This window comes from Equus quagga, chromosome 1 (genome assembly GCF_021613505.1).
Source record: "Equus quagga isolate Etosha38 chromosome 1, UCLA_HA_Equagga_1.0, whole genome shotgun sequence".
In the NCBI taxonomy this organism is placed as follows: domain Eukaryota; kingdom Metazoa; phylum Chordata; class Mammalia; order Perissodactyla; family Equidae; genus Equus; species Equus quagga.
In genome coordinates this window covers 113,569,853-113,714,031 of record NC_060267.1, presented here as the reverse complement: position 1 = coordinate 113,714,031, position 144,179 = coordinate 113,569,853, and the positions used below count along the sequence as shown (strand labels likewise).

The 144,179-nt window shown below is 35.7% G+C and overlaps 1 pseudogene; it reads right to left on the bottom strand.

Moving 5' to 3' along the window:
- Positions 1-36,648: 36,648 nt before the first annotated feature.
- On the bottom strand, positions 36,649-142,101 carry LOC124251575 (atlastin-1-like; annotated as a pseudogene).
- Between the last annotated feature and the right edge of the window lie 2,078 nt (positions 142,102-144,179).

Sequence of the window (144,179 nt, the reverse complement as noted above, 5' to 3'; positions counted from 1 at the left end):
ATCTTCCACAAGACCACAAGACCACAATCACTTCTTGAACAGCAAGTATTTTCTCAACATCATTGTCCTCAATGGCTCTAGGATTTAGCAAAGAGAATTAGAGAAGTACGCAAATATACAACACAGGTAGGTAAAATTAAAAAGTATGCAAGACCTGTAAAAAAGACAAACCTAAAGGTATAAATATTCAAGAGAGGGGGATAAAGGGGGATTAGGAAAACCTTGGGCACTTATTGAATGATACTGCTTTTAAAAAGCAAACACAGGATAGAATTTAAATGGATTAGGACTAGTAATAGAGGGTTTAGACCTGTCAAAGGAAGAAGAGTTCCTCGGTCGAGGATACAGCATGCATAAAGGCATGGAAGAAAGAGAGTGCCTGGGGTTTTCAGGGCAGCACTGAATCTATGAAGATAAGGTACGTATGGAAAATGAGTGATAAAGCTGAAAATTTGTTTAGGAACATACTATTGAAGGTTATATATGTCAGGGTGAATAATTTGTACATACTCTTGAAGGATCAAATAAATTGGATTTTAAAATTTAAGAAATTAATACAGAGGCATTATGTATAGATTGATAAAGGGAAAGACAAGATGCACAGACATCAATTTAATGTTTGTTATAATAATCCAGGTGAAAAGAAACAGAGATTAAACTAGTTTGGTCACTGTTAAAATTGGAAGTAAAGGAGTGATGAGCCAAATATTGTGATGTTGTGACCAATAGAATCTGATAACACATACAGTGTTCAAATATGAAATCAAAGGTAGCATAGAGATTCTGACTTCAAGTGCCTAGGAGAATGAGCATGCCCTTAACATCAAAAAAAGAAGTTTGCTTCTAGAAATGTGTCTAGGAAAAGGTGCAGGAGGGCATACCCTATTGTTGAATGTTGCAAATCCTTACCCCCCAATATTTTACTATTTTAAATAATCTTATATTGCATATATTAGGCATAAATCATGGTTCTCATTTATAATGGCGTCTCTAAGATATATTTCTAGAAGTCAAAGTACAGTTTCAAAAATTTTTTTCTCTAGATATGTATATTGCCATATTCTTCTCCAAAAGATCATGCAGTTTCTAACAATGTATGAGAGAGTTCTGATCATGATATTCTCATAAAGCTTCAGAATTATCATTCTTTTGAGTTTTACCAATTAGTTACAATAAAAAAGAAATTTTGACAATGGATATGAGTTTATTTGATTACAAATGGAATCAAATATTAAAATAGGTCTTCATCTTGGTTTTTTCTCTTATTCTTTTCCTAGAAGGAAAAACAGTTTCTATTCACCTAGACACTGTACTATGAGTGTTCATCTGCATATATACACATATACATGTATATAGAAAGACATATTTTTTAGTGAGTTTAGTTAGTTTACTGATTTAAAAGAATATGTCTGTATTGACCTTTAAACTTAATATATGCTGCAAAATTTTACTAAATTTATTTGCTTTTTTATTTTGCTCATAATTTTTTGATATATAAATATTTATGTAGTGTTGAAGTAGATTAGGAAATCTGAAGGAAAATACAAGTTCTCTTTATTAACTGATGTATGAAGAGGGAAAAGCCCTCCAAAAGAAATGCTTCAAAGTAATTACTCAGGGAAGAGACTTTATAAGTTTTGGAGTATGTACCACTCTGAAGAAAAATGGAAGAAATTCTGAGAATAGAAGTCAGAGCAGAGTTTGATGTATTCTGGCATGCATGTTTTCAGCAAAACAAGAGTTTTTTGCTGTGAGCAAGAATAAAAGAATTCCATAACTTCCTCGAGAAAGGTATAATTGACTATTGTTCAAAAAGTTAGTTTTAACTCAAGGCTATGTGGACTTTTCCAGCTGGGGTGAATGGGGACTGGGAAAAATGTTATGAGAACAGAAGTATTCAAAATTGTTCAGTCTTAAGGAAATCAAGCCAAAACAACCTATCTTTTCCTTTATGGTTTCTAGTGTTGACTTTATATTTGAAAAGTCTACTTTCAGTCCAAGTTGAACCTACCCATGTATTTTTTATCTTTTCTATTTTTTGGGTAACTCGTTTATATGGCACGTTTTAAATTAAACATAAGATGCATGGGGTTGGTGGTAAATGACTTTTCGAATAGTTGACCAATGGGTTTGTGGTTGGCAGAATAATGCCCCTCTACCCCACTAACAAGATGTCCATACCCGAATCTACAAAACCTATAAGTATATACATTTCATGTCAAAAGGACCTTGAAAATGTGATTAAGGATACACATTGAAATAGCCAGATTATCTGAGTGGGCCCAATCTAATCATATAAGTCATTAAAAGTCCCAGCTCAGTCAGACAGATTAGAAATGAGAAGGACTTGACTCACTGTTGTTGGCTATGAAATGGAGAAAGGGACTATACGTCAATGAAATGTGGGAAAAGCCCTCAGCTGATAGCCAGCAAGAAAATTGGGACCTCAGTCCTGTAACTGAATTCTGTGAATAATCTGAATAACCAAGGAAATGGATAATCCCTAGAGCTTCTAGGAATGAGTACAGCCCTACAGATACCTTGATTATAGCCCATTGAGACCTGTGTTAGACTTTTGACATACAGCACTTTGGAATAATGAATTTGTGTTGTTTTAAGGCATTAAGTTTGTGGTAATTTGTTACAGCAGAAATAGAAAACTAATACAGCATCCAACCACCAGTTTTTAAATAATCCATTCATTCCCAATGGGTTTTAATGTCTCATTATCACATATTAAAGTCTTGTATCTATTAGGTTCTAGTTCTGGTGACTTATTTTAGTCTGTTAATCTATGCGTTAATTATTGGCGAGTATCATTCTTTCAACCAAAACATGTAACGTCTTGATATGGAAAGACTCCCTCTTCACTCATTTTTTCCAATATTCAAATTATTCTGATGTTTATTGTCCAATAATTGGTGAGAATTAAAGCTGTTAAAGTAGATGAGATCCCTAACGAAGAGATAGAAAAAGAATGGAGGAGGACTTCTTGGAGGATTAAGGAATCTGGGGCATGGAAGAGGGCTCTGCAAAAGAGACATGAGTGGCCTGGAAGGTAGATGGAAAACCAAAGTAGAATGTTTTAGGAGTATAGGGAATTAGTATTATGCTCATTGCAAAGGAGTCATAAAGAATTTGGAAGAGAGGAGTGTTTACCAGATGAGGATTGAAAAAGGATCTTTTGATTTGGTGACTGCATGAGACAACAGTTTCAGTCAGGTCTTGAGAGTGGAAGCCAGGAGGTTTAACAAAGCATATAGCCAGTATTGAGGAAGTCAAGGTCACACTCTAAATTACACAATAGGAAAAAAGATGGGCTGTAGGTTGAGAGGGAGCCTGAGTTCTGGAAAGAATAATTTTGGAGACAAGGAAAAAATCAGAGCAGCCACTGACACGGGAAAGATAAAATGAGAGGTAAGAATTGATAGTAAGGAAAGAAATGATACAACGTCTTTTTTTCTTTTCAAATTTCATTCTTTGTTACCCTCCTTTTTTCCTTCCCACCTTTTTTCCTTTCCTTCCCTCCTTCTTTCCCCAATGGAATTCTACCCTGAATTTTGATCCATGGAAATCCACAAAAAAAGAACCTTAACACTCTTCTTAAATTTAGGGAGGATTTTTCCTGTCTCCCAGAACAGTTTAAAAGAGTGAACTGGTCCCCAAATTGGTTTGCATTCTTTGTATAAAAATGCTACATGTAAACAAAGCACTGCTATTGGAATGATATATGTAAGGCTCCCCATGCACTTCAGCAGAAAAATGTTTTATAAATGGAATGTGTCACATATATTTGAAAAGAACACCTAAGTTTATTCCTCAAGGGGATTTGTTAATTTATGTACTGTGCTTGTTCTAAAGGTGTGTGCATGATTCATAAGGTAGTTTATAAGTAATTTTGTGTTGTAGAAAGAAAGTTAAGAGGATACTTAACTGTTTCCAAGTATTTGAAAGATTTATTTTATGATAATCAACTATTCACCATTTTATTGTAGAGTAGAGGAGATGGAAATCAATTTAAATTTCACCTGTAAAAGTTTATAAGATAGCAATTTTACCTAAGCATCTTGATTTGTTGAGGACTCTTGGAATAGTAACAATAAATCTTTCTTTTATTTTTTCTAGTTCTCATGACCCTTATTTTCTGTTCTTCATATTCTCATTCCTAAATTTTATCAAACAATTGAAAGAACATTGGCCAATCTCCTACAATAAGCCACTCCTCATATTAATCTTTTAAAATCCCCCCTGGAATAGCCAATTGCTTGTATTGACTGAATTATTTTCCTTGCACCCTTACGACAATTGCCTATTCTGGTGTTTAAATATGTACCTTGCCCATGACAATTTCAGTCAATCGCAAAGTTACTTGAAAATAACACTTTATAACTCTGTACATCTCTACAGCTATTCAAAGAACAGTCATTTAAAATATCTTATGTATAATTTCTTCTAATAGGAATTGAAGTTGATAGTTTTTATTTTTTACTTTTTGTTATGTTTTGCTTTGAGACAGCAATATCAATCTTTCCTTGAACAGGCAAATGATTAAGTTTTTTAAAAAATAAAAACTCGTAGAGTGCATAAGTTATTTTTGAGATTGTCATTGTCATGCTGTACTTTCATGATTCCCGTTTCTTTATATATATCTAAGGAAATTATTGTTATCTCCAAGATCAAGGCCCTCATTTTTTATACTAAGGTAATGATCTCCTTCATGCCCCTTTCGCTCTACCTTTGTAGCCATTAGTTTAATATGCAAATAGAAGTAGGCTGACTAGGCACATTGCAAGAGTTAATGACCAGCTAATTGTTACCACCACCACAATCCCCTCTCGGGAAAACACAGCTACTGTGAATTGATGACTAGCATCTCCATATGCTTAATGGGAAACAAACAGGAGGCTCCTTTGTGCCACTGACAAAACATGAGGAGAAAAATAATTCCCATCCCATTCCCCTGATTTAAAAGTGCTCCAGGCCATCTTTGTTCCACAGCTAGGAACATAATAAATTAAGAAAAAGTAGTATATGGCTGAGATGAAACCCTGTGGGATATGTGAGTAAATGAACAGGTAGATAATTTGAGGAAAAAAAATATGGATAGCCTTGGGTAAACAATATAAGAGGCCAGAAAATAAGGTGCCAGGATGTTGCACTAATAAGCTAGTAACTTACAGCTGTGATACACATTGCTCTAGATCTTTCTGCCTGATGTATTTCATAGTTCAAGAGTTTCTGTAACCATGATGAAGCTGGACTTTCCTTACGAATGGAAAAATATATGTCATTAATTACGGGGCAGTTCATGGAGAAGCAAGAGGCATGTTAGGAAAAACACTGGGCAAAGAGAAAGAAAAGTGAAGGACGGGAAGTGACATTTAGTGAGAGCAGGCACTAGGTATATGGTATTTATTTACAATCCTTTTAATTTCCCTGTAAGGTAAAATGGATAATTTTTCATTACAGATAAGGAAGCTGGCATCCAGATATATCAAATTATTTGCTAAACTTTGTTGATTCATATGTTCACTCATCCATTTGACAAATCTTTATATTTGGATACAATTTCTTAGATGTTTCAAGAAAAAACCTCTCAAGCTTTGAAATAAAGCAAAAATGTGGATGGCATATTTTTTCAATATCATATACCAGTATAGGCTTATCCAATTATTTAGTAATGTATGTTGTTTAACTCACTTTATTATTAAATATAGGCCCATATTTAGTGAATGACATATTAAATTGTAAATATTTGCCTGGCAGAGATAAACATAACCCTGACCAGTGGTAAATACAGAAGGTTATGGCTTATTGCCTTGTTGAGTATTAATCAGGTCTGTGTTTAACTCAGCATTTTTATTCTAACATTCCTTTATTAAATTGTTTATAAATACCTATCACTTCAAATGTTCTTGGAACCAGTTTTAACATCTTACATGTTTCCTCAGTAATTAATAGATTGAGTAAAATCTTTGAGACATTTCATATCTGCAAGAGAGTTAAAAATGAGTACAAAGACAAATAACACATAATAAGATAAATAGTAAAAACACCTTGCCCTTGAGTGCTTGATAGGGAAAACTAATACTTGTGTGACTAACCGCGAAAACAAATATTACAGGTTCTAAGAGCAGAGCAGGAGCAGTGAACATAAAGTTGTTATAATACAAATTAAACTTGAGATGAAGCTTGAAAGATGAAAAGGCAGAGTCAGGAATTTGGAAGGCTACTCTGAATAGAGCTGAAAATTATCATAAGTGACAGGGGGAGGACTTGAACCTCTGTCTGTCTGACTCCTAGGCACATGCTTGTTCCATCACAATATGCTCTTTCCCATCCTTTTCAGAAGACTTGAATTTCTAGTAGCCATCTCTAGTTTCTCCGGCTCTAATGTTCCTCATTTAAAAAATGGAGTTTTGGGGATGAAGGAACATATTTATGGTCACTAGGGTTTCTTCTTATTATAAAGTTCTGTGAATTACAGAGTCCAACTATTTAGCTTTTGGTTATTGCCTTCAGAACGTTTTAAAAGAAATTCCTAGGGCATTTTTTTTCTTGAATTTGTGTATAGATACACATTAGAAAACTCGCCTTCTGTGACTTGCAAGCTTGAACTGACCTCTCCCAATTAAAAAAAGCCAATGAACATATGAATGAAGTTCAATTTTAAATTATTATGCCTTTGAGTTTTGATTCAAGTCTAAAACTAGTACAAATAGATTTTTATGTTAAAATAAAAATTACTGTTAAAGGGCTGCTTATCTTCTGCTTCTTCTTATGTATTCATAAATCCATCTTTTTTATTCTCTATATTGGGAAATTGATTTATTTTTGTAAAGGGAGAAAAGAGGGAGTGAAGCCATAGCACACTTACTTTGCCTTTATTTGTGAAAGGTCACCAAATCCCACCGTCTCCTCCACCCATCCAGCTATGAGGTGGCTAGGAAGGCATAAGGAGGATGACATATTATGGTCATATTAGTCTAAAAATATGTCATATCTGTCAGCTTTATGCTCTTAGAGCATCACTTACTTCTCCCTCTTGATACAGATCAAAAGCAGGATTTTCCTTTCATTTGTGTAATTATTTAATTAAAATCTAGTTCCATCAAGAGGACTATTAAGTTACTTGAGGACAAAAACTGAATGACAAGCATCTAGGTGTATTATGCATGTGTGTACAGAGTGTGTTATATACAGTGTGCATGTGTATATAAACACATATATGAAATTTAAAATCAAACAAAATATTTGTAAGTGATTCAATCTCTTGAATTCTCTCTCCTTCTCTCTGTTCCATGAGATTAGCTGATATATTTTCGCATTGTTTTCTTTATTAAGTGTTCTGGAGACTTTTTGAAACCCATCCATTATTTTCTTTGCATTCAGCAATTTCAAGAGAAATGTTTTAATATTTTTAACAGAAAATAAGTATTAAAAGTCAAATTTTAAAAACTTGTGTTAAACTTTCAACAGTAACCTAATTATACCGTCTATGGTGTGTGTCTTCCTTTCATCTTGCTGAATCTTCTCTTTGTGCCTGGATATTAATTATCTGATAGTTAATGCCTCCGCTCACTCTCTTCCTTCCCTAATGATTCAAGATTCACAGTTTCCTGGTATTCAAAGAACATTATTTATTTTTAAAATACTTTTCTTCACTTATCTATTCACCCATTCTTTTGCTTATTCAATAAACATTATAAAACCCCAAAAAGTTATGTGTGACATTGTACTTGACATTGACAAAGTTCTAAAGATAAATTAGATTTATTCCTTGATTTATGGAACTTTCAAACTCACAGTTCCAATAAGGTAATAAATACACAATAAAGATCATACTTGATATTAAAATTGTAGTTTTAAATTATCTGATCTGTAGGATATGAGTAAATATATTTTTTCTTTATTATAGCACCATTTTCTCCTCTGAACTTTACACTCTATGAACATTAGGTGATACATGAGTGTGAAGGAAATAACACATTTCTAACTTTAAATGGCCTGGTGGAGTTCTGAAATACAATCAAAGCTCGCCACCAGATTAACTTAAAATCACATAGTTATCTCCGATCAAAAGTCAAGGCATGTATATTCAACGAAATAGATAAGAGTGCGAACCAGAGTGCTGAAATGTCTGAACATACGATGATATTGTTTCCAAGTGTAAGATCACTTGTACAGATGAGCACCAACATTTTCCTTTTTTGTTATTATTAACCCACAAAGGTTAGGGAATGCTATTTATGGTTAGTCATTAATCTTTGCCTTTATAGAAAAGAAATAGTTTGTATCATGGTACGCTATAGTTAAAATTCTTATTGTAAAATATAATTATTTTGGAGGCTATAACGCAATAAATTAATCCTACAAATTGGTTTTTAAAAATGTGTTGTGGTTGGTAATGCTTCATTTTGCTTCATTTATGTGTGAATGGAGCAACAGAGCAATACATGCAGCATTAGATAATAGCAGCCAATATGATACTTTATGTTAACCCAGACATAAATAATGAAATAATGAAAAAGTAATCGGCAAAGTCTTTCTAAAATCAATTAAGTAATAAGGGCTTCTAGGGAACATAAAAAAATCATTTTCCTAGGCTTTTGAACAATATTTCAGGTGATGACAAACTGAATTTTTACATTTTACAGTAAAAAGGAAAGTAGATTTTAAAATAATGCATATTGCATGGGTAGCAAAAAAATTCAGTTACATGCTGGGTGAAGCTGAGCAAGTTTATTCAACTTTCCTTGCTACAGTTTCTCAGTAAGGAACACAGTGATGATGTCAATTGCGTCCCTAGTGCTCATGGCTGTCATGAGCTTTACTGAGATAATTGTGTGTAAAGTGCCTGGAGTCCTTTTGATGAAAAGTGCTACCCCAATACCAGGTATTTTTATTATCTATGAGGTGACATCGTGTATTAATTGCACTAATTTTTCAACCACCAGAGTTCAAAAGATTACAAGAGAAGATGAACTGGTAATCTCAGTTTAGTCCTACTGTTTGGTACACTACAGAATTATTATTTCATCAGATTTGTCTTCATGGTTAAGAAATGTTTACCAAGGTGATTTGAAGGTAGTCAAAAGGCAAATAAAATTTAATAAATATGTTTATTTCATTCAGATGTAGTTTTATTCAAAATCATGCATTTATATCATATTATCATATGTGTACATTTTAGAGTTATAAAGCTGATAAATGAACTTTTAATATGTATTCCCATAGGAGGGGAAATGTGTGTTTCTAGATATTAAAGGTGGGTGGGTGGGCTTGAGCTATCGAAGTTGTTACAACATGCTCAGTCATGTGGGAGAGCAGGAGTGCCTCAATTCAATAGGTTAACATAATATAAGAGTAGTTATTGGAAAACTAACGTTGTGGAAAGTACTTTCAATATTTTTTGTGAAATTATGAAGGAATTTGTATTTGTTTTGGAAGAAATGTAGAATGTAAATCAGGAAAGAGAGAATGTACAAGACGAAGGGGGAGCAGAAGATGACACGACCTATGACCTACAATAAATGGAATGCTGTTCCTACTTGTGCATCTATTTTAATGGGGAAAGACACCCTGATTTGGGATGAGATTTACTTTAAAAAAGAAAAAAAAAATTAGGATAGTATTTTTCAACCCATTAGAATCACTGGCAAAGCTTTATAAAAAGTTCATGGGCAGGCCACAGCTCAAGAAGCAGTAAATCAGGATCCCTGAAGATTGAAACCCAGGCATTGGTATATTAAAATCTATCTCAGTCATTCCAAAATCCAGCTAAGGGGCCCATGGTGATCTAAAACAAGTGCTGCTACATCTCCATCAGCATCCTCAATCTACCCATTCACGAAGCACACAGAGCTGACTGAGATTTTTGAGGCTACACAGATATCCCACCTAAAGGGAGATTTTATTTTCTATTTTTAAAGTACATCATAATTGTGTTTTGCTTTAATAAGTAATATGAGTTATCCAGAAATGTAGATGAGCCATAAGCAAAAACATTATCTGGAAATACCTACTATTGATATTTTTATTCAAATCCTTCCAAACATAGATTTAAACAAAAATGAGATTATTCTACCTATGTTGTTTAAATGTACTTTTTATCTTTGGTATATTGAATATCTCCTCATGTCTATCCTTGCACTTCTGTAACACTGTTGTCAATGAACAGATGACTGTAGATTTTTTTAAGCAGTCCTTGTCTATTGAATATTAACCTCCTTTCCAATTTCTCATTAGTCTAAAAAACAAATGTTTTGATTGACAATCTAGAGAATGAAGATATTGTGAAACATTTAAATTAATTCGTCCAACATGTATTTATTGCTCACCTACTATGTGTACATTCTTCTATAATATCCTGTACCTCTGGAACTTGAGTCTCAGACTTAAAGTTATTTCTCCCTTCCTTCTTTCCTCCTTCCCTCCCTCTTTCTCTCCGTACTCCCCACCCCGTCTCTCTGTCTCCTCTCTCTCTGTCTGTCTTTCTGTCGTTGTCTCTCTGTGTATCTCTTTGCCTCTCTCTCTCTTCCTGTCTCTATCCTAAATAAAATTGTAAGTGACCTCTTGCAATGTATATGGGATGAGGCAAATATTCAGGGAGTGGGAGTTGAATATGTCTAAATATGGATATTTTTCTATAGTTTCTCAGTAGCTTAAAAATTTTAATCTAACTGATAGAAGACCTCGCAAGAACATTGTTAGACTTGATTCTGACCCCCCTTAATGGTGTTTTGAGGTTTTTGTGATCTCTAGCTAATATGAAAGTTTAAAATCTAATTGACAACATTTTCAAAAACGAGTTGAAGTGAACCACATCCATACATTTTTCCAAGTCTATGATATAGGGTGATGCTTGCTGACAGACATTTCACTGCTGTATAGTGCACTTATATGAAATCTTCCCCTGTTCCAACACATTGTCTCCAAAACTTCTCTGCTGATGTTTAGTATAGCTACATTAAATGAAATCTGGGTTTAAATTCTGACTATACTGAGTGACAATTGTGAGAACCCTAACAAAACATTTACTTATATTCCCAAAGCATTCAGATTGTTTTACTATTAGAAACCAATGAATGAAGGGGGCAATTGTAGTTTTGTATGTGCATGTCATCGTGTAATTATCGGGAGCTTTCCTAGAACCGTGTGTGTGTGTGCGATGAAGATTGGCCCTGAGCTAACAACATCTGTGACAATCTTCCTCTATTTCGTATGTGGGATGCTGCCATAGCATGGCTTCATGAGCACTGTGTAGGCCCATGCCTGGGATATGAACCTGGAAACCCGGGGCCGCTGAAGCGGAGTGTGTGAACTTAACCACTACACCACTGGGTCGGCCCTCTTAGAATGTTTTTTAAAAGACAGTTTTGCCCATTTCACTTATAATACTACCTAGTAAATGTACATCATACTACCATGACAGTCCAGGTTTGATTTCAGTAGAAACTTAAAAACACAATATGAAGGTTTTCTTTTTAATTTTAAAGTAATATAGGCTTCAAACAATTCAAACAATGCAGATGTATATAAAGAAGATAAAATAGGATATACTTTCCTTCTTTGCTCCAAACCTAAATCTCTTAAAATAACTGGTGTTAACAGATTGGCACATATGCTGCCAGTTTTTCTTCTGTGCTTCTAGCAACACAAATGCATTTTTCTATCTTTTAAAATTTTTTACACATAAATGTGAATATACTAAAATTATTACTCTGCAACTTGCTTTTATTTTTTTAACTTATCACTTTAGTACAGTCAATTTTCTAGGTCAGTACATATGAACCTAACTTATGAAAAGCATAATTGGTTTATATTCCATGAGAGATATATACTATAATTTGCTCAACCATTTCGTACTCAAAAACATTCAAATTATTACCAATTTCTTTTCTATGACAAAAATACTACAGCAAACACACTTACATTGGTGGCCTTAGGGCATGTGCATTTTCATTTTTATTAAATGAACTACAATATATAGCTATCCGTAATGTCTATAATTTACTAATATATAAACAGAGAGAATAGTAGCAGGCTTTTGGGGAAGGTTAAGTCATTTTGTCTGTCTTGAAATCTTTCCTTTCTTTTCTTTCTCTCTCTTCTTTCCTTCCTGCCTTCACTCCCTCCCTCCTTTCTTCCTTCCTTCCTTCCTTCCTTCCTTCCAGCTTTCTTTCTGTCCTTCTTGCCTTCTTTCTTCCCTTCCTTCCTTCCTATTTTTCTTTGCATCTTTTACACATTTTTCTTTTGTATTTTTTAATGGTATTTGTAGATTCAAACCTGTATTTTAGTTACAAATAAAACTAGTTTTAAAAATTAGGAAAATCTCAGACCTTCTGCTGCTTTTTGAGCAGAGAAGGAGAAAAGAACTTGTACATAACATATTTGTTCACTGTGAATTTTTAACAAACTGCTAGAAGACTGGAGATATTGTATCTGCCTCTTAGGAACCCAGATATGGGACAGCAGAGAGTGACAGAATCACCCTTGAAATGAGAATTATAAAACTGGAAACAAGACTTACTAGTATCTTGACCAGCTATGGAAACTTAGGCTTCTGGGGTAGTAGAAAGGATGTGAGTTTGCTGTCTGAACACCTGATTTCCCATGCTGGCCCCAGTGCTTCTTAGTTTTGTGACACTGAACAACTTAATTTCTCTTATTTTCAATTTCCCCACTGTAAAAGAGAAGACAATAGTTATTACGGTGATACTGTTAGGTTAAAGTTAGATAATGTATGTCACAGTGCATAAGTGTATTAAATATGGGTATAAATCTATTTGCGACCATTAAAAAATGAAGAGAAAGAGTCTGTCAGAAAACTAATGTTTATTATTACAGAAAAGATAAAGAAGGAAAGACCTAATAATTTACCCCAATCCTTTGAAATATACATAAAATTAAAATACTGGTCATCTCTTTAAAATGATTTTATTGTTCTATCTTTGTGCTTGTGTTAAATGAATATTGTTTAGATTATCATATAAGGAGCATAGATGCAAACTTTTGCTATTGTTTTTAATGATAATTTTTATTTCTTAATTTGAACAGGATTCTTGGGCTCGTTTAAGCATAAATGGAATGGCTGCTCAACTATGTGTGCTAAAAGAAATTCTGTGACAAAAGAAACCCATACTGAATTATTCCTGACTGGTTTTAATAATCCACATATTAAGGTCATCTTCATTCGCTCGCTCATTTACTGATAACTGTTTATTCAGTTACATCATGTAATAGATCATATACTGGGTATACAATACTGAGGAAAACGGATATGAGGTCTGGCTTCATGGGCTGATAGTTTGGTAGAAGAAATTGACATTGATCAGTGTGTCATATAAATGTATATTTATCAACAATTTTGATTGTCCAACAAGAACAAAAGTGGGGCAACTTTGCCCCATATTAAAATTCTGTTATAGTCAAAAGCCTGTACTACTGTCAAAAGAGTATTGAAACACATGTAATCTCTACTACCCCCAAAGTGCCAAGAGGACTTTTCATTCAGAATACATAGAAAGCTATAAAGAAAGTGTTGCAGACGGAATTGTATTGTTGATTAAACCATTCGTTTGTGTCTTTGTTTTCTATCTGATAAATAGTAATACCTGGACATAAAGCTGTAAATGGAAATTATCTTGTTTTGCCTCAGAATCACCAAGAGGATTAAATCAAATAGAAAGTCTTGTAAAATCCAACAGTAGTGGCCCAACCACCAGGTTTATTTGACTACATACACTACATAATGTGACATCAATAGACAGCGCTGATCTTAACTATGATGACTTTTCCTGTCCTTCATGAGAACTCAGAATTTGAAGACAAGTGAAAAACAATCCAAAATCAACAGTCTCCCCATTGCAAGATGCTTTTGTGCACTATTGCTGGGAGAGGGTCCTTCATTGTTTCTATGAACTTGTCCAGCATAAGAAAATCTATTTGCTGTTTTCCTGTCCAACATTGTAGTAAATCACTCTCTGATTTCATGAAGTAACTGTACATTGAGAAGTTCTGTATCATCAGTTTGCTCAGCAATTATCTGAGGAATTGAATCAGATCAGATTCAACAGAGACTACCTCAAAAAAAACAGGACAGTGGTTGATTTAACATTAGAGATATATGTGGCCTACCATCCAGAACTATTTGTCTTCATGGGCATAACCTTTCTGGTGGGAAAATCCATTCAGTTTATCAAATTATAGACCAAAGTCTGCTTTGTGAGCAAAGGGATTTGGGGGTTTTAAGGGATACTTCTATTTTAGCTGTTGAATTGAACTTTTTCACCCTAAGGATATTTCTTCCGAAAGAAGTAGGACTCACTTTCTAAGATCTGTGCAGTCTTCTCCACTGAAATCTACCATAAAACCCTTGCTAACTGTTTTATTATTTCTTAGGTGCTAGAAATTACTTACATGCCTATGACTAAAATACTGAGATTCACCCAGTCCCGTGATCTTTACATTTCCACTACACTCCGTCAAAAAAGCCAATGGACAAATTGTTTGTTGGCTTCTGGGAGATGCCAAATTTGAGCCAAAATCATGCAAGTGAGGCATCTGACTAGCCTCTTCTTTGCTTCTGAGAAGGAAAATGTACTGAGTCCTTGATTGTCAAAACTAAGAGTAATTGCTATGAATAGCAAATGGAAAGATTATTTGAAAGAGTTTCAAGAAACTTGGATTCTTTCTCCAGTTTTGTCACTGCTGAGCATATCACTTAGTTCTCTGAGTCCTAGTTTTCCCACATGTAAAATGAGAGGACTGAGTGTGATGAGTTCTAAAGTCAGTTGTAGGGCTAATATTAATTAACACTTCTTATAGCTTGGGATAATTTCTTCCTGATACGGAGACTATTTTGTGCATAATATGTATTTAGCTTCATCAAGAAATTTGATTATTTTCAAATGACTTTTTCCTCTAAAAATGTACAGATTTAGGGATATTTCTTGCTTTGTGGGTCACCAAACTTAGCCACAGTAATCAGAAATGGACAAACAAAGTGAAGAACTATGAAATTTAATATTTATGCCCTAAAGGGGGATTTTTGCTTAAACAATAAATTTCAAAGTTTTGATTACTGTAAATAATAATATTATTATTACTATTATTATCTTCTGAGACAGGAAATACTTTTGTGGCACTGATAAAGTAGACATCACAAGTATTTGAGAGAACAAAAATTCACATCAGTAAGTTTTAAAATGATTTAATGAGAACTCATTTTACAATTTATACTGTTTCTCTGTCTCCAAATTTCCCTATGCCAGCAAAACCCCACCTGTTTACAATTGTGTATGTTCACGATGGGACCTCAAAACACAAGCAGGTGAAAATTAGAAGTCATGGCCCCAATTGAAGTGATGGATCTGTGCTAATTTAGAGACAAACTCTGGTGATGAACAGCATTGGGTGTTCAATGTAAATGTTACCTCAAACACAGATTGTGATTTCTCTGAAAAGTTGTACTTATAAACCCTGGAGTGACTGGATCCTTTCTGCTGACTCTGCTATGTATGAAGTTTTGTAATTTAGTACTAACCCACTCAGTGGTAAGTGTTGGCCCACCCCAACCTAATTATGCAGCGGAGCAGGATTTAGCAATTTTGCTTATTTCAATGGTAAATATTTTGTTTTTTCCACCCTTGATATTATGTATTTTTAAGTATTTGGAATACATTACTATCTGCTCAAGAATTTCCTTTTTCTTCTTAATCAATCTTATGGTCAGTAGGATAATTGGATGTTCCATTTTTAACAAAAACATTTATTTTATTGCTTACCAAAGCTATTCACTTCTAGCCTTTGGCTGTGTGACTTTAATCAGAGGTGTTTGTGATTTAGAGCACCATAGCATGTTTATTTTTGCAATTGGTTGTAACAGTCAGCCCTTGGGAAAAATGATAGTCAATGGTTTATAATTTTTGTAAATTAAAAAAATGGTTTGCAATCCAATATTGAAAGTAAAAATATCTAGTGACTTCCCTGTAGAAATAGACTGTCAGTGTTGGAAAAATCAACACTTGTTAAAATACTGTTTGTTTTTAATGATCAGGTGCACCTTTCACATTGTCTCTATCATGGATCTTCAAAGAGCTACCTTTAGACTACCTGCTTAAGAAATCGGAGAATATCTTAAAAAGGCAGTTTTTTTTTACCAACTGACCTGCTGATTCAGAATTTCCATGTCTTTTTTTCTAGCTGTATTGAGACACAATTAACATATGACACTGTGTATGTTTAAAGTGTACAATGTGAAAACTTGAAATGTGAATATGTTGTGAAATGATTACCATGATAAAGTTAATTAACCTATCACCTACATACTTGCCATTTTTGTTGTTGTTGTGATGACAACTTTTAAGATCTATTGTCTTACCAACCTTCAAGTATACAATACATATTGTTAACTATGGTCTTCATGCTGTACATTAGATCCCCAGAACTTAGCCATCTTACAACTGGAAGTTTGTGCCCTTTGACCACCTTGACCCATTTCCCCCATCCTCCTGCCCCTGGCAACTACCAATCTACCTGCTATTTCTATGACTTTGATTTTTTTTTAGATTTGATATATAAGAGAGATCATAGAGTATTTATCTTTCTTTGTCTGATATATCCTTTACCATAATGCTCTCAAGTTTCACCCATATTGTTGCAAATGGCAATATTTCCTTTTTTTGTGGCTGAACAATATTTCACTGTGTGTGTATGTACGTATGTGTGTACATATATATATATATATATACACACGCACACATTTTCTTTATCCATTCATCTGTCCATGGACACTTAGGTTGCTGCCATATCTTGGCTCTTTTCAATAATGCTGCAGTGAAAATGGGAGCACAGAAGTCTTTGAGGATAGTCGATTTCACTTTAACGTAAATCTACTTTTAAAGTAGATTTCTTGGCACTATCCAAAATTTCTGAATAAGAACCTTTGGTGAGTGAAATTCAAGTCTGCATTTTTCATAAAGTTCCCAAGTAACTCTTAAGAACATTAAGGTTTGAAGACTTTTCCTATTTAACAACTCTATTTTCATATAAAGAAATCATGATCCTGAGAAGATACGTAATTTCTCCCCAGTCTCACAACTAGTTAACAGATGAAATTGAGTCAGAAGTTAAATCTCTTTATTCTCATACAATTTCTAGAGAGAATGTGAACTTGATCTCTATCAGCATTTGATCCTACAGAATTAGTGGAAAAATGAACTTCATAATTAAGTAATCTTTTATATAGTTAGGATAAAACTAGCATTTTCACAAAGAGAAAACCTTTCTCAACTTGACATAAAATCAGAGTCATAATGGAACAGACCCATAAATATGTCTATAATAAAATGAAAAATTATTAAAAAAATCATAAATAGATTTCTTTAAAAGACTGGTAAATATATTTTCAGAGATTATAACAGGGGTTTATGTCCTTACTTTATCAAGAACTCTTAAAAATCAATTTTACAAAATGTAAAGAACATAATATAAAATCAGGAAAAAGAGAAGAATAGTCAGTTAATTCACATTATGAATGCGCAATGCCAGTAAACTTATGAAAAACTTCAGTCTCATTCTCCTCAAGGAAATTCAAATAAAAAAAATCAAGTATATATCTTGCCTACCAAATTTCCAAAAACGTTTTAAAAAATTATGATAAGGGGGCCAACTCAGTGGCATAGTGGTTAAGTTCATGCACCCCACTTCGGTGGCCCAGGGCTCATTGGTTTGAATCCCAGTGTGGACCTACACACCATTCATTAGGCTATGCTGTGGCAGCATCCCACATGCAAAAATGCAAAATAGAGGAAGATTGGCACAGATGTTAGGGACAATCTTCCTTGAAGAAAAAGAGGAAGATTGGCAACAGATGTTAGCTCAGGACCAATCTTCCTCACCAAAAAAAAAAAAAAAAAAAGATAATCAAACAAGGGGCTAGCGGAATAGGCAGATTTGAATATAGCTGATTTCACTAAAAAATATATAACTCTTTTGGAAAGCAATTTAATAACTTTTATGAAAATTAAGAATGGAAAATATATCCTGGGGAAACATCCAAAACATCTATAAGGACACATTTTTAAAGATATTCACAGTAGCATTATTTGTAAAACTGAAAAAAATAAAGATATATTTTTACAAGTAGGCAATAGTTTTAATAAATTATGGTATACACATACAATGGAATTCTGTTACAGGCAGAAAACATAGTAAGTACAAGGTATCCTAGTAGGAGAATGCTGGGTATGTGAAAGAAAAAATGTTTGTAAGGCTATGAAAAAGTCAGCTCGAGAGAAGATATAGAAGGTAGGATGGTGGAGGCCAACTCTTAGGTGGCTTGTAGGCCATCATAAGAACTTAGACTTTTACTCTGACTGAGATTAAAAGCCTATTTGATGGAGTTGACCAAAAGAGTGACACAATCTGACTGACCAATTAAAAGGGTCACTTGGCCCATTGCTTAGTGAGTTGAGTGGTAAAATGAAGCAGGACGACCAGTTAGGTGGCTATTTCATAAAGCAAATTAAGAGATATTGGTGACTTGGAAGAGGAAGATAGTGATGCAAGATCCGGAATAATTTAAAGACAGAACAAGTAAGATTTGCTGATGTATGGATACAGTGAGTAACAGAAAGAAAAGAGTCAAAGATGATTCCAAGATGGTAGTCTGACCAAGTGAAAGGGTGCACGAAAAAGACGGAGGAAGGAGTAGGATTATGAGAAAATCAGAAATTTGGTTTGGGGCATGTTAGGACTGAGTTTCCTTTTTTGCATCAAATGGAGATGTCAGTTAGGAAGTTGGATATACAACTCTGACTGAAGATACAAACTTTGGAGTCACTAGCGCATAGATGGTATCGTAGGCTTTTTAAAGTAATGATCCTGAATGATCATCTGGAGAGTATATAGACAGTAAAAGAAGGCATCCACAGACTGAATCATGGAGTACTCGTACATATAGAGCTTGCTGAGATGAGGTAGGATTAGCAAATAATAAAGAAAAGGAGCAACTGTGAGATTGGAAGAAAGCTGAGAGAATGGCACCTAAGCTAAGTGTGAGTATTTCCATGGGAGTTTGCGATGAACTCTCAATTACAGCTTATAGTCAAGTAAGATGGTTGAAAATGGACAACACAATTTGGCAACACGGAGATCAATGGTCACATTTGAATGAGCATTTGGTAGCATGGTGAAAATGAAAGTCTAATTGCAGTGGTTTTAAGACAATGGAAGAAGAGGATGTGGAAAGAGTAAGAAAGTATTTCTTGTAAGAGAGCAGAGACTAGCAACAATAGGTAGCAGAGAATGTGGAGTGAAGGAAAGTTTTCGCTTTTTCTTTTCCATGAGAGGTATTATAGCATGCTTATATGCTGACAGCAATAATGCAATAAAGACAAAAATCAAGGATATTTAGGATGGAAGAAACAATCATCGGGAAAGGATGAGAGAAGATGGTTCCTCTGCAGAAGCAAAGAGGTTGGTCTTTATTGGAACTACAGACAGATGATCTATAATAATAGTAGTATTGAATATAGGGTATACAGGTTACAGATAGAGATAGATTGATACTTGATTGATAGAGATAGCTTAGTGGTGCAAGTGGAATACTCTTTTATGTGATTCTACTTTCTCAGTAAAATAGGAAGCACAGTCATCAGTGTGGATGAGGAAAGGGGTTAGAACAGAAAGGCGAAACAGGATTTGATAATGGAGTTGAGAGTTTATGCAAATGAGAGATTGTATTGTTTCACCTTGGATCAGTAAAAATCTCTAGAATGAAAAGATAATCACTCCTGTGGGGTTGAAAGGTTACTATTGTTGGACAGATAAAGAGTTAATGGCTGGAAAAGGTAACAACTGAAACTAAGATTATAGAGGAGATGTAGTTATCGAAAATGAAAATATCTGGATTATGACCATGAGATCAGGTGGCTGAGACAGCATGGATGACAAGATTATTGAAGGACAGAAAGTCAAGAAATTGAGAAGTCAGCACTCTGGAATGATTGTTTAGATTATTATTAAAATCACCAAGAATTATGACAGAAGTTGGGTTGAAAAGAGTAACAGGGCTCTATGTGCTAAAATATTCAGGAATGTGGAAGAGGGAACCCAAAGAGGTGTCAATGAGTTGAGCATATAAGGGAGGCAGATGGTAGAATATGATGACATGAGCTAGCCTGGGCATTTTAGGGACTGGAGAGAAATCATGCTCTGAAAGAAGCTTTTCTTGTTTTTCTTTTTGTTGGTTTTTTTTTGTGTGTGTGAGGAAGATTGGCCCTGAGCTAACATCCATTGCCAGTCTTCCGCTTTCTTTTTGTTCATGGAAGACTGTCCCCAAGCCAACATCAGTGCCAATCTTCCTCCACTTTGTATGTGGGACACCACCACAGCATGGCTTGATGAGCTGAGTGGTGTGCAGGTCCGCACCCTGGGTTCTGAACCCACAAACTCTGGGCAGCCAAAGTGGAGCACAGGAACTTAATGACTACGCCACCAGGCCAGCCCTTGAAATAAGTTCTGAAGAGCAAAGGGGATCTATCCAACTTCAAGCCCAGGGTTACAAGGGATATGGGAGCGAAAAACTGTCACAGCTTGGAGAGGGTCACAGGGGAAGCCATGTTGTCAGGGAAGACCTAGGATTCAATTACAGCTAAATGGTTAAGGAGATGCTCAGAGAATAAGCTGAAAATATGAGTTAATTTGCTGAAGACATGACGTCTATAGGGCTGAGCAAGAGCAGAATAGATTTAGGAGTCAAGAAAAGTGGGAGGTGGGGTCAGACTGAGATCCTCTGTGCCATATGGGAGAAAGAGCCTTGCTGGTAAAGGGTTCTTGCAGTCACTAACATAAACAGACATGCGGGATGTGAATCACAAGAGCTCTGGTCTATGAGACATATTGTGGTGGAATGGAAAATGTGTGTTGGAGGAGAAGGAGGGTGGTGTTACTTGGAAAGAATGATGCTCTGAGCTCTCCTTTCTCTCTCTTGTCCAGGTTTGTGTGGAAGCTTTGAGAGGGGACAGTAGACAGTGTTGCTGAAACGGGGAACTGTGTGCATAACTCTACTGAAACATTAACAGCATGGTAACATTATGAAGGATGTAAGTTTTCTCATTTTATTTAGTATTCTTGAGTAATTTTAATGAATGTATGTTATAGGATATAGATATATAAATATATTATCATAATTATCATAATATACATATACCTATAACCCATAATATATGCATGTATGTATATATATATACACATACATATATATACTCTCAATTTTTAACATTTTTTAACTTTTTTAAGTTAAGTCGAAAATACTGGCCTGGAAGAAAGAAGACATGGTAACAGCTCTGAATATCTAATGATTTTTCAGAAACAAATCCTTATATCTCTATTTTACTCCATTTGAATTTTTCAAATTACTTGGTAAATGCTAAACCCATGTTCATAGAGAAAATTATCATTATTTTACATAAGGTTGTTGAAATGTAAGAGTGAATGGAGTCTAACAATCATGCTTATTAATATGGCAGTTGTTAAATACTGAGCAGATGTCTTCGTTAGCTTTTCTACAGTGATGTCTGGGAGAAATCTTTAAGGAGATTTCTACTAATTTGGAAGCTACATAGTCATTCCCTCCAATATGGTTTCCTATATCAAATTTTTTATTTTTTAGAAATTTTTTATATCTTTTAGTCCCTCTAATCTGGACACTATTAGGGTCTCCTTATTTTTTTCCCAGTCTTCAGGGTTATTGGGAGGATTATAAGCATGAGCCCTAGGATTAGGCTCCTGGTGTTTGAGTCCTACTGATGCCTAAAATATATGATTTTTGCCCTCAAGGAATTTACAACGTAATCACTGAAGAGAGACATGTACATTAGTTTCTACAACACAAACTAGAAATAAGTGGCATAAAAATAACATTGGCTGAAACGGTAGAAAAATATCATGAAGTGAATGACATTTGAGTAGGGATTTTATTAATAGTCTTTTAGGGATAAAAATGGCGTTAGGCAGAAGGGAATTTCAAGCAGAGAAATGAGTTTAGTGAAGACACAAAAATGACAACCTGCTCTGATGTTCAGGGAAGAGCCTAGGATGGTGGAAGTATGCACAGAGCTGGGGAGAATTGAGAGACGTGGTTAAAAATGTCTTGGTGGGGCATGAATACCAGCCTAACAGTACTAATTTGTTTACTATCCGTTTGACTTTATGGATCATTAAAAAGAATTTAGTATAAACATTGATGGCTGGTATAACTTACTTGAAGGTTATTTCTGCACATGAGAGCAACCAGTAAAACATTTTCATTCAATCATTTATTTTACTACCGGATGTCATACAAATGGTTTTCTTGATTATTTCTTTTTAATATTTAAAATTGACTGAATGACTATTTTTAAAAAATGTAATTGGCTGGTTTGAGGCAAGCATAAACGCAAGCCAAACACTTAGCATGTTAGAGTGTGTATGTCCACAGTAGGGAGAAACATCAAAGTAATGAGAAAATTTGAGCCATTGACAGTCCACAATCTGGCAGTTTTTGTTGGAAGAACTAGGGAAGAAATTAATATTTTTTTTAAAGATTTTATTTTTTTCCTTTTTCTCCCCAAAGCCCCCCAGTACATAGTTGTATATTCTTCGTTGTGGGTCCTACAAGTTGTGGCATGTGGGACGCCGCCTCAGCGTGGTTTGATGAGCAGTGCCGTGTCCGCGCCCAGGATTCGAACCAACGGAACACTGGGCCGCCCGCAGCGGAGCGCGCGAACTGAACCACTCGGCCACGGGGCCAGCCCCAAGAAATTAATATTTTAGAACAAGGGTTAGCAAACTTTTTTCATAAAGAGTCAGGTACTAAATATGTTGAGCTTTGCACACCAAATGGTCTCTGTCACAAGTATTCTACTCTGCCTTTGTAGCATTAAAGAAGCTATTGACGATATGCAAATGAAAGGGCATGATACCTTCCATTTAAACTTTATTTACAAAGTCAGATAGTGGGCCAGATTTGGCCAATGGGCTATCGTTTACTGAGCCTATTCTAGAAAATTATTGGAAATAGGCATGGGAAAAATTAAAGAAAATTACTACACTAAGACAGCATCACATAAAGATGAATGTTTACCAAATGTTCACTCGGAAACATCAACAGGAATCCATGCCAGGACCAGGTCTGCCTGTGGTACTAATACTTCTAACTCAGAGTTGAATCCACAGTGAGCAAAAATTCTGTTTTTCTATATCTTTCACTCATCTAGGACAAAGAAAAAAATAAATCAAACTTAAATAAAAGGTAGATGTAATTTAATAATAAATATATCCTGCAGAAACATAAGCCCAGAAACTACTGTAGAGCTGGGTCTCATGAGAAACAAAATTTGGAGTAAGCAATGAGGATAGCGCCAGGTACTTTCTGCAGTTCCTCCCGAGGGTTATCTTATTTTTATTTCAGAAAAACTCTATGATAATAAAATACTTAGGAATAAATTTAACCAAGGGCATGAGAGACCTGTACACTGAAACTATAGGACATTGATGAAAACAGCGAAGAAGTCACAAAGAAATGTAAGGAAGATATTCTGTGCTCATGGATTGGAAGAATTAATATTGTTAAAATGTCCATGCTAGAGGGCCGGCTCCGTGGCCGAGTGGTTAAGTTTGCGAGCTCCGCTGTGGCGGCCCAGGGTTCAGATCCTGGGCGTGGACATGGCACCGCTTGTCAGGCCACATTGTGGTGACGTCCCACATCCCACAAGTAGAAGCACCTGCAACTAAGATATACAAGTGTGTGTTGGCCGGGGGGGGGGGGGGGGGGGGGGGGAAAGAAAGAAAAAAAAAAAAAAATTGGCAACAGTTGTTAGCCCAGGGGCCAATTTTAAAAAAAAAAAAAAAAGTCCGTACTAGCCAAAGTAATCTACAGATTCAAGGCAATCCCCATCAAAATTCCAATGGAATTTTTCACAGAAATAGAACAAACAATCCTAAAATTTGTATGGAATCACAAAAGACCCCAAATAGCCAAAACAATGTTGAGAAAGAAGAACAAAACTGAGACATCACACTTCCTAATTTCTAACTATATTACAAAGCTATAGTAGTCAAAACAGTACAACATTGGTATAAAAACAGATACATAGTTCAATGGAACAGAATAGAAAGCACAGAAAGAAATCCACGTGTATATAGCAATTAATCTATGTCAAAGGACCCAAACATATACAATGGGAAAAGGATAGTCTTTTCAATAAATAGTGTTGGGGGGAAAAAAAGGAAAAAAGAAAGAAAACCCTATGAAGTGAATAGTAATATCATCCTCATTTTATAAATAATGAAACTGAGGCACAGACAGTTGAAGAATTTTCCCTGGCCTCACAGCTAGAGAATGATAGGGCCAGAGTTTTAATCCATCCAGTCCACCTCAGGAGCCAATACTCTCAAACATTGCCCAAGATTGCCCTTAGGTTGATGTCATGCTGCTCTTTGAAATTTGAGCTGGTCTGTGAAAACAAGCAAGATTTATCTAATCATAATAGCCGACATTTGTTGATTGCCTAATACATGCCAGGGCTTTTTACAAATTATCTCCTTTAATCTTCACAATCTTACTTTGTGGATGAAAAAGAAGACACAGTGTCACCCAACATGACGTGAGCAGAGATCAGTAGTTCAGGTATTCCAACCTGGGGAGACTGACTCTAGAGCCTATGCTGTAATCTGTAGGGCAGGAGAAATAGTCTGAACAAAGACACTAAAAGGTGTGTACAGATCAGGTTGCCAATTAGAGAAGGGAAGTATTAATTGGAGAAGAGCAAGAGACGGATTTGCCAGATAGGGCAGTTCTCAGATTATTGGTGGAGGAAGCTAATTATTTTTTTCTGATGAAGTTTTACTCTGAGCTAACATCTGTTGCCTATTTTCCTCTGGTTTTTTTTTTGCTTGAGGAAGATTAGCCCTGAGCTAACATCTGTGCCAATCTTCCTCTATTTTGTATGTAGGATGCTGCCACAGCGTGGTTGATGAGTGTGTAAGTCTGTGTCCGGGATCAGAATCTGTGAACCCCTGCTGCCGAAGAAGAGCATGCCAAACTTAACCACTATGCCACAGGGCCAGACCCACTAACTTTTTGATATAGGAAGCAACAGATAACTACTGACTGTGCAAGTATTTAATGAAGAGTTGTGGGCCAAAGAATGCAAGATAAAGCGTTTTGGAAACGTTTGATAGCAGTAAGCAGAGAAGACTGAAAGGAACATGAGAGATGGGGGATGAATAATAAATCATAATAAATCATTCATAATAAATCATAGGATGTAGTTATCCTATAAAAGAGTGGGAGATGTAAAAACTGAGAAAAAGGAGTTATTCTGAGACATGTTTTAGAGGAAATTATGATTTGAAACTGATTGGTCATAGGAGATAAAGAAAAGGATAAATTGAAGATTAGTTTGAATGCTGAGCTTGGGATACTTGACAAATGATATTATCACCAAAAGAAACTGAATAATTTCAGTTAAATAAGCTAATTTGATTTGAAGGTAATAAGTTTGGTTGAATTTGTCATAATGGTCTCAAATTAAGGGGATCTGTTCTTTTGGAATTCAAAATCTAGAGGTGGATTAAAGTCCAGAGAGAATGAGGAATGAGAAAAGCCATTGAGTTTGCAAGTGAGAACACCACCAGTTACCTCAGCAAAAATGGATTGTACACTTTAAATATATGAAGTTTATAACTGTATGTCAATTATACCTCAACAAAGCTGTAAAATGAAGAGTTTACATAGAGTAATCATGCTCACGTTAGATTTCATGGGGTTAGATAAATGTTAAATGGAAATAATGCCAACAAGTACCCTAGAGCACAGGTAAACATTTTAGAACATTGTCCTTCAAAAAGGAAGCTTCTTGGGAGACTAGGGAAAATGACAGTTTTCATCTTTTTAAAAGATGGCAAAGACCCAGGTTTTCCTTATCTTCTATTTACTTTTCCTCCTCTAGCTCCAAGGTAAAATATATAAGTGCCATTTGTTTTCTAGTAATATTTTTTTCCCGGAAGCAGAATGATAAGTTGCAAGAGATATGCCTTAAGTATTTATTGAAAATGTAAACTGCTTCAAGCCACATAACACCGTAAATAAAACTGGCTAATTTTGAAATCATGAAAGTACACACAAGTCTGATAATTTCAATTCTCTATCATCTCAAACTAACAACATGAGAACATTCCATCCAATCTTCAGTCTTCTTGTCACAAATTTGCCCCAAAGGAAACTAATCTTGATGGAGAATTCTGGCTGTTTTGGGTGGAGAAAAATGCATATGTGTGTAAACTCAAGATGAAATTTTAATGTGACTTTTGTGAAATGTTTGCAGCCTAACTAAAAATATAGCCTCCACCGAATTGCTAAAATCTAGTTTTTCATGATGGAAACTTCTTTTGGATTCGTGGAACTATTTTCAAGTTATTCCAATAGCCATCATTTTCATTTTCACCCCAAATGCAATAAGATACCACTGTTTGCTGATTATCATCTCTCTTGTATAGAGTAAGATTTAATTTTACTGATCATTGCTTATAATGTGTGCCTAGAGGCAGAGATGAGCTTTCCCTATCCAATCTCCATTTCCCTTCAGGTTAATAGGTTTCCCTTTCCCAAGCATCAAGTATTGTACACAAGGAAAAAAGGATAAATGTTTATTGAGGTGTACATAGAAGAGGAAAAGAAGGTGAATCTTCACTTACAATTGTTCTTGCTTTTTCCCCCAGCTCAATTTTTTCAATATCAACTAATATATGGACACTAAGCTCTTACTGATGGATTTGTTCTATATCAGCAAGGGGGCTCAATAGTATGTCTTATATGCACACATCTATTTCACATATTTAAAGACAATTACACTAATATTACTGCTGTATCCTAATAGCCCTAGTCTGAATACGTTTGCTCGTTTATCAAGATGTGGGGCCCAGGGAGCAGTTTATGTTATTTTATGCATGTCAGACTTTAGTACTTGATGATTTGACGCAGTAGACTATCTCATGCAGAATTAGATGTTCATGTACGGTTTGGATGCAAGTAGATTTCATCTCCATGTTCATACAGAATTTGGGCCCATCTCAATGGATTGCAGTAAAGATGAAATGAGGTGGTAGATTTAAAAATCTTGACAAACTCCGTAATCCATGGAAACCACTCAATAAGTGTGAGATAACCTTTTGTACATGAAAAGGAGGAATAAGGATATATATTCATATTTGCATGTTTTTTCCTAAGGAACTCTGAAATTAAATACTAGATACTGGTAACAGTTTTTCTTATGTGGGGTAGAAACTGAGCAGATGGAGGATAAGGATGGGAAAGAATTTTCTCTGTATACCTTGGTTATATTTTTGGATTTTTATCCATGTGACTATATTATCTATCTAAAAAGTTAAATATAAAGTTTTCTGATCTTTTTATGGTTATTTTGGCATCCTTTCTGATGATCATTGCTTTGAATCCTAAAATGCCTCTTCTTTTGCCTGTGTCTCTCACGGTTCCTCTGAAGAGCATATGCTTGTGTGCTGAGTCGGGGTTACTCAGGTTGTTGAGCTCACAGAGAACAGGCAGGAAGCAGCACCTTGTTTGTATAATGGTACCATGAGCAGATGCATCTACTACATCTTTTTCAGTAAAGGTTAAAAATGTGTATGAAAAAGAGAAATAATTTCACTTCCAGCCTAGAAATGGGCACTGCCGATGATTTTTAAATAACAGATCAAAGAGGAATCAGCTCAATGTTCTTCTAAAGGAAAATCTTATTTTATCAACCCCATACAATTGCTGTTTTATGGATCTAAACCAAAAATTATGACTGTGCAAGTATTTAATGGAGCTTTTTTTTCACTGCATCACATAACAGTCCCCTTTCTAAGACAAATCTGAGTGTTGAAGTCCAGGCTTAAATGGGTGATAGCATATTAATAATTATGAAATCTAGTAACTAATCTAAAAGGATTATTAGAGGACTATTGAGGGCTGACTTACGAATAATAGTAATTACTTCTAATTATAGCTAGCATGTATTGGAGTCTACAGTACAAAGCACTTTAAATGTATTGCTTTATTTCATTTTCCCTGCAACCCTATGTGGTAGATGGCACTAGCCCGACAGATTGGTACACTAACAATTAAGCACTTAGGATATTTGCCAAAAATCACATAGCTGGAAATGGTCTCAGACTTAGGTCTCTTTAACACCAAAGCCCACGCTCTTAATCTTCATGCTACTGTGTGTAGGCAGCTCTCAATTATATATATGTTTTAATTTATTTGGCAAATATTTCTGGAGTAATTAATAATTGATGTTCCACTTTGCTGGGAACGAGGGTTTCAAAGATGACAGAAATATGGCTCTTACTTCATATCATGTATGGACAGCATGAATCATCCAATTAATCATCTCACTTGATGGCATTGTCGTGAGAAACTGACTGTTCAATCTTATGCTTTTCTGTGGCATTGCTATCCAAAGACAGTAGGAACTAATACAATAAAATTAAAAATCTTATCAGTGATCTGAATCAATTGTTTCACATTTCCTATTTTTCATTCAAAATATATTTTGACTATTTCATAATGAAGTCAAGCAAGCAGCAATGATAATAACAAAAACTGAATTTTTGCTTTCTGGTTGTATTGTATTTTACCTATATCTTTGGTTGCTTGTTATTTAAAAAAATATAATTTTCAATATAATGTACATATGTAGTTGAAAGTTATATTTTCATAGTACCAAAAGAAACTGGTGATTTGATTTAAAAAATTAATGTTAAGTATTCATTTTTTTTCAGAGCAGGGAGAAAAATCCATGTAACTTGAGTATTTTTGCTTTTCAGTTATTGCTGTGGCATTATGTGACAAGAAATGAAGATTCTCATAATTTTAATGTGTGGTTTATGGTTAGTATATAAATGTGATTATTCAGAAAAACAACATTAAAAGACCTCTAGGTATCGTTTTATTACACGCAGCTGTGTAACTCTAATCCAAATAGACCCCATGTTCTTCCATGATACTGTGCAAGCTTTATTGGATTATTCTGGGTAGCACGTCAATGTAAGTGAAAAGTATTATTATCCTCCTTCCCATATCATTGTCATGTGAATATTTTTAAACGTATGTCTGTGAACTGTTTAATTAGATTTGTGAGGATCTCATGAAGCTGTCATCGGCAGAAATGAAAATGCCAAACTTGTAAATTATATTTTTTGTATGTGCTGAAGTCAAGACTTCTATGTTTTGCTAAAGAAATCGCCTAATAGAAAACAACATGTGTTCCTAAAGCAGAGGGTGTGTAACCTACAGGAGGAGCAGGCTTGCCTAGAAATGGGATGCTGCAGTATCTTTATCCTGTTTATTTGTTCTAGGTGCTTACTGACTTCTCAAGTTGCTGGTGGTGCAACATGAATACAAGCTGAAACTCATAATTGTTATGTTTCAAAACTTGCTAAAATAATGTTTTTCTCTTGCTCGAACTATTTGAAGATGTATTTGAATAGATAAGTCTCTTTTCATCCATCTTTAAAGCACACATCCGACTCTAAATTGTTTTGAGCTTCTCTTTTAATAGGATGGAGATGAGTGAGACTTATTTTCCCATTTCTGACACGCTTGAATGAGAAAACAAAGCTGCTCCACCATCCCCCAAATGGAAAAACCTCACTATGCTAGATGGGTTTGAAAAATAAAAACACAAATCAAAACCTTCTAGCAGCACATCTGTTCTTATTTACAGGAATTAGATGGTACAAGCTGCCGCTCAGAATCAGAGGTAAGCATCACATTTAATCTGTCATGCCTGCAGGTTTTTATGGAGTTCAAATGTTTTAAAAGGTTTGGCTTTACAAAACTCCCTCATTATGTTTCTTGAGGTAGCACTGTCATCTGTGTCCAGTATCTCACTAACAACATTTCCAGTTCAGTAGGAGCAGACATTGTTCATTGCATTTTATTTGATCTCAGGCTATTTAATACTAGAAGATGTTGTGTGCACACCATTCCTTTAGGATTTTAAGCCATTGGGTTGAAGGTACACCCAATTATGTTATATCTTTAAGCAACTTGAAAGTGCAATTATATAGAGAGATTTACCACTGAACTATGCATAAATGGAGCTAAGGTTGTGAAAGACACTGAGTAAGGAAAGGAAATTCAAAGTAAAAAATGACATTTTGTCCTTCCCTTGTGCAGCTTTAAAAATGAAAGAAGTTGAATAAAATACAAGATAAACTTGAGGAATTTGAATATTTTACTTTTTAAATGCCTTTATAGATGTATCATATACAAAGTAATCATAATAACTATATTTATATAATAACTCAGACATTAACAAACCTTTTCATATATGTAAATTCATCTGAACCTAAAAATAGTCCTGTGGTACACGTGGAATATGTGGTATTAGTCTGTTCTTCACCAAAGAAGATGTGGAGAATCTAAGAGTATTTTAATTGTAACACCAATAAGAAATGTAGCTGCATGTTGGACCCAGTCCTTTATACATCAAGGTTGGCACTCTCTGTAATATGCAGTCACACTATTGCCAATAAGTACGTGTGAGTGAATACATTAGTACCCTCATGCACACACTCACAAACACTAGCCGACAGCAAGAGGAAGAGCAAAATCGGAGATAAAGCAATGTGTATTTGCTGGATGAATTAGGATGCTCTCTGTCTCACACAGTTCAACTCTAACTGGTTTAAACATTGAAGGAAATTTATTGGCTGATGTAAACATAAAGTCCAGAGCCATTGCTCTCGTGAGTCTCCTAGGTTTGTGCTCAAGTGTCTCAGATTTACTTGTAGACATCTCTCATGTTTGCTAAAGGTCAACGACAGTTTCGGGAAATCTGTGACCCAGAGTTCCCAGCATAAATCTTGACTTTCCTGCATGTTGAAGCAGCCGTGAAACCATCCCTGTAGCCCAGGATAGGACACTTAGATTTGGATTAGCTACAGTGATCATTGTGGCAAGGGTAAATGGGAATATCCTGTTTGGAATTGGCCGGTTATGTCTTACCCTTTCGACTGGTCTCATCTAACACAAGAATGTTATGCAATGGGGGAGGGTACCATCAATTCTATGGAGACAACCACAATGTATACTACAAGTAAGTTTTAGTGTGTTACTGCTCTGTGCGGGATATACAGAATTCTAATTATTTGACTCAAATATAGAGGGATGAATTAATGAACTCCTAAGTCTGTGTAAGCTTACTCTTATGTTATAGATAAATAAAACCATTAATTCATTTTTCTTCATTCATTCAGTTTTATCCCTATTCCTCACTTTCTATTATCTTTCCCTTAACAAAGCAAAGCTCTTAGTGCATTTGTTAGGCATCTGTCTATTGACGAATGCCTCATAAAATTTGTTTTGTTGTTTTATATTTGCATAAATAGTACTGTACTATTGATCTTTTTCTATTTCTCACTTTGGAACTTAACAATATGTTTTTATGATATACCTTTATTGGTACAGGTATATCCCGTTCATTGCTCCCTATTGCTGTGCAGTTCTCTAAGGTGAGCATCTGGTGTATTTTACTTACTCACTTCCTCAGTAATGGATACCCATTTTGCTTCTAGTTTTGCATGATCACCAATAACATTGCAATAAATTCTTGCCAACATCTTCTTACAGACTTGTGCAAGCATGTATCTGACTTATATACCTAGGACCAGAATTAGTTGGAATGGTATTTATATATTGAATTCGACTAGGGATTAATGAATGGCTCTTCAAAATGACTCTTTCAGTCTATACTAGGAATCCAAGAGACTCCTCTATCCTTGCCAAACTTGGGATTATACAGTGGTTTCAATCAGGTGCCATTGCAGGAAATGGAAATTAATTTATATATTTTAAGGAGAAATTAATTTATGTATTTTAATTACATGCTTTAAAAAATAGGACTTACAAGCAAGTCTATACTGGGCTTCCAGGAATGACATCAGAACAAATATTCAAATATCTTCAAAAGATAGGTACTACTTCTGAGGCCACCCTGGTACTATTGAGCTTAAGAACACACTGCTATACCTGCTATCTGTCTATCAGGAGACTACAACTAGAAAGGATCTCCCACCATTACTAGAGATGCAAATGCTTCTTGACATCCTCCAAAGATAATTGAACATTGCTGCAGAAAACAGCTCATATCTCTTGACCAGTTCCTGCTAGCAGAAAATAGCAAAAAGGGCAGGAAGAGGGCATTTGTCATATTTTCATCTTCCAAATTTACAAGTGTTCATTTTACTGATAGAGCTTAATTTGTTCCCAGAACCTTAGCTCCAAAGGAGTGAGGGGAATGTGATTTTAGCTTTCTGGCCTCTGTAATACAGAAAAGCCAATCTAACTGGTATCCTTATAATAAAAGGAGAAGAGCACAGAAGCAAACACACAGAAGGAGGAGAAGGCTGTGTGAAGAAACAGACACACATAGGGAAGATCACCATGTGACTACAGAGGAGGAGATTGAAGTTATATAGCCATAAGCTAAGGAATGCCAAGAATGGTGGCAACCGTGAGAAACTCATGAGAAACTAAGAAAGGGAGCATAGCTTTGCCAACATCTTAATTTGGGGGCTTCAAACTTCCAGAGCTATAAGAGAATAAATTTCTGTTGTTCTAAGCCATCCAATATGTGGTAGTTTATTATGGCAGCCCTAGGAAACTAACACAGATTTTGGTACTATGAAGTGGGATACTGCTGTAACAAACAATTAAAAATTTGAAAGTGGTTTTGCATTGCATAATGGGTAGAACCTGGAATAGTTTGGGGGGCATGTGCTAGAAAAAGATTAGTTTACCTTGAAGAGTCTCTTGATAGAAACATGGATGTTAAAAGTGCTTCTGGTGAGATCTCAGAAATGAAGAACATGATTTTGGACAATGGAGGAAAGGTGATCCTCATTATAAAGTGGCAGAGAGCTTGATGGTTTGGAAAATTCTCAGCCTATTCATATTTCGAAAAATCAGAAAGTGTGCTCTAGAAACAAAACACCGAAGATGTGCCTGGATAAGCTTCTGCTAGAGAGATTAGGTAAGTGACTTCGTGGATCCAATCAACTGTCTCAGCAGAAATGCTGCTGCTTGGCCTGAAGATGACAGAAATAAAGGAAGGTGTTGGACTTCTGGGATACCATAGGCAGGAAGTAGGCAGCTAGAGCTACTCAGCGGCAAATGTGTGTTATCTTTTAAGAAAAGAGAAGAACGACTCAAAGAGTGGCTCAGATGCCAGGGAGATTTTCAAAGACAGAGGATGGAGTGGTCACTGCTGTGGGTCGAGAGGGCTGCTGTGGAGAGCTGAAAGTGTAGGGCTGCTCTGATGGGGCCCAATGAACAGAGCCACAGAGGATTATTCTCAGGCCTTGACATCTAACGGAATTTTCCATGCCAGGTTTTAGACTTGCTTGGAAACTGTGAACTATTTTTTCCTTCAGATTTCTTCCTTTTGGAACGGGAATGTCTATCCTATCCTAGCCCACCATTGCATAGTGGAAATGGATAACTTGTTTCCTGTTTCAGACGTCCACAGATGGAGAGGAATTTTGCCCCAGAATGGACCATATCCAGCATCTCATCATACCTGATTTAGATGCTTTATGTAACGAGATTTGGGACTTTTCGTGTTAATTTTGATGAAATTTGAGTTAATATTTAGATGAAATTTTGGATTTAGAGGTAATGCTAGAATAAGTTAAGGCCTTAGGGGATGTTGAGATGGCGTAAATGTATTTTGCACGTGGGAAGGATGTGTATTTGGGGGACCAGAGGGCACAGAGTTATGTGTTGATCTGTGTCCCCTCAAAAGTTCATCAGCACATAAAACATTCATCAAGATCGTCCACATTCTGAGTCATAAAACGTATGTTAATAAATTTTAAGAAATAATACAATGTCTGCTCTCAGGCCTCAATGGAATTAAACTAGAAATCAATAACAAAAAGATAACTTGAAAATCCAAAAATATGCAGAGATTAAATAGCGAACTTCTAAATAACACAAGTCAAAGAAGAAATCACGAGAGAAATTTTAAAATATTTTGAACTGAGAATGAAAACACAACCTTTCAAAATGTGTGGGATGCAGTGAAAGCAGTGCTTAAAGGTAAATTTATAGCATTGAATGCATGTAATAGAAAAGATGAAAGTTCTAAAATCAATAATCTAAGTTTCCACTTTAAGAAACTAGAAACAGAGGAGCAAATTTAGTCCAAAGTAGGCAAAGGAAAATAAATAGTAACAATTAGAGTAGAAATCCATGTAATTAAAAACAGAAAATCAATAGAGAAAATCAACAAAACCAAAAGCTATTTCTTTGAAAAGATTAATGAATTCAATAAGACTCTAGCCAGGCTAATTAAGAAAAAAAGAGAGAATAGGTACTACTAGTATGGAGTATGAAGGAGGGGACAGCATTACAGATCTTATGGACATTAAGAGGATTATAGAAGAATACTGTGAACAACTGTGTGCCTACAAATTTGATAACCTAGGTGAAAAAGACCAATTTGTTCAAAGACACAATTTCCCAAAACTCACACAAGAAGAAATATACAATCTGAATAGGCCTATAACTATTGAAGAAATCGAATAAATAACTACTAACCATCCAAAACAGAAAGCACCAAGCCCAGATGAGTTCTCCGATGAATTCTATTAAACATTTAAGGAAAAAATTATCCCGATACTGTATAATCTTTTTCAAAGCATAGAAGCAGAGGACATAATTCCTAACTCAGTCCACAAGGCCAGCATTCCTCAAATTCCAAAAAGCAGACAAAGACGTTACAAGAAAAGAAGACTACAGACAAGTATCTCTGATAAACATAGATGCAAAAATCTTCAACAAAATATTAGTAAATCAAATACAACAATATATACAAAGAATTATACAAGATCACCAAGTGTGATTTACCCCAGGTATACAAGGCTGATTCAACATTTGAGAATCAATTAATGTAATATATCACACCGACAGGCTAATGAAGAAAAATCATATGATCATATCAATACGTGTAGAAAAAGCATTTGACAAAATCCAATACTTGTTCATGATAAAAACTCTCAGTAAACTTAAAGGAGAACTTCCTGAACTTGATAAAATATGTCTACAAAAAACCCTATAGCTAGCATTATACTTAATAGTGAGAAACTTGAAGCTTTCCCAATAAGATCAGGAACAAGGTAAGGATGTTCTCTCTCACCACTAATTTTCACTATCATACAAGAAGTCCTAGCTAATGCAGTAAGAGAAGAAAAGCAAGTAAAAGATATACGTATTGAGAAGGAAGAAATAAAACTGTGTTTGCTTGCAAATGACATGATTATCTATGTAGAAAATCCAAAAGAACATACGAAAAAAATCCTGGAACAATAGGGGATTGCAGCAAGATTACAGGTTACAAGGTTAATGTACAAAAGTCAATTATTTTCCTAGATACTAGTAGTGAACATTGGAACTTGAAATAAAAAACACAATAACATTTATGTTAGCATACAAAAAAATGAAATAGGTATAGATCTAACAAAATATGTACAGTCATGTGTCACTTAACAATGGGGATATGTTCTGAGAAATTCCTCATTAGGCAACTTCATCATTGTGTGAACATCATAGAGTATAGTTGTACAAAACTAGATGGCATAGCCCACTACACACCTAAGCTATATGGTACTCACCTATGGGACAACCATCGTATGTGCGGTTCTTTGTTGACTGAAATGTCATTATGCGATGCACGATTGTATAAGATCTGTGTGAGAAAAACTACAAAACTCTAATGAAAGATATCAAAGAAGAACTAAATAAATAAGAAGATGTTATATGTTCATGGATGTCAGTTCTTCCCAACTTGATCTATAGTTTCAATGCATTCCCAATAAAAATCACGGTAAGTTATTTTGTTGACATTGAGGATCTAATTCTAAAGTTTATATGGAGAAGCAGAAGACCCAGAATAGCCAACACAATATTGAAAGAGAAGAATAAACTTGGAAGACTGATACTACCTGATTTCAAGACTTATTATAAATGTACAGCAATAAATACAGTGTAGTATTGGCAAAAGAATAGACAAATAAATCAGTGGAACAAAATAGAAAGCATAGAAATAAATCCACATAAACAGAGTCAACTGATCTTTGACAAAGAAGCAAAGGTAATACACTGGAGCAAAGATAGTCTTTTCAACAAAGGATGTTGAAACAATTGGACATCCATATGCAAAACAATGATTCTAGACACAGATGTTACCCTCTGCACAATTTTTTGAAGTATCTATGTCATTTAATTATAACTCATTCTTAGAATCTAATAAATTCCAGCAGAACATAGATACTGTCATCTTAAATAAGCAAATACTTTAAATTATGACAACACACTTGAAGAAAAAAATCAGGAAAATGCACGTTAATGAAATGATATAACCATGCACACATATATCTGAAGTCAAAGAACTAAACCATTTGCAATCTTGAAAGTTGTTTGATATTTCACTCTGTTCTGATGAAAGCACTTTGAATGCTTCCATAAAGACATAAAACTGAATATTTAACTGGCAATTGGTCATACAGCTGTATTTTTTAAAATTTGGATTAAAGTTTCTTCTTTTCTGATAGTTCAGTAGAATTCAAATTTGGTACAGGAAACGCTTGGTGATGGAGATTTCTGTTGGTTGCCACAGTACTATAAAACCTGTATAAAGCCTGTCCCATAAGGTTGCAGCTACCTGATGTATTACAGCACCTAGCTCTTGGTATTCTCCTGAGTACCAGATTGTACCCTGGAGCACAGGGTAATAAGGGTGAAATCCATTATCACATTGCATAGTCTATCTATAATGTGCAAACCAATGAATTTAGTCACACCAACAATCACATATGAAATAAAGATGGTGATAAACAGTGTGGCCTGGGTATGAGTGCATGGAAGATATTTTTGCTCATTATGCTTGATATACTGGTAGGGCTCATTTATTTTACTCTCCAAATGCCACACATAACGCCAGCTCAATTCCTCCCCAACCATCTTCTTCACTCCTCAGGATAGCTCCACAGATTCTTCCTTAAGCTCCAGATGTTTGGTCTGCAAGTCATTTGGAAACAGAAGTGGTGTGTCACTACCACAGATCTCTTCCATTTTCTCGTTTCATGTATCCTTGGCAGTTGCCATGACTACTAAATCCTTAGCTTCTGTTGTGGCCTGTAAAATAGATTTGGGATATAGTAATTCTTAACCTTGATAGATCTTTTGATAAACCTTGAAGTAGTACACCAGACCTTGGCAGGTGATTTTATTCCTATTAATCTCTTTAATATCTAGGTTCTCAGGACTAGGTAGCCAAGGAATCAGTGTTTTCAAGTTTTGATGAATTCATCATCTGTCTCTTTCAGTTTTCCATCAAAGTTTGGATTCCATCAAAGTAGCTACTTTTAAGCTAGGATGAGGCAGCAGAAGGCAATATATTTTGGTGAAACAGAAATAGATATGTTTTGAAACATTCTGTAGTTCTTCACGCTGTTTCCCAGAGGACTTGAGGCACTTTTCCAAGAATTTGGTGCCACCATAAGCTCCATATGAAAATTCACATGGGAAACTCCAGTCTCAAACAAGAAATATCAGACTCTGAAATGGCTTCGGGGATATTACCTCCATTGCCAGTCTGCCATACTCAGTGGAAAGCTGGAAGTTCTGCAGATCATCTTTTAGGACATTTTGGGATAAATTATATACCTGTATTAAGCTGGTCATTGTGCTAAAGGTTCCTTGAGAGTCCATCAATAACACCGCAACTTTTTTACCATCAGGTTTATTGATAAGGAAGACCACTCCACACCTGGATTGTTGTGCTCTCTCATCCAGGCAGACCTCTCTATAATCTCAAATCCAATCAACTGATTCCTAGTTCTACATGTGTCTCAACATGAACTCTGTCAGGAATACAGGAAAATGCTCCAGGAACAGATATGGCAACAATCTCCTTGACTCTGACAGCTTCCAAGAGAAGCGTGCACTTTAATGTGGTGTCATCTAACTCAAAGGAATGGTTATTTTTGACAATGCGGACTTGGATTGGTCCTGCAGTGACAGAGCCTCACCACCGCCAGTCCCCTGACCACCATGACCAAGAATCACAGGGACAGAAACAGTTGAGGTGGGTTTTCAGAAAAGACATTTGAATGGAGCTTAGAAGAGGAGGAGCTAGTGAAAAAAGCAGGACTTTTCACAAAAATTAACTCAAAATAGATCAAAAACCCAAAGGTAAAACAAAAAACTATAAAAATCTTAGAAGATAACATAGGAGAATATGTAGATGACCCTGAGTTTGGCAATGACATTTTAAATACAACAACAAAAGCACAATCCATGAAAGAAAGAATTTATAAGCTGCACTTCAATAAAATTAAAAATTTCTTCTCTGCAAAATACATTGTCAAGAGAATGAAAACAAATGTCATAGACTGGGAGAAAATATTTGCAAAAAACATATCTGATAAAGGATCATTATCCAAATTACACAAAGAGCTCTTAAATTCAACAACAAGAAAACAAACAACCTGAATAAAAAATCTGCCAAAGATATTAACAGATACTTCACCAGAGAAGATACACAGATGGCAAAGAAGTGTATGAAAAGATTCTCCACATTGTATATCATCAAGGAAATGCAAATTAAAATATGTAGAGATACCACTACACGCCTATTAAGATGGCCAAAATCTGGAACAGTGAGACCACCAAATACCGGCAAGGATGTGTCATAGGAATTCTCATTCATTGTTGGTGGGAATGCAAAACGGTGTAGCCACTATGGAATACACTTCGGTAGTTTCGTACAAAACTAAACATACTCTTACAGTACAATCAAGCAATCATGCTCTTTGGCATTTACCCAAAGGAGTTGAAAATTTATGTTCACATAAAACCTGCACATGAATGTTTACAGCAGCTCTATTTTAACTGCCAAACTTAGAAGTAAGCTTGACATCCCTCTGTAGATGAATGGATAAATAATCTAGGTACAGCTAGACAATGGAATATTATTCACTGCTAAAAAGAAATCAGCTATCAAGCCATGAAAAGACATGGAAGAAACTCAAATGCATATTACTAGGTGAAAGAAACCAATCTGAAAAGACTGCATTCTGTGTGCTTCCAACTATATGACATTCTGGGAAAGGCAAAACTATGGAAACAGGTAAAATAATCAGTGGTCGCCAGGGATTAGGGAGAAGAGAGGGATGAATAGACAGACAAAGAATATTAAAAACTCAGTGAAACTACTCTGTATGGTACTATAACAGTGAATACATGTGTTTGTACCCATAGAATGCACAACACCAAGAATGAACCGTAATGTAAACTATGGACTTTGGATAACAATGATATGTCAATATAGGTTAACCAGTTGTAATAAATGCATCTCTGTGGTGGAAGATGTTGATAATGGGGAAGGCTATGAATGGTTGTGGGCAGGGTGTATATGAGAAATCTCTATACTTTCTCCTCAATTTTGCTATCAACATGAAACTGCTCTAAAAAACGTCTATTAAAAAAATCCACCAGAAGCTACAAGAGAGGTCGTAGCCTTGCCAATATATTGGTTTTGGATTTGAAGCTCTAGAGCTCTGAAAGAATAAATTTCTGTTGTTTTTGAGCCACCTGCTGTGTGGTCGTTCATTACAGTAGCCCTAGGAAATTAATAAGCATAGAATAAATTATCCATGATAGTTTGGTAATTCTCATTTGTGAATCCATCAAGGATTACTTTTTTTAATGGGGACGAGTTGCTGATGGAAAACATGTCTTTGACTACCATTTTAATTTGCTTCATGTTAATGAATCTGTTCAAATTTTCTATTTCTTGCATATTTTAATGAGTTTGTCATGTCATGTCTTTTTGTTATATATTTATTAACATAATATTATTAGCCTGATAATAATCTCTTCTTGTTTAACAATCCTTCCTTTAGTTTATCTCTCCTTTCACATTTTCTTGTAGGCAGCAAGGAGAAACCAAGGGACATTTAATACTTTGGTTGGACAGACTTTTAGCAAGATCACTCAGTTCTTTAGGCAAATGTTCTACCTTGCTTATTACTGCAGGCAACGGTATTTCTAAACTCCAACTTTCCAGTAGATTTTCTTTACTTTTCTTAAGTCCGCATGCTCAAGGCACTTCGAGCTTTCGCTAGCACTCTCTTCAAAGTCTTTTCACCTTCTCCAGCTTCTGCCTACTCCTCAGTTCCAAAGTCACTCTCACATTGAGAATTTTTTTAATTTCGGCATCCCATTTCTAAAGTGCTAAGATCTGAATTTATTTATCTGTTACTGCATAAAAAGTAATCTTAATTTTAGTAGCTTAGAACAGGAAAGGTTTATTATTTTGCATAGTTGCTGTGGCCAGATACTTCCTTGCTGCATGGCTCTCTCTCCATAGGCTGCTTCAGTATCCTCACAACATGGCAGCTGGCTTCCCTTAGGAAGAGCCATCTGAGAGAGGGAATCCAACCTAATCTTACAAGTAACATGTCATTATCTTGGCTGTATTCCTTGGACACACAAACCAACCCTGGTATGATGTTGGAGAAGACTACAAAAGGATCTGAATAGTAGGTGGTAGAAGGTGGGGCTCATGGGGACCTGGAGAGGAGATTCAGTTTCTAAAGCACAATCTCTGTCAACATCATGGAAAGTGGGCTTTGTCAAGAGTATTAGCATAAAATCTGCTTGATCTTCATCTAATAGTGGTCAATTGAAATAGATATATTGAAAATTATAATATCATAGGGATTTCTATGATTTGACTTCATAGTTGACAGGTACTTGTAATAAAAAACTAATAGACAAATGATTTAAAAATGTGTATCAGTATGAGATTTCACCTACAATATATTCCTACTACCCTGACCCTTGAGGCCAATATTATAATGAAGCTCATTTTTGTAAGTGACATCTTTTTAATCTTGGATTCAAATGAAGCATAAATGGGATTGAAGTATTCATTTGGATTAATGGCGCAGTCGGGTTATTTCAATTAGAGTCACCCAGCTACTAGTGAGCTGACTGTAATGGAACAGTTCTTTAAACTACTGACCAAGTCTTGCCAAGCTCAGCAGGCACCATCCAATGTGATTACCCCCTAATGTGTTACAGCAGTTACGAAGTCTGTAAAACAATCTTAACAGGGCTTTGAAATGCCACTTCTATAAAATGGACTGACAGGAAGTTAATTCTTAAATGCATTTCATTAACGGAAAAGTGTTTACTTTCTTCTCTGTAAACAATCCACTCGTTAATCTGGAAAGTATTACTTGAGAATGCTATTGAAGTCAATAAGATCAAATAAAATAATGACAGGTACTGACAGGAATTCAACAAATTCTACTCCAAAATATAGTCCCCTATTAGAGCTGCTGTAAAACATGCTTGGATCTAGCCATCCTGGCAGAAGACTTAAAAAGAAAAGACACATTCACAGTCATGTAATTAGAGGAGAATCACACCAGCAATTAGCTGTAGAATAGGTGTTACTTTTATGTTAGCATCTATTTGCAGTTATTTATGCTTTGGCTTCTTTTCTTTATTTCTTTCTTTCAGTGAGAGTTTGCGGGCAAACACTAGCAGTCTGAGCTCATCCTTGACAGAATCCCAGAATGCTGGTGTTAGGAGGAGGTGTAACCTAACCCTGCCAATTGCCATTTAATGCTTGTTTCCCTTTGAAGCCACTGATTTTTACTTCTGAAATTTGATGTCCAGTCTAAAGTTTAATAGCTTTAGTGGTAGAACTCTTTGCCTTCTGAGGGAGCCTCATCTACAACAAGTCAACTTGTTCAGTTAGAAAGTTCTTCCTCATATCAACACTGAGCTTATCCACTTGCAGTTTGTACATGTTGACATAAACTCTACCCTTGTTAATATTTAGTATGAACCTCATTCCCCTTCCACAAAACAATCCTTTAAATATTTATGGTAGACCTTTCACATTTTTGTTAGTAAGTGGAGTCACCTCATGAGTCTGAAGGATGCTATTCTATTTTGACTTGCTTGTCTTCACGTTATCACTGATTTTCCTGTGATGGGCTTGTATTCATGTTTTTCAAACTGTGTTCCCTTACATCAAGACGGTGTTTGATCGCGTGTCTTTTTCCTGCTGCCCACTAACATGGAATGGGTGGTTTCAGTCAAGAGAGTCTGTGGTCTTCCCCAACAGTATACTTCTTGACCCACATTGACACGTGGGGGCAGCTGAATGAAATAATCTTGACAGGCTGAATGCTAATGTGAAACTGATGAGGGTAGACATTGATCTGCAGGCTCCTAAAACTTAAAATCAAGAGGAAAGTCAAATCAAATAGGAAGAAAGTAGCTTCTTAATGAACTGACACATCCAGAGAGGTGTCAAATAGAAAGACAGGAACTTAAGAGGGGGTTTCTGTAAGTCAAGAAAGTAGTATGATATGTTCACATACCTTGGGCACACAAAAGCATTTACTAAATGCTATAATTATGAGTATTGGAGGAGTACTCTTCTGGAATCTTGGCAACATTAAAGTTCCAGAATGAGAACCCGGGAGGCGGGGTAGCAATATATGTTTAATTCATGTGGCAATCAATCAACAGGCCTTTATTGATGCCTTGTATTGGGGTAGGCAATGTTTAGCCTACAGAGTGCACAGTTTTAGGTAGTGGCGTCTTCACAAGCTTACACTACTAAAGTCGTACAATGATCACAAATAAGGCACAATATGCTGATTTTGAAGTTCTAAAACAGTTTTGTATCTGGACTATTGGTTTGAAAACATTTTACAATAATGTTTATGAAAGTTTTATGGGATTGTTTTTATTGTATACAGTTTTTATAGATTTAAAAAAAAAGTAATGGGAAGTTGTATTTGCCAGCTTTTCTAGAGTTTGAATCCAATAAATAGACCCTAATTTATAAATTATTTGCTCTAATTGGTCCTTTCTAGGTTCTTTGCTGTGTCTTAAATTTTAGGTGTCAGTGGAAGGGAAATGAGTGAGAATGCCGTGGAAATGCGGGACTTTTGATGTAATTCAACTGAGCGTAGTCAGGATAATGCTGTCAGTGAGGTTTGTAAACAGAAACTGCTGTGTGCTGAATTTCTCAGGGACTGCAGCAGTGAGGTGAGTCTTCTGGGTTCATACCATAGAACTGAAGGCAAATCACTGAAAGAAGCCCATTTGATAAGCCCCAAGTACTGTCCATCAGCAGGAAATAATAATATATTTTTAAAAGTGAAAAACCCCAGTTTGTATATGAAGAAAGATCTTTTTATTAATAGAACTACTACATGTTGCAAGTGATTGCTAAATGACATCCTAGTTAAACACAATATCCCCAATATGCCCTATGACTTCCCCACACAAAGTATGTGTCAATTGCTATTTGACATTGAGCTTGCACTGGTTTTCTTATTTATTGTGAAGCAATATTTTTTTTACCCATATCTCAATCAAGAGTGGAAACATAAGCAATAGTCCAAGATAGCTATGTTATTTTTCTTATACCTGTCCTACTTTCCTCTTTTATGTAATCTTTTTGGCTCCTGTAGGCATGTAAGTTTATAAGTATGCAATACTGTCTCTAGATCAATGGTTCCCAACGTTGGCTATACATATGAATCCTCTGGAGAAATTTTTAAAATTCAAGTGTTCAGGCTGCACTCCAGACCAATTACATCAAAATATCTTTGGGTGGAACCCAGATATCAGTATTCACAGCTTCGCAGTGGATTCCAATATGCAGCCAAAGTTGAACAATGAACCACTGAGTCAGATGTTCTCTAAGATCTTTCCTGTTTCACAAATTCTAAGACTTACAATTTTGAAGTCGATTTTCCTAAAGATTGAAGGGTTTCAATATATTGAGTGTAAGCTCTATATTGGGCACCTGGGATTGATACAGGGACACTGATTACGGACCTCCACTTGTTGAGCTGAACAGCGCACACCAACGCTTTAGATGTGCAGCCCAATCTAGCAGACAATGTCCACACCCAAAAGAAAAGTATCAGAGATTGATCTTAGTTCTGTGGCCAACATTCTCTGTAACCCAAGAAAATCATTTTCTCGTCCCAGGTCTCATTTTCTTTTTTCATCTATGATTCAACAGCACATATATACAATGCTGTACTCATGTCATATAGTTGTGGTAAAGACAATATCAGAAAATCAAAATAAAAGTACATTAAGATATAAACCTACTGTAAGAAACATAAAATGATGTTTCAAACCTACTAACTTACATTCAGAAAAGTGCTCAGAAATTTGAAATTCTTATTTCAATGCTTTGGTGAGAAATTTTTGCCCCTGGTCACCCTCCAAGGTCCAGCTTACGCCTCTCTAGTGAATCACGAGGTTGGTAACTGCAAGTTTTATGGGTTTAATAACTCGCTATGAAAAGGCCTGCAGTGATCAGGAGCCAGCGGCAGAGCTCAGAGCTCAACGCTTTCTATTATTTGTGTTCATACTTGTTCATTCTCTGTAGAAGGTCAAAATATTCCATACGAAACTGTCTTCAGTTCTCAAGTGTGAAACTTCCATGACTCGAAACATGCCACGGCTTTTTGACAGCAGATAAGTTTTTACTTCCTCTCTGAGGGGCTCCTGTTCAGAACAAAAATGTAATATAGTTCAGAGTGTTATCTGAGTTGTTATAAAATGCACTTGGGCATTCTGAAGATTCATGCTTAATGCCTTTCTGTAATTTGTGAGAATGTGTGCCGAGTCCTTATAGCATGCTAATAACGCTGTATTACTCCACTGTGCGGTACCACAGGGCTGCCTTACATCAGGATAAAGCTATGATATTGAAGGCAAAGATGAAGACTAGAACTGCAAGTTTAAAAACAAGGTTTTATAGAGGGCATTGATGAGTTGGAGATAGAGTAACTGATAAAAATTAAAAATAGTTAAAACATTTAGGCTTATTTTAGCATGAAACTCAGGTAGCATTATGAAAGCAAGTGTATAAGATAATCAATCATCATGTGAGGTGTTTTGATTCTCTGTAGGAAAAGATACGGAAATAAGTCTAAAATTATTCCAAAAAGTAAAGAGCTTACCAAAAAGGGCAGCCTGAGTTGGGATGTCCCCTATCGTCCATATGTGTGTGTATGTTTTCTTTCCTAAAACTATTATCTATATATGCCAGAAACAACTTCAGCTGTAACCAATTTCTTAGATCGACAGGACTCAGTTTTGTAACTTTACACCGGAGAATAAAGTCAGATCCAAGGGTTTGCTTTTGTTTGTGGCATTGCCCCTAATTTATTTAAACTCAATCATGTTGCTTGGAGTTCGATAAAGTCAGGAAGTGAATCGATATGTGTTTAGATAATAGATTGATATATTGGTAAAGAGAATCAGAATTTAAATTAAAATTAATTTCAGATGGACAACAAATAAGCTGTTTTCAGATACTCTTGAAACTCTTCTTCTTTTGTAGAAGTAATGATGAGAATGGCATGGTTGTGTGAAGAATAGAATGCAAAATACGCACAGAGTAAACCTTCATCGATTTCATAAACAAAAACCAGAGTTGGTGAAAAGTAAACCAAGGTATTTGAGTTTTACCTTTGAAAGGAATATGAAATATGATAGTTTTCTCAGGAATTCCTGTAGAGACACTAAGTGGGACTTGAGAGAGAAAAATAATTATACAAAATAATCGTTTATTGGATAAATGCTTCTTTGTTGAGCTATTACAACCTAAGTGAGAAATTATTGTACCTGTTTTGTTTATATTCATTATTGTCTATTTTGAGATGGCATTGTGCCAGCAGATTGTAGGCAAAACCTGATGATTATCCTCTAGCTGCATCCATTATATTATTAAATCACTTTTTTTACTACATTTTATGAATGACTAACTATAGAAACTCCAAGGTTTTAAAAATGATTTATATAATCTAATCATTCATGTATAATTAATTCTACTAATTTGCATGACTGTTTCAGGTCATTTTGGAATAATTAGCCATTGTTGAGAGTTTTTTTCTCCATCAATTACACTAATTGCTTTTCACATAGGTGTAGATTGAATATTGATCCCCACTTTTTTCCCACTCACTTGCATAAGCAAATTATGCCTAATTGCCAGCTTACCACATCATTACACAGTTATCATCAATTATACAAAAATATACTCTACTAGACTAATGATTTCTTTGTGGCATTTTGAAGGGTTTTTAAATTGTGATGCTTAAAACAATGTTGTCATTAAAAAAAAACTAAACACCATGTTTCAACCAACAACAAAATAAAGCACATTATTGGTTAACAATATTCTAGGTCCTGCCTAGACAGTCGTTTATCTTAGAATATAAAGAATTCCTTGAAACAAGTTGAAAGAATCTCATTATTGTTATTAAATACAATGAATTACACCCATGCAAATATTGGATTATTTTGGTTCTAAATTTTTTTAGCTCAATCCTCCTGTTTCATATATTTAATTCTTCTCCACTTGATGAAAAATCTCTGAGAGGATCTGAAGAGGTGGAGAATTTCAAAGCATCACCAGTAGGAAGCACAGCGACATTTTAAAAGCTCAGGAGACAAGAGCAACTCCATTCATCATCCGTTCCATGTAGTGCACTAATGTCATTTGGTGGCTTTACTGGGCATTGTATTTGAGTATTTTCTAGGTTAGATCTTTTGAAAAATACAAAAAGACATGAAAATAATATAATCCCAAGATTCTCCTTATAGATTTCTATACCACATGATATAATTGTCACACATTAGCTCTTCATTGAGACGAGTAGTAAAGCCAAAAGCTTATATTAAAGTACTTTTTAAAATATGTGGGAGGACAGTCTCAGGATGAGAGGCTTATTTTAATCCTTAGATATCCCACTAATAAAATCATATAAGCATGGGCCATTCATGCTCTCCGTGTGGAAGGCAGACATTTCAATTGCATGCCATGTTGAGCAAAGTAGGTGTCCTAAGGTTTTATCCATACCCACAAAGAGAAGCAGAGGATGAGAAGAGCTTCTAAATGATTCTGTTGCTTGAAACTGCTAGATAATGGGTTTTGAATTACCTATGAGCATCCTGACAGTCAGTTCCTTATTTGTTCCGTAGACAACCTTTCTCTTTTCCTCTTCAGCAGAGTTGGGAGAGACGAAGAGGAAGAATAAATGTCTTTTTACTCTTTGGTGTCTTTTTGACACCAAAATGGGATAATATTTAAAAATAATTTTTCCTTTAATCTTTTTAATGAAATCTATCCATTTTCTTAAACTGGATGGTGTTTTGTTTTTTTGTGTGTGTGAAAACATGGATAGATCTTGAGGGCATTATTCTAAGTGAAATAAATCAGACTGTGAAAGACAAAAACTATATTTTCACATATATGGAATCTATAAAATTTGTGAGATACAGAGAGGGGAGTGGTGGTTGCCATGGGATGGGAGAGGGGAGAAATGAGATGTTGGTCAATGGGTACAAACTCCTAGCTATAAGATAAATAAGATCTGGGGGTCTAATTCACAGCATTGTGACTATAATTAATAATACTGTGTTACGTACTTAAAAGTTTCTAAGAATGTAGATCTTAAATGTGATCACCACACACACACAGTTGTAATTATGTGAAGGGATAGAGATATTAACTAATCTTATTGTCGTAATTATTCTGCAATATACACATGTATCCAGTCATCACATTGTACACTTTAAACTTAGATATATGTGAACAATATCTCAATAAAGCTGGGGAAAAATTCAAAAATAGTAAAAGAAAAAAAGCAAATATTTTTATGTATCCACAATGTGCCAGGAGCTATCTTGTATTTGAGTGTGAATTGATGAGTGAAACAAATATGGTTCCTTCCTTCAAAGTGCTAATAAGAGAGACAGACATTGGGGCCGGCCAGGTGGCACAGCGGTTAAGTGTACATGTTCCACTTCAGCAGCCCCAGGTTCACTGGTTCGGATCCCAGGTGCCGACATGGCACCACTTGGCAAGCCGTGCTGTAGTAGGCGTCCCGCATATAAAGTGGAGGAAGATGGGCATGGACGTTAGCTCAGGGCTAATCTTCCTAAAAAAAGAAAAAAAAAAGAGAGACAGACATCGCTGAAATAAGCACAACTTATATTTAATAGTAGATCTTAAAAGTTTCCATCACACACAAAAAATGTATAGCTATTTGAGGTGATGATGTTGACTAAATTTATTGTGGTAATCATTTTGCAATAAACATATATGAAATTATTATGCTGTATACCTTAAACTAATATAAGGTTTTATGTCAATTATATCTCAATAAAACTGGAAAAATAAAAAAAGAGGGTGGTATTTTGCACCATAAATCTTAAATTCAACTTATGGAATCATAGGACATCAGAGTTAGAAGACCCCTTGGAGACCATATAACTTTAATTATTGCCATCCAATATCTGTTTGAAGAACTCCAATGATAGGAGGCTTATTACCTATTGAGGCAGCACATAGCATTTCCAGGGAGCTTTAATCATCACAAGAGTCTTTGATTTATCCATTCCCAGTTCTGCAACTCTTTCAGAGCCAGCAATGAATCTAATCTGTTCTCCTTGCAGGTTTCAGTGGTTGCAGATTACTCATTCCTTGCTATCCCTTTCTCTTTGCTATTGTTGATCAAACAGCCTCAAATCTACATACTCTCGGTATAATGTCAGACCTTTCAAAAGATTTGTTTCTGGATATTTTTTATGTGTATCTCATTTTCTAATGGTATTTAAAGTTTGCGTAAAGGAAGGTAGCATTTGTAGAAATCATGAAAATAAAATCCCCAAACAAGCAAAAATCTATTGTTTTCCCTTTTCACAGTTTGAAGAGAGATCCAAATGGAAAAAAAAAATCACCTTGAGTAAAATACGTGTATTAAGAATGCTAGTACAGAATAATATATTATATAAAGCCCTAAAATTTGTGCTATTGTTACTAAAATTTGTATTATATTTAGTTACTATCTTATTTGGGGAAAAAAATTGGGATATTTAAGACCTTTCACCAAAGGTTGCATTGCCAAGCTATTGATCCCCGATAATTTTATAGTATCTGAAGTAAATTTTGTTTAGTCTAAAGATTGCTGAGTGATGAAAATAACTTTAATTTTAAGCATCATTTGACACTCTTTGAGATTTTTGGTTAATTTTAAACCATTGCTTTAATGGTGATAACAATACAAACCAGCTCTAAAGCGTAGGTGAATCTAAGACGAACTCAAGCATTTTAAGTCTAAGGAAATAACTATTATGTTTAGCATAATAACATTCTTACTTTCATTCCACAGGAGAAAAAAATTGACAACCTGTGTTGCATCTCCTCATAAGAGCTCACAAACTATACTTGGCCCAGTTTTATTTCTCCCTTCCTAATGGTTATTGAATGTCACCTTGTGTTGTTGATAACGACAACACATCCATATTTCTAAAGGTTAACTCAAGACCTTCCCACATGAACTTGAATTAAAACTGAAAATAGTACGGTCAGGCCTGAAAGTGCTCAAGCAAACTTACACATTATCAGTAAATTTAAAGCTCTACACAGCAGAAGCCACACACTCTAACTGCTACAGAGAGGTCAATGTCTCAAACAAAATAGGGGTAAGATACTCACCCTTAATAATAGACTCATGCTATTGCAAAATAGAAAGCAACAAAGGTCTGCCCTTCTTCTTTTACATGCTTACTTTTGGTTACGTCTTGTAACAGATTTCAAACCAGATTTCAAAGGGCAGCATCTGTTGTTTGAACTATGCATAGAAAGTTCATAGAGAGCTAAGTTTATAGATAGCTAAGGGTTTAGAAATGCATGAGGGGATGCTGAAGATATTGGAATAAAGTAGTGAATTTGAAGAAATATAGTGAACTCATTCTTCACTTGTATAACTAATCTTGTCAACAGGAAGAACCTGGAGTAACTTATATATTCATGGCTCCAAAATGTGTTCTCTTTTAATATCCTGAGATATTGAAATATGATGTGAAATATGAAATATGATAATGAACCCTGAGGGTTTCATTCAAGGCATCCATGTAGGTGACATGAAAGAGTAAATGGAAAATTTAGAATTCTTTTCATGTTAACCATAGAGATAGGTCTTTTGTGAAGAATTAGAATAAGATCTTTAACATAGAGTTAGACCTGGGAGTATTTTGAAAACATTTCTGAGCCTTAATCTATAGCCTTGATATTTAACAACTTTTATTTTTATCACCAGAGAATTCTATCAAATGCCCAAAGCAAGGAAATGTGGATTTTAAACTTTAAAGACAATATTTCTTTTTCAAAATGTGGAAATAACTCAGTGGTCTGAAGATTTATTTATGAATGATGAGGTGTATGTGAAATTGTAAAGTTTTAGAGCCCAGGACGTGCTATCCCACTGGGCTCTGTATATTTGGTGACAAGTGATATTTTCTAAATGGACGTATTTTATTACTATGTTAAAAAGGCAAGTTTAAATATACAAACACCCTCATGGTGTTTTTCTTCTTACTTACACCATAGACAAGAAAGCAATTTCAGATTAAAAATAAATCTTTGAATACTAACCAAAATGTTTTTTGGTTAGGAACTATGAATGTAGAAATGCTGAGCTAAAGCACGAAAGAAAATATGTCATGTTTGTAATAAATTACATACAATGTCTTATAAGATGTCCTTTTTTGTAAGCCAAAATTAAAATCATGTACGTACACATATATGTATGCACATACATACACACATTTTTTATTCAAAGTACAAGCGAATTAATTAACACAGACGAACCTCATAAATGCGCATGAATGAACCTAACTTTGAATTACAGGGAAGTTTCTTGGAAATCAAATGTCAGATTTTAAAGAATCCCACTTGTCTATAAAATGTATTATTCCAAGAATAACTAATAATCTGGGCTAGAAAAGCATGGAATGAAGAAGAACGGCATAAGGAAGAAGCAAGCAAACAGAATAGTCAGACCTTTGAAAAAGCACTTTATTGGTTCAACCGGGAAGTATCTCTTGTGTATAATAACAAAGAAAATATCACATCCAGTAACAGTAAATAATGTAAAATTAAAAAAAATCTGCTGCATCATGTTCCCATGACAAGTGCTAAATAAAGTCACTGTAGTACTTACCATATTCTATTTTAATTTCTACTTGTCTTTCTCTGTCATTACATTCTACTTCAAGACACAGCTATATATCTCCAAAGTCTAAAACTGTGCCAAACATATAGGTGAAAATCAAAAAGAAATTTTTTTTTGTTTTTAACCTTTAAAATGTAATGACCATACCCAGGGTTCTTATTAGCATAGTTATACAATTAAAATATCTAACTGGTGTGAAATGCTTTCCATATGCCAAAATAATGTTTTCAGGCATTTCTGTGTTAACTCATTCATTCACCTCAACAACCCTGTAAGGTAGGCACTTTATTTATCCACATTATACAGAGGTGGAAATAATAGGCACAGACCAGGAAGGTTATTTGCCCAAAATGAGTGTGTGGCACAGCCAGCATTTGAACCCAGGCTCTCTGAGTCAAGAGTCAAAGCCCATAGCCATCATAATGTACCGTCTCTATTATCAAAGTTAAGCAATGCCTTGGGGTCTGGGTAATTTTTCATAATTGCAGTCATGGTATAATATAGGTCTTATCCTTTAACCAGAAATTGAATTTAGAAGTGGCAAAAGTTGATGGCTGAGAGTGGAGGAAACGTGGCTAACACCAAGATGGGCTCTCTCTCTTGAGATTATAACCATTGAGTCATGAGCAGCCAGAGACATCAGGAGAATGCTAAGAATATGAAGAAAGGAGAAAGGAGCCAAAATGGAAGGTGCAAAAGATGTCACAGAGATCAAACTTGCCTGATCTGATCAGTTAGCCTGGGGCTGGCCCTGCTGTATTCCCTATGCACTAATCATAGGTTTCATCTCAAACGCCAACTCCAGTTGATTGGGAACAGCTGCCTAGAATGTGGTATTGAGATGGAGTGTGAGGTCTGGTTTGGACCATGTTGAAGTGTATTCTGCTCTCCCTTATCAAGATCTGTGATGAGTGTGGATGTAAGCTATAATGTTCTACAAAGCCTGTATGTGTTATCCCTGCACTAGGTCAACATTTTCATGGCTTGATGTTTGACTTTTAATATCCTAGAATCTCTCATCAGTCCTGTAACAGAAAAGAAATGGGTTGACTCTGTGATGTTTGATATTTGATCTAGGAATACACATAACTTTAATGCCTTGGCCAGTGTTGTCTGTACGTGCACTAGTAGACTGTAGGAAAGTCAAATAATGGTTCTATTCAGAGAAACCACCCTTGAACCCTGGAACTTGAGTTATTACTGACAAACATGGCATCATAAAGGCTGCAGGTACACACTACACAGGGGTGCATGCAGCTTTGTGTCCAATCCCAGCTATTTTTCATTTCACCTCAATAGTTTCACACTGAGAATTTCAGGTATATTATGAGTTGAGTTCTTTCCCTCCACAGAAATATGTTGAAATCCTAATTCCCAGCATCTCAGCCTGTAAACATATTTGGAAATAGGGTCGTGGCAGATGTATTTAATTAAGACAAGATATTGCAGTAGAATGGGTTTCTAATCCAATATGACTGATGTCCTTATGAAAAGGAGAAATTTAGACACAGAGATAGAAATGCACAGAGGAAAATGAATGAAGATACATAGGAAGAAGATGGCTACATGAGTGGAATAGAGGCATCTAGGAGCCAAGGAACACTGAGGATTACTGGCAGATCCCAGTACCTAGAAACGCAAAGAAGGATTCTCCCCTAGTACCGTCAGAGGAAGCACAACCCATAAGACACTTTGATTTTGGACTTCTAGCTTCCAGAACTGTGAGTCAATAAATTTGTGTTGGTTTAAGCCACTCAAATTTTGCTTCAGTTTGAACATTTTATAAGCGAAAACGTGAACACATATTCTTTCATTTTGTGTAGCTGCATTTTCACTCTCATTACTGTTCCATTATACAATTATCTTGTTTTATATGCGCATTCAACCATTGATGTACCTTTGGATTTTCGAGCTATTGCAAATCGTGCTACTATAAATATTTTTGTGCATATCTTTTGATGCACGTGGACACGTATTTCTATTTTTTATTTACCAAAGAGTGGAATTGCTGGATCATAGAGTGTGCATATTTCCTATTTTAGTAGGCAATGGGAAGCAATTCTAAAATCATGAGGTCAATTTACACTGTCTCCAGTAGGAGGCTGCCATTTGCTCCAGGGTGTCGCTAACACATAACATTGTAAGTCTTTTTAACTTTTAAATTGAAATCCCTTATATTGGTAAAAATATAAGGATATCTCCTTATGCTTTCTAATATCTCTATAACTTGAATTCTATAATATGCAATTATGTTTTGATATGATTTAAATCAACTTATTTTGAACTCAAGTATTTATTTGTTGTTGGTGGCGACCATCCACTAATTTTGAGAACGAAAGATTTCTTCCCTAGCTCAGAGAATGAACTATCTCAACTCTAGAACTGATGAGCAAAGTGATGTTTCATGCCGTGGAGAAATTTGCTGTGTCAGTTCTCCACAGTCTACCTATGTGGTCTTGTGATCATTATGCTAATCCTAAATGCTATGTGCTCCCTGTCCCCTCGAGTTGATATTAAATAAAAACTGACCCACAGAATGATATCTCTGCTAACTCTGAATCAGCTTCATACTGCAGTCATGGGGGATTTGGAAATTTACAGCCTTTTAACACATGATTTCTGTACATCACAAAGAAGATAAAATCTCCCCAACCTGCTTGCTGTGAATGTTTCCTCTCTTCACTGTTGTCTTGCTTAAGAGGCTTTTCTTCTCCTTCTGCAATCACAGATTCACTGCAAAACAGAGACTAAGTGCAGATTTTCAATAGTACAACAAATTGAATGTTCTCAGTTTTAAACACACGACAAATGTAATTGGGGATTTTCTAGCACAGTCATTGGTCTTTCTCCTTCCTGGATTGCTGCTGCAAAAACTCTGAAACTCCAAGACTGCCTCAGCCTACTGGCAGAGGGCTCCTCCCCATTGTTAGAAAATGATTCGTTAAGGGAAACATAGTGTGAGGTATGGGGAGCTAGTGGCCTGGCCTTAAGGAACAAAGTACAGTCATGTGCCATATAGTGATGTTTCAGTCAGCGACTGACCATGTTTACGAAGGTGGTCCCATAAGACTATAATGGAGCTGAAAAATTCCTATTACCTAGTGATGTCACAGCCATCATAGCGGGACACATTACTCAAGTGTTCGTGGTGATGGTAGTGTAAACAAACCTACTGCACTGCCAGTCATATAAAAGTATAGCACATACAATTATGTACAATACATAATACTTGATAATGATAATAAATGACCATGTTACTGGTTTATGTATTTACTATAAGGTACTTTTTATCATTATTTTAGAGTGTACTCATAAAAAAAGTTTACTGTAAAACAGCATGCTGTGTTGTGCCGGCAGCAGCCTCATGCATCTCATGTTTAACGCATCTCTTGTTTGCATCATTTCCCTTGTGCTCCATTTAATCTTGGGTTGCTTTGTGCATCGTGGCTCCTAAGTGTACAAAATCCACTGCTAATGTTGCCAGTAAGAGGCCACATAGAGCAATTAACCTGGAAACAAAATTAAAAGTGATTAAGGACTATGAAGGTGAAAAATCAGTGACAATTATTGCTCGCCAGTCAGACATGTCCCATTTCACTGTAGCTACAATCTTGAAGAACAAGAACAAAGTGATGAAAGCTTTTAAAGGATCTGCTTCAATGAAGGCAATGAAACTAACAAAAATTTGAGAAGGGCCTACATCAGACATGGAGAAGCTGCTAATGACCTGGATTGAAGACCAGACACAGAAACATATCCCTCTCAGCACTGAGATGACCACAGCCAAACCAAATGTTTGTTTATGATGTTGAACAAAAAGGCTGGACTCAACTGCAATGCTGAATGTACTGCCAGGTCTGGGTGCTTTAAATGATTCAAAAATTGTTATTTATTATGTAATGTGAAAGTGGGTGGTGAGTCTGCAAATGCTGCTGTGAAGGCAGCTGAAGAATTTTTGGAGACTCTAGATAAGCTGGTTGTGGAAGAAAATTACCTGCTAGAGCAAATATTCAATATGGATGAAAGCTTCCTGTTCTGGAAATGGATGACTGAAAGGACTTTCATCCGTAAGGAGGCCCAGTCAAAGCCATGATTTGAGGCTTTTAGGGACAGGATAAGTCTTGCTTGTGGGCAAAGTTGCAGGCTACAAATTGAAACCCTTTGTGACGTGGAACAGTGAGAACCCCAGGGCTTCCAAACATATCCATAAGCACACACTGCCAGTGTACTACAGGAGTGAAAGTTATGGATGACCCAGCTCCTCTTCCAAGATGCCCTCTTGAATTGTTACGCCAGCAAAGTGGAGAAGTACTGAGAATAACATTCCTTTCAAGATTGTGCTTATTGTTGATAATGTTCCGGGACATCATCCATTTGCTGGTGATCTTCATCCCAATATCAAAGCAGTGTTTCTCCCTGCAAACACCACCTCTTCGATTCAACCAATGAATGAAGAAATTATAGCAGCTTTTAAGGCCCACCACCTGAAGAGGACCTTTGCCCAGGCTATTGCTGCAATTGAGGAAGACACTGAGGCAATTCTGGAAGGATTACGACACCTATGACTGCACCAAGAAGCTTGCTTGGGCTTAGGGTGGTGTCACCAGGAGTGTATGAATGGCATCCGGAAGAAGACACTCAAGAAGTTCATCTGTGACTTTGAAGAATTTGCCAAGGATGAGGAGGTTACAAAAATAAACCATGCTGTGGTTGAGATGGTAAACAACTTTAACCTGAGTGTGGATGAGGATGACAAGGAGGAGTTTCTAGAGCTGGTGCCTGACCAGTTGACTAATAAGAAGTTGTTGGAACTGAAACAGGAACGCATAGCTGAAGAAGAGGCAAGAGAAAAGGAAACTGCAGGACAAGAAAAAGAGGAAGATCCCCCAAGAAAATTCACAGTGAAAGGTTTAGCATAAGCTTTTGCAGATTTTAGCAAGCTCCTTAAAAAGTTGGAAAACATGGACCCCAGCACCAAAAGGCTTTCATTAATAAAGGGGAATGTTCGTGGTGCATTATCTGCTTACAAGAAAATCTATGATGAAAAAGAGAAACAAACCAAGGAAACCATCATAGACATATTTCTGAAAAGAGTGACGCCTCTTCAGGAAGAGCCTCAGTGAGGTCCTTCAGGAGGTGTTCCACAAGAAGGCATTGTTATCATAAGAGATGACAGCTCCATGCTTGTTATTGCCCCTGAAGACCTTCCAGTGGGACAAGATGCGAAGATGGAAGACACTGATATTGATGATGACCTGATCCTGTGTAGGCCTAGGTTAATGTGTGTGGTTTTGTCTTAGTTTTTAACAAAAATGTTTAAAAAGTAAAAAAGAAAATTTAAATAGAAAAATGACATAGAATAGGATATAAAGAAAAAATATTTTTGTACAGCTGTACAATGTGTTTGTGTTTCAAGCTGTGTTATTACAAAAGAGGCAAAAAGTTAAAAAAAATTAAAACGTTTATAAGGTAAAAGAGATACAGTAAGCTAAGGTTAATTTATTATTGAAGAAAGAAAAATATCTTTTTATAAATTTAATGTAGCCTATGTGTACAGTATCTATAAAGTCTACAGTAGCGTATGGTAAGGTCCCAGGCCTTTGCATTCACTGACCACTCACTCACTGACTCACCCAGAGCAACCTCCAGTCCTGCAAGCTCCATTCATGGCAAATGCTCTATACAGGTGCACCATTTTTTAACTTTTATAGTTTTCTTACTTTGACTTTTCTATGTTTAAATACACAAATACCATTGCGTTTCAATGGCCTACAGCATTCAATACAAGAGCATGCTGCACAGGTTTGTAGCCTAGGAGCAACAGGCTATAGCATATAGCCTAGGTGTGTGCTAGGCTATACCACCTAAGTTTGTGTAAGTACACGCTATGATATTGGAAAGATGACAAAATCGCCTAAAGACACATTTCTTAGAACGCATCCTCATCGTTAAGCCATGTATATTTTCTCCTTTCCAGGCACTTGATTTGATCTCTCCCTGTTTAAAGTTCTATTCTGAATCTGAAAATGTTACCTACACCCTAGTTCAGAAATCCTTTGCAATACAGCTGAATAATTTGCTGAAAACAAAAACAAAAACAAAACCATAAGGAGAAGAAATATGACTACCTGTAATCATAGCTGTAGTCATAGCCCTGACTTGCTTTTACCTAAAAGGTGATTAGGAGGAGATTTCTGTTTTATTAGTGATTTCCAAGCAGAATTTTATTCTCTTATTGACAGAAAGACTCACGGATAAGAATACTAATAAGTAACTGGAACTACCCAGTGCACTATCAAGGTAGCTTCGCACATTTCTAGGTGTGAAGAGAGGCACTGAGAACATTAAGTAGCTGCGACTATAACATGCCCCAAATGAGACAAGCTTTCTTTCAGCTCCTTTACTTTCAAGTAAAAGTGAAAAATGTTTATCAGCTGAGGTCAGCTTCTGGAAATGAGTAGCAAATATAAAACACAAGCAGCACAGAATGGTTCCACATCTAATTCTGTGGGTAGATATCTGTGCAGTAAGCCCAAGGGTCTGCTTTATTTTAACTTTTCAGAATAACTGAATGGCATAGCAAGATGCTTATCTATTCAAAATTCATAAGAGAGATGCAAGAATGATGAACTCTTGCAAAAATTTTCCAGCCTTCTTTCTAAGAAGAACCACAAATGAAAATTTACTGTACAGACTAAAAAAGCTTGTAATAATATTAGCAAGAGGATGTGCTTTAGGCTTCAGTATGTGAAAAAAATTTCCCTTCCTGATTAGCACAACTTTGGCAAAGCTTGGTACACTCTCAACCATTTGGAAAGGAAGAAAAGCTTTTGCTGTGCTTTGTGATAAAGGATTTTTTCACAACAGGCAATCATTTTATAATGATTTAGAGTAGGTTTATGTCTTTTCAGAATGTACACAGTTGAAATGAACAATTTTTACAAATAGTGAAGTAGCGAATAAAGTATTATTATTTGTTGCTGTTGTTAACATGTTTCAAAAAACTCAACATTTCCTACCACAGAGTGGGAACTTTTCAAACATCTGTTTCTTTCAATATCAGTCTTTTTTTAAATTTGTGACCAATCTAAATACGTTCTAGGTGATTGAAGTGGAAAAGGAATTTATTGAATAGATATTAGGTGCTTTTTGGAATGGTTGGGAAACCTGGAGGATGTGGCTCATAAAATAGATAGTAAACAAATGTCTCATATTTTCAGTTCTACAGTGAACTTTCACCAAGATTTTGTTTTTGTTTTTCATTTTTTGTTTTTGCTGAGGACGATTTGCCCTGAGCTAACATTTATTGCCAGTCTATCTCTTTTTTTGCTTGAAGAAGATTAGGCCTGAGCTAACATCTGTGCCAATCTTCCTCCACTTTATATGTGGGTCGCTGCCACAGTGTGGCTGACAAGCGGTGTAGATCCGCACCTGGGATCCAAACCCAGGAACCCAGGCTGCCAAAGTGGAGTGCATCGAAGCCAACCACTACACCATGGGGCAGGCCCCTTACCAAGTTTTTATAAACTTTGGAGATCCTCAAACACAGGAAGAGAGAATGTACTTTTTATTTGGCAACAATAAACAGGTGAACAAATGATGATAAAATTGGTATTCAGCAATAAGAAGGCCTAATAAATATCTGACAAAATACTAAAAGGTATGATTACATGGTTCATATAATTTGACTGGTTAGCACTTAATTTGGTTAATATAAATAGACAATGTGGGGCACTCCAGTTAAAACCTCCTGTTTATCAAAACGGTAAGCTCTCTATCTGTTGAATCCTTAGGACTTCAGGTTACTGTTGATCCATTCTCTTGTAATGAACACCTTTCTAGGAACAGGAAGAAAATCTAAAAAGAAGTCATTGACATGAGAGGAAAAGTGAAATATTCTCTACCTGATAAAGAGGGAGGACTATTAACTAGATTAAGGAGAGAAAAGTCATTTTTGAAAGACAGTAGAAATGTTTGTTTTGTAGAAATGCTCTACCCAAGGACCCACTTCATTTTAACTTCCCTGACACTTACCTATAACGTCTGAGGAACTTAATACCACAATTCTTTTTTTTTTTTTTTTTAGGAAGATTAGCTCTAAGCTAACTATTGCCAATCCTCCTCTTTTTGCTGAGGAAGACTGTCCCTGAGCTAACATCCATGCCCATCTTCCTCTACTTTATACACGGGACACCTACCACAGCATGGCTTTTGCCAAGTGGTGCCATGTCCACACCCGGGATCCGAACCTCGAACCCTGGGCCACCAAAGCAGAACATGTGAACTTAACCTCTGTGCCACTGGGCTGGCCTCCCACAATTCCTTATTTAGCTTGTATAGTCAACTTTTATTTTTAATTCCAATTCTTGAAATAAAAAATTCAACAGTGGTACAAAGAAAGGGATAATAAGTGTATCCTAGAAAACTAAGGCTTTTCCTGGGATAGATAACTTGATTTGTTCATTGTCAACATCTTGTAAGCACTAAGTCACACATATGAATTGTATTCACACAACATACAGAAAGTTTGCATCTAAATTCTGTCATGTAAGTCTTTTTCTCAACTACTGGGCCACGATCATGAGAATCTAGAGCAGACACACTGTTTTCATCTTTGCCTCTGCTTTACATAGCACAGAACAAACACAAAATGTGTATCTAAAATTGTTTATTTGAATGATTGAATACATGTATCAGGCCCGTCTACTACTATATCAAAAAGTATACAATACAAAGTTGCAAGTCTTTAACTCAGAAAACTTTCAATGAAATAGTAATTATTTTCCTGTCATTAATATTATCACACAATGTTACAGGGATAATAAAGGGATCAGAGATATCAAACAAAGTACAATGAGATTTATCATTCGTATATTTTTTAAGTACTTTTTATATGTTACCTTATTTAATTGTCACAACAATTAAATGTGATAGGTATTATAATTTTATTTTATAGGTAAAGAAACAGAAAAGTTAAGATATTTACCCAATGTCACACAGTTGTAAGCACTATGTATTTTATGTGTATTAAGATATATGGCATACACTATATTAATGTGCATATATGTCATATATACATACATTATTTTAATGTACATATGAATATATTAATTCCTGTATGTATGTATGTCACTGAAGAAAACTATTTAGGGAGCTCAAAGTATTATTATTAGTAGATTTTAATTTTTTAAAATTCACTAAATACAACTTTTTTCCCACTTTGTTAATGTCAACAGATCCTCAGGTTGTTTTCATAATGCAGTTATGTGTTTCACGATGTTTAACTCATCCCAGTTTGCTACCTCAAACAACTGAAGAATCAATATACTATTCACTTGTCCATATAGCACCTGGTATCCTAACTATTTTCCTACTAGAAAAAACATTTTCCAGAGAGGACCCCTCTACTGAAACAAAAGCTGGTGGACAGGATCTTTCTTTCTTTTTAAAGATCCATTTTAATTTAGGGGGCAGAGCAAAATGGCAGGGTGAGCTGACCCAGGATTCTCTCCCCTCCAAAATACAACAAAGGATTGGAAAAACTGAATTTCAAAGAATAAACATAATGCCAACACATTAGAGACCTACAATACCAAGAAGGTGGAGGTCATAAAGCCTACTTACAGCCTTGGAGGCGCTGGAACGGTAGGAGAGAACATCCCTCCCTCCCCTAGAGTCTGCCATCGCTGGGGCACGGGTTGGGAAAGAGCTGGGGAGGGGCTGCACGACCCAGGGATCATCCAGGACTCCTGCCGCTGGTTCAGTGGAGACCCGCTGACAGGGGGAAAGCTTCCATCCGTGGGGACCCCATAAACCAAGGGCCTCGGGAGACCAGAGAACAGAACTGATCTGAACCCAGACCCCTGTGTGAGAGTAACAGCCCCTCTGCCCCAGCAAAGCCAGTGGGCGCAGCCATCTTGCCCCAAGGCGGAGAGCTCATAACATGCCGCTCTCAACCCCCATCTAGTGGCAACAGCCTGTAACTGCAACCGAATTCTACCATCGTGTGAAAAAACCGCTCCTCTACCATCCAGCAATTTATAAAAGCCCCAGACCAGAAGGAAAACAATAAAAACATAGAATTAAGTCCTGAGGACTTGGAATTAGGTAAACTAAGTGATAATGAGTTCAGAGCAGCTATAATCAAAATACTCAATAAGGTAGAGAGAAAGATAGAGAAACAAGCCGAGTTCTGGAGTTACTTCACAAAAGAGATTGAAATCATAAAGAAGAATCAAACAGAATTACTAGAGATGAAAAACACAATGGACCAGATAAAACAGAATACGGATTCCCTGAATGCCCGTGTAGACACCATACAAGAGCAAATTAACATAATTGAAGATAGACAGGCTGAATGGCTCCAGACAGAGGAAGAAAGAGAACTAAGAAATAAAAAAAACTGAGGAAAATCTCCGAGAGATAATGGATTCAATGAGGAGTAAGAACATAAGGATCATAGGAATTCCCGAGAATGTGGAAAAGGAAAATGGAGCAGAAAGTGTGCCTAATGAAATTATTGAAGAGAACTTCCCAAATCTAGGGATCGATGGAGAAATGTGTGTAGAGGAGGGTTTTAGATCTCCTAGATTTGTCAATGTAAAAAGATCTACTGCAAGGCACATAGTAGTAAAATTGGCAAAAAGGAATGATAAAGAAAGAATACTCAGGGAAGTAAGAAAAAAAAAGAAAATAACCTATAAAAGAGCCCCTATCAGACTGTCAGCGGATTTCTCTACAGAAACCTTACAAGCTAGGAGAGAATGGAGTGACATGTTCAAAGCTTTAAAAGATAAAAATCTTCAGCCAAGAATACTCTATCCAGCAAGAATTTCCTTCAGATATGAGGGAGAAATTAAATCTTTTCCAGACAAACAAAAGTTAAGGGAATTTGTAACTAAAAGCCCTGCATTACAAGAAATCCTCAAGAAGGCTCTCATACCTGAAAAAAGAAAAAAGGGAGAAAGGGGACACAATCCACAGGCTAGGGAGACCGATGGATAGAACCAGAACAGGATAGCAAATATTCAACTATAGCGTTAGGGTAAAGGTAAGGAAACTACCAAAACAAGGACGATCTTGGCACTCTAACTACAAATTCATAAGACGAGTTGGAATAAAAAATGAAAATAATTATTTAGAAGGGGAAGAGCAAAGTGTCTAAATCAGTATTGGTCGAGTAAGTAAGAGACCACCAGAGAATAGACTATATTATACACGAGATTCTAAATACAAACTTCAAGGTAGACACTAAAATAAAGTACAGAACAGAGTCACAAATCATAAATAAGGAAAAATCTAAGAAACCCAGCCTAAGAAATTGCAGTATTAAATGGGTAGTCTAAAGCACACAGGCAAAGAAATGCAGGAAAACAAGATAATGAGCAACAGATTGACAGCATTAAGTCCACATGCATCAATAATCACTCTCAATGTGAACGGATTGAACTCTCCAATGAAAAGACACAGAGTGACAAAATGGATTAAAGAACACCATCCAACAATTTGTTGCCTCCAGGAAACACACCTCAGCCCCAAGGACAAACACAGACTCAGGGTGAAGGGGCGGAGGACAATACTTCAAGCTAATAGCAAGGAAAAAAAGGCAGGTGTTGCAATTCTTTATATCAGACCAAGTGGATTTCAAAATAAGACAGGTAAAGAGAGACACAGAGGGACAATATATAATGATCAAAGGGACACTTCATCAAGAAGAAATAACGCTTATAAATATCTATGCACCCAACACAGGAGAACCAAGATTCATAAAGCAACTAGTAACAGACCTAAAGGAAGATGTTAAAAACAACACAATAATAGTAGGGGACCTCAACACCCCACTCACATCAATGGACAGATCATCCAGACAGAAAATCAACAAGGAAATAGTGGAGCTAAATGAAAAACTAAAACAATTGGACTTAATAGACATATATAGATCACTTCACCCTGAAAGAGCTGAATACACATTCTTCTCAAGTGCACATGGAACATTCTCTAGGATAGACCATATGTTGGGAAACAAGGCAAGCCTCTACAAATTTAAAAAAATTGAAATAATAACAAGCATCTTCTCCGATCATAGTGCTATAAGGCTAGAAATTAATTACAAGAAAAAAGCTGAGAAAGGCACAAAGATGTGGAGACTAAACAACACACTACTGAACAAGCAATGGATCATTGAAGAAATTAAAGAAGAAATAAAAAAAGACCTGGAAACAAATGAAAATGATAGCATGCCATACCAACTCATATGGGATATAGCAAAAGCTGTATTAAGAGGAAAATTCATCGCAATACAGGCACATCTTAAGAAACAAGAAAAATCCCAAATAAGCAACGTTAAAGCACACCTAACTGAACTAGAGAAAAAAGAACAAATGAAGCCCAAAGTCAGCAGAAGGAGAGAAATACCAAAAGTCAGAGCAGAAATAAATACTATTGAAACGAAAAAGGCAGTAGAAAGGGTCAATGAAACAAAGAGCTGGTTTTTTGAGAAGATAAATAAAATTGACAAACCATTAGCCAGACTTACAAAGAAAAAAAGGGAGAAAGGTCAAATAAACAAAATCAGAAATGAGCGAGGAGAAATAACAACAGACTCTGCCGAAATACAACAGATTATAAGAGAATACTACAAAAAACTATATGCCAACAGAATGGATAACCTAGAGGAAATGGATAAATTCTTGGACTCCTACAATCTCCCAAAGCTCACTCAAGAAGAGGCAGACAATTTGAACAGACCAATCACAAGGAAAGAGATTGAAACAGCAATCAAAAACATCCCAAAGAATAAAACCCCAGGACCAGATGGCTTTCCTGGGGAATTCTACCAAACTTTCAGAGAGGATTTAATATCTATCCTTTTCAAGCTATTCCAAAAAATTAGGGAAGATGGAACACTTCCTAACACATTCTATGAGGCCAACATCACGCTGATACCAAAACCTGACAAGGACATCACGAAAAAAGAGAACTACAGGCCAATATCACTGATGAACATAGATGCAAAAATTCTAAATAAAATTTTGGCAACCAGAATTCAGCAATTCATCAAAAGGATCATACATCATGATCAGGTGGGATTCATACCAGGGACACAGGGATGGTTCAACATCCGCAAATCAATCAACGTGATACACCACATCAACAAACTGAGGAATAAAAACCACATGATCATCTCAATAGATGCAGAGAAGGCATTTGACAAGATCCAACAGCCATTTATGATAAAAACTCTGAACAAAATGGGCATAGAAGGAAACTACCTCAACATAATAAAAGCCATATATGACAAACCCATAGCCAACATCATACTCAATGGGCAAAAACGGAACGCCATCCCCCTGATAACAGGAACGAGACAAGGATGCCCTCTATCACCACTCTTATTTAACATAGTACTGGAGTTCCTGGCCAGAGCAATCAAGCAAGAAAAAGGAATAAAAGGAATCCAAATAGAGAGGGAAGAAGTGAAACTCTCGCTGTTTGCAGATGACATGATCTTATATATAGAAAACCCCAAAGAATCCATTGGAAAACTCTTAGAAGTAATCAACAACTACAGCAAAGTTGCAGGGTAAAATCAATTTGCATAAATCAGTAGCATTTCTATACTCCAGTAATGAACCAACAGAAAAAGAACTCAAGAACACAATACCATTCACAATCGCAACAAAAAGAATAAAATACCTTGAGGTAAATTTAACTAAGGAAGTGAAGGACCTATATAATGAAAATTACAAGGCCTTTCTGAGAGAATTGGATGATGACATAAGGAGATGGAAAGACATTCCATATACATGGATTGGAAGAATAAACATAGTTAAAATGTCCATTCTACCTAAAGCAATCTACAGATTCAACGCCATCCCAATCAGAATCCCAATGACATTCTTTACAGAATTAGAACAAAGAATCCTAAAATTCATATGGGGCAACAAAAGACCCCGAATTTCTAAAGCAATCCTGAGAAAAAAGAACAAAACGGAGGCATCACAATCCCTGACTTCCAAACATACTACAAAGCTACAGTAATCAAAACAGCACGGTACTGGTATAAAAACAGGTGCACAGATCAATGGAACAGAATTGAAAGCCCAGAAATAAAACCACACATCTATGGACAGCTTATCTTTGACAAAGGAGCTGAGGGCATACAATGGAGAAAAGAAAGTCTTTTCAACAAATGTGCCGGGAAAACTGGAAAGCCACATGTAAAAGAATGAAAATTGACCATTCTTTTTCACCATTCACCAAAATAAACTCAAAATGGATCAAAGACCTAAAGGTGAGACCTGAAACCATAAGGCTTCTGGAAGAAAACGTAGGCAGTACACTCTTTGACATCAGTATTAAAAGGATCTTTTCAGACACCATGCCTTCTCAGAGAAGGGAAACAATAGAAAGAATAAACAAATGGGACTTCATCAGATTAAAGAACTTCTTCAAGGCAAATGAAAACAGGATTGAAACAAAAAAACAACCCACTAACTGGGAAAAAATATTTGCAAGTCATATATCTGACAAAGGCTTAATATCCATAATATATAAAGAACTCTCACAACTCAACAACAAAACATCAAACAACCCCATCAAAAAATGGGTGGGAGACATGAACAGACATTTCTCCAAAGAAGATATACTGATGGCCAATAGGCACATGAAAAGATGCTCATCATCGCTGATCATCAGGGAAATGCAAATCAAAACTACACTAAGATATCACCTTACACCCGTTAGAATGACAAAAATATCTAAAACTAATAGCAACAAATGTTGGAGAGGTTGTGGAGAAAAAGGAACCCTCATACACTGCTGGTGGGAATGCAAACTGGTGCAGCCACTATGGAAAACAGTATGGAGATTCCTCAAAAAATTAAAAATAGAACTACCATACGATCCAGCCATCCCACTACTGGGTATTTATCCAAAGAGCTTGAAGTTAGCAATCCCAAAAGTCCTATGCACCCCAATGTTCATTGCAGCATTATTTACAATAGCCAAGACTTGGAAGCAACCTAAGTGCCCAGCAACAGACGAATGGATAAAGAAGATGTGGTACATATATACAATGGAATACTACTCAGCTGCAAAACAGAACAAAATCATTCCATTTGCAATAACATGGATGGACCTTGAGGGAATTATATTAAGTGAAATAAGCCAGCAAGAGAAGGATAATCTGTGTATGACTCCACTCATATGAGGAATTTAAAATTATGGACTAAGAACAGTTTAGTGGATACCAGGGGAAAGGTGGGGTGGGGGGTGGGCACAAAGGGTGAAGCGGTGCACCTACAACATGACTGACAAACATTAATGTACAACTGAAATTTCACAAGATTGTAACCTATCATTAACTCAATAAAAATAAATAAATAAATAAATGAATAAATAAATAAATAAATAAAGATGCATTTTACTTTCGACTTACCCTCGGTCCCTGGAGAAACACAAGTTCTTTTTCCTCGAATTTATCTATCATGTATGCGCTTGCTTCAGCTCTGCCCTTCTTTAAGATTATTGTTGCTTTCCCAATTGCAGCGTTTGCATAATAATGTCATTTTTGCTGTCAATATGACTATAATGGTTTTATACAGAGAGTTAGAGGATGAAAAAATTAGGAAGCATTTTTCTGGAGTCTTGTTTTCTCTTGTTCTGACTTTTTCTCTTGTTCTGACTTTTTCCCTTGGCCTGTTGTCCACCTGGCCATATATATGACGTGAAAATCAGGTGGCAGTTTTATTTGAATCTGTTGTATTTGAGTTGGGTGAGTCACAATTCATTAAGAATAGGGCTGCATCTAAACTCCGTGGCAGAATTAATCTAGAATTAGCAAAGCTGAACCACATGGTTCATTTGCATTGTGTCGCAATTGGTCAAAAAAATCCCATTAATCAAAAGACTTGTATATCAGATCTGCTGCCGTGTTTTCTGGACACTTGTGCACCCCCGATCTACATGAGTCATCACCTGGTTGTAGGAACTCAGGAACTGACTCTGGTTTTCTTAAGCTGAAAATAAATTTATTGATATATAAGCGGTAGCTCAGAAAATTAAAGCAATGCTTAAAGAACAGAGCTGGGCTGGACCAAAACACAGGCAGTTCCCGGGATCTGGAACTTCTGAGGAGCAGGAAATAATGACCAAATTATTCAGGGCATGACCCCTGGAATAAACCCGCTAAAACTGTCTTCCAGTTTTGATCACTCTGCTCCAGGTTGACATTCTCTAGTGAGTGGGAGGTGACAAATGTGGATTATGTGCCTACCTTCTTGCAGGATACCATGGTGTACAATTTCACTAAATGACCAATCCTTCGAAGTAAAATTGGGAGCTGTCACCAGAATACAGGAAAATTGATGTGGCTTGGCAAAAACAACACATTTCTATTATAATTATTAAGAATTTAAAAATAGTTTGCTACAAACTTTGTTCAATCTACAATGCGCTGGAATCTAAGTTAGATCAACATTTTCAGCAACCCCCTACCCTTTTTTTAGTTAGAATATGATATCAATTCACATTTTAGGAAACTAATGAGATTAAAACAATGTCTTTATTGTGGCAGAATAAAAGTTAATCTGAGATTTTTAAGCATCTTCAACTAGAGCAGAGGAATGTGGTTGATCCTTGCGGAATTCATTTGAGAGATAAGTGAAAACATCAGCTCAATACAAAAAATAAATTGGTCCAGGAATGAAGTGTTAACCCTGTACTCAGTATCTCGACCCTGTCTTTGGATGTGGGGTGGGCCACATCCCCTTGGATGTCTTCTCAGACTCTCAGGCCACAGGTACTGAGGATGCTAAGGAGTATTAGGGCCTCATTGCTATGCCCCTTGAGAAGTGATTGCAACACCTAAGGTTGTAAATGTGCAAACATATCCTGCCTTCTTCGAAGCTGCCTCCTCGTTGTCTCTCTTATTGGCAGCAGACAGCAGAGCAGGGCTGCAAATCTTGCACAGCAATCTGGAGCTGATGGCAGGGCATCCTCATGTGGGAGTCCTAAATCTGACATTCTGGCCTGTCAGTGCTGGCCTCATTGCATTCGCTGCTTGTCCATTGTGTGGGCAACAGAAGGGGAGCAGAGAATGTCTGCTTCATGTTCCTGGCCTCTAACCACACAGTTACACCCTGACATGTTTTCGTACTTGTGTCTGTTCAAGAGAACTGTCAGCTAAGGTGATGCTTCTCTTTCAAGGAAAAGAGTCTATATTTTTCACCTTTGGATTTAACCTGAACTTAACCTTTTGTAGAAAAATCATGTGTTTGAAGTATAGAAGGTTTTTGATTGTTTTCTTTTTTGTTTGTTTTGTTTTCAGTAAGGAGGGGTTACCAGGCCAAAATTGCCCAGTATCACTTTAAGTAAGATCTGCAAAATATTGAGGTCTTCGGTGGAAAATACTGAGTAGAAAAAGTCCTCTTTCTCATCACATGACCATTTCAGCTTTTCCAGGCTAAAAAGAACTTACCCTGTCAAGTCTATAATCCAGCATGGCTCAATTTACATCACTATTCAGTAAAACTAATATAAGCTTCAGATACAAGATGGATAGTTTAGTATAATCATTGCCTCCCATCCTCTCCGAGAACTGACTGAAATAAAAGTATTGAAGAGAAAGCGTAGCTTACAGAACGTATACATTGGTTGAACCATTTAAAATTCCCATTTTTGTTAGTCAAAATGGCTAAACGTTGGCTATTTCCTAAGTTTCAAACTAATACAAAATGATTACATTCTAACAAGGAAGATAATTGGAGGTGATTTATAACTGAAGGAGAGCTGAAAATTAGATGGTAGTGGATTAATGAATGACCAATATGAAGAAAGCCATACATCACAGAATATGGAAGGCTGGATTTTGGAGCCAACATGTTTTCTGAGCTACTAAAGGCTATAGAGTCAGAGACAATAAGCACAGCCAAGGGCAACAGGCAAGTCGGGCCCAAATAGTAATTACATAGAACAACTAAACCAAGTAGCAATCCTATGGCCAGTCTTAGACCATAGACATCTGATGTTTATCCTTAAGAAAAACCCCAAGTGAGGTATTTTGCCAAGCAACAAACAGTTTGAGGAACGGTAAGGCTCTAAATGTGTCTGTCAGTATTAGTAGTAAGGTCATGGTCATTTTGGCATTTGGGGGAGGAAGCTTGATAGCCAGCCAGCTAACATGTCAGACCTTATCCTATCCCATGTAGAGATTCTGGTGAAAGTTCCAACTCACTGGGGAAAATCAAGTGGAAATGGTACTACTGATCAAGCAACAGTGAAAGAGCACATCGTCTGCATCCTTATTTCATAAATTTAAATCATGCTTATGAGATAAACTAGCAGAATCAAGTAGAAAAAGCTAGAAACTCAAACATATAATCTGTTGTAAAGGGAAATAGAGATAACTCTGGGAACAGAAGAGAATTTAAAATAATCCAGTCTATAATGAAAGATTTGAGAAATTATTATGTTTCTAAAGTAGAGAAATTTTTTTTTTTTGAGGAAGATTAGCCCTGAGCTAACTGCTGCCAATCCTCCTCTTTTCACTGAGGAAGACTGGCCCTGACCTAACATCCATGCCCATCTTCCTCTACTTTATATGTGGAATGCCTACCACAGCATGGCTTTTGCCAAGTGGTGCCATGTCTGCACCCGGGATCCCAACCGGTGAACCCCTGGCCGCCGAAGTAGAACGTGCGAACTTAACTGCTGCGCCACCAGGCCGGCCCCAAGGAAATATTTTTAAAATAGAAAAAAGAGGGAATGCTTTCTAAGGCCTTTTTGGGTTATAATCCTCACCCTGGGTCAAGTAGAACTCACCTAATTTCTCTTAAAAAAAATAAAATAAAGAGATACAAATGCAAATAAAAACCTGACTGTCAAATAAATAATTAAAGAGAATTTCCTAGAACTGAATATAGGTACTAAAATTTAGATTGGAAGGGATAAAGGCTCCGGAAATATGAATTAAAAACGATCATACTTAATTGCATCTCTACAAAGTTTTAGAACTGCAAATTTTTGGAGGAAAATTTTTTTGAACCTAGAATTCTAAACTAGTCTAACTAACAATCAAATGTAAAGCTTGAAAAAAAAATCTTGAAATGACATTGGTGCCTTTCTTCTGACAAACCATTCTTCAAAAGTTACTTCAGTTTAAGCTCTTGTAAAACCAAAGAGTAATCCAAAAAAAATGAACATACAAGGTCAGGAAGCAGTGAATCCAACTGGGAAAGTTAGGATGAGAAGTGCCAGAAAGGCAGCTGAACAGATGACCACGATTATTGCCTTTTTGGGTTTAAATAGGAGAAAGAGAGTCTTCACAAGGGAAGCATCCAGAAAAGGAGAAATCACAGAATGGATAATAGGATTAAAAATCTAGAAAAGCGTGAATGTGTAAAGGCAAATGATCAGTAAAGAAAAACAAGGGAAAACAGTTAAAAACTCCTGGAAAAACAAAACGTTTTAGAGGAAAGTCATGGTCTAATTATGAAGCAAACTAACTTGTATAGGCAATTAGAGGAGATAATTTATTTGAACCTGACGCTAAAAAAATTCTCCTGTGCATGACACAGAGTGCAGATGTTGGCTCAGAGGACAACTAAATGCAATCTTCCCGTCGTACTTTGTTGGACAACCAAAAAATATCTACGTAATCATAAAATGTGGAACTACTTTTTAGCATTAGCCTAAGGACCATGCATAATAAACTTGGTTGTAGTTGCAATATGAAATGTTAACATTAAAAACATCAACAATGTAGAAGTCAAAGCATAACTTAGTTTATTAACATGGAAGACAGCGTGGAAAGAAAATAATGGAAGAGAGAGAAAGGGAACTAAAATTCTAATCTTAAACAGTCAAGAGATACTGCTGAATATTAATGGCACAAGAAATTGAGGATTAAGCATATCATTTAATGTTGAAAACGTAACCAATAGAGTTATGATGTAGTTGGAGGAGAAAATAAAGAGTGTACTATAAGCAAACCAAATCTTTTTTTTTTCACATTGGGGAGAGAATAGACATTTTCTGCAGTTGATAGATCAAGAAATTGTTGTATAATTATATTATCTACAAATCTATAGTATTCCTTAAAAAGTGGAACAAGGATTGAAAACAAGTGAGACTATGGATTGTGGCTTTTTTGTAGCGAGTTTTTCTGTACAATTTGATTAGTTATCAGGGACATGTGTTACTCCAATAAATATTTGAATGAAACAAATAGGAGAGAACACATAAGAATCTTATTGGTCTTCATTGCTTAGTTGTGGGATTATAAGTGATTTTATTTGCTTGGTTTTACTTTTTGCGTCTAAAACATTTGCTATAATGTATCTGTAGTTTTTGGTAATAAGAAAAGACTCAGAAATATTCATAAATAATTGAAACAATATGTGCCATTTATTGAGCGTCTACAATATGCCACTATACTCTGCAAAGCAATTTTGTGTATTTAATCTATTCTGAAAAATGGTTTATCAATTATTATTTCCTTTCACACATGAATACACTAAGGCTCATTGTAATTAACTAACACAAGTTCACGTAAAATACACCATGTTTCAGGTCTAGGTTTTGGCCTCTTAGAACTAAACTATTTATACTACCCCACACCCTCCCCGAAAGCTTGTGATATATATGGTGATGTGGCTCATGATCTTGAAATATAGGGACCTGAAAGATTTAATGCAATTCTCTTAAATGGAAACAGATTAAAGACGCAGTACACACATTAAGAAGATGACAAAAAACAGTTTTTGCCATAATTAACACAGATTTACAAGTAATCTTTAAAAATCTGGCCCCATTGATCCAATTGGTTGCTGCACACTTAGTTATTAAAACAGCTGGACATTCTAAATAGCCTTGGCTGCCCGTTGGTGGCCCTGTACTGTATTGACCCTATCCTTGTTAAGAGTTTGGATTCTCAATCAGACCGCTTAGCTTCAAATTGCTCTCTTCATCTATTTACCAGCTGCGTGACTTTGTTATTCTCCTTTTGGTGCTTTCATTTCTCAACTGTAAAATAGAAATTAAAAAATTTTTGCAGCTGACCATGTCAATTGCCTTCCAAACATCTATTCATCCTTTTTTCATTGCCGACAGAACCCCATTTGAGGTCTAGAAATCTTTTGAGCTAAATACACCGTTTCTCTGGCTTTCTGGAAGCTAAGTGTTGCCATGTAACAGTTCCAGCCAATAAGATGTAAGCAGAAGTCAGCTGCAGGTTGTGAAGAAAGCTTGTTCTTTCTTGATGAAAAAACAAATGAGATCTGGCTTCTGGACTGTCCCACCTTTCTCTGTTTTATTTGCCTCAAACAAGGACACAATGCAAGGAGCTGGGTCTGCAATCTGTGAACATGTGGGGAGCTTCTAATCTTGGCGTCAACAGGACGTCAGCTTCTGACTCTTAGATTTTTTGTGAAGTGAGAAAAATTAATGGTCTAAGCCAGTGCAAGTGGTTTTCTGCCACTTGTAACCAAATGAGTTCCCAACTGATACTAACGTCTTTCTCTTAGAGTTGTCATAAAGATTAAATGAAATAATGCATATAAAGAACTAAGATTAGAGCCCAGTGTACAGTAAGTAGTAATTAGTGGCTACACTGGGGGAGAAGAGGGAATTTTAAAGAATTTTTCAGCTTGAAATCCAGCCTTTTCATCTTATTGCTGAGGGAAAAATGGTCCAGAGCATCAAATGACTTGCTCAAGATAATTCATATATTTATTTTTCTTCACAATTTACTATTGTGAAATGTGATGTTTATTAAGCACCTGCTATATAACAGATGATCTGAAAGGCCTTGGGTAATGCCCTCGTAAAGCTTACTTCCAGTGACACATATTCCAGGACTAAAACTGGAATTCAACCCAGTTAAGGTTTAACTGCATTAAATTATAAAAAGCTTTGATACTGAGGTTTATCTTGTAATTTAGCAGAGAGGAGGTGGGCTAATTAACCACCAACTCCCTTTACTGTTTGTATCAATTAAGCTTATTGTAAGTTCACAGTGTAGTTCACAAAATCAAAGAAATGGCTGAGGTACCACAGCTGGGACAGAAACAATGTCTATTCCAATCATCAAACTAGGAGGATTCCATCTTATCTGAACAATGACACTAGAATGTTTCAGCTCCAACTCTTTTTCTGTTCTTGAGTTCCTCCACTTGACTCAGAGACCAGTGGGAGATGGGGCAGGTGTTGGATTGACCTAGTATGAATCACATATTCACTCCTTGACTGAGAGAAGTACGTCACCTTGACTGACAGTTCCACCATATTGCTTACAGTGGGTGAGAAGTAATTCCCAAGTAGGAAATTACTGTGCTGTCGCCAAAAGAAGGCAGATTGAATGTGGAATAGCAACACAAATCACCTATGACTTACTTAAACCAGGGCTCTAGGAAAAAGTATATAATGAATATGAGAGACTGTGAAAGTCAGAAAACACTCTAGTTGTGAATAACATGTGGAGTTCAAAGGGTGCCAGAATCTTAGCCAAGTCGCAGAGTTGCCTTAGCCAATCCCTATGTGTCAGTATGTGGCATTTTATGATAGAAAAGGGAAAACAGTAACCTTGCTTCCTTCCTTTTTTTTAGTATATCTTACCAATTCTCTTTTATATTCTAAGAAGTTCTTATCTGGAATATATAATGGAGTGTTGTTTTTCTCCTTACTTATACAGATTTTTGTAAAAAAGTAGTTTATGGAATGAAGTAGTTGCTCAATCTTAGAAAACTGGGCCAGGTATCCAATTAGCATATCTCTCTTGCTAGCAGGGCTATCAAGATGATTAAGGAGTGTTCCCTCTAGCAGAGGAAAAGGTCTGCTAAGCTGGGGATCAATTTGACTGACTAGTCGTCCATTGACCCCCATCAGTTTTGTTTTCTTTTACTCTTGATTTTTAGCGAACTTTACTTTCACTGTTTTTTTATATAACCTTTCGCTGTTAGTTAGAATTGATAATGTTTTGATTCCTCCTCTGTGTTTTAATTCTTTATATCCTTCTCCATACTTGTAACTGTGAGGCCAATTGCCAACGCTATTTAGACAATTCGTTGTGTGTAACAATTTTCCTTTTAGCAATTAGCTCCAGAATTATAAGTGTGGAGCAGAAAATAAAGAATTAAAACACAAAGAAGGAATAGACCATTATTAGAGAAAAAACTCTATTTATATGATGGCTGTCATAAGGCCCTATTGGTGTACTGCCCAGACTCCTTATTCCCATTTCTCATTTCTGAGTAGCCCTCTTCCAGCTTCAGTGTGTTTTTGATTTCAATCACCTGCACCTGCAAGTCTTCTTTGGCCGTCTTTCTTAGGGCTACAGGAGACACTTTATCCATAGGCATGGAGAACCAGAGTGCTTGGGGGTTTATATCCCCCTGCCACCCAAAGGCCCTTAGTCGGTGGCCTATATCTGTGGGAGTAACAAGTTCAGCATCCTTTGAGATCAGGATGAAGCTACTTTCAGCAGGACTAAGCCTGCAACAGCACACTTGCTGGCTTCTTCTCCATTGCCATCATGTGTAAAGTCCTGAGGCAAGAGATGGCTGCTTTGTCTAAGAACCTGAGAGAACACTGGCACAGGAAGTTTGACCAAGAGGAAAAGTGGTATAAGATGAAGTTGGAGAGAGAGCTAAGGGTCTGACCATGCAGTCATATAAGGAGTCTGGACTTTATTCAAAGTACAACAGTTCATACCTACCTCCTCTTCCTCCTTCATAGGAAAGACTATAATCAAAGATGGTAGCCACATGAGTGGCTGCCATGATAATGAGCGCAATTAGCTGATATTTACTTTATTGTTATTGCTCCTAAAGGAAGCATGGGTAATAAAACTAATTGTCTACTGGGGGTGGGACAATGGTTGGCCATGTTGTACCAAAGGAATCCCCCTATTCTTCACCATAGGAGGATAATCCTTAAACAGAACTTGGGAGTCAAGGATCTCGAGGCATAATGCTAATATCCAAGAGTTTTGTAAATTTTAAGATTATTCGGATATTGCAAAATCATGGTTTAGTGGATGTAGGCCCTGTCTAAGCTGGAACTTGTGGCTGAACGCATCAATAATGGAGTTTCTACGAAATAGCCCAATCAACAGAGACTTAGAATATAGATCATCCCAGACACATCCTATGGCAGAGAAGCCAGATTGATCAGTTTGAGTTAAAAATTATCTTCATTTGATTCTGTTATAGTTCTGCCCCCAGTAAAGAGACAAAGCTTTGCAACTCATCCTTAGCCAGGATTTAGACAATGATTATAGTCTACTTATCTTTAGTTAGCATACCACCACATTTAAAATCTGCTAACTTCTCTGAAAATTATCTATAGATAGGAGTTTTTATTTTTAATCATGTAATTTTCGTTGCACTAGGAAGCAGATTTTTAAAATCATCTAAAGTTAAATTAATTTAACATAAACATAAATTTCTAAGGTTTAGATTTTAATACACCAAGTTTTCTTTCAATGAAGGCTAGACCTTCATGCTTACTAACACACAGGTAGTTTGATTAGCTAGTTACAATATAGAACATGACTATTAGACAAGACTATGTTTTAAAAGCTGCTTTAATACCCTGTAACAGAAGACAAAACTAATTAACAAGCATGTGGAGAACAACTATTTTATTGGTCCATTTAGCTTTTAAATATCACATTTTGACCCAAGATTACTATTCACAAGATCAGAATTTATTTCAACTTATGACTTATTAGTAATAATAATATATATGGTTTTATACTTTTCTGTGAAAATCTCAACTATGACTTAAGCGTGAGTGCTATATCCTGCAATTTCTCAGATACTTAGAAGTGGTAGATGAAAATCATACATACTTTTTCTGTTTACTTGAAGATATTTAACACCAGAAAAAGATTAAGAAAAAAGAAACACTCTCCATATGTATGCATGCATTTTTATGAGGAAAAAAAAAAGCTCTGCCAAAGTACTATTTGTAGCTATTTCCAGATTTAATTTTATGATGTTTTAAAAAGTTTTTGCAGTCCCACCTAAGATTACAGCTGTGAAGCCTGAAATAAATAAAGTCCAAGAGCATTTAAAATAAAACTAAGGATTTGAAGGTGAGCAGAACCTGAAGCCATTAAATATTTATCTTCCTAATTTCCTTGGTGTTCATGCTGAGAAATTAGCCTTATTGTCCATAATCTATATGACATTATATAGGGGAGTTGCTAAATTAGTGTGATAGGACCTGTGGCCTTTAGGAGCTTCCAAGAGGGATTTTCAGATATCTACCATGAGTCAAGTTACTGTAGATTAAGTGATTTAGTGGCCTTATCTCATTTACTCCTAAGCACAACTGTGTACAGTAGGTATTCTTATTGCCATCATATAGATGAGGCACCAAGTGTTGAAGAGGTTAATGACTTCTCCAACATAACGTAACTCTTAATTAGCAAAGGCAGATTTAAAATCTAAATGCAACTCCCCAAACCGCAAACCTGCAATATCTCCTCTAGCACTAGCCTAATAATAGTGATTTATGTGCTTAATAAGAAATTAGATCTATTTACAAGAACACTGTTAAATAATCACTTAATTGAAGCAGAGGTCCTAAATGTCTGATCTGAACTCTCCTTCTGGTTTCGCACAGCCACCAGCAGAGCGCAGCGGCTGGGGCAGAGCACTACAGCCCCACGGAAAGAGGAATGCTTTTTAGACTCCATCTCAGGTGCTTAGGAAAGAAATCACAAACTTAATAAGTAGATAGTCTAATTCACTAAATAATTCATACTGTGTATCACTGATTTATTCTAAGTAGATGAATTCACAACAAACCTACTATTCCAAAATGTTACGCTTGTAATAGAGCGACTTTGAGAATGACTTTCTTGTGTGATATAGTTCACCAAACTCATGCATGGAGATTAGTAGTCAACATTGACTTGGCAGATCAATACCCTGTAAAATTTATCTGGGTAACTGCCAAGCTACTATTTTTTTATTAACTGACTTTAAAAGAAATCATCATATATGTGGTGAGTTATATGAGAAAACAAATTAGGACTTCATGTTATTAATTTACTAAGAAAAACGATGTGCCAAAAGCATTTTTTATAATTCAGGAAAATTGATAAGAAATTTCACTTGCAATTTAATCTTGCTTCCCCATTTATTGCTGGAAAATTGTATTTATAACTGCCACAAACCAACTGTATGATTAAGAGAAGACTCTGACGCAGAACAAGAGAATGAGATGTCTGTGCTTAGCCTGGTAGGATGCTTTGTAACTTGGGACCAAACAAATCCTCATTATCAGCACCTCTTTTCTTCAACTTCTGCTCTTTCTCTTCCCCCATCAATCTTATAAGGTTTGTTTCTCTCTTGTTCCTTGCATGGATCTTTGCTCTAATAAAAAGCAAAATTTAAGAAGTTTTCTCATTCTGGATATACTTTTTACTGCCCAAGTACAGCACAGAGAATTAAGTTTTCAAAAACCAAGTGATAAAAAAGAAAGGAAAAGAGATTAAAGAACACGCAAGTGCTACAGAGATAGACTCAGTAAAAAAATGTGTAGGTTTTTTTTCTAACTCTGAATTTGCTTCTTTCAAGGACAACCAGATTCTTTTGAAAGAACATTTATCTGGAGTCACTTTTTCTATTTTTATCAATTCTCCTTTAAGTCATTGATATATATTTTAAATAACATACATTCCTTTCTACAAAATGTAGATAAAACACTCCTTCCAAAGATATTATTCCCCCAGTATACAGGATATGAAATTTGAGCAGAAAAGTACAAAAGGGAAGGGAAAGCTAGAGGCTGGTATGGGGGCTTAGGTGAAAAGTTCAGACAAAGGTGCAAGCATGTGACTCATCTTCCTTCTCTTCAGACAAAAATAATATAAATGACAAAAGGAAATGTAAAAGTGAAGAATCCTCTCAGCATCCTCATACAATTTGGAGAAATGAGGATAATAATGGAATCTTGGATTGCAATCTTGGAATGACGGGATCTTCCACCTCTCCTAATACCTATCAGCAAAAAACAACTGAATCCTTTTAAGAAAGGAGCTGATGAAGATAATTACGCATTTAAGGTTACATCTACCATAACATGCCCCATTTGGGATTCAAATGTAAAACAAACCAAAGTACGTCTGTCCATGGCTCCTTTTCCTTAGTCACTCTCTTTAACCAAATCCAACAAATAAATTTATAAGGCAATATCAGTGACTTAAAAACGGTATTGCTACCCATCCTTTGTCATTGTGAAGTTTGTCTATGACAATCTAAATTCAAATATCAGATTCATCTATTGGAAAAACAAATTTATTTAAATCATTGTCCTCTTTAACCATCTTAATGGAAGTATCAAATACTAGGGGATTACGTAAGTTGTGATTCAACTATACAAGACATAGTATACAGCTACAAAGAATATCCAGTGATATATGAAAATAATCATCCTATTTTGCTAAGTGGAAAAATCAAGTTACAGAATTTTGTATTCAACGTGCCTCAGTGCTGTAGAAGTGCGCATATGTATAAAAAAATCAGAAGGTCACATAACAAAATATGAAGTGATTATTTCCACATGATGAATTTCTCATATTGTTGATCTTCACCTCAGCCACAGTAACTGAACTGTTTTCTTCTGAAAATGTACTGCACCTTTTTTTCCCTATGCTTTTTCTCTCTATGTAAATCCTAACTCTTTTGAACAACCATGCAAATTTTTTTGCCTTCATGCCTTAGCTTGCTGAATATATCAGCTAATGGGAACAATCTCACCAAATCTAAACTCTCTGAAGGCAAGATTCTTCTCTTATAACACTCTGTGTCTCCCATAGCAGTACAAAAGTGGCTTGGTAAATACCCACAGGATTAAAAAAGAAGTCTCTAGAAGATACTCAGATGTTCATGTACACACACACACACACACACAAGATTTTTTTTTCCTGAGGAAGATTTGCCCTGAGCTAACATCTGTGTCAACCTTCCTCTATTTTGTATGTGGGTCACCACCTCAGCATGGCTACCACTGACTGGTGTAGGTCTGTGCCTAGGAACACAACCTCAGCCGCTGAAGCGGAGTGTGCCAAATTTAACCACTAGACCATGGGGCCAGCCCCGACAAGATTTTTTTTTTTAAGTGGAGCCTCTTAAGTCCTATTCATTTCACCCAAATGTCAACAAGTTAATTCACAAAATCTTAATTGAAAGGAATCTTGAGAACCCTCCATACCGTGTCAATCTCCTCCATAATGGCCCTTTTGCACCTGTCTGGGCCTGAATACCTGCAGCCACAGGGTCTGCTTAACATATGGGGTTCATTACATTGCTATATATGTTCTAAATATGGAAACATTATTTTAATGTCCAGGCAAAATACATACATGCTTATAAAAAAGAAATTCCTATCCCACCCAGTAGGTAATGATATCTTTAATACTTTAAGCTATAATATAATGTTGTTTAAAAAAATGAAATACATAGAATACCCTGGTTTCTTCATACTGATTGCTTTCTTTACATTCAATATCTATCTTAATTAAAGTGTTATTTAAAGTATATCTGATTACAGAAAATAAAATATGAAAACAATGCATGTTATTACTATATATTTATTGATATTTGTGTAATTTACTCCATCACTTGAATCTTAGTTCTTATGTTTTGATCTTTTAAGGAGTAAGCTTATGTGGATAAAGACCGAAGTTACATTTTCACCATGATAGACAATAATAAAAATAAATAGATTTGGGTAGAGGACAACAAACTTTTTCTGTAAAGGACCAGACAGTAAATATTTTCAGCTTTGTAGGCCACATGGTCTCTATTGCAACTATTCAACTTGGTTATTGTAGGGCAAAAGCAGCCACACATAACATATAAACAAATGAGTCTAACTGTGTGGCTGTCTCAATAAAACTTTATTTATAAAAAACAAGCAAGATCTGGATTTGGTCTGATGGAGTCATAGTTTGCAAGCCTCTGTATAACTGTAGAAGCACTATGCTACTATCCTAATAAGCTGCATAATATAGATTACTATCCCATCAATGAGGCTATGCAGATCAACATTTGTTCAACTGAGTGTGTATTTATTAAGTACATCATGTGAGCTTAGCCTTATAATCAATCAGGCTTTACAAGAGTATAATTTAAACATCATCTAAGAAAACAGATTTAAGATTACGCCACAAACTTGAGCCAACCAGGCAGCAAAATCAAGTAATTCAGCACAAAATATCTATTTGGGGATATGAAATACCAACTGTGCATACATATGTGTACACACTCACATATGTACAAATTTCCTTGGTTTCCTCACTTCACACCCCCCAGGAGGTATAAATAAAATATTTAAACGATTTTCTTGAGAGCAGAAGACATGGCAGGTTATTTCATTCCCTTATTCTTAAGTTTTCCAGAAGAAATGATAGTAGTAATTTCTAAATGGCCTACTGTGAGCAATCCTTGCTTTCACCAAAAAAAAAAAAAAAAGAAGATCTTCCAACATGTCTCCAAAGCATGGCTTTATGGCTTTGGGGAGAGTAAAAGTTGACTTAAAATCTGGTAGTAGAGTCACTTTCTACGATCCTTAAAGTGTCCACCACTATGCCTTAGCAGATTTCTGGCTTAGTTCATAGGTTTGACACACGCAATGATTGTTCCCCAGCAGTGATAAAAAGTTTATCAAATTCAGATAATATTTGGTGATTTGCATTTTGCAATCCTTGTGTATGATTAAGATTTTGTTTAAAATGACTAATAACGTAAGTTGAAGGAAAATTTTTCTAGTCTGCTTAAAAAAATTTAAAAACTTAAAAAAATCAGTTTTAGGTTTACAATAAAATTGAGTGGAAGGTACAGAGATTTCCCATATACCCCTTGTCCTCACACCTGCATAGACTTCCTCATTGTCAACATCATTCACGAGACACATTTTGTACCAAGGGTGAACCTACACTGACACATCATAATCACTCAAACTCCATAGTTTATATCAGGGTTCACTCCTGGTATTCTACATTCAATGGGTTTGGACAAATGTGTAATGGTATATGTCCACCATTATAATATCACAAAGAGTATTTTCACTATCCTAAAAACCCTTTGAGTTCTGACTAGTCATCTCCCTCCTCATTCTCCTGATCTTTTTACTGTCTCCATAGTTTTGCCTTTTCCAGAATATCAGATAGTTGGAATAATACAGTATGTAGCCTTTTTAGATTGGCTTCTTCCACTTAGTAATACACATTTAAGGTTTCTCCATCTCTTTTCATGGCTTGACAGCTCATTTCTTTTTAGCACTGAATAATATTCCATTGTCTGGATGTACTACAGTTTATTTATCCATTCACCTACTGAAGGATACTTTGGTTGGTTCTAAGTTTTGGCAATTATGAAAAAAGCTGCTATACACTATAATGTGCACGGTTTTGTGAGGACATAAATTTTCAGAAACTTGGGGTAAATATCAAGGAGAATGGCTGCTGGATCATATAGTAAGAGTATATTTAGTTTTGTAAGAAACTACCAAGCTATCTTTTAAAGTGGCTATATCATTTTGTATTCCTGCTAGCAATAAATGAGAGTTCCTATTGCTCCAAATCCTTGCCAGCATTTGGTGTTGTCAATGTTCTGGATTTTGGCCATTCTAATAGGTGTGTAGGGATATCTCATTGCTGTTTCAATTTGCATTCCCTGATGACATACAATGTGGAACATATTTTCATATGCTTATATGCCATCTGTATGTCATCTTTGGTGAGATGTCTAGCCTATTTTTTTTCTAGTTTCATGTTTGCAAAGGGAAGACACTGTTTCTCTGCACAAGTTTTTTAATGCATTAGCCAACTTAACTATTTAAAATACATACTCTAGGAGCTGGCCTGGTGGCGCATCAGTTAAGTGCACACATTCTGCTTCGGCAGCCCGGGGTTCAATGGTTAGGATCCTGGGTGCGGACATGGTACCGCTTGGCAAAAACCATGCTGTGGTAGGCGTCCCATGTATAAAGTAGAGGAAGATGGGCACAGATGTTAACTCAGAGCCAGTCTTCCTCAGCAAAAAAAAAAAAAAAAAAAAAGAGGAGGATTGGCAGCTCAGGGCTAATCTTCCTCAAAAAAAAAAACCCACAAAAACACATACTCATACTCCATCTTTTCATGTAATATATTCAAACATGTGGTTATTAATTGATGGATTTTATTGAAAATTTTAAAGAATATATAGAATTTCAGAGTGGGAAGATCCTGGATAATCATCTGGTCCAAATCTACAAATTAGATTTTGACTATAAGTGGCAAATATGCACACACACATCCTTTCATAATATTCCACTATAATAATCTAAGAACAAAAAAATATATATTGCCTTATGTAGCATAACAATTCATGGGTAAATATAACTTCAGTCATGGTTGGTTTTAGGGGCTTAAAAATGTCTTCAGGACCCAGCTTTTATTATTTCTTAGTTCTATTTTCCTCTGTGTTGGCTTAATTTCAATATTCCAAGCGATGGGAGATGGCTCCCCAAGGCCTATCAAGTTTAGTAGAAAAAACTTCGTATGTCACTTTCAAGAGTCTTAGAAAAAGTTCCAATAATCTATCTTATTGACTGTGAGGGCCACATGCTCATCCTTGAACCAATCACTAGGGATATGTTTCTGTTGTGCTCAGATTGCCTGGGCCAAAGTTTTGTGTCCACCCCTACAATCAGAGGTGAAGCCCCATGAATTCTAGAAACAAAAGAACAGGAGATGGGTGTTTTCCTGAAGGAAAATTTAAAAATACTAGAAGAGGGAGCATTGTATTCTGAATGGCCAGGTCCAGCAATGTCACAACATACTTCAGTATTCTCATTGTACAGGTGAGATAACTAATAAAGAGATTGGTTAAACCATTATTAAAGGAAAAATTTGAATATGGCAGAAGTGATATTAGCACCAAATCTCCCAGTTGTTAGTACTTTCCCTATACCTCAGCAGCTACAGATTTTGTTTAGTTTCCCTTTAAAGGAAATATCTGCTTAGTCCATTTAATTTCATTTGAAGAAACATCTAAACCATGGCTATGTAGAGTTCAGTCAACTTTCCCCATTTATCTAATATATTGATTTTCCTTTTCCATAGCACTTCTGAATGAAGTAGATACACAGAAAGTTATAAATACGTTAAGATACAATATTTTAAAGATATCAGAGACTTCAAGCTCTTGAGCCTATGAATATGTTATACTGCAGATTAACATATTATAAGCAAGATGGTACGATATAATTCCCAAAAATATGGGATGTAGTATGGAGATTTCAATTACTGGGTTTCTTTATTTAGCATTTAATTGAGCCAAATATGTGATTTTTAGAGAGTACATAACAGTATTAAAGCATGTTAATTGTCCTGGTTAGCAAAGAAGATCAGGGGATGGAGAAAGAATTGACATGGAAGGAATAGTATATGATATGTAGTACATTGAGTACTCTCTTCGTGTATCTCTCTATATACATATATATTATTAGTATATAATAATTCTCACCCATGGGCTTGTTTTGTGGGTAAAATGAGACAAATGTGATGGAAGTTTATTAACATTATTATCATTATTTATTTATAGAATGATGCAAATAAGCTACATACAATTACACCAGATCAATCAATAGTACATAAAGGAGCTCTTATTTAACCTATTTTGCTCGAATGCCCATACTTTCTCCAATAAGTCATGCTACCTCCCACCAAGACCTGAGTTCTTAAAATGTCTATTAGATGATTTACTTTTAGGTATGTAGGGATAATTACAATAATAGTAGTACACTGCAATATTAAATGTTAAATTTTATAGAGTAATTAAAAATACATGTAATAAAAATAAAACAATACTTCTTCCTTGTTTGCTAAATGGAAAATAGCATAAAATAAAATAAATAGATAAATAGATAGCTTTTTTGGTGAGTATGCCTCCTTGTCTTCCAGGACAGAAAAGTAAATAGGTTTACCAGGAATGATCTTTCCTTAGCAACAGCAACTACAGGAAAATTATAGCACCCGTTCCCTCTAATCATTTATCTACCTGTGAAACGATCCATCCTACATGCTCCAAACAGAGAAATCATTACTCAGAACATCTCTACTCATTTAACTCCTGCTCAAAATCCTCAAGTGGCTCCCCAGCACTTCCAACATAAAAATCCAAACAGGTTTTCTTTTCTCTCAAACTCCTCAACAACTCACCTCTCAACTACCTTTTATTTTTAAAGATAGGTTCTTTCAGGTATAATTTACAAAAAGTAAAATTCATTCTTTTTGGCATATAGTTCTATGAGTTTGATGAATGTATATAGTTGTGGAACCACCACTAGAATCAAGATATTTACATCAACTGAAAATGTACCCTGTGCCTGTTGTAGCCAATCACTTCCCAGTCCCGGCTGCTGGTAACCACTGATCTGTTTTTTTGTCCATTTAATTTTGACCCTCCCAGAAATGCATGCAAATGGAATCATTTGGATGTAGCCTTTCGAGTATATACTTTTATTTCACTCAACATAATGCATTTGAGATTTATTCATTTATTCATGTTTTGCTTGTTCAGTAGTTTGAGCTTTTTAATTTTCATTGCCATTGTATAGATGGACCACAGTTTCTTTATCCATCCACTCATTAAAGTCTATTTAACTTGTTTACAGATTTTGACAATTATGAATGAAACTAATACAAAAACTACGGCACAGAGTTTTTTGTAAATGTAAGTTTTCATTTCACTTGAGAAAATGCCTAGGCGTGGTATTTCTCAGATGTATGGGAAATGTATGTTTAGCTCCCTAAGGAATTGCAGAACTGTTTTCCAAAGTGTTTGGCATCTTACATTTCCATCAATGGTGTATGAGATTTCCAGTTGCTCCACATGTTTACCAGAATTTGGTATTGTAAAACTTTTTATTTTTTTGCTGTGAAATATAATGGTATTTCACAGCTCTCAAGGTGATTGTAGTTTGCATTGAAGATCTTTTCACGTGCTTCTTTTTGGCTTTCTCTTTCTCTCTCTCTCTGTCTCTCTCTCTCTCTATATATATATCTGTGTGGTGTCTGTTCCAATATTTTATCCATTTTTAATTAGGTTACTTTCATTTTTACTATTGAGGATTTTTTTTTTTTTTTGGAGGAAGATCAGCCCTGAGCTAACATCTGCCACCAATCCTCCTCTTTTTGCTGAGGAAGACTGGCCCTGAGCTAACATCCGTGCCCATCTTCCTCTATTTTATATGTAGGACGCCTACCACAGCATGACGTGCCAAGCAGTACCATGTCTGCCCCCGAGATCCGAACCGATGCACCGCAGGCAGCCGAGAAGCGGAACTTGCAAACTTAACCACTGCACCACTGGGCTGGCCCCCATATTATTGAGTTTTAAGAGTTCTTTGCACGTACCTGATAGGAATCTTTTTATCAGTTATGAATTTTAAATATTTTTTCTTGTGTGGCTTGTCATCTTTTTCTTAACAATGCCTTTTAAAGAATGAAAATTTTAAATTTTAATAAAGACAAATTTATCAATATTTTTCTTTTGTGAATTATATTCTTGGTGTAATATTTAAGAATTATTTGCCAAACACAAGGTCACAAAGGTTTTTCTCTATGTGTTCTTCTGGAAGTTATATAATTTTGGTTTTGCATTTAGGTATACAATCCATTTGACTTAATTTTTGTATATGTTGTGGAGTATAGAGAAACTTTTTTTTCTTTCTTTCTTTTTTTTACATATGGATGAACAAACAAGCATAATTTGTTGGTGACTGTCCATTCTCCTCTGAGTTTTCTTTGTATCTTTGCCAATTTGATCATACAAGGATGAGTCTATTCCTAGGGTCTTCTTTCATTACCACTAATATCTGTGTCTGTGCTTTTGTTAAAACTGTGCTGTCTTGACTGCCATTGCTTTTCAGTAAATCTTGAAATCATTTGGTGTGAGTCCTCCAATTTAGTTCTTCTCATCCAAAATGGTTTTTCTATTCTAATTAAATGTTTATGCATCTAACCACAGAGCTTTAAAGTACATGATGCAAAAACTGATAGAACTGAAAGGAGAAGTATATAAATACACAATTATTCTTGAGAACTGCAGCACTCTCTTCCAGTACCTGATAGAAAAAACAGAGAAAAATCAGCAATGATAAAGAAGACTTAACAACATAAATCAATTTGATGTAATTGACATTTATAGAACACTCTACCAAGCAACTCACACGCTTTTCAGTCGCACGTGGAATTTTCACAAAATAGACCACATTCTGAGTCAAGGAAGGCTGGTTCAACTTTCAAACATCAGTCAATGTAATCTGTAATATTAGCAGACTAAATAAGAAAAGAACAACACATAGTCATATCAATAAAAGAAGAAAGTGAATTTGGCAAAATCAATCTCCATTCATGATAAAAATAAACACTCCCGGCAAACTAGGAATATAAGGTGATAGTCTCAATCTGAAAAAAAATCTATATTTTAAAAAACTACAGCTAACATCATACTTAGTGGGGAAATACTGAATGTTTTCCGCCTATTAGTGGGAACCATTAAGGATGTAAACTCTCACTACTCCTATTCAACATCACACTGCCTCCCGTCCTAGTAAGTGCCACGAGGCAAAAAAAATATATATGACATATAATTTGAAAAGGAAGAAATAAAAATATCCTTAGAAATAGGCAAGATGATTTTTCGATGTAGAAAACCTCAAGGAATCTATAAAAAAGGGTCTCACAGCTAATAAGTGACTTTAGACAGTTTGCAGGATACAAGATTGACATAGAAAATCAATTATTTTTCCATACACTAACAAAGAAACATTGAAAACTAGAATTTTAAGAAATACTATTTATCGTAGCCCCTCAAAAATGAAATATTTAAGTGTAAATATAATAAATTACATGTAAGGTCTATATAATAAAAAACAAAAAATGCTGATGAAGGAAATTAAAAAAAAATCTAAACGAATGAAGAGACATACCATGGTCATGGATTGGAAGACTTAATATAGTTAAGATGCAATTTCCTCCAAATTTGTTTTTAGGTTTACTGTAATTCCAATTAAATTCCTAGCAGGAGTCTTTGTAGATATAGACAATATGAAAAAAGTAAAACTGTTAGGAACAGAAAACAGATTGGTTGTTGCCTGTGGTTAGGTTTAGGGGGGTGTCTGACTGCAAAGGGCAGCGTCTCTGAAACGGGATGTTGAAATCATTCTTTATCCTGTTGGTGGTGATGGTTACAAGAATCTATGTATCTGTTAAAACTCATAGGTCTGAAGACCATCAAAAGTGAATTTTACTTTATGTAAGTTAAAATATAATAATAATAAATGATAAAAAGCAACTTTTGACAGTAAGATCATTTAACAAAAAATAATTAATGGTTAATACGGCAAATGCTAAGACAGTTTAATGTTATGATCCTGAAATGCTTAATAATTCCATTCTCCTTCAACATGAATAAGTTATTCAAAAGACTGTGCAATGATGTAATCTACCTTTTAGAAGTGAAAAGTGACTCTACTTTTTCCTAGCTCCTCTAGGAGACAAAGCTGTGTCTAACTCAGAGAAAAGGTCACTGAAGTGAATAAATGTCACTATCACCAAAATTTTCTGCTTTCGGTAAATGTCTATGTGGTTTTATTATGCACTCAAGGAAAAGTGTGTTTTAAAGATTAAGATTAGATTAATTTTAATAGATGTCATCATTTAATTTACCTGCAATTCATCTCTTGAAAATGTCTAACAGATGTGACTTTACATGTAAGAAAATAAAGCAAATATCAGAAACTTTACAAATTGTGCCAAACTTCTTCCTCAAATAATGGAAAGCATTATTAGCCATTCAAATACTCTACATAAAAGAAAGGCATGTAGTTTAGTAATTTTTATGCATAACTTCAGTTATTCAGCTTTGCTCAAATGATGATTGACTACAAGTGAATTGTCATTATAGATATTCATACCTTTCTTTTGCTTAAATTCTGGCCCAGTTCCTGGCTGATTTTGCTTTTTCCAGAGGCGTTAGATATTTAATTACCTAAGCATCTCTAACATGCAAAAAATGAGGTTAGTAAAACATCCATTGTTTCTGGTAAATGAAGATGAATTGTTTTTTTTTTTTTTTTCAGATTTGTTGCTCTCTGTGGATTCTTTGTTAGTATTGTGATCTTTTTTGATTTAAGAAAAAACTAATCTGAGTGACTGAGTGGTGAATTCCACCATAAAGGAGAACTAAGTCATTAACTGTTTTCTTCGTATTTTACATCTTTGTTAAATTCTAAGATGAGTCAGGTTAACCGTACTAAAAAGTTGTGGTCTATTTTCTTTGTTGCTAAAATAAAATATGTCAGTAATATCTTTGTGAAGTCTCTGCATTTAGGATTTAATAATTACTCTCAGGGAGTAGTAGGTGAGTAAATAGAGGTATAATCTAAGACAACATCCTATTTCTGCGAAAATCCAACATCTGAGAGCTGGTGATGCTTTCTTCTTGCCATGTGAATCCTCCCCTCCACACTGTGAATGTAGCCTCTAAGAAACCATATCTATCTATTCTGACAATTAGAATGATTCACAATCCAGAATATAAAATACTGACTTTGTCCTGTCAAGTAAGTAGGGAAAGATAAATAAGATACATTGTCACCCTTTATTAAATACTCTGTTTTAATTTCTAATTGTAATTTTTTGTCTTCAATGATTAACTCAAGGCAGATTCTCTGTGGCACAACTCCTTACTAATAATTGGTAACCTTAGCATTTACATTAAATACTTCTATCCAGAAATTCAAGACATATTTTTGAATATCCACTCTGGACCAGGCATGTAGGAACATAGAGATGACTAGGAAAATTCCTATCCTGAATGAGTTTATAATTTCAAAGTTGAGCTGCATCTATGATGATAATTATTATAATGTAAAGCAGGCAATGTTCTACATGCACTAAGTGAGGTTAAAGCGTTGAGAACATTTAATGGAAAAGAACAATGATTCTAACTGGGGTGATTGATTTTAAAGATTTTAAGGAGGAGGTAACGTCTCCTCCATTGAGGATGCGTTAGACTTTGGCAGATGTGATTGCAAAGTGAAGGAGTTGGGAAGAGGGAGTACTTTTGTTTAACTGAAGAATGGAGTGCAATTTTCGGAAGAGGAGGTGAGAAGAATAAGTAAATTGTAGAGCCTAGACCTGAAATATCAAGTAGAGTTTTGTGTTCTCCTAAGACAACGAATTCAACAATAGATTTTAGAAGGAATTTGGATATGAAATTTTCAGGAAAAAAATGCAAACATACAGACACACATACATATATACTCATATACTTATATATAAAATACACATAACATATGCATATATTTATATACACATAAAGTGCTATTCATTTAAGTGAAAGGAAACTATTTGGACTGTAGTTGGTATGGTTAAAGAAATCTGCTCTTTGAATCATCATTTGTAATGTAAATATAAAACTATATTTATGGAAAGTATAGCCACCAAAGTAATACTTGGAACATTCATGTATATATAGAATAATTACATAATGTCAGTGTTCGATGCTGTTATAATTTAAGTAACCATATTTATTAGTATGTAGTACACTAATAGGCTGAAAATATGGCTAATACCGGTGTGCACATTTTTGAGAAACTGGCTAAGGTACTGGAAAGAGAATTTATGCAAATTAGACTAAGGTGAAAAATATTGCTGCCTGTTGTTTTTATATCAAATGTAATGTTTTTTTCAAGAATAAATATTATTATTAGTTATTTAATGCCTTTACACTTTCCACGCACTGTAGAAAGATCAGTTGATTTTATGTTAACATCTAGCCCAGACAGGAAGATATTTTTCTAAACTTCAGTTTGGTGGAACTTAAATTTGTCACAGAACCATTTACTAAAAGAGTAAACTACTAGGCCACTAGGACCTTTTCATCCTCCCTCATAAATTGCTAAATGTATACTTCTCCTTCTTCTTCTTCTTCTTCTTCTTCTTCTTTTTTTTTGGTGAGGAAGATTGGCCCTGAGCTAGCATCTGTTGCCACTCTTCCTCTTTTTTTTTCCTGTGAGGATGATTGTCGAGCTAACATCTGTGTTCCTCTATTTTGTATGTGGAATGTCGCCTCAGCATGGCCTGATGAGCGGCATGTAGGGCTACACACCCTAGATCCGAACTCACAAACCCCCGACTACCTAAATGGCTCATGTGAACTTAACCACTACACCATGGGACTGGCCCCGTACATGTATACTTCTAATTGCCTGTTGATAATGGATTAGGTCTATGGATTACACACCCAGAGAATGACCATAATTGTTTCCTAATAATATTTTGTGGTTGATACACTTCCAATAAGTTTATATATTTACAATAATCATATTGTTTTTCATATATTGTACCTTTAAAATATTTTGCATTTTTCCAGATTATATTTTATCACAAATTGAACATTATGTTTATCATGTATCTTCAGACAAATCTGTTAAAGTGAAAGAGATGTGGGAAAGGAAGACTCTAAGAATCAGTGTGCTTTGAGGTGTGAGGGATGATTTTAACCTGTTTCTAAAGAGAGACAGGAATAGGCTAAATGACTTGCATTTCATATCCAGGTAAATGATTCAGTATTCATCTTTACAAAATTATTCAATTCAAATGGATAAATATTGTCAAGAACTAGCATGAGTATAGTATATGTTCTCATATGCTCAAAGATTTTTAGCCTAATAGATTATAATAAATATTATGAAATATAAGTACCACTTATTCTTTTAAAAACCATTTATTAAGAATATACTATGTATGAGACATGGTGCTGTAACCCTTGTTCTAAGGACTCGGGTGAAAATTACTACAAGGAAAGAATGAGTCTTCGTCAAGAAGGATACAGAAATCTATGAAAGGAATGGACGTTTGAGCTAGTGTTTTAATATTAGGCAGAAGAAGCTTTTCCAAGTAGGGATGGGGGCAAAATATGATAGAGTGATAAAAGAAAATGAATAAAAATAGCCAGGAGCCATAAATTCATATCCCATTTGTTGTGGGTTGAATTGTGTCACACGACCCTCAACTATGTTGTTGTCCTAATTCCAGGTACTTGTGAATATGGCCTTATTTGTTAATAGAATCTTTGCAGATGTAATTAAGATGTAAGTTAAGATGGGGTTGTACTGGAGTAGCATGGGCCCTCAAACCAATATGACTGGTGTCCTTATAAAAGAAAAGAGACCTAGACAGATACACACACAGAGAACACCATGAAGACAGACTCACAGAGGGAAGATGGCCATGCGATGATGGAAGCAGAGACTGCAGTGACGCAGCTGCAAGCCAAGGAGCATCAAAGATCGTCAGCAACCACCAGAAGCTAGAAGAAAGACATGGAACAGATTATCGCTCATTGCTCCCAAGAAGGAACTGACCCTGACAACATCTGGACGTCAAACTTCTAGCCTCCAAACTTTGAGAGAATAAATTTCTATTATTTTAAGCCACCCAGTTTGTGGCAATTTGCTATGGCAGCCCCAAGAAACAAATATGCTATGCTTAAGAAATGATATTTTAGAATCATCAAAGGATAGAACACCTAGTTATGAGAACACATGGAGGGAACCAATGAAGAGGAAAGACAAAGTCAAAGTCAAATGATCATTTTGTGTGTGAGTAAGCTAGGGAGTAAAGCTCTTAGCACACTGTAATACAGAGGATTTCTTTTTTCAAAGCAGTTACATGCTTACTTTCGTTTATTAGAGAGAGTATGAATTTCAGAGAAGATAATTTTGAAGTGTGAAGCTATATAGGCTAGAGAGTAGACTATTTCGGTTTTGTAGTAGAGAGATAATGACGGCTTATATGATATATTGTTAAACATGCAATGCCCTCTACAGATGAACATGCTATTCTGGATCCAGCCTGCAGAAGGGTCTTTGATATATTTTTTTTCCATTAATGATGAAGAGCTTCTGTGATCTATTGGATTTTCCTTCCCTACTTCTCCGGCAGTTAAGGCCCTCATTAAAATGATGGCCAGAGTGGGAAATACCTAATACCTTGATAATGGCATGGACAATGTCTTTGATTAATGGGCTCTTAAGAATGAGGGAATTTAAATGCACAGTCTAGAATCTTAAGGCAAAAAAGACAAAACTTCCATAGATTGAAAACTTTGGCTTCACTAGTATCAGCTGGGAAATCTAGCCTTCAACTATAATTAATTATTGAGCTGAATCAGCTATACATATGCATTTCATAATCCAAAGGCTTATTTTTTTGGGCAAGCTGCATCTTGTCAATAACAGATGAATTTCAATGATTATTAATTAATTTTATAAAGTTAGCCAAAGTAACATTATCTGATTAGAGGAAATTAGAGGGACGCATACAGGTTGGTAAATACTTAGCACTTTTTTTCTGCAACAGCATATTTTAATTATTTTTCCTGTGATAAAAAATAATATTAGGAACAATTACTGACATTTTGCTTGCTATAAATACTTGGATTGGGCTCAAAATCACATTCTTAAAGACTTGTACGTTTTGGTGTCAATGTGATAATTTAATATGCATCATGTTTTTATCTCTGGACCACTATAAAAGTATAAAATATCTGATGTTTCCTTTACCATCTACCTTCTCTTTTCCATCCTGTCTTGCATTATGATATTAGGATCAACTTATTATCAGTGACATGATCTTCCTTGTACTCACAATGAGAGTAGCTCCATCGGGCAAACCTTTCCCCTTACTGAAAACTTCCAAAGCATTTTTTGCTCTTATTACTCAATTTTTGAGATTTTTAATTAATCCCCGTGAAGAAGTGGATATAATTTAGAAGCCAATTCAGCTCTATGAACTTACACAGATGTCACAAAAATCATCTTTGAAGGATAATTTCGGAAACAATGAAGGCACCATTGACTGGAGTAGCTTGGAAGCACGAGTAAAAAAATCACTGAGATTTTGACAACATTTGAGTTAAATAGAGGTTGCATGGAAAGCCTGTACATCACTGTTAACTTCATCAGTATTCACACTAAGACTTTCTCGGAGAACTGCAGTGTTTGCTTTGGTTTTATTGAAATGATGAACATGAATATGTCAGCTGCCTGCCTCGGTGAGCAAAATGCTATGGAATTTCAATATAAGAAGCACATGTAGGTTAAGGGGAAGCAGAATCCCTTTGCATGCCTTATGTTTTCAACAAGGATCTAGGAAACAGTTAGTATGATTCTAATTAATATTTTCCTTTGGGCAGAATCAATAATTCTGATGAATGAATAGAATATTCAAAGGAATATTCTAAGAGGAACTAATAGAAAGTTCAGTGCAAAAGGTAAAATTATGTTTTCCATATAGATAGATACACATATACAGAGAATAGAGATAGAGATAGAGATAAAGACTGATTGATTCTAGCTCGATGGCATATCTTCGTTTAATTTAACATAAAAGAAAATCATCAATCAAGGTTGCAGAAATTTTATTTCAGAATCCAAATATTGTTAGAATTGACTGTAATAAAAATGTTTTGCCATAGGGCTGTCTGTGGTATATTAAAATTAAGAAAAAAAGCATTTCCCAGTTTACCAGTAGGTTCAGTCGCTTGCTTTCAGTGATCATAATCAATCATTCAGGAAAAGAAAAAGTAGAAATCGAAGAAGAAAATAGATCATTCAAACATTTGTGTTCACAATTAGTTTTACAGCGATAGTGGCTGTTTCCTTTTATGCAGGTTTAATACAATGAAGTTTGTACAACCTTTAGGCAGAATTGAGACTTGTAGACGAAAAACGTAACATAAAGTCTTGAAAGTTTAAGACAAGATTTTTTAAATGTTTACTTTTTAAAATATTTTATGTCCATATAATTTATGTTGAATAAAATGTACAAATCCTACATGTTCATTTTGATGAGTTACAACCAAGACCCTAAACAAGATACAGAACATTTTGATCACCCTAGAAATCTCCTTCATATGCCTTTCTATACAATTTCTACCCTCAAAGTGGCAACCACTTTCTGATTTCCACTCAACCAGTTTGTGTTGCTTGATATTGGATTCTTATAAATGGAATCACAATTTTGAGTCTGGCTTCTTTCACTCAACATAATGTTTTTAAGATCTATTCATGTTGTATGTATCAGTAGTTTGTTTATTTTTATTGCTGAATATTATCCCATTGTTGGGATATATCAAAATGTATTTATCCATTCTCTGGTTGGTAATTATTTCATTTCTAGTTTTTTTCTGCTATAATTAAGGCTGCTATAAGCATTCTTAGGTAAGCCTGTTTGTGGACATATGTTTTATTTTTGAGTAAATAACCTAGACTGGAATTCCTAGGTAAATTTAATTGTATATATTTAACCATGTTTGTGTGAGAAATTGCCAAACTGTTTTTCAATGAGGTTGTACCATTTTATGTTTCCACCAGCAATTTTGGAGAATTCAAGTATCTCTGTGTAGTTGGCAAGAGAATGCCTCCCCAAAGATGTTCTAATCCCCCAAACCTGATAACATGTTCCCTTACATGGCTAGAGGGACTTTGTTGATGTGGTTAATTTGAGGATCTTGACATAGGAATGGTGACCTGGATCATCCAGTGGTTCAAGGATGATCACAGGGTTCTTATAGGAAGGAGGAAGGAAAGTCAGAGTCAGAGAAGCAAATGATGATGGAGGCAGAGACAGAGAGGAGGGAAGATAGAGAAAGAAGAGTTCCTATGCTGCTGGCTTTGAAAATGAGGAAGAGGCCATGAACCAACAAATGCAGGTGGCCTCCAGAAGCTGGAAAAGGCAAGGAAACATATTATTCCTTTATAGGAAGAAAGGAATACAAGGAAAAAGGAATACAATCCTTCCAATGCCTTGATTTTAGGACTTTCGACCTCCAGAACTGTAAGATAAAAAATTTGCGATTTTTTTTTTTTTTGAGGAAGGTTAGCCCTGAGCTAACTACTGCCAATACTCCTCTTTTTGCCGAGGAAAACTGGCCCTGAGCTAACAGCCATGCTCATCTTCCTCTATTTTATGCATGAGATGCCTACGACAGCATGGCTCCTGCCAAGCAGTGCCATGTACGAACCCGTGATCCCAACCGGCGAACCCTGGGCCACCGAGAAGCGGAACATGTGAACTTAACTGCTGCGCCGCCAGGCCGGCCCCCCCAAATTTGCATTTTAAACCACTAAATGTGCAGTAATTTGTTATAGCAGCAATAGGCAACACAATCTGCATCCTGGCCAACTTTTGTGGTTGCCAGTCTTTTTAATTTTTGCATTCTAGTGAGTGTGAATTGGTTGAGCATGGTCATTTTAATTTGCATTTCCTCTATGACTAGTAACAGTGAACACATTTTCAAAAGCTTTTTGGCCATTTGTGTATCTTTCTCTGTGAAGTATGTTTTTCACTTCTTTTGTCCATCATCCTGTTGGATTGTTTTTCCTTTTGCTGTTGATTAGCAAGAGCTTTTATATATTTTTGGTGCAACTTCTGTGTCAGATGTGTGTATTATAGATATTTTTCCCATCACTCATGGCTTATCTATTCATTTTCTTAGTTTTGTCTTTTGATGAACTATAACTGTTAATTTTAGTAAACTCTAAATATATATTGTTTTCTTGTATGGAAGAACAAACTTTATCTTTTTGACTAGATGCTGCTTTTTCTAGGTGATCTTTATGAGGAGTTAAAGATGCAAACATGAAAACTTAAGGAGAAATTATTTGTGATGGTGGCGGGCATCTTAGTTTTTGAGCTACTTTTAAATTATGGAATGAGACCTTGAAATTTATTCCTTATCAAAACCCACAAATTTCCAGCATTACCTAGAGTCGTCCTCATTTAGCATGTCTGGAGTGTTTCAGCAAACGTGGAGGTGCTCACAGGGCTAAGATCCAATACGTTGAGCTGTCATGCTGCATGTTCTTGGAGGACAACTTTAATGGGCAGTTCTCCACCTGTGCAATTCCTGTTTTCACCTCTGTAGGTTTGCATTTCACAAACTGCTTTAATTAGAGTCTTTATTATTGACCTCAGGTAGAGGAAGTTTGAAAGCGTGGAACAAACATGAGCATTTTGTTTCCATGGGTTGCACATCACTGAGCTATTATTCCCCAGGAATTCCAATTCAGGGGAAATCACATAGATAGGCTTTTGCCCTAACACTTATCAGCTGTCTGAACTGAACATATTTCAGCTCCTGGGCTGTCTCTATTTCTTTTTTCAGAAAACTGTAATTTTTCTGGATTTTTCTAATGATTCTCTGCAACTCTCTTGCTAGCTAGTTAATAATTCTTCATCACCTCCACTACCTCATTCTGCTTTTTTGTGTTAAAGTTTAGCTAGTTTCATCTATGGGTGGGGAACCAAATAAATGAAAATTATAGGGCCGGCCTAGTGGCATAGTGATTAAGTTTGTGGGCGCTGCTTCAGCAGCCCGGAGTTTGCAGGTTCAGATCCTGGGTGTGGACCTATGTACTGCATGTTGAGCCATCCTGTGCTGGCACCCACATACAAAATGGAGGAAGGTTAGCACAGATGTTAGCTCAGGGCCAGTCTTCCTCACCAAAAAAATAAAATGAAAGTTATGTGTATACAACTCGGATATTTAAGTGATCTGTTGACCAATGTTAATCATCACTTTAAATATGTCCTGCTAACTCATGCAGAGCCCTAATTATTGCAAATAAAACTTTTTGCCTGAGTTACCTGGCTAGCAGTGTTGGTAATCCCCTTTCATTTTATGTATGGAGATACAGGCCAAAAACATAATATTACCTACATCACCCAGCACATATATGAAATTATAACAAAGTTGTCAAATCATGCGTGATCTTTATTTTTTGACTGAAAGGGACTTAGTTTGCTGCTCAGAGAAACCACTAGGGAGGAAAGAAAGCCAAGCAAATAAACTTATCTGGGGTCAAATGTCTCAAGGAAAAACTTCCTTCCTATAGAAGGCAGACAACATCAGGGCTTATAGATTTTCCAGGGGCTAAAGCCGGAGGTGGTTGCCTGCTACCTGCTACCTTCAAAAGCCTCATTCATCATTCTGGGTGAACCATCACAGACCTTGCCAAAATATCTGTGACTCAAATGTGCCCCATTCAAGCATGAAGGAAGATAAAAGTCAACAAAATAAATACGTGTCCCAAACTTTAAAATAATACTTGACTAAAATTATTCTTCAACAATTATTATCTTTATTATACAAAACATAGTAATGTCTTCATAGTCTTTCTCTTCTAGACATGATTTATACTAATTATACCACTTCAGTGAAATTAATTATATATTATATATATGTAATTATAGTATATATATCTCTCCATGAGTTACATTCCTTCATATTTTGTCTGTATAGAACAAAACAGATATTAAAATAATTATTCGAGTGATAAAAGTGAAAAGAAAGAACCCCACAAGCCTGGTTAAAGTGATTAAATCGTGGAGAGGTGTCCTCTGTGTTTCAGAAAAACTTAAGCTTGAGTTTTCATTTTACAATTTACTGGGTGACCTTTAAACAATTACCTAACTCTTTACTGCTTTGATTCTAATGATCCAAGGCATTAACTGGACAAAAGTGTTTAGAACAGCACAGGAGACATTATCATTAGCCAATAAAAATTGTTCTTATTTTATTATCAATAACACAAAGAATACTTGTAAAACCCCATACTATGCTTGAATACACAATATTGCATTAAATCCACTATAAAGCTTCGTTAGATACCTCTGATATTCAGATATGTTAACTGTAAGCTGTGAAATAGATATTTTTGAGGAATAGGTTTCTAAGGAGCCAAGTTGTGCTTTGACAGCACACTGTCTTGATATAGATTCAGTCCTAAAGTTGGTATCATTCACTTTTATCCTTATTCAGAATCAGATAGGAAGAATTAGAAAGGCCAGCTCTTCTACACTTTCCCTGCCAAATGTTACCTTGCCTATTTTTTAATACCTCTAACTTAAAAAACAGAAATACCAACAAACAAGCACAAAAATGTTCTGGAAAGTCCATGACATCTCTGTATAGTGCCCACATTTTCACATCAAACTGAAGGCTCCTCATGGGGGCTTCCATCATTAGGCCCAGTCACGTTGTTTGGGGTTATATACAATGGTGGCATATATTCCAGAGTCATCGGTATGCTACAGCAATCACCAACATGTCATAGTTCTGAATCCTCTCTCATCAGACTGCTTATGACCATGAAATAGTTTCCATTTTGTTTTTATCCCTTTAAAATTGTCACGCTGAAAATTGATGTGAATAGTCCAGGTACTTGTGATTCTATTATTTCTACACATAATACACCATTTTTCCAAGACATTTGAATAACAATAATTAGTTTCCTTAGCTTGCAATACTACAAAAAAAAAAAGAAAAAAGAAAAAAGAAAACCCTGAATGTGCTGACTCCTAAGTGATTACTCTAACTAAAAGAAATCCAAGAAGATACCATCCCATTGGTAACAAACTCAGGTTTAATCCTTAACCCAAAATATGTATAAATGTCAATTGCTTTATATGTGTAATATGTACCTTTAAGTGTAGTCCATTTTAATTTTTTCCAAAGAGATAAAATACTCAGGATTTTCTCAGATTCAAAATCTATCAATGTCATGAAACTACTGACATATGATTAATTTCAAAATAAATTCTAGAATGAATCCAGATGTCAATGACAAAATATTAACATATGTGTGAATTAATGACATAATTTAATTCTTTTCAACAGAAAAAGCATTTTTTTCAATAGGGAACATTATAAAAAGAATGGTAAATCTACAATAAAATGTATACTTATATCCTGTGCTTCTTTTCTGTGAGTATATAATTATTATTTGACTTATTTTCTATGTAAGCCATAAATCATATTTTAATTGAAAAATCTTCTCTAGTGCATAATTGAAAAATTGGGAGCTTGAGTGCTAGTATTAACTAATTTTGAGGCAATAGCAAAGGAATGTTCCATCCTCATTTACTTTATTAAAATAATGCTGTATTTTATTGTGTTAAACTACTGAAAAATACAAACAAATAGGGACTTTTGTTCTTTGAATTGATGAGCATCTTGAGAATAGAATAAATACTGCTGCTACTAGCCTGTTAATACAGTATTGCTTACAAAAACAGTTTTGGCTAACAAGGAAAGGTTTTTTTTTTTCCCATTCTCTGTATATATTATGCCTTTATCCCCAGAAGTCAAGCTAATGGCATATGAAAGGGCCTTAAATTTTTCACTCAAAACTATCACATTGAGATTAAAAAAAGAGAAAAGAATAGGCCCTCTTGGAAACCTGTGGTATGTTGTAGCACAGCTCTAAGACACACATGCCTGTTAACTTCATTCTGAACAAGAGCTTTTGTGGCCTTGGCATTTATCATGTCTTGTCAGTGAGGAAAGTAGAGAATCACCATTAGAAATGAACACACTTCCAAATTTTAACAACTAAAAGAAAGGGAGAGTGTAAGTAAGATTGAATCAAGTAGCAATAGATTAGGACTGCTTTAGCTGGTGGATTCCAATAATAAAAGCATTTCCTTCTCCAGCAAATGGGAGTGTTTCTTCAACTCTCTCCTACAATTCACACTAATTCATTCATTGTTTTAGGAATATCATATTTGCAAAGCTGGACCTAACCGAAGAGTTGTCTGGGTGCATTTTGATTTCTTAAAAGAGATACAAAGATCTTGGCTGTCGTATTTCACTTGAAATCCAGCAGTTAAGACTATGCTCCAGCTATCCCTGGAAACTCTTTACTAATCATCATCAGTTTGTAAATTGTGTTATTTACATTGTAAAATATTTGTTTCTTGAGCGTAACATTTCTTATCAAGTCATAAGATCCCGGATTTATAAGTGTAAGACCTGCAAAATGTTTGAAGCAGCTTTAGAAAGATCCCCTTATATCCCGCACGGCCAGAAACTCAACCAAAGCTAAGGAAATCTTTTCCATTTTGAAAGAGACTTTCAGTAGACCGCCTCCCTTGCATTTCCATCCTCGGGTCCAAGTCTTTCACTTGAGATTATACTAAAGTCTTCTCTGTCTTTTATGTAATAAACTTTGAATATTTGACAACAGGCTCCTCTCCCCTCTACTTCATTTACAAGTTATCTTCATTCTATTTTAAACGACTCTAGGTCTTTAACTTTATTTGCTACTATAAACAGCCGTTTTTTTTTGTTTTTTATTATTCGCTTTGTTCAAAGTGATTGCAAATCATTGACATTTAACCTAAACTCAACTACTGTGTTTTAGAAAGTCTGGCTTCATGTTAAGTAGCTGGTCCTCAATTGTAATGAATTTTCAGCCTCTTAAATTTTATACAATCAATTTAGGCATCATATAAGGTTGCTCATTGTTTATAAACACTACTCTTTGTGATTTTGTCCTAAATTGTGCAATCTTTCTTTGTCACAAATTCCAAGATTAGGTATTATTTTATAAGATTAAAATGCTCTATGTGAAATCATATAACAATTTTCCATGTATTTCATTTTTATTAGGAAATTTCCTTAAATTATTTTAACCAGAATTTGTATTTTATGTCGGCCTCTGTGACTCATAATTCACTTTGTTTTTTCTATTATATGTTGTTTAAAAATTAATCCATTGCTACCAATGCCTTTTTTAGAGGGAATAAAAATGTTTAATTGTATTAGAAAGTTCAAACAGTAACACAGCACTTAAAACTTACCCAGAGCATCAGTTCTTTTATCGAATTTAGTGGTTGGTTTCTAAAACAAACTAGTATTTACCATGGTGACCAAATCTCTGTTATCTTCCTAAAACCGTTCTTCCAATACATCTCAAAATTCAATGGTCTTCATGGGTTGGTGCCACCATCTGCCTTTATCATTGAGATGTGTGTTACATAAATCTGAAATCTACTTAAATTTGTCTTTAAAGAGCCAAATCCATCCATGTGCCTCCACATATGGTATCTGCAAATGAAACTGAATGAGGAAAAGCGCAAGAAACAAGCAAGAACAAGGAAGAAAGAGAAAGAAAGAAGTGGAGTCTAAGTGAACCAAAGCAGGAGCCCCAGATGGGTTTTGCCGTTGGGGAATAGATGAAGAATTTATTAATTTGTCTCTAGGTTTGGACTGTCCAAGGGTTCTTCACAAATCACACATATTCTGATAAGATCTGTCAGCTATTTCCGCTTTGGTTGCCATTCCAGAAGCATGTTTCTCTCTTTCGTGTGTTACTATTTTTGCGCTTATTTCTTTGAAAATGTACCGCTGACATTATAAGGAAATCTTGAATTGCAGCAGCCGCTACTAGAAATGGACTCTCCTCTCTCTTCCTTTACTCTTCTTTGATGTTTTGTCTTTAAGCTCTCTTCCTGGTTAATTGATTACAGTTTCTAAAATTAAGAAACTTGACCTTACGGCTAGTAACAATCAGGGAAAAAATTTCCTCTATTGTCATATCATCATATCACCTCTGACAGCCCATGGCGGCACATTTTCACTCTAGTAAATTCTGATAGCATTTGGAGTCAGAACTGAAATTCTTTTCATCTTTCATTGATAAGTTTCTACAAGGCAGTGTAAAATGAAGTTTAGTATGGATATAGAATCACTGTTTCTTATACACACCCATGTACACACACATTGTTACGTATTTACATTCTTCCAATTGTACATACAACTGAAATGAACCTTCTATTGGTTAGTTACACTTCATCCACTTGCATATTCTACTTATTTATCACTGGAATGGTCTTTATTCAAATAAAATAAAGGGATAGCTAGAATTAGGACCAACTAGTCTTTATATCCTTGTTGGAAACATTTAATGTTACAAATGATTTTTATTTAATCCTCTTTTATTTTATACATTTAAATTCTATTTCTTTTATTGTGCCACATACTGGCCTGTACCCTTGAATAAGAGCAGTGACTGTCAACAATTACTGTCCATTGTTACTTTTAGAGATATGAGCAAAGAATACACAGTCATGTGCCTCCCTTCCCAAACATAAAAGTGATTTTTGTTCTATTACATGTCTCAACATCCTCTCTGGGAGTCCCACCTTGGCCAGTCAGATTCATCGATTTTTGGAATATATTCTTACTTTGGCCTCAGCATGAGAGAAAACACCCTCACTGCAAAGTATAGCTGGGGAAGCACTTCCGTGTAACTTATTTACATCCTATTTCCTCTTATCGCTGATCTCCGCAACTACCAGCTACCAACTCCTGAGGGGTCTTTGATAAAGAACAACTTTCACCCTCACTATGTAGTTCTTTGCTGATTTTCTGAGCATTTTCATTCATTCATAAACATGATCTCATTTGCCTTCCTACTACCAGAGAAGTATCAGAGTCTTTGCCTCCTAATATTTTCCTTCCCTCTTATTTTTAGCATCTCCGTTTGCCTATAGGAAGCTCTCTTTACATTTACATCCTGTTCCATTGCTCCCTTTGCATTTTATAGTTCTGTCTCTCGTAGTTGTATATCTACATTCTATTCCTAGTAGGCAAAACTATTCCCTGAGGCTGACAGCTGTCTATAACCATCTCTTCAGTTTTTATATTGTCCAAAAATAAATTCTATTGCACTAAATATGACTAATAATGGAAATGTCCACTTATCAAAAGTATTTCTTGTGTCAAGTAGATATACTCTATCAAGAACTCTACTTGTAGAAGAGCTTATATATGGATCTCATCTGCAGGGCTTCATGTAAACCTCTTTATTTAAATTTGTCTTCACAGGCTTTGCTCTCATAAGCTGCTTGTTTGATAATAAAGGACAACACTAAGCTTTCTTGTGTTTATAAATGCACACTGAAATATCTTTCTGAAATCCTTTAAAACCTGTCAGTTTATTTCATTAAACAGAACTTTTTACTTGTATTGAACATTAGTTAACATAAATATAAGGGTCACAGTTTAATATTAAATATTTGCCATCATGTCCCTTTAGAATAGAAATTTTTTAAAAAAAGCATGTAAATGAACTTTTTTTGTTTAATTCCCTAAACAGATGAACATGCTGATATTGCCTCTGAGAAAGCACTTAAACAATATTTTCATTGTAATTCCTGATGTAATTGTAGAACCATGTACATTTGTAAGAAATAATACAATGCATCCTGTAAAAGATTTACCCAGTTCCCTTCAATGGTAGTACTTTGTAAAACTATGGTGTAATATCACAACCAAGATGTCAACATTGATACTATCTATCTGTCTTATTCAGATTGTCCCAGTTTGACTTGTACTCATCTGTGTGTGCATGTGTGTGTAAGTTCTATCTATTTTTGTCACTTATGTGAACTGAAAAGTTCCAGAATCAGAGGATCTTTCATGTCGCTCTTTTATAACGATGTGATAGCATTTTTAATATAGCTATTTTTACATTTTACATTTGGGGAAGGGTCAAAAGTCATTTCATCAGCCCAGTTCCTGTCCAGATAATTTAAATTAATTGTCTCCCTGTTCTTCTACGGATGGCATCACTACTTGAGTTATAGACCTCCAGGGCGCTCCTCCTCTCACTCTTTCAGTGTTGTGATCTATGGCATGTCAGTACATCATCAAAGCAAATTGCCTCTTCAATGATGTGTAAGTATAATACATCATCAAGATGGGATGCGATGATAATGCATTACCCAGAAAAAAATGACTATCATACTTGACAGACAAGGTCAAGGAGCAAATTCAGACGGCTCCAGCACAGTGTGTCAGCAGCATTCGGGGTCTGAGAGCGAGTTTGTTTGCTTAGAGTGATCCACTTGAAATGTGGACAAGGCTAAAGACATACATATGCTCTGGGTTGATTCCTTTGGTAAATTAAAAATGAGGTGGTTGAACCTCCATTAAAATGACATCTGGATGACATGTGAATAGGTTTTCTGTCCACAGGGTGTGTTGAATCATGTGTATTTCTAACTCAGTCAGCAGCAAATTGTTTTCCAGAGGAAGCTCTTCAACAAGATTGCAAACTCCTTCAGGGTAGTAACTGTCTTACACTTCCTTTGTTTCTTCCACGGTGTCTAAAACATTGCTGAGCTCACGGAAGACACTCGATAAATACTTATTTAATGGAATTGAATTTGTAAGCACCAGGGACTCATGCTTTTTCTCACCATAGCTTGACACCTGGCTGCCCAGAATCTGCATGCTAGGTGGTAAGGTGACACTGCTAGAATTATGTTGGCTTACTATTCCATTTGCTGTCTACTTTTTTTTCTTTTTTTCTTTTTAAAAGTAGGGCTTTTTGGCCGGGAGCTATTTTTATAAAGGATTTCATTCCTAGCTCATGTGGGATTAAACTTTTAAGTTTGGCTTCAGGATGTGAGAGAAGTATAACTCATGAAGGTTGTTCTGCACTGCAAAAAGGATAGGATTTGAGGAAGGGCTGTTTTTGACATCGGCACAGCAGTGTTTCCTTCCCCCGCCCCAACTGCTGCCAAATTAGCTTCTTTAAAACATACTGTATTTATTTCTCTGGTCCTCGGCTCACTGCAGTTTTATTTCAATGTCACCAGTGAAGGAGAGCACAGCAATATTTTGCCCAAGAGTGGGATCTAAAAATGAATCCTCTGAGGACACATCAGAAACAATGTAAGTATTATGTGCTGGAAAATATAGATCATTTCCTCATGTTTTTGTAGGACACATATCTGTTTCAAAAATACACATACTACAATGCAGTAAATATATAGTTCATTTCAGCCAGCTCTAAAAATAACCAAACCAAATTTCTTACAATTGATACTGACAACGGTTGTTCAAGTGGGAGTATGCCATACCAGTCCTCCTGGCCTGTGTTATGAAATAGAGAAGAAGCCAATAAATTTCATCTAATGTGCCAGTTCTGATTGCTCAGAGGCAGTTATATCAATACTGTGTTGACAAAAGTTAACGGTCAGGGATCAATTAGCGACGTTTGCCAGGGGCACAAGTAGAAACATGTGGTATGCATAACTGGTGGAGGGGAAAGAGCTAGGGTCATGAGCCCTATGCTTAATAAAGGTATTGTACTTAATAAAGTTTAGCGCCATGGGTAAATCGCTTAATAAAAATATATCACCAGATTGTTTTGAAATCACATTATAAGTTGCATAAGGTATATTTTTATTGTAATGCTAATTGTGTATGTATTACAAAAGGAAAACAATTACTAAATATTTAGAAACAAAAGGAACAAAAAACTTAAGTAAAAACTTTACTCTCACTCAGGGGCAACAATTTATTGATGTTCTCCTACATGCCTTTATGTATATGGATCTACTTAGGTTTCACTGTATGTAATATTTTAATATCTTCTTTTTCTCTCTACTTGTATGCCATGAATATTTTTACATCAAAAGATAATGTTTGCAAAGCTATTTTAACATTTGCAAGGTAGTTATATGGGTATACCATAATTTATTAAAACAAATACCTATATTTATACATTGAAGTAGGGTCTAACTTTTGTTCATTTGAATTATCCTCACACTAAATATTTTTGAAATAAAATGTTTCTTTCTTAGTAAACTCCCAAAAGTTGATATGTTGAGTCAAATGGCATACTGATTTCACAAGGTTTTTTTGATATTAAAAGAAGTTATACTAAATTACACCACAGAAAGTCGATGCCAACTTAAAGACCTTGCAACAAATTCGTCTGATTATAAGAAAGTGAAGTCAATTCTGCTAAAATGCTTGTTTTGAACAAGTGAATTTGTTCCAATACTTTTGATATTTAAAGGACAATTTGAACATACAAATTTCACATTTGCTGTCATTCTACTGGGTTTTTGAGAAACGCTAGATGGATGCACAAAATGGCACCTGTCTGAACCAAGCCCTGTAGGAATACACACAATGTAAACAGGCACACACCTCAAACATGAACCAGCTGGTTCAACATGGGTTGTGAACTTGCCCATTTATATCTGCTGTGACGACTTTTTCTGATTTCAGATAACTCTTTTTCCACCATTTCATAGTTCCTCACAAGCTGAAAACCTTCCAAAACCCACTTCCACAGGCAAAGTTAAGGCCTTTTTGAGAGTGAAGCACACATTTATTCTTGTAATTAGGCATTTCTTAACCATTTAACATGCATAAAAATGTGCTAATATTTTTATTAGTTTCTTTTTTTCTGTATGTATGTCACTGACAAGCATTGTGTCTCAACTCCATTTTCCAATAAGCTCTATATTTTTTATTTCATGACTTTGCATAGTATGGTGGTTTTAAGGAACACCTTTGTCATACTATAACAGAGCTGATTTATATGTGTGTGTCTGTGTATATGTGGTGTGTGTTGAAAGAGGACTTTCTGAAAGAATCCTCTAATTCAAAACTTGCGTCATTCAAGACTAGTCCTGACAAAGAATGGTGGCTATTACTTTTCACTCATTAAAGGGCCAGAGGTATGTGGCAATTACATTAAATCTATTTATAGTTCACTCCACTCAGGAGCTTTGAAGTTCCATCATTCTTAACACACTTTTAATACAGGAGTTTTGCATTATCTTCCAAAATATGTTCATAGAACGTAATTTTATTCAAAGCGATTTTATTTTCAAATTTAAAATTATCATAAAATGTGTACCCTGCATTAAACAAGGCAATATCATTTTATTTTCCCCCTCTTTATTTTAAAATTTTTCCCCATTTTTCCCCCTTTGATAGAAAAAAGACACATAGTGCCAGCTAGGATAAACAATTTAATGTACAGTTATTTTGCCACTTGTAGTTCTTTTATTGCAAATTGCCTATGCCATAAATAACATTTTTTCCTACTGAATAGACATTTATTTTTTATTGATTTGCACGAGTTTTTTATATAGATATTATACAGAAATTCTCAATTGGTTAAATAACCAGGTCTCTGAAAATATCAAGTAAACGTTTCCCCTACTTTTCTAGTAATATCATTTATAATATTTTATGCAAATACACATAAACACTGAGTAACCCCAAGCTGAATAAACCCAAGAAAATCCATGCCAAGAGATACCATACTTATGCTACTGAAAACTAAAGATAAAGAAAAAGAATCTTGAAAGTATTTAGAGAAAAAACCAACACTTTTCATTTAGGAAGAAAACAATACAAATGAGAGTAGATTTCTTATTAGAAACCATTGGAGCCAGAAAGAAGTAGCACAATAATTTAGAGTAATAAAGGAAAAAGGTTTTCAACCAAGAATCTTATACCCAGTGAAAATATCCTTCGTGACTGAAGGGGAAGTCAAAACGTTCTTAGATGAAGAAAAATTATTTTGTCACCAGCGGAGATAACTATAAAAGAATGGCTAAAGGAAATTGCTCTACAAATGAAAGAGGAATGATAAAATTAGGAAACTTGAGACACTAGGAAGAAAAAAGTAACACAGTAAGCAAAATTATTGTAAATCTAATAATATTTCTTTCTCTTCTGAATTTTCTAAACTATGTTTAATGGTTGAAGTAAAATATTAAAATTTTATCTGATGTAGTTCTAAATGTACATAGACAAAATATTTGAGTAACGTACTTATAACATGAAAGAGTGAAAGGGCATAAAATAAGTAAAGTTTCTGTACTTCACTCAAACTGGTAAAATTATAACAGTAGACTATGATAAGTTATACATGAATAATATAATACCTAGAGATACCACTAAAATTTCTAGCAAAAAAACCCCACTCAAAAACAGTCAATGAATCAAAATAAAAGTCTAAATTATTTTCAATTAACCAATAAGAAAGCATGAAATAAAATTGAGAAATAAAACACACAGGGAAAAAGTAAGCAACAAAAAACAAAATGGCAGACATAAGCCCTAACACATCAATAATTACATTAAATGTAAGTGATATAAATATACCAATTAAAAGACAGAGAATAGCAGAATTGATTTTAAAACATGACCTAACTATATGTTCTTTACAAGAAACTCATTTCTAACACTGTATAAGTAGATTGAAAATAAAAGGATGGGGTATGATATACATGCAAATATTGATCAAAGGAAAATAGAAGTGGTTAAATTAATATCAGACAAAAAAGATTTCAGAGCAATAAAATTATCACAGACATAAAAAGACCTTATACAAAGATAAGTATCATGGGCTGGCCTGATGGAGTACTGGTTAAGTGTACATGCTCCACTTCAGAGGCCTGGGGTTCATGGGTTTGGATCCCAGGGGCAGTCATTCACATTTCTCATCGAGCTGTGCTGTGATAATGTCCCACATACACAATAGAGGACAATTGCCACAGTTGTTGGCTCAGGGACATTCCTCCTCAAGCAAAAAGAGGAGGATTCATTGGGGCTGGTCTGGTGGAGTAGTGGTTAAGTTTGCATGCTCTACTTCAGTAGCCTGGGGTTCCCTGGTTCAGATCCCAAGTGTGGACCTAGCACTGCTTGTTAAGCCATGCTGTGGCAGCATCCCACATAAAATAGAGGAATATTGGCACAGATGTTAGCTCAGTGACAATATTCCTCAAGCAAAAAGAGGAAGACTGGCAACAGATGTTAGCTCAGGGCCAATCTTCCTCACCAAAAAAGAAAAAAAAAAACAGATATGCATCTATCCACAAAAGGATGTCACAATCCAAAATGCGTGTGCACCAAACAATAGAGCTGCAAAATAGATAACTCAAAAACTGATACAGCTAAAGGGAAAAGTAGATAAATTCACAATTAATATTGGAGACTTCAACTTCCTTTTCTCAACAATGAAAAAAACAACTAGATAGAAAATCAGCAAGGATATACAAGAACACAGGAAAATCATCAACCAATAGGATCTAATCAACCTTTATCAAACACTTAACCCAACAATAGCATAAGACGCATTCATTTCACATACCCATAGAACATATACAATAAACTATATCTTAAGCCATATAAAAAATCTCAAAAAATGTAAAATAATTGAAATCATAGAGTAATCCCTTACAAAAATAAAATCAAAGTAGAAATCCATATCAGAAAGGTAAAAGGAAAACCTCCAAACACAGGAAAACTAAACAACATACTTGTAAATAATCCATAGGTCAAAGAGGAAGTTGCAAGCAAAATTAAAAAAAAAAATTGAACTGAATAAAAATTAAAATACAGGCATACCAAAGTTTGTAGGAACTGCACTAAATTATTAGAAACAGAGGAAAAATCTCAAATCAATAATCTACCTCCTACCTCAAGAACCTATAAAAAGAAAAGGAAAATAAACATAAAGCAAGCAGAAGGAAGGAAATAATAAAGAGAAGAAAAGAACCACATGAAATTGAAAACAGAAAAAGAATGGAAAAAATCAATGAAAGAGAAACCTGGTTCTTTGAAAAGATCAAAAAAATTAACATACCTCTAGTAAAAGTGACCACAAAAACCCCAGAGAGAAATGACACAATTTCCAATATATGGAATAAAAAAGGATAAATCCCACTGCAGATATCAAAAGGGCAATAAGGGAATACTAGGAACGAATCTACATACACATAAGTTTAACAACATAGACATAGTGGACAAATTCCTCAAAAGCCACAAATTACCATAACTCACCCAATATGAAATAGATAATTTTAATAGCCCTATAACTATTAATGGAATTGAATTCATAATTTTAAAACTCTCTCCAAAAATCTCCAGGCCCAAATGATTTCACTAGAAAAATCTATCAGATGTCTAAAGAAGAATTAACACAAATTCTATACAAGATATTCCAGAAAATAGAAGAGAAGGAGACACTCTCCATTTCACCTGATAAAGCTAGTATTACCTCGATAACAAAACTAGACAGAGACATTACATACCTATCAATGTTCCTCACGAATATATATGCAAAATTCCTTCACAGAATATTAATAAATAGTGTTAACTAATGTATGTAAAAAATTATGCACCATGGGGTTATTATTCCAGGGATACATGGCTGGTTCAATATTCAAAAATAAAACAATGTAATCTACTTTATTAATAAGCCAAAGAAGAAAAATCATGATTGTATCAACTGATGTAGAAAAGTCGTTTGATAAAATATACCATTTATATTTAAAACTCTCAGAAACACAGAAATAGAGAGAAACTTCTTCAACTTGATAAAGAGCGCCCAAAAATTAAAAAAAAAAAGCAACTATGGCTGCCATTATACTTAATGACGAAAGACTGAATGCTTTCCATCTAAGACAGGGAAAATGACAAGGCTGTGCATTCTTACTACTCTTATTCAACTTAGGGCTGGAAATTCTAGCCAACACGATAAGGCAAGAAAAGGGAATAAGAGGCACGCCCATTAGAAAGGAAGATATAAAGAAACCCTAGAACTAATTCCTAAGTTCAGCAATGGTCAGCAATGTCGTACGATACAAGATTAATATATAAAACTCAACTGTATCTCTATTCAACAAGCAAGGAACACATGGACACCAAAATTACAAGGCCACTTACAATTGTTGAAAAATTAAATGCTTATGTGTAAATGTAACAAAAGCTGCACAGGACTTTTATGTTAAAACAACACAACACTGATGACAGTAATCAAAGAATATCTAATAAATGGAGAAACATCGTGTGTTAATGGATTGGAAGACTCAAAGTAGTAAAGACGTCAATTTTCTCCCAAACTACATACTGGTTAACGCAATTCCTGTCAGAATCCCAGCAAGATTTTTGTAGACATAGACAACTTTATTTTACAATTTATACTGAAAGGCAAATGAACAAAACTATTGCTCAAAAGAAGAATAAAGTGGGAGGAATCAGTCTACCCAATTGCAGGACTTGCTAAAGTAATCAAGATGGTTTGGTATCAGCAGAAGAGAAACAAAGATCAATGGAACAGAACAGAAAACCTTGAGTATGACTCACCCTAACATACCCAACTGATTTTATACAAAGGGGAAAAAGTGGTTCAAAAAAGAAAAGATAACCTTTCAACAAATGGTGCTAGAGAAATAGCACATCTAAAGGCAAAAAAACAAAAACAAAAACAAAAACACTCTACCTAAGTCTAACACTCTTTACAAAAATTAACTCAAAATAGACCATCGACTAAAATGTAAACTGAAAATTAAAAAAATCTATAGAAAAACATGTATGAGAAAATCTCTAGGATCTAGAACTAGGCAAAGAGCTCTTAGACATGACATTAAAAATATGATCCATAAAAGGAAAAATTGATAAATTAAAAGCCTTTTCTTTCCAAAAGTTCCTGCTAAGAAGATAGAAAGAAAAGCTACAAATCACATATCCAACAATGGACTACTATTTAAAAAATATAGAGAAAACTAATAACTCAACTTTCAAAAAGCAATTCACTAAGAAAATGAGCAAAAGACATGAAGAAACATTTCACTGAAAAGAACATATATAATAAATAGGCAAATGAAAATATGTTCAATATCGTTAGCCATTAGAGAAATGCTAAGTAAAGCCACAGTATAATATCATTACACATCTAGGTGAATGGCTAAAGTTAAAAAATAAAATAAACATCAAATGCTGGTGAAGATGCAGAGAAATTACATCATTCTTGCCTAGCTGGTGGGAAATTAAGAAAAGAGAGCCACTCGGGAAAACAATTTGGCAATTTCTTAGGTAAACATACAACTATTGAATGATCCAGCAATTGCTCTTCTGGCATTTATTCCAGAAAGGCGAAGACTTATTTTCATGCAGAAGTGTGTACAGGAAAGTTCATAATAGCTTTATTTATAATAGTCCCAAACTGGAAACAACCTAGGTGTTCTTCACTTCGTAAATGGCTAACTAAACTGTGGTACATCCATAGCGTGGCCTACTACTCGACAATATGAATTACACTGAGTGGAAAAAGCCAATCCCAAAAGTTTACATACTGTATGATTCCATTTATATAACATTCTTGAAATGACAAAATTATAGAAAGGGAGAAGAGATAGGTGGCTGCCAGGACAGAAGTGCGTGTGGCTATAAAAAGGCAAGATGAAGGATCCCTGTGGTGATGGAGATGCTTTGTATGTTCACTATATCAATGTCAGTATCCTGGTTGTGATATTGCACTCCAGATTTTCCAAATGCTACCACTGGGGGAAACTGGGTAAAGGGTACAGAAGAGCTCTCTGTACTAGTTCTTAAAACTGCTTACAAATGATCCCCAAAGAAAATGTTTAATAAAAAACAAATATGCAGGTTCTCAAGAGCACTTATCAATTTTTGTCTTACATTTAAGTTTTTATTAGTGACATCTAGACTTCATGGGTGTGTGACAGACAGGGTCCCATACTGAGAAGGTCTCTATGCTGGGCTTAATGCTCTGTTGAGCCATCTTGAAATTCTTAAGAATATTTGAGCAATATTTTCATTTACAGTGGGCTGCACAAATTGCGAAGCCAGTCCTGGTGGCAGGTAGTGAAAAGTTTACAGGTAGCCATCTGGGTTAGAAAATTTAGCTATTAGAGGTACAAGTTCAAAATCATGTATATGATCGATGTGAGTTAACTATATCTAAAAAGGCCAGAGTGAGGCCTGAGGCTAGTCTGAGTCCTTTTTAAAAAAAATTGAGCCCCTCCAACATACACCTATACCTGCCTGACTCCTAAGTTCCAAAGGTTATTGTTTTACCAGGTTTTCAGTACATTTTCTGAGCGTTCACAGTAAAATGTGATTATTTTACATTCTTTTTCTCCTAAACAGTTTATTGCTTATTGTGTGAGAATTTATGAAAAATATAGCACTGTTTGGATTTGAGTTTCTGCAAAATGCACCATGCTATATTTATCATACCAGGAAAGATCACCATAAATCATAAAATTGTGGTTGTTAGGAAAATGAACAAGAAATGTAGTCAAAAAGAAGATTGTATTTGCATAATTTTAAAAGGTCAACATAATACAAAATAAACCTTGAACTTTAAAAATTTGGCCAAAATGCAAGTACTGAACTTTCCTAAGATAGTTTCTTCCTTTCTTCTTTCTTACCTTCTTTCCTTCCTTCCTTCCTTCCGCTTCCCTTCCCTTCTCTTCTCTTCTCTTTTCTCTTCTCTGTCTCCCATATGCCTTTCATTTTGTTGTAGTGTCACTGTCATATATATTTTAGAAAAAACCTGTAGGAGATCCATGTTATTACCCTCTGCTTCATACTTAGAGGATTAAAATATAGGGAAGCTACATTCCATTTTTATTCAAACACTTTCACATTCTATTACAATCAAATAAGACTTAGGGCGAGAGTCTCTATATTCTTCAGAAGTTTCTAACTCCCTCTCTTACCAAAAGTTGTTTGTAGTATCCAATTTCTGTGAGAAACAGGGGTGTTTGGAGGGTAAGAGTGGGTGGGTATGTAAAGGTTTAAACCTCTTTAATTATTTTCACGTTATTTGGTGAGTTTTCACGACATTTCACTACATTGCATTTGGTGGTCAATTAAGCTGTTTCATTATTGGGGATTCTGTAGGTTCCAAGTGATAACAACACTCCTTCACCAGCTCAGTGATTCTTAAACATAGTTGCGTAGCTGAATTACTAGAAGAGATGCCCAAGTCACAACATTTAAAAAAAAGAAACTCTGGAAGCAAATTCAGGCGATTCTGATGCAAAACAACTATTTATTTCACTTAAGAAATTGAATTGAATTTCTTGCCACAATGAATAAAATGTCCAGGTGTAGGTCTAGTTGGTTCCGGGCTTACCTAGATCCAAGACGCCAATCATAATGCTGAAATGCTTATCTTCCTTTAGGACTCGTTTTCTCTCTGCATGTTGACTACTTTCTCTTCCATAAGTAATTTTCTCCATGTGGTTGAAGAAGGTAACCAGAGTCGGCTCTGCCTCACAGTGGCCCTTATTCTGAGGGCACTTAACGGCTTGTAAAATCAAGTTAGGTGACGTGACTCTACATGGAGCAGAATCAACCCCATGTGAATTACATGAAACGGGAGAGAGGAGATTCTTCTGAAGATGGGAACCCTGGGAAAAAGTGTTATCTACTCACTTATTCAATCAGTCAGTAATTGGTCAATATTAGAAGTAGCTTCCCTTCAGATGAAACAAATGCACCCACGTTTTAAAGACTGTGCTACAGAGGAAGTAAAAGCTGTCTCTCATCTATTTTTATTATTTTTTGCATTCTCTCCTAAACTGTATTTTGAACAGAAAGTTTGCTTTTCTCAAATAGATTTTTTGAATAATTGAAGAGTACAATCTTCTCAAATCTTCAAACGTATCTCCTTGGTTAATTATGTTTCAGATGTGAAAGAAAAAATAAGTACAAATATAAAGCAGCAATTGTCTATTGAGAATTGGTGTCAGGTTCTTTGCTTAGCACCCTCATTATCTCACTTAGCTATAAATATTAGGTTCCCCAGACTGGTATAACAAAATACTACAAACTGGGCCACTTAAAACAAGAAAAATTTATTGTATCACAGTTCTGCAGGCTTTAAGTTCAAAATCAAGGTGTCAGTGGGGCAATGGTTCCTCTGAAATCTCTAGGGGAAAACTCCCTTGGCTCTTCCTAGCTTTTGGATGAAGCATGTAATCCTTGCTTTTCCTTGAAGCTGCATACCTCCAATCTCTGCTCTCAGCATCTCCTGGTGTTCTCTCTGTGTGTATCCTTGTCTTCTTAGAGCCATCTTCTTATAAGGACCCAGTCATTTTGGGTTAGGGGGCTACCCTACTCCAGTATGACCTCATCTTAACTAATTACATCTACAACAATCCTATTCCAAATAAAGCCACATTCTGTGGTACTGAGGGGTAGGACTTCAACATATATCTTTTATGGGAGGACACAATTCAGCCCATAAAACTGTATGAGACTCTTGCTACTCACATTTTTCGGATGAAGAGATGTGTATATGTTGAGTCATTTGCATAGTATCACAAGCAACAGAGCCAGAATTTAAACAAAATTCCATCCATCTCCGAAATACCAAACACAAAGGAGTTATTCACCTCGCTTCCTGCAGCTGACAACAGTTTTCCATTGCCTGAGTGTGGTGTAACTGCCAAAAGTAAGTACAAGAAAAACCTACAAAACAAGAGTAATTCCACAATAAAGGAGATGGCTGCTGAATAGAATCTAGTGCACTGCATTTTATAGAGCAGCTAATAGGTATTTGTTGAATGAATGTATTAGCCAACTTGAAAGTAAAATCTCATGCAGATCTTCCCACCACGTAGATATTTCACTAATGATTGACGACCATCCACAATTTATTTGTGCATATAAAATATGATGAAGATTTGTAACAATTATCCTAAAAATCCAGAAGAACTTTGAGGAGTCCTTCATATTGCCTTTCTTTATAAGGTTATTAAGATCAGTTTGATGTAGCTTCCTTTTAGAGAAATTAATTCTCATTTCAAAGAGTATAAGTGGGAAATAACATTATTACTATTAATTGACTAATTGTCAAAATAAACTGGAACTTGCTCATCCTAAGTATATCTTTGTTAATTTGTACGTATGTGGATGAAAGAAGAGATGAGCTAAACAAATTCTAGCTATTTTAGATTATTCCAGAGGTTTATTTTCTCTCATCTTTTAGGTATGTGAAGAGGATTTTTAACGAAGTATGTGTTTTCATTTTAAAGTAACAAGGAAAAGAACAAACTCAATTATCAGATTTTGTATCAGATGTTCTGTTCACCACTGAAAAGTTATTATGTGGCTATGAGCAAATTGCTTGAATAACAGAATAGACAGATTCATACTGAAAGATAATTAAAACTAAAAAGTCTAGCATGCATTGTGCAAATGCCACCCAGCAGATGCACTGGTGTTTAATTCAATTCTTCACTGAGACCAACTCTAGAACAGGGATTCGAATTCAAATTCAAATTACCTTAAAAGAAAGTCAGGTAATACACACCAGTGAATTGGATGAGGGAATGGAGATGTGGGAATGTGGGAAAAACTCCTTGATGAACTAAAGTGCAAGTCTCTTCTCATGGCATTCAAATTCTTTTCTTTACCTCTAAAATATTGTGCTAGCTAATCAAGGCAACTTCGAGGTCTTAATTAGATTCCGTCAGCAAGCAGTTTGAGCTCTCATCATCAGAAGAACTTTGAGTCCTCACCATCAGAAGAACTTTACACTAAACTGCTGCAGTATATAATTACAGAAACAAAACAACACAACAACAACAATAAACACACACAAGAACAGTTAGTTGGCTAAATAGCAGAACCTGAAACACCATGAGCAAACAGCATCATATCCAAAAGTAGATTAGTGAACTTACTTTATTTGTAAAATTAGTGTGTAGTATTTGATTACATTTTGATTTCACACCAATTTCCCAGGTAAAGAGGCACCATTGCACAGTGACTTATCTGTCTGCTTACTTTCACAATGCAGAACAAGCACATTTTCTGCGATACAATCTATAGGTGGGATCTTTTCATTAATCGAATAACTTCCCTAAAGAAAGAACCACTGATAACAATGCAAATAAGACCAAAACTGCTGTGATTGGCATTTTCTTTTGTTATCCTTGAGTAGTAGATGAATTAACGCAGATTTCACTGACTTCTGAGCTTTTCTCATTCTGTCTTGAGACCCTGTGAGGGAGATTATATCTAATCATACAGAATACAGGAACTTATGTTTTCTGTATCATTTCACGTCTTTCATACTATAAAGCCACAAAGAATAGGAATCGGCCACTAAGAACAGGATATTTGCTTATGCCTTCACTTATACTTGCTTATTCTCAATTCCAGGAGCAAAATAATATGGCAAAATAATTCAAATGGTTCTTCCCTAGAATAATTTTATGTAAATTACTCATTATATTTTTAGACTAAATTAACTTATCTTTCTCACTACACCCACTTCATATATTTACACATTTATAAGTCCCATCGACTCAATTTTTTAATGTGAAAGAAAACAAAGAAAAATTAGCCTATTATCTTTGTAGGTGCTGTTTAGAAAGTGTGTGTGTGTGAATAGTCTTCAATTACTTACCGCATCAATGTTGCTCATATTGCCATCCTTAGAATTCTAGTAACTGGAGTAAGGGAAAATTAGGAAGAGCACCTTCTTATGTTAGGCTAATAGAAGGGTGGTTTGTGATATAAACCTAATGTTAGGTAGAAGATAGACACAGTTTTAACACAATAAACTGCTAAAATTATGCTAAGGATAGGGGTGGAGAAAGGGGAAACATTTAGTTTTCAAATAAATCTGGAAAGAGCTGTTGGAAAAAGCTGAAATTCATATGGTAACATGTCTCAACATACATATTCATTCACAGGAAATGAAAGCAATCTTCTAAGATCAAAGAAAAAGTGAGGAATGTGTTAACTGCTATGGATACGTGACGAGAAAGGAGCATTGAGGAGAGAAAGACTAAAAAAAAATTGGTGAACTGGGAAAAGAAAGGAGGTTGACACTAAAAAAAGACAAGTTGTCCATGAGGGATGCCCGTCAGGTGTTGCCAAGATTTGGGCATTCAAACTCTGTACCCTTGTGTGTTGCATAAACATATGTTATCTTTGTAAACCATCAGTTTTAGCATCATCTGGGCTTGTTAGGAATGCAGACTCTAGGCCCTACCTCCTCCTTATTGGGTTGGAATCTGCATTTTAAGAAGGCCCCAGGTAATTCCTGTGCACATGAACATTTGAGAAGCTCTGAGCTAGACTATAGAGTGCACAGACTTGGCCAAGGCACAGTACAGAGGACTCTCCTCACCATTTTATTCTCTTTCAAGATATCCACTGCCGATAAAAGATAGAACCCTGAAGACTGGTTTGGGGTAGTTTTGCATAAACAGCACACTAGAGGAAGCTAGTACAGAGGAGAAGGAAACTGGTAGCTCTTGAACTTTCACCTCTTTCTAGAGTTCTTAAAAATTCAGAGAGCTGTCCTTTTAAAACACATTTTCTCTCTGGCGGTTGAATCTTTGTAGTCTGACTTGTGAGAGGATCTTAAAGACTCTCTCCTGCCCGACTGAACTGTCTGGACAGTGACAGGCTGTGAGGAGTCAATTTCCCTGCCACCCCAGCCCACCTGTTGCCCAGCCTAGTCCCACATTTCCTTTATCAGAGGGGCCTCAAAACTATAGAGGACAGTCAGGGACCTGACACTGACCATAAAATCTTTAAAGAAAGTCAATTTACTATTGTACTTCCACATGGAATTTGCATTTCTAAAGTATGGCTAAGACAGCATTGAACAGACCAAGAAGTTTCTTCCCAGAAGCAAAACCCTATTCTGAAAGTGGCGCTGAGAGGAGCTCGATCCTATTTCTTGAGGTCATAATATTCAGATTGGTGCCATCACCTGCCCTATTGAATACATTTCCAAATCTCTCAGGCTTTCGTCTTTATTCTCTATCTAGAGTTTACTCTAAAAAACAAAAAGTATATTCAAACTCATTTTCCTCTCCCCTTTCTATGGATTAACTTTATAATCAATTGAATGGCATGGACATACAATATCTATTTTATATCTGTGTACATAGCAAGTATAATTGGGCAGTGTTAATCTTTTAAGAGCAAAATGAAGTTTTCAGTTTGGAATTGATTAGATTGCTAGGGGATTAAGCCCTGTGTGGTCACTCCCTGCAGCTGAGGGCTGTTGGAAGGGCATTTGGGCTTCTGCCTTGTAAATCAATCTTTAAAGTGAATTTGCTCTTTCTGTGGGGAGTCACCATTGGACTTGGTGGTTGGCAAGATTTGGCATTTTTCTGCTTGAGAGGAGGGCAAGATGGGCCTCAAATCTATATCCTCTTCTCCTCAGATTATCAACATCTTTTGAAAAATGAATTGGTTCTTTGGCTTTGGTGATGGAGTTAGATTCCTGACTACTAAAGAAAATCAAGAAAAGGGACAAGAAACAGTAAAGTAAGAATGAAAATTTAGTAATTGTTATTTAGGGCAATAAGAGCAGACATAATAGTGGAAAATGGATGTGCAGATGATCATACAGAAAAAACAGCATGCTATATATTTATTTCTGGATTTTAGAATAGCTTTTTTTCCCTAAAGATTGGTACCTGAGCTAACGTCTGTTGCCAATGTGGGGACCTGGATATGGCGACCCCAAGATATGTCTCATTGGCATGAAGATTATTTGAGGCTGGTTTCTTTGCAGACAGGAAAGCAACTGAAAAGCAGAACTCGCTTACCCTTTGTTAGGAGACGTTTACATTTGTAAGGTAAATCTTCATCTGTAAAGATATCTCCCTCTACCAGGAAGAAGGGGAGATGACCTTATCTCCAGAAACTTTTAATCAATACCAAAGGCAAGGACTAAAATCTGCACAATAATCTTATTCTTGTTTCTGGTAACCTCCTGTAACTGACTTCCCTCCCCCTCCCAACGTTGGCATTTCTTTAAGGAGTAAGCATCTTTCCTTAGGTTAGGAACTGATTGCTGCACTCACCTGTGACCACCCAGCTCAAGACAATAGACTTGCCTCCTGCTACACCCTCCGAGACTGCAGACCAGTACCTGCTGTGTCCATCATGCGCTATACTGACAGGGCAATCTTGTGACTATTGTGGGAGGGACATTTCAATCATATATGAAACACCATATTTGGGGGTATATAATCACTCTGTGCACCCCACTTCTTCAGTGCCCTTTCTTACTCTGGGAGGAAAGGCCCCAGGCCATGGTCCTCATAAAGCTTTGTTTAATTTTCTCTTGCTATTCTGTCTCGTGTGAATTTAATTCGTTCTCTAGCCAGAAAAACCCACATTACGTAGAGGAAAAGTCTTCCTCTCCTACACCAATCTTTTTTTCCCCTTCCTCTTCATCTTCTCCCCAAAGTCTCCCAGTACAGTTTTATATTCTAGTTGTAGGTCCTTCTACTTGTGGCGTGTGGGATGCCGCTTCAGCATGGTTTGATGATCCATGCTGTGTCCATGCCCAGGATCTGAACTGATGAAACCCTGGGCCGCCACAGCAGAGCGCGTGAACTTAACCACTCAGCCATAGGGCTGGCCCCTGAATAGTTTTAGATTTACAGAAAAATTGCAAAGTAGTACAGAAAGTCCCTCTCTCCTCCCAGTTTCTATTATTAACATCCTACATTAGCATAGTACATTTGTTAATTAATAAACCAATATTGATACATTATTAGTAACTAATGTCTATAGTTTATTCGGAGTTCTTTAATTTTTATCTAGTGTACTTTTTTCTGTTTCAGGATACCACATTACATTTCCTTGTCATGTCTCCTTCAGCTCCTCTTGTCTGGGACCATTTCTCAGACATTCCTTGCTTTTGAAGACCTCAACATCTTTGAGTAGCACTAGTTAAGTATTTTGTAGAATGTTGCTCATTTGAGGTACGTCTTATGTTTTTTACATGATTAGATTAAGATATAGATTTTTGAGAGGAAGACCATAAAGATAAAGTGCCATTCTCATCACATCATCTATCAACATGACTTGTCACTGTACATACTATCAACATGACTCATCACTGTTGATGTTGACCTTGATCACTCAGCTGCAGTAATGTTTGTCAGCTTTCTCCACTGTAAAGTTACTTTCTCCCCATACGCACTGTACACTTCGGAAGTAAGTTACTAAATACACAGCCTACAAGCAAGGTGCAGGGCATTACGCTCTATCTTTTTGAGGTAGAGGGGAAGAGTACATAAATTATCTGAAATTCTTCTACACAGATTTGTTTATTCTCCTTATTCATTGATTTAACTATCTATTAAATACGATTAAATCACCACTTATTTCATCATGGACTCATGAATATTCAGGTTATAATTTGAGTTGTAATTGAATACTGATTTATTTTGTTATTCATGTTGTTCTAGCTTTGGCTATTTGGGGATCTTTCAGTTGGCTCCTGGAATACACTATTTTTAAAAACAGAATGAAATAGAGATGAGAAGTCAGAAGGCTGGGAAGCAATGGTTTCTAAACCACAACATGTGGTTAAAAAGAGCCTAAGGTCTACAGACAAAAGTCTAGTTTGGCATTCTGGTTGACTAGGCTTTGTCAACCACCAGCGGTAGGGTCAGGCCTTAAGTTATTCATTTGCACACTGGGGATAATAGTAATGTCTGGCTTCCCTCAAAAATTAGATTTAAAATACTTCACCTTTTGTTTAAAATGGAAAATGAGTCATCATTGAAACACAGTAAGTTAGAATTCACTATGCAAATGTGATATTTTATAATGATATCCAAAGATTAGTAAGCATGATTTACGGAGAAGTGACTGCAAATCTCAGCATTGCTTTTCCACAAGATCGCTGATAGAAAAGCAATAAAAAAGAATAAGAGTTGAATGAGTCAATAGATGGGGAGTCTTTCAGATACTTCAGAATCATGTTAGGCATGTAGAGAAGCAGTTCAGATTAGCAAAGTTCAAAAGATCCCACTGTCAGATCTTTATAGCAAAGCTTGTGCTCTAAAGAGCTAGAGTTGCTAGGAACCTTTGATGTAAGAAGACTGTAACTCAGGGGAAAGCGAAAATAAAATAAAAATGCCTAGGGAGAAGCTTTTATGGTTTTACGATATTCCTCATGGGGCACAGGTGGGTGGGTAGAAGGTTATAAATCCGTTATGTATTTCATAGAATTCAGCAGAATTCAACAGAAGAATTTCCTATTTTAGTTTCTAAAGATCAGGAATTCATTAGTCTGTAACATTCCTTTGTTGGATTCAGTGTTTAAGTTGGAACTAAATTGTACTCAACAGTAAGGGCCCATATTCTATAGCAAGAGATCTTTATGAGTTGAATCATTGCTTATTAATCATCAAATTAATCAGCAAGTCTTTGCCACTGAGACTTGTAGTCTCCACCAGGGTTGACTTGGAATTCGACATGATGTGCAGGTCCACTAAATGAAGATAGAATATTCCTTTAGGCATTTTGTGAATAAGCCACTTATGTGACCTTGGAACAGGTCTTGATCCCTGTAAATTTACAGTCACTCTATAAGTGATGATCAGATTGCTGTTTGCCCCAGACTGACATATTTCCACTTTATTGCCACCTTTATGTCAATCCAGGACTCAATAGTTCTTTGTAGACAAAGATGGGATACTAGATAACATTCAAGTCAATGATGTCATGACTTAGCTTTACATGAGCATGTACCAGAAACTCACTTAATTCCCCTACCCATTTCAAGTGCAAGTGCAGCCTCTCCTACTACAATTCATGTCTAGTGTTAGTACAGTGACAATAATAACAATGATAATTATTAATTGCAAACCTTACTCCAGGCAATATTCTAACTACATCCATTGTACCCATTTAATAAAGGATTTAGAGTAACTCTTATTCAGTAGCAATTTGCAGTTTATAAAGATCTTTCATGTATGTTTTGATGCTATGAATCTCAGCCATACAGATTGATGTGCAAAAAAAAATCAGTTATGTATTCCTTTTAGACTCTTCATATTTTAATGCCACCAAGAAAACTTAACCTCAGTTGTTTTCAGGGTATCTCCAAATTTAAAATGTCTTGTAGATATATATTGAATCTTATGTTGTGGCAAGATGGAGAATAAACTCTGGTCAAAGAGTCATCTGCACCAGTTCAAAATGAGACATTACGTCAGGATTTGTGGTTCCCTGTTTGAGCAGTTTGTGGCTGCTGCCTCTCTCTGTCCCTATGGGCCATGTACCCTTTTTCTAGGGTCTTCATGCCCCTTCAGAAGCTCAGCCCTGGACCTACTATCCTCTCTGTTTTCATCACTTCTCCTCATCTTTCTTACGTCTCTATTTCTAAGAAAAGCACTTCGTTTATTCCCAGTGTATTATCTCTGTACACTGAGGTCTAGAAAGAGCCAGGAAGCCCTCTTGGCTATTTCAAGTTTGTTCTCTGCTGTATCCATCTACCAAGCAGATAAGCACAGGCTCATTGAGTGGAAAAGTGCAATATACAGAGAGAAAAATGAGACATATGTCTAAAAACATAATCCCATCATAAATTATATTATTTGATTTACACAGGGGAATGTGAATTAGGTCTGGTTTTCCCCCCCATTTTACAGAAAAATACACTGGGACTTGATCAAACCTGCAGAACCGGTAAGCATCAGTGCCAAACTTGGAAATGCATTCTCCTGGGACTGTATTTTATACCCTTTCCATTTTGTCACCCTGCATCATTTACGCCTGAAGTACATTCATTCAATATTCCACAAGTATTTATAAAAGCCTACTACATTAAAAGTATTGTGTTAGACACTGTGGGGTAGAGGTAGGATCATGCAGTTATTTTGATGAAGCACCTTCATTTTATAGGTGAAAAATTTGGATTCAGAATTATTAAGGGTTTTAAATATGATTATAGAGATTGTTAGTGATGGACAGGATTCAAAGTTCAGTCCAGAACTCACTAAACTCTATCTGGTCTCTTTCAATCTGAGCAAAACATACTCCTGAACTTCAAAGAAATTTCATTATTATTTGAATAGATAATCGTTGTTAGTATCTACAAGATATTGCTCTATGTGCTATATAAGATATGAGTGACGTGATGTAAGGGTAAAGATGAGGGACAAATCCCTTCAGTTAGAGAGATCAAAGGCACATTTGAAGAGGAAGTGGAATTTTATTCGGAACTGAAGAACGTTTGGGACTTCAATAAGTGAAAATTTCAGCTAAAGACACTCACAACAGATGAAAGGGTACAAGCAAGACGTTAGACAAAATCATTTTGATGACTGGGAGAGTTTGGTTACCATTCATGGAAGCGGAGAAGGAAATGAAATGCTTAAGCTCTGTGTGAACATCTGAAACAAAAGTGAGATTAAGGCCCGTAGTTACAATGGGGCCTATGTGGCCTTACTACCTCAAGGATAAGCGGGTTGTCATTCTTTGTAGGTACTTCCAGCTCCATGTTCCATATTGATTTCCAGTTGAACTGGTATAGCTGGAGTAAGGACTTTGTCTTGCCTTTGTTCTGTTAAACCTATTTTTCTCCATCTTTTCAGGGCCTATCTGTATGTTCTTTTTTCTCCTGACATAGTCTCCATCTTCAAAAGGCTTTGCTACGCATTTTTCCATTTCTGAGTATAGTTGGAAAAACACAAGAAAAGGATTTCTCATGAATTACCTTCACCTCTAGAGATGGAAGGGGATACTTCCGACTCACTACATCTTTCAGAGAAATTATATAGTCCCAAGTGTATTTCTTCCCTTTGGGAGGAAAAACCTGACTATGTTCCTCAAGTAAAATCAGAAATTGAGATTCTTTTTGTACTCACCTGATTAATGCTCTTTTTCAAAAATGCAATTGGGATGTGTTTATTTTTTCAACATGGGCTACTTTTTCCCCGTTTTCCTCTTTCTTTTTGTTGTTCTTTTGCAAAGCCAAAATTACTAGAGTGGAAGCTTCATGAAGGAAGGTGACCTATTGACCTTTTTCACTGCTATACCCCTGGGGCCAAATTTATGCCTGGCACACAAAGCCCAGTAATAATTAAGCTGATTATTTTCAGCTCAGTCTGCATTGCATTTAATGGTCTTTTGCAAAGGTCTAAATCTGACTGTGTAATCAATTGTTCAGACAAGAGATGCATAAATTAATTGAATTAGATAATCTCAATGGTCTCTCCAAAATTAAATAACAAAACAAAACTATAATTGTACTCCATTAACAGCATATTAACATGGTTGTTTAGATTTTATCTGTGACTCTAGAAGTCAGTTAAATGAGGAAGCAAAACATGTATTTGACGGCTTTATGAGTCCTTTATTGTTTCAAATATACTTCAACACCAGGCACATCATTTAGATTTTTATGACAAGATGCACTAGCCAGCCACCTGTGAAGATAAAATATATTTTTCAAATTAAATTTCTCTCTAGCAAGCCTCATTATGCATATTTCCTTCATTGTCTCATCATGCTAGCCATGGATGTCACATGTCAGGCATGACGAAGAGAATATCTTTAGGATGGAGTTTTACAAGGCAGACTGTATCTCAAAGAAAGGATTTATGCTTAATAATTATCAACCAGACTGACTACTCTGAATCATTTGCATCAGGACTGGGCTTAGAGACAATTAGGAGAGAGTAGCACAATTAAATGATCAATCAAAATGAGTCTAATTGTGTATATAACAATCAAAATAAGTTATTTCTGTTGGGTTGAAATTTTTCAGGTAAAATTGACATTTAATCCAGTTAATTAAATAATTAATTTAATTTCTTTAAATCAAGGTGTGCTTAAAATTAACACTGGTTACAAATCTAATGGTTGCAGAGGGGTTTATAATAAAATAACAGTAGCAATAACTACAATCTCTCTCCCACCCATCTTCCTTCACACAAGCAAAGTCTTTTGTTTCTAATTTTAGTTTTTATGAGGGCTACCTCTATAAATGGGTGGGCAAACAGGAGATTATTTTCTTTTTACTAGTGTGTCTAAAAATGTCATTTCTTTCTTTCTTTCCTTCCTCCCTCACTCCTTCACTTCCCTCTCAGTCCTCCCAAATTTAGTTATCTGTCCGTTGCTTTTCAGCATCCAGAATAGATGATGAGAATCTGATGCTCTTCTCATTAGCATTGAACTTGCTCTTCTTCTCTCAGGATACTTTGGGAGTTTGTTTTTATTTTTGGTGTTCTGAAATTTCAAGACAATGTGCCTGGATTATTTTTCATTCATTTGGCTGGATACTCTGGGTTCATATCTGAAGGTTTATTTCTTTCTTCATCTCTACAAAATTATCTTCTATTATTTCTTTTATTGTTTTCTTTCCTTTATTTATTCTGCTCTCTTTATTTCTTCTGTTCAACTTTATTTACAAATCCTATTATTGATTGTTGACAATTATGCTTTTATTCTCTAAGAGACTGTCTTTGGGTTTAAATTTTATAGCATACTATTCTATTTTAATGGTAGGAACAGGTTTTTGAATCTTTCTGTATAAATTATAACTTTTGAAATTATTTATTTTCCATAAACTGGGTCTGTTTCTTTTGGAACAAGCTGTTCTATTTATTTTTCTTGTTCTCACTCTTTCAAGTTTCTGCTTTTAGTGATCTCTGGCTATTACTTTATACTTTAAAAGGACAGTGATATTGGTCACAGATTCCCCAAATGCTAAGGTAAGATAAGAACCAGCATCCTCATTAAAAATTTCCCTAAAGAGATAATCTAGTTCTTTTTAAGAAGAGTCATTTACTTTGAGGGGGAGGGGTATTCTTTCCTTCCTGGTAAATGTTTTTGCCTTTTACACTCTATCTTGCTTTGAGAGAGAAAATACTGTCAAGCTGTGGAATTAGTCCATATAGAACCCTTCAATTAATTTCTGTTTTCTTGCCCCCATTGTCTTCTCAAAACTTTCAGTACCTGCTCTCTCTGAAGTCAGAGGCTGGTAGGGGTTCTGTTGGACAGGCTCACTCACTTCTAATGAGGGTAATTTTTCTACCTGTTCCGTCCTTTTGTAACACTTAGAAATTTTTCCTTTTTGTATGCTTTCTTTTCCTTTGCATTTCTAAATTTATTTCTATTATTACTTTTCTTTCAGTGGGCTCTCAGTAGTGAAGGAAATATGTATGTCTAGTTCACCATATTGAATTCAAAGTTGGGAGTAGGATTTTTAAACTAAATGTTGTAGGACAACTGTATACAAGTCTAAGAATCTAATATCCCTCTTCTACTATCCTTCCATATTTACTTGCAAATTTTTATTTTTTTACATTTCCTGAACAGAGCATTTTTAGACACTCTTGCATTTGTAGGGTCAAGAATAGTCTTTATAAATGATGAGGTACCTAGAGTGCATCTATGTGGATTGACTGTATTTCTCAAGTTAGAACTGTTAAAATTTTATATGAAATCTCTTGCTTCTCATAAAGGTCAGCTAATTTGCTATAGGCCAACCCTCATACTGAAAATAACTAGAAAAGAAATGCAAACTTATTCTCACAGTTTCCCTGATTCAGCTCAGGTTATCTGGGTCCTTTGCTCAGGATCTCAACATGTTAAAAACCAAAGTGTCAATTGTGTCTGTGATCTCATATGAGGCTTGAGGTCCTCTTTTAAGCATGTTCAAGTCATTGTTCCTTATGGCTACAGGACTGAAGTTGCTATTTTCTTGCTGTTTGCTGGCTGGGGTATGTGCCAAGCTCCTAAAAGACGTCCACAGTTCCTTGCTGTGTGTCCTGCTTCATAGGCCCTCTCACAATGTGGAAATTTGCTTTATCTTCAAGGCCAGAGAAAGAGCATCTCTCTTGTTTTAAATGTCTCTGATTTCTCTCGTCCTTGAACTCTAAACCCACTTTTAAAGAGTTAATGTGATTAGATCAGACCAACCTGACCTAATTATTTGATTAATAAGGACGAACAAAGATAAGATTCCTTTTGATTAATTTAAAGTCAGTCTATTAAGGAACTTACTTACATCTGTAAAATCCATTGGTCGTATAAAATAATAAAATCATGGGAATAATATCCCATCATATTCACAGTTCGCTTTCACATTCAAGGGAGAGGATTACACAGGACGTATACAGTGGGGGCCAAGAACTTGGGTGCCACCTTAGGATCCTGCCTACCATACAAGTAGGCAAGTCCATGTAACTGAAACCAAGAGAAAAAAAATAAAACAGATTCTCAGAAGATCCACATATTGAAGTTATCATAGACAGATTTTTAAATGAGTGTTTTACATATTCACAAAATTAGATGGCCTCGGAAATTTTCAGTAGAGAAGTGGAAATAAAATTGCCAGATTTAGAAAATAAAAATATAGAATTTATCTGAAACTGAAGTTTAACTGGGCATCTTTTATTTTATTTGGCAACACTAACTGTAAACTAGAAAATCAATAAAATTTTTGAACTGTAAAATATAATAAATGTATTAAGGACTCAATAGATTTAAATAACAATAGTTTAGATATAATTGACAACAGGATTAGTGAACTGATAAGTAGGTAAGAAGAGACATATACTGAAGCATTAAGAGGAAAAAGAAAGATAGAAAATTCAGAAAAGAGCATAAGAAACATGGAGCATATGACTAAAAGTCTGAAATATTTGTTGTGGTCTCAGATGGAGAATAGGGAGATAATGGAGAATAAATATTATTTAAACATACAATGGCTGGGAATTTCCCCAAACAGACAAAAGATATCAAGCCATAGATTTATGTCACACTGCATTCCCAAACAGGATAAAATCAAATAAGCCACACATTACATCATGGAAAAAATACTAAAATATATAAATGTGAAAATATGTGATCTTCAAATTGCTTGTGGGAGTGGGTGGAGCATTAACAATCTGGAATTTTATTCCCAGCAAAAATATCCCTAAAAATGTAGAGACAAATAAAGACAAATAAAAGAGACTGATCTTTAAACTAAAAGAATCTAGGATCAAAGTTTTTTTTTCCATTTGTGGAAATTAGAGCTCAAGAGCCAACTCAATTTTGTTATAGAAAAATAAAACAGCTTACATCTACTTTAAAAAATGAAGGCAAAATTAAAATATTTTCACTTAAACAAAAAGTCAAAATTCATCACTAGCAGAACTATACTAAAGAGAGCTCTTTAGCCATAATGAAAATATTTCAAGATATTATCAGGAAGGAATAAAAATCAATAGAAAGAATAGTTTATTGGGACCCCTAAAAGAATACTTATAGTATAAAGCAACATTCTCTCTACATTTTATAAAATGTAAAAATATGTCACAACAGTAATACAAAAGAATGAGTTAACATCTTCTAAGGTCCTTGCATTTCCAGGAAGCTTTAAGAATACTAATCTATATTAAACATGAAAAAGTATGTGTATTGTAATTTCAAGGGAAATCACCAAAAGGAAAGTAATAAAAAATGTATAACAATAAGCTAATAGAGAAGGGAGTTACATTCAATCTAAAAAGAAGCAAAAGGCCAGAAAAATAGCAATATAGAGCAGGTAGGAAAAATGGAAAAAAATAATAGGATAGTAAATGTAAATTCAAATATTTTAGATATGGCATTAAATAAAAATGAGCAAGATGCTCTAAGTAATAGGCAAAAATTTTTAAACGGAAGACTAAAACAAAATTTTACTCTACGTAGCTTCCAAGAGCTATGTCTTAAATGGAAGGAATGAAAAAGTTAAAAGTAAAATTATGGAAAATGGTAAACTAATCAAAATAAAGCTGGTAATATTACAGAAAATAGACTGAAAGCCAAGAAGCGTTACTAGACATAAAGAAGGGCATTTTCTAGTGATATATAGATAAAACAACAGAAAGAAATTAAAAAAATATATTTTTTAAGCGTCTATTAGCTTCAAAATGCAAAAAGAGAAAATAGAACAAAAATAGTATAGCTAAGTTCATAATCATAGTGGGAGATTTTTAACACACTTTTCTTAGCAACTACAAGATTAAGCAAATGATGGATGACGTCTTGATCCATTCAGGTTGCTGTTACAGAATATAATAAACTGAGTGTCTTATAAACAACAGAAATTTATTTCTCACAGTTCTGGAGGCTAGAAAGCCCAAGATCAAGACAGTGGCAGATTTGGTGTCTAGTGAAAGCCATTTTTCTGTTTCATAGATTGCTGTCCTTTTCCTGTGTCCTCACATGGTGGAAAGGGTAAAAGAGCTCCCTGGGGTCTCTTTTATAAGGACACTAAGCCCCTTCATAAGGGGTTTGCCTCATGACCTAATCACCTCGGAAGGCCCCACCTCCAAACACCATCACATTGAGGATTGAGTTTCAACACATGAATTTTATGGAGTGGGCACAAACATTCAGTCTACGCTAAATGAATAAATAAAGTGTGCTGTATCCATACAATGGAGTATTCGTATTCTGCAAGAAAAAATGAATGAAGTACTGATGCATGCTACATATAACATGGATGAACCTTGAAAATATTATACTAGATGAAAGAATTTAGTCACAAAAAAACTAGATATTGTATTATCCCATTTGTATGAAATGTCCAGAACAAGAAAATCCATAAAGACAGAAAGTAGATTAATGGCTGCCTAGGTCTGGGAAGGAAAGATGGGGAAATAATGGGAGTGACTCCTAATAGGCACAAGGGTCTTCTTGGAGCGATGTTCCAGAATTTGGTGATAGCTGCACAACTCTGTGAATATCCCAAAACCTGTTGAATCATATATTTTGGGTAAATTGTATAGTATATAGATTATAATCAGTAATGCTGTTAAGATGGCAATTTAAAAAAAGAATTTGCAGAAAAATTTTATTGGATCTCATCCATCTGAAAATGGCATTTAAGACATTAACTGAATTTTTTTGAATCATATGCTAAAGCTTGCTATTGAGTTCAGATTATACTTGGTCTGGTATATTCTAGAGCAGTGGTTCTCAATCAAGAGTGATTTTGCCCCATATGGGACATTTGTAATATCTGCATAAATATTTGATTGCAACAGTTGGGATGGGATTGCTATCGGCCTTAAGTAGGTAGAAGCCAGAGATACTGCTAAAGATCTTACAATGAACAAGACGGCCTCCAACCAAAACAAACAAACGAACTTAACTGGCCCCACATGTCAATAGTACCAAAGTTGAGAAGCCCTGTTTTAGAGACGTTGATTTCTATTCCTATATAACTCTTAAGCCCTGTTGATAGAACCTATCTTGGAATGGGAATGAAGCATAATGTGAATATTGCAAGCAGAAACACTTTAAATTTTCAGAATTTATGTGCTTCAGAGTAGAACTTACCATTACATGACACTAAAGCAGGGAATGATTTTGCCAATTGTGCAAATAGGTAAACTTAGATTGAGTAATTCTTTTTATGGTGAGCTGATAAAGGTATAAAACTACAGGAATTTCAGCTGTCATTTTTTTCACTTCTTGTTCGTTACTTTCTCTCTCTACGTAGTTTCTTATTCTATTACTTGAAAAAAAACATTAGTCTAGTCTGGTGAAAACAAATGCCTAATAATAAGAAATACTATTTTGTCTGCCAGCAAAATAAGTCAGTAATTTTTTTTATCATAGTAAGCAGAAGTTTAATAGTAATTAGATTAAAATTACCTTTACAATGATAGTTTTTTCAGTAATTATTTTGGATAAAAAAGTGATTACATGGTGCAAAATTAATTTTCACTTTATTTAATAAAGAAAAGACAAGAATATTAGTAATCATTGTAGGGAAAAAAGAAATTCTAATATATGAAAGACAAGAATCCTTTAATATATTAAAATGACTGAAGCTAGTGTTCTCTGATGAATCCATAGATAACATTTTTATTGGAGTTTAAAATAGAGTTAGCCAAAAAAAAGAAAAATTGTAATTTAATATCCTCTCTATATTCATTTTCCACACCAGAAGAGTAAAAAAGGAAGCTCAGAGAGATTAAATAACTTGTTAAAGACCATTGATCTTAATGTTAGGGCCACAATCAGGTCTTGAACCCATGTCTCCTTGGGTCTAGACCATTGCACATCGCACACTGCTGAAGGGTAATTATTTTTTTTATGACATTGGCAGGGATGAGGTAGATTTGGTAATAACATGTGGTGTTTTGTTCCTAAATTCATCTTACATCTCTATATATTTTAAAATTTAATTTAGAAAGTAAAACTGGGAAAGAAAACATAGATCTGATGAGAAGATGGCATTTTAGGAAAACAATGTCTATTAAAATTATTCTTTAAATATTCATAACTTGTATCATATACTTTGAAAGATATGTGAATGATTTAAATTTCAGAGTTTCAAGATTTCTCATTTATTAACTGACATGTAGATACATGGACTACATTGTAAAATATAATGTCAATAAATATACACATATTGAAAAAATGTGTCTGTTGTATCTCTAAGAAATATAAGCCTTAATGCAATGGCATTTCCTCCATTTCATTACATGTCTCCTCACAACAAAGGTCTGTGTTTTAATCATCTCTCTTATCTGTACACATGGCTTGGCATGTACAAATCACTATTAATGCAACTAAACAGACCTGCATCAGAGACAAACTGGCCTGTATTATGGACAAAATGGCCAATAGATTTCTATCTACTACTAAGATCTTGCAATGTTGTACACTTTTTTATAATCAAACAAAGACACTGTGCAGGTTTTCACGTAGACATTTTTTTCACCTCAGTTGAGTAAATATCTAGAAGTGTAATTGCTGGGTTGTATAAGACTACATTTAGATTTATAAGAAGCTGCCAAACTATTTTTCATAGTGGTTATGAAATGGTTTCATATGTTTATTTCCACTACCCACTAATAAATGTGCCTGTTGCTCTCTACCTCACCGGTATTTGATATTGTCAGTATTTTGGATTTTAGCCATTCTATTAGGCATGTGGTGGCATTTCATTGTTATTTTAATTTTCAGTTAACAGATATATTTTTTCCTTCCCCACAACACAAGCAGAACAACATGTTGCTTCAAAGTTCCACACATTGAATCAATGACCTGTGTTTGTCTTCATGGGAATGGCAGACCTACCTATGTCTTGAACCTGAAATGAGTCTTTAATTCCAGGCTTTTACATGAGAGAAGGATGATTTTTAAAGATCCACAAGAAGTCCTTCATATACTATCTATGGAATATTACCTCAAACCATCACGTGGGGAGCCCACGTGCGGCCTGGGAGGACAACAGGAAAAGTCCTGTGCTGGAAGGAGGAGTCCAGGATTGGAAGAAAGATTTGGAGTGTGTCATACTGGATAATGTTGCTGTCCCTTTGCAAGGATTAGTCTCACATGCTCCCCTTCTCCTCTCCCCAGGCTGTCAGCCACAGAGGAAGGAGGCAAGATGAGTGAAGTGATAAAAAGGAGCTGAAGGGAAATCTAGAAAATACAGCTGGGGCTCTGATTCCTTTACCCAGGCCCCCATCACTCTAACAGAGGTCCCACAGGAGAGAAGCAGAAGAGAAACACAGATGTGGGCAGAGCTGCTTTTATACCTGTGGGGGATGTTCACTCCTCAAGGAGGCTAGGCTGCTGGGGCTTATGGGAGTGGAAATCCTGCCAAGTGCCCTGACAACAGTAACCCTAGAAAAGTGGTACCTTATTCTAAATCAAAGAAATGAATGGTCCACTTGCCCTACTGTGTGTTCCCAGAGGGGCACCTTTTTCTTATTCACAGCAAGAGGCAGTATGGACCTGCAGTGATCATTGATGCTAGGTGGAGATGATATCTAGAGACAACGGTCAGTATTATTTCTTCCTGTAGTCTTCCATGACCAGCAGACACATGGCAGAAATCCAGAAGTCAAGGGCCAGTACACAGAAGGTAGCTGGGATTTAAGAATGAGGCTCAGGGCAGCAGTTCCATAGCAGGGGCTGTTGGTAGACACTCTCAGTATGGAGACCTAGTGAATCTGAGAGTCAGCAGAATCGGCAAGATCTAAGATGGAGGCCTGTTCATCCAGGCATGTGTCTAAGCTCCCTGAACACTATCGTTGTATGTTACCCTTGCTGATCTGAAGGACAGACAAGTGATACTGGCTATAGACACTGCAGTCTAGACCCAGATAGAACAGAAGTTAATGTCCAACACCCAAGTGATATGCGGTATATTCCAACCAGAGGTCGTCAGAAGCAAACCAAAAAAGACCAATGTGTGGAACAGAAGTCCTTCCTGCTTCCATGAGGACAAGCAAACTTCCTGCTACGTTCAGATAACACTCAACAAAAAGGCAAAGATGGGGCAGAATGGAAAGAAACCCTAAAAAAAGAGTCACGCAAGGGCCAGCCTGTGGCTTAGTGGTTAAGTTCATGTGGCTGCCACCTCAACATGTCCTGATGAGCACTGCCATGTCTGCGCCCAGGATCTGAACCGGCAAAACCCTGGGCCACCAAAGCGGAACACATGAAGCCCCCCCAGTACATAGTTATATATTCTAATTGTAGGTACTTCTAGTTGTGGCATGTCCTGATGAGCACTGCCATGCCTGCGCCCAGGATCTGAACCGGCAAAACCCTGGGCTTCCTCATGGAAGCAGGAAGGACTTCTGTTCCACACATTGGTCTTTTTGGCTTGCTTCTGATGACCTCTGACTGGAATATACCACATATCACTGGGGGGCTTTGGGGAGAATAAAAAAAAAAAAGATTGGCAAGAGATGTTAGCTCAGGTGCCAATCTTTAAAAAAGAAATCATAGAAATGAAAATCTTTAAAAAAAAAAAAGGACACTGAAGTTGCCCGAGACTGTTTCATTCTCGTTGTGACTGAAGTATATTGAACAGGTCAATTCAAGTTTTTTGTCCTTCTGCCCACTTCTGTTCAAGAAAAATAATAGCAAATACTTAAGAAATGCTTTCTATAGACCAGGCACTATGCTGAGTGTTGGAGGTGTGTTACCCTTTAATCCTGACGGCAGCCCTGTGACATTACTATGCCCATTTTACAAACGAGACCCACAGAGATTAAGTAAATTCCACAAAATCACTCAGGTAGTAAGTGGTAGAGCCAGAATTTAACTCAGAATCTTAACCGCTATATTGCCTACATAAATCATGATAAAACTAGTAGTAGAGAATAAATTTTTGGTCATTGCTGTTTTGTTTTTACACATATGAATTGTAGCAAATACATCTTGATCCTCATTACAGAGATAAAGCAAATACTTTGAATACAATATGGTTAGCATTAATACATAGATGTACTCAAATTAATAAAGGCACACAGAGGAGGGAAATCTGGTCCTGGGGAGAAAATTGTGAATATGTTCCTGTAGGAGGTGACACAGGAGCTGGGACTCAAAAAAGAGTTAGGTCAGTGGTTCTAAAACTTGACCATGCCTTAGAATCCCTTGGCAAGCTTGTTAAAACAGTAAATGCTGGACCCCACCCTCAGAATTTCTTATTCTGAGGTCTGGGCTAGCGCTCTGGAATTTGCATTTCCAGTAAGTTCCCAGGTGATGGTGAGACTGTGCGACCTCGGTACCAACCACAGAGTTTGGCAGAAAAGAAGAACATTCCAACCTCTGGGAAAGAATGACGTTGGGAAGAGGAGTAAACAATATTAGTACTGAGCAAGGCAAGGGAGAGAGAAAGGAGAAGTTGGGTCATACAGAGCCTTATGGTCATGCTCAGTAGTATGAATTTAGAGCAGAAAAATAAAATGAGCAGATATATAAGAGAATTCGTTGGAAACTTTGAAATTCTATTCAAATGTAATAATCACAAAGATAAAACTTAATGAGGAGAAAATTGTTTTGTATGTATAAACATTTTGGGGGAGAGGGTCAAGAGAAGCTAAAAAGCTTATTCTCCCCTTATAACCCCTACAAATAGCTGTGCCTAACAATGGTTTTGTCTTGCCTTTTTTATCCTTGCTCCTTAAACACACACAAACTGACTCTGGGTGACCCTATATCCACTGAGGATGTCCCTTTGGATAAAAAAAAAATGTTAAACATCCTTACAAGAAGCTTGAAAGGAATAGTGTTGCCCTTCCAAGTCTGTTGAGATATTGTTGCTCATGAAGATAGAGTCACTCTGCATGAGGCTTTATCTGAACTGGAATACTAGGTTATGACACAGGGTGTCAGCAAAAGCAGCACGCCATGTCTCTGGTAGAAATGTCATCTGTCATCCCCTACTCCATCCATATTTTCTCAATCGCTATGTATGTGCAGGTATGTGTGCCTGTACCCACACAGCACAAGCTGGATTTTACTCTTTTTCCTTCCGACTCTACTGATTGGGTAGATTAGTAGACATAATTGATGGTTTCTTTTTCCCTTGAATTGTTACAGATTTCTTATTGAGAGAACTTTGGGCAGATATTTAGAAACTACAGATTTCTTTCTGCTCTATTTCTCTTTGCCTTCCCACCTTAACGTTTCAAAACTGTGTTACATTAAGCTACCCATTTCATATATGCAAACAGTTTGAATAAACATTTATGTGTTCTTATATTCAATTGTTGAATTACTGAGTTAGTTCAGTAAAGCAATTTCATTTAACATAAAGCTAATTCCAATCCAATGTAAGCAGGTTTCTCACAGTCTATCCTCTATATTGGCATCCAGAAAGAGTTCCATTACATTCTTTGAACTCTCCCAATATTTGCTTGCTAGAAATGGAAGAGTCTATGAAACATCTGATCTTGCAGTATTCATCACCCATAAACCGGAAACAACTTGAGATCCAGGAAGCATGGAGGTTTAAAGCAAACCTTTATTTAACATTTTGTGTTACAATGTTTCTCCAACTTGACCTGCCAAGTGGATTTCATAGCAGATGACTCTGGAACATGAACAAGTGGTTGCTCTTACATCTCAGCCATTAGTGTGGAATTAAAGACTATAACGTTTGGATCACACGGCAGGCTTTGGTGCCTTATGCTGCTAATGCTGGCCAAGAATAGGAGCATCTGAATATTTATATGTTTATTTCTGTGCAATACTAAGAAATCTTTGGACAGTTGACAAATATGTGCCTATACTGCTAAACCTAAGGGGGCATCCAAGCCACTTGCAAGTAGCTTTATATGGATGTGAAAACTATGTTGATGCTAAAAAGATGTCATATGAGCTGTTTAAAAATAAGTATCTAGGAAACTCACTTTTTATGAAAAAACTTCTCTCAAATAATATTTTTGGCAAAATATAAGATTTGTCTGTGGAGTAGCAAGAACAGTGAGGGAATGCATTAACATTTCTATGTATTCCCCATGAGTGTAAATTATCCCAACTTCTTTACATGTATTATCTCATTTTGATCTCATAATGACGCAAAGAGATAGATAGTACCACCTCCATCTGTCACCCTCCCTCCGACCTATCCACTCATTTGTATGCATATGGCTGTTCAATGTCCACAGTTTTATTCTACTTTAAAAATAAAGTTTAGGGGCTGGCCCCATGGCGTAGTGCTTAAGTTTGCCTGCTCCACTTCGGCGGCCCAGGGTTCACCGGTTTGGATCTTGGGCATGGATCTACACACTGCTTACCAAGCCATGCTGTGGCAGGCATCCCGTATATAAAATAGAGGAAGATGGGCACAGATGTTAGTTCAGGCCAATCTTCTTCAGCAAAAATGGGAGGATTGGCAGCAGATGTCAGTTCAGGGCTAATCTTCCTCAAAAATAAATAAGCAAAGTTTTAAAATGTTAATTATTTTCCCTCTCTACCAGCAGTTCTTTATCTCTAAACCAGTCTATCATCACTCCTTCCCTTTGCTACCACAATAGGCAAGTACTCATTCTCTCTGCTTCCGAATCCCCCTCAACCCCCGCAACATATTCTCCATTTTTAACTCCCATTGATAGACCTTCAATGGCTCCTTATCAAATATAAAAACATGGAACGGCATCTAAACTCCTTCCCATGGTCTACAAAGGCTCTAAGGATATCTTAGGTTGCCAGATTAAGCAAAAAATGTCTGTGTGTGTGTATATATATATATGTATATTTATAAATGTACACGTATGTATATTTATAAATAATGCTATATTTATAAATATATAATATTAACATATATAATATAAATATAAATATAGCATTAAAATAAATATGTATCCCTATAGATAAATATGTATATTTATAGATAATGCTATAACATTTTATGTTTTATACAGTTATGAATTTTAGATATATAAAATGTAGATACATAAATATACATAACATATACACACATGCACATATATATATATACAATCTATTTCTATATATATTTCTATATATATATATACATACAATTGGTTTTCATTATTCCCAATAGTAATGGTCTATAAAATTGCAGTTAACACTGAATTAGTGAATATGAAACTATTGCTCCTAGAGGAAATAGAGTGTGAGGTTTCTGAGAGCCTCTGGTTGGAATATTTTCATCAACCTATCAATGTATAACCTTGTGTTACGTGTGCTCCTCTTTAAAGACACTTTATTATATATACATATATGTATAATTGATTCATTAATATTTGAACTCATAGCCAATAGCATTATAATTCATGCCTGAATGAAGCTTACCTAGCACACATATTTTCTCCCTATGGCACATCACAAGCTTCCTGTGCTTAGAAACACTAGACAGCATTTTAACTTGGGACCATTTTAAACACCAAAATCACCAAAAAAAGTACAAAAATGCAAAAAATAAATGTGGCACTAAATAGACTTTGAAAAGAACACATAAGAACTCAAAGAAGAAGATAGAACATTGCCTTGTTCGACTTCGGCTGGGAAAGCGTGTGTTGGGTGAGTCAAACTTTTTGATACTCTGCACATGTCCATGAATTACTGTGACAGAACTACGAGTCTTGCCTTTGAGGGTTACAAATAAATGTTAGTGAGCAGGTCAATTCACAAATAATGGGGGTCAAACTATACATATATAAAAATACACTGTTAAATTTGAATTTCAGATAAATGCCAATTAAATTGTTAGCATATCTCATGAAATATTTGGGACATGCTTGTACAAGATAAAATCACCGTTTATCTGAAACACAACTGGTTGCCCTGTATTTTATCAGGCAACCCTATCTAATAGCTTTTGACCTTTCCAGTCTTACCATACTTCACTCTGTATTGATCACTCACCTCCAGCCTCACTCTCTTCCTCTTCTGCTCTCTGACATCCCAAGATTGTGCCTTCTTGTAGCCTCTCGCTGACACCTGACCTCATTCCCAGGTGCTCTTCATAACTGATTCCTTCTCTTCTTCCAAACCTTTCCTGACTCCCACATCCTCCTCTATCCTGTACATCAGTACTCAGTTTGGTTAACATATGCCATTATTACAATTTCTGATTATGATATTTGTGTGTTTTCTTATTTTTGACCTTCCTCCCCTAAAAGGCTGCTTCCTTCAAGGATCACATTTATTTCCTTCCCTGTACACAAAGCCTAATAAACCAGCTGATACATGAAGCCCTTTAAAAAACATTTGTTGAAAAATGACATAAAGAACAAATGGAGAGGGTATGAGGATGTGCAGAACAGAATTCTTAGTTACATATCTGAACCTAGGCTACTCATTAATTCTTTGAATCCTTCTCCAAATTCTTCCAATATTTACCGAGTGCCTTGTACCTAGGCACCGTGAACTGGGGAGATCCTTGTGGACAGAATGACCAAGATTTCAAATCTTTTGTTGGGGCAAGAAGAGAATCTTTATGCTGAAAGATCTCTGTGTTTTAGGAACATTTGAAAGTATGTCTTAACATTCTAAAGAATGTTCTAAGGTGTTTCTCTGCATGGTCTTATAAACTAATGTGTGATGAGACAAGGCAATGAATAGAACACTGACATTTTGACCCCACACCCCATACTGCCACTGTTTCCCAATGTGCTGAATAAATTGCACACACATATACATATATAGTCAGTTAATTTTCACCACTTTATATGCAGAGAACTAACAGTGTTTAAGTAGCATAATCAGTGATATAAAAAAGCAATTAAATTCAAAATAATCACTACCTTAATAGTGTTACTTTTTCAAAGGGCATTTACAGCCATATTTTAGTTTATTTCATGGAACACAAATTCAATGAGTATATATTTCAAGTCAGACTGTTATAGGCACTGAAGAAACAGAAACAAATAAAACCAGAAAATCTAAAATTTTATTTCAGGGAAGAGAAAAGTTCTAAACAAATTCCAATCTTGGAGTGTCTGATTTAAAGCAGCAAGAATATGATGCATGAACATGTGAACACTCTTTATCTTCAACACATTTGTGTAATTTTAACTAATTAATCCTCATGATACTAAGCAGTGGATAAAACTTACGTATTAAACATTGCATGTCCTTTTTAAAGAAATGACAATCCTTATAAATGGTGTATACATTGCCAAAAATCCCACACAAGCACTTTGGTTTTAAATTCCTTAAAACTAAGAGAACTGCAATTCATTGCTGAAAGTTGACTTCTTCTCTGTGGCTTGGGACTTATGTATTTTGACAGTAGAGTTTCAGAAATTGTTTAGCTATTTTTAAACCATGAAGTGTTCATTCTTATCTCAAAGTTTACTTTGGATGTTTCTACCAGGCTAGGCAGGGAATTCTGGATGAGATGTTTATGACTAAATGACTGTGTAACTTCAGCAAGTTACCTAAAACTCTCTCTATCTGTTAATGCTATAGTCCACCAGCTATAATAATAGCTCTCCCACTTATCTCATAGCATTGTTAAGAGGATCACATAAAAGAATGATGTCATTCTCTCCTGGAAACAATGCATTGGCTTCCCATTGAAACTAAAGTAAAATGTAAACACCTCACCGTGTCCTGTAATACTTTCCTTCCGCCTGCCCCTGATCACCTTTCCAGCTTCTCTTCCTGACACCCTCCCTCTCATTCTTTTCGTGTTCGTCACACTAGACAACTTTCAGTTTCCAAACATACCAACCCTCTCGTTGCCACAAGTTCCCTCTGCCTGGAATATTTTTTTGCCCACTTTTCACATACTTGGCTCTTTCCGTTTTCTAGGTTTCTGCTTAAATTACACATCGTCAGAGAGACCTACCCTTTTCATTTGCCATCTCAAATGAGACCTACCCCATTTGTTGTCTAAGAGTACACTGCTCATTTTTTAATCACATTTATCTTAAATGTTTTGTTATTTTTTGGACATTTCCTTACTTGTTATATTGTTTTCCCTACAGCCAACTGGGCTCTAGGCTCCAATGAGGGAAGGACCATTTGTGTTTATTCACCATGTATACTCAGTACTAGCAGAGTGAGTACAAGATGGCTCTCAATTATCACTTATATATTAATTGAATTAATGAATAAATGTCAATATAAGTGCTTAGAATCTCTAACTACTAGCTTAGTTAAAGAAAAGAGCAGTCATACTGAGTTGTGAAGACCTGACTTCATTCTTGGTTTTGTCATTGTTTGTCTATTTGGCTTAAGCCAAGCTGTTCCGCATTTCTGGATTTCATTCCATATTTGTAAAATATAAACAATGAAAATGTAATGCATGTGAATATACATTATATAATGCAGGCCATGTAGAAGTATAAGGTGCCATGGTTTATAATGATCAATAACATTTCTAAAAAGCAGATAATTCCATAGATCCTCACAATTCTTTATAGAATCCTAGTCTTTCACCAAGAAAGCACAAAAGATAGAATTAATGAAAATAAATACAATCTTTGTGACCTGTTTTGATTCTCCAGTTCCAATCCTCTTTCCCCTCCAAGCCTACTGATGCCCCTCTTGCCATTCCTTCTAATTTTCACATTTTTCCAATAGTTTATATAACATAAAATTGCAACATAAACTTGGTTAATGAGAAAAATTATGGAAAGAGTAAAAAATAAAAGTAATGAAGATCATGTTTTTTTCTCATTTCTTTCACCACTTCTGAAGACTGTTGTTAGGTATTAGAATGACGTAGTTGATCCTGGAGCAGGGAAATTTTGTTCATTGTTCAATCACAATATATGACCAATAGGATCATTAACACATAATAGCAATTACTTATATTTGCATTGTTTTTTTTTCATCTGAAATCTAAAGATATTTTGGAGAGGAGAAAAGAGATAAAATATCTGTTTTCCCAAATTGCACTATCCTCTATCTCAACCAGGTATCCAGTCAGGGAGAAATCTTAGAAAAATCTATTAAAAATTAGAAGAATAAGGCTCTTTGAGGAGAATTAATTTGCCTCTCCTGCTTCTCTTTTCTATCCTAAGAAGAGTAATTGCCTTAGATGCACAGAACATGCCAACTTCTTTAAACCTGCAAGCCCATAATGTGCAGGATCACAGATCCAAATGTCTTTTTCTAAGCTTCTTTATGCCACCTACTTGGATGCCACAGAGTCCTGGCTGTGGTGGGATGTGCTTCTTGGAGGAGGCTCGGAGGCCATCTGTTTATTCTGGCATGAATTTCCCTTGTGGAGTTTGAAGACCTGGTAACAATTAGCTTTTGGTTTGTTTTCCAGTAATTAAATATGAAAATAAGCTTGACTTTCTATTTGCCTCACATCTATAGCCATTATTCCCACTTGTAAAACAGAAGCTTTCTGGGGTAAGCGGGTATCAAACATTGTTGGTATAAGTTGAGTTTCCGTCATTTTGGCTGCTCTAACAAGAATACTGTAGAGTAGGTGGCTTAAACAACAGAAAAGTTCTTCCTAACAGGTTTGGAGCCTGGAAAGTCCAAAATGAAGGTTCTGGCAGATCTGCTGTCTGATGAGGGCACTCTTCCTGTATTGCAGACTGTCATCTTTGTCTTCTGTTCTCATGCAAGAACAGAGAGTGAAATCAAGCACTCTCCTGTCTCTTCTTCTAAGGGCACTAATCCCATTCATGAAAGCTCCACCCTCATAACCTAATTAGCTCCCAAAGTCCTTACTTCCCTTCCTAATATCATCATATTGGAGGTCAGGATTTCACTATATGCAGTTTTGGAAAACACAAACACTGAGTCCATAATAGGTTGTCAATGTCAAGATGAGAGTTGCAAAGCCCAAATGGATGAAAACAGGGATCACTACTGGGAAAAGATGACCCGGCTGCCCAAACCTAGCTCGGGGAACCAAATGGAGTTAGACTCCGGGAAGAGATCAGCATCAGCAACCAATGTGAAGTGGCATGTTTCAACAACACAAGCAGGGAAGCTGGATTCTGTGGGCCAGTTGGAATTCAAAAGCTCAGGCACTGAGTGTGAGTAAAACTATCATGAGGATAGGCATCTGATTAAATCTCATTCCAGACAGATTTTCATAGTTCAGACATTTTTTTTTTTTTTATGAGGAAGATTGGCCCTGAGCTACCATTTTTGGCAATCTTCCTCTATTTTGTACAGGGGATGATGTCAGAGCATGACTTGATGAATGGTATGAAGCTCCACGCCTGGGATCTGGACCTGTGAACCTCAGGCCGACAAAGAGGAACATGTGAACCTAACCACCTTGCCACCAGGCCAGCCCCAGTTCAGACTTTCAAAGTTCAAGGCCTCTTATATATTGAAACACTGCAATTAATTGTGAAGAGTGAGTGCTCTGAAACCTTGTTCGCGTGTTGGTTTCAGAGTTTCTTTCCGCACCAGTTTCCAGCAATAGCCCACAATGGTTGGAATAGTGAGATTTTGAATGGAAACTTCAGTATTAAGACATCTTGAAGGAATTTCTTTAATGAGCTCTATGTTTTACATGAATGTCAGATCACTGACAGTCCAACACCTTCAGTTTCTTTAAAAAAAAAAGGAATGATTTGTAGGCTTTGTCTATTTCACTGTAGTAAATACTGACAGCATGGGAAATTTCGTGTTACCAAAAGTTAAAATTCCTGAATATTTCACCTTGGTGCTCTCTAGCCAATTTAAATGGGCTCCAGTGCACTGCTGACTGTTATAGAAGGCTTCCAGAAGCAGGAAGGGAAGTGACTTATCCAAGATCTCCACACTCTATGACAAAGTCAGCCTCCACACCCTTGTGCTCTGGATTTGAACCCATCTTTCCTTCTTGGAGAACTTATTATTGCATGCACCCTCTTTTTCTTCTGCCTGCATTAGTTCTCTCTCTGCTGACTCATTCCCCATAACTAATCAACATGTTCCCACCATCATTCATTCTTAAGTAAAAAGCCATATCTTGACCCCAAATTTCACTATGACCCAAATTTTCTACTCCCCTTCCCAGGCAAATTTTGTAAAAGAATTGTCTTTTATTGTTCTCTTCACTTCTCACATTCTGAAGAGATTCAACTATTAGTTATCACTATCCTCCACCTTGCCAAATCAAATAGCCCTATCTTTATTCTTATCATATTTAACCTTTTAGCAGTTTTCAACATGGTTGGCTACATCCAACTTCTGGAAATCACTTCTTCCCTTCATTTCACTGACACAAAACTATGATGGGTTTCCTCCTATCTCTCTGATCTCTCCTTCTTGATCTTAAAATTCCAAATATCGAAATGTTTCAATACGTTATCCTTGAATCTCCTTTTCTTCTTTATCTGCTTGCTCAGCATTGGGGCTCTAATTCAACACAATCGAAATGCTGACAAATCCCAAATTTCAACCTTTAGTCTTGACCTGTCCTCAGAACCCCTGAATTATATTTCCAACTTGGTACTTCCATTTGGATGTCTGATAGGCATTTCAAACTTAACATGACCTGAAGAAAACTTTTTGTTTATACCAGGT